This window comes from Rhinoraja longicauda, chromosome 43 (assembly GCF_053455715.1).
Source record: "Rhinoraja longicauda isolate Sanriku21f chromosome 43, sRhiLon1.1, whole genome shotgun sequence".
In the NCBI taxonomy this organism is placed as follows: Eukaryota; Metazoa; Chordata; class Chondrichthyes; order Rajiformes; family Arhynchobatidae; genus Rhinoraja; species Rhinoraja longicauda.
Window position 1 is genome coordinate 180209 of NC_135995.1, and position 125539 is coordinate 305747.

At 47.5% G+C, this 125539-nt stretch overlaps 1 protein-coding gene across 1 annotated transcript; it reads right to left on the reverse strand.

Annotated features, from left to right (window-relative positions):
* Positions 1-5894: 5894 nt before the first annotated feature.
* LOC144612122 (sialic acid-binding Ig-like lectin 13) lies at positions 5895-94142 on the reverse strand. The gene is made up of 7 exons (XM_078431680.1): positions 94082-94142; positions 70863-70945; positions 24835-24916; positions 23378-23749; positions 14591-14884; positions 13695-13976; positions 5895-6214 (listed from the first exon to the last, which is right to left on the reverse strand). Exons 3-7 carry the CDS (start codon positions 24872-24874, stop codon positions 5895-5897), a joined length of 1308 nt encoding a protein of 435 aa, XP_078287806.1. The 5' UTR covers positions 24875-24916; positions 70863-70945; positions 94082-94142.
* Positions 94143-125539: the final 31397 nt, after the last annotated feature.

Here is a 125539-nt window from a genome sequence, read left to right on the forward strand (position 1 = left end):
AAATTGGAGGAGCAGCATCTCATAATTTCACTTGGGCAGCGTACAGCCCAGTGGTATGAATATTGATTTCTCTCACCTCAGGTAGCCCCGGCATTCCCTCTCTCTCTCTATCCCTCTCCCACCCATGTCGCACAAGCTTCTCATTTTCACCCAACAAACAACTAACAATGGCCTAGAACATAGAAACATAAAAATAGGTGCAGGAGGAGGCCATTCAGCCCTTCAAGCCAGCTCGCCATTCATTGTGATCATGGCTGATCATCCACAATCAGTAACATGTGCCCAACTTCTCCCCATATCCTTTGATTCCACTAGCCCCCAGAGCTCTATCTAACTCTCTCTTAAATCCATCCAAGGATTTGGCCTCCACTGCCCTCTGTGGCAGAGAATTCCACAAATTTACAACTCTCTGGGTGAAAAGGTTCCTTCTCACCTCAGTTTTAAATGGCCTCCCCTTTATTCTAAGACTGTGGCCCTGGGTTCTGGACTCCCAAAACATTGGGAACATTTTTCCCGCATCTAGCTTGTGCAGTCATTTTATAATTTTATGTCTCTATAAGGTCCCCTCTCATCCTTCTAAACCAGTGAATACAAGCCTAGTCTTTTCAATCTATCCTCATATGACAGTCCCGCCATCCCAGGGATCAATCTCGTGAACCTACGCTGCACTGCCTCAATTACAAGGATGTCCTTCCTCAAATTAGGATACCAAAGCTGTACACAATACTCCAGGTCCGGTCTTACCAGGGCCCTATACAACTGCAGAAGAACCTATACTAAAATTCTCTCGTTATGAAGGTCAACATGCCATTAGCTTTCTTCACTGCCTGCTGTTCCTTTATAGAAACATAGAAACAAAGAAAATAGGTGCAGGAGCAGGCCATTTGGCCCTTCGAGCCAGCACCGCCATTCATTGTGATCATGGCAGATCATCCACAATCAGTAACATGTGCCCGCCTTCTCCCCATATCCCTTGATTCTGCTAGCCTCCAGAGCTCTATCTAACTCATCGTTGCTTTTTTCCATATCTTTCATTCATTGTTCTTTATCTCTCCACATCATCGTCTATATCTCTCGTTTCCCTTCCCTGTGACTTTCAGTCCGAAGAAGGGTCTCGATCTGAAAAGTCACCTATTCCTTCTCTCCAGAGATGCTGCCTGCCCCACTGAGTTACTCCAGCTTGACTCTGTAACCTTCTCCAATCCTCTTGGGATTAAATTCCATCAACAATTCCTCAGCTCACCTGCCCAACCGATCAAGATCCTACTGCAATTTTTGCCAACCATCTCCACTATCTGCAATGCCACCCACTTTTGTGTCATCTGCAAACTTGCTATATACATTCTCAGTCAAATCATTGTTATAGGTGACAAACTGCAGTGGGCCCAACATCTATAGCTCTGCCCTCATTGACCTTTATTGATCATGTCTTCAAAGAATTAAGTCAGATTCGTGAGACACATCCTCCCACGTACAAAACCATGTTGACTATCCCAAATCTGCCCTTGTCCATCTAAATGCATGCATATCCTATCCCTCAGAATACTCTCCAGTAACTTTCCGACCACAGATGTTGAGCTCACTGGCCTGAACTTCCCAGCCTTTTCCCTGCAGCCCTTCTTCAATAGAGACACAATGGATGACAACGTCTATGGCCTCTAATTTTAAAATCCTTTTCTCTGGGAAAAAGACCGTGTGTGTTCATTGTATCCATGCCCCTGATGATCTTGTCACTTCAATAAGGTCACTCCTCAGTCTCACACACTTCAAAGAAAAACATCTCAACCTATCCAACCGCTTCCAATAACTCAAACCTGCAAACAACTGTGACGTCCAGGTGAATTTCCTCTGCACCCTTTCCAATTTAATGACATCCTTCCAATAGCTGGGTGATCAGAACTGCACAGAGTACTCCAAGTGTGGTCTCACCAACAACAGGCACAGCTACATCCCGATGTACCTCTCTTTGTACTCAATACCCCTCAGGACTCCTGAGAATCCTGAATATCCTCCACTAACAGAACTTTAGGGATTTTAGGAGGTAGAGGGACTGTTAGTTTCCTCCAAATGTGGCCAGACCAGCACCTTATAGAGCCTCAGCATTGGTTTGCTAGGGCAGCTAGCAGCCCAGTGGTATGGATATTGGTTTCTCAAACTTCAAGTAACCCCGGCATTCCCTCTCCCTCCATCCCTCCCCCACCAGCTTCTCGTTTTCACCCAACAAACAGCTAACAACGGCCTGTCACTCATTCCTTCTCTCCAGCAATGCTGCCAGTTCTGCTGAGTTACTCCAGCTTTTCTTTTGTCTATCTTTGCTTTACACCAGTATCTGCAATTGCTTCCTGCACAGAACTTTCTCAATCCCTGATTTAAAATTAATACTGACCTCTAATCCGTGCTGCATTCTGGTAAAAGCCTTCAAAGCCTCCACATCGTTCCAGTAATGGGGTGATCAGAACCGCACACAATACTCCAAATAACCTTATCTGATATTGAATATTGACTGCTCTAACTTCGTAACTCTTGCTTTCCCTCTCTCTCCATTCCCTCCCCTCTTCCCAGTTCTCTGACCAGTCTGATTGTCCTCGATTGCTTTGTCATCACCTTCTCCCAACTAACAATGATCTATTCTCCATTTTCCTTGATCTCAATCCCCTTTGTCTCATTTTCACACCTTTCACTTCCTTATAGCTGTTCTCCCCACTCCCCGACTCAGTTTGAAGAAGATAGACAATAGACATTAGACAATAGGTGCAGGAGTAGGCCATTCGGCCCTTCGAGCCAGCACCGCCATTCAATGTGATCATGGCTGATCATTCTCAAACAGTACCCCGTTCCTGCCTTCTCCCCATACCCCCTGACTCCGCTATCCTTAAGAGCTCTATCTAGCTCTCTCTTGAATGTATTCAGAGAATTGGCCTCCACTGCCCTCTGAGGCAGAGAATTCCACACCTTAACCACTCTCTGACTGAAAAAGTTTTTCCTCATCTCTGTTCTAAATGGCCTACCCCTTATTCTTAAACTGTGGCCTCTGGTTCTGGGCTCCCCCAACATTGGGAACATGTTTCCTGCCTCTAATGTGTCCAATCCCATAATAATCTTATACGTTTCGATAAGATCCCCTCTCATCCTTCTAAATTCCAGTGTATACAAGCCTTGTCGCTCCAGTCTTTCAACATATGACAGTCCCGCCATTCCGGGAATTAACCTAGTAAACCTACGCTGCACGCCCTCAATAGCAAAGATGTCACCCATTCCTTCTCTCCAGAGATGCTGCCTGTCTCTCCTCAGATGTGGCCTCCTCAGTCACACCCTCTCCCTTTCCCAGCACCCCCTCTACGAGGATTGGGCCCACTTTGTCTAGTGTATTACTACAACTCAGATGTATGTATATATATCAGTAAGGCATTTGACAAGGTTCCACATGGAAGGTTGATTAAGAAGGTTAAATCGTTGGGTATTAATAGTGAGGTTGCAAGATGGATTCAACAATGGCTGAATGGGAGATACCAGAGGGTAACGGTTGACAATTGTATGTCAGGTTGGAGGCCAGTCTCTAGTGGAGTGCCCCAAGGATCTGTGTTGGGTCCACTGTTGTTTGTCATTTACATTAATGATCTGGATGATGGTGTGGCAAATTGGATTAGTAAATATGCAGATGATACTAAGATAGGTGGAGTAGTTGATAGTGAGGTAGATTTTCAAAGTCTACAGAGAGGCTTGGGCCTTTTGGAAGGGTGGGCTGAAAGATGGCAGATGGAGTTTAATGCTGATAAGTGTGAGGTGCTGCATTTTGGTAGGACAAATCAAAATAGGACATACAGGGTAAATGGTAGGGAATTGAGGAATGCAGTGGAACAGAGGGATCTGGGAATAACTGTGCATTGTTCCCTGAAGGTGGAATCTCATGTGGATAGGGTGGTGAAGAAGGCGTTTGGTATGCTTGCCTTTATAAATCAGAGCATCGAGTATAGAAGTTGGGATGTAATGTTGAAATTGTACAGGGCATTGGTGAGGCCGAATCTGGAGTATGGTGTGCAGTTCTGGTCGCCAAATTATAGGAAGGATGTCGACAAAATGGAGAGGGTACAGAGGAGATTTACTAGAATGTTGCCTGGGTTTCAGCACTTAGGCTACAGAGAGAGGTTGAACAGGTTGGGTCTTTATTCTTTGGAGCGTAGAAGGTTGAGGGGGGACTTGATAGAGGTTTTTAAAATTTTGAGAGGGACGGACAGAGTTGACGTGGGTAGGCTTTTCCCTTTGAGAGTGGGGAAGATTCCAACAAGGGGACATAGCTTCAGAATTGAGGGACAAAGGTTTAGGGGTAACATGAGGGGGAATTTCTTTACTCAGAGGGTTGTGGCTGTATGGAATGGACTTCCGGTGGAAGTGGTGGAGGCTGGCTCGATTTTATTATTTAAGAGTAAATTGGATAGGTATATGGATAGGAGGGGATTGGAGGGTTATGGTCTGAGTGCAGGTAGATGAGACTAGGTCAGGGAGAATGGTCGGCGTGGACTGGTAGGGCCGGACAGGCCTGTTTCCATGCTGTAGTTGTTATATGTTATATGTTATATGTTATATTTCTCTGAAATTTGTGGAAATGTGGACCTACAGCCAAAACGGTAAACCATAGCGCCACAATTCTAGCACCACCTTAAATCACCACTGTCCTGGCGGCTGTTTATAACAAGTTTTATTTAAATTGGTCTTATATTCTTTAAGCTAGACATATTTTAAAGTTTAAACATTTCTAAACACATTTTTCAGAGTGCTGTGTGTACGGCTTCTCGCCGAAACAAGATGGACGCCATTAGCAGAGCCATCCGCCCGCAATCGGGGGCTCCCCTCTCCTCTCCCCTCGCTTCTCTCCTCTCTCCCCTCTCCTACACCCGCCGCCGCCCGTCTCGAGTAGTCCCAGCTCGGCAGGGCCAGTCGACGCGCTGCCCGACTCGAGTATTCCGGCACTCCCTCCTCCTCCCTGTATGCTCGGTAAGTGGCTTTCACCGCCAACCGCTCCATGGAGGTGAGTGGGCGTGGGGGCCGAGTGGGAGGAGGGAAGGGTGGGGGTAGGAGGGGGGTGAGGGTGGGGGGGGAGGAGAGAGTGGGGGAGGAGGGGGGAGGGGAAGGAGAGAGTGGAGGAGGAAAGAGGGCGGGTGGTGGGGAAAGGGGGGATGGGCGAGAGTGAGAGTGGGGCTGGGGGAGGACAGAATGGGGGAAAGGGGGGTTGTGGGGAAAGGTGGGTGAGGGAAAATGAGAGTGGGGTAGGGGAGGAGAGAGTGGGGGAGAGGGGGAGGGTGGGAGGAGGCGAGAGTGGGGCTGGGGGGGAGGGGGAGAGTGGGGCTGGGGAGGAGGGCAGGGTGGGGAGGAGGGAAGAGCGGGGGTGAGGGAGAGTGGGAGGAGGGAAGAGTGGGAGAGTGGGTGGAGAGGAGGGAAGATTGGGATGGGGGTGAGAGTGGGGTGCGGGCAGGGAAAGTGGGTGTGGGGGAGGGGAGGGAGGTGGGGCCGAGTGGAGGTGAGGGGGTAATAGGGGTGGCGAGGGGGGAATGGGGGTGGAGGCAGGGCTGGGGGGAATGAGGATGGGGGCAGGGGAGGGGAAAGTGCGGGTGGGGTAGAGGGGGTCTGTGGGGGGAGGAGGGGGGTTAAGGGGGATTGAGTGGGGGGGGGGGGGGGTTTGAGAGTGCTACACCAATACAGGAGAGGCTTTGGGTCCACGGCTCACTCAGTGACACCCTCTCCCTTTCCCTGTTCCCCCTCTGTGAGGAATGGGCCCAACGGGTCCACTTGGTCCAGTATTATTTAAGCCTCTTCATCTTACAATAGGAGAGAGAGTGTGGGAGAGAGGCAGATGTACAATAATGTCCCTGCAATACATGATATATTCCACTGACTTCTCATTGATGTTCAGAGACATGACCGTGTGTCAACTCACATTCTACGACGAGGGTCACAGTCCCCTCCCCTGTCCCGTGTTCATTCTCCGCCACACACTGATAGTCCCCAGCGTCCCGCGGTGTCACCCGAAGGATTTTCAACCACAGCTCGTTGCTGGAACGTGTTGTGCTCAGCGTGACACCGAGATGTCGCCAGGTCAGGTTGGACGCTGGGAAACTCTGGACGGAGCATAGGATCGCTGCAGAGTTTCCTTCCTTTATACTGACCCCGGAATTGTTCACATTGCTGGGGGAAGTGATGGAGAGATTCTGCGGCGCGTCTAAAGGCAAACAAAGGTTTAAACTTGAGTTAACACGGCAGAATTCCACATGCCAACCAGGAGAATACGGAGAGAAAAGATGAAGGACGAATGTAACCAGTCTGAAGAAGGGTCTTGACCTTTATAGGGCCCAGGTGAGACCACATCTGGAGTATTGTGCGCAGTTTTGGTCTCCTAATTTGAGGAAGGACATTTCTTGCTATTGAGGGAGTGGAGCGTAGGTTCACCAGGGTAATCCCCGGGTTGGCGGGACTGTCATATGAGGAAAGATTGGAAAGACTGGGCTTGTATTCACTGGAATTTAGAAGGATGAGAAGGATTAGGCGAGTGGGCAAATGCATGGCAGATGCAATATAATGTGGATAAATGTGAGGTTATCCACTTTGGCGGCAAGAACAGGAAAGCAGAGTATTACCTGAATGGTGGCCAATTAGGAAAAGGGGAGATGCAACGTGACCTGGGTGTCATGGTGCACCAGTCATTGAAAGCAAGCATGCAGGTGCAGCAGGCAGTGAAGAAAGCGAATGGTATGTTAGCATTCATAGCAAGAGGATTTGAGTATAGGAGCAGGGAGGTTCTGCTGCAGTTGTACAGGGCCTTGGTGAGACCGCACCTGGAGTATTGTGTACAGTTTTGGTCTCCTAATCTGAGGAAAGACATTCTAGCCTTAGAGGGAGTACAGAGAAGGTTCACCAGATTGATCCCTGGGATGGCAGGACTTTCATATGAAGAAAGACTGGATAGACTAGGCTTATACTCGCTGGAATTTAGAAGACTGAGGGGGGATCTTATAGAAGCATATAAAATTCTTAAGGGGTTTGAGAGGCTAGATGCGGGAAGATTGTTCCCGATGTTGCGGAAGTCCAAAACAAGGGGTCACAGTTTAAGGATAAGGGGGAAGTCTTTTAGGACCGAGATGAGAAAACTTTTCTTCACACAGAGAGTGGTGAGTCTGTGGAATTCTCTGCCAAAGAAGGTAGTTGAGGCCAGTTCATTGGCTATATTTAAGAGGGAGCTAGATGTGGCCCTTGTGACTAAAGGGATCAGGGGGTATGGAGAGAAGGCAGGTACAGGTTACTGAGCTGGATGATCAGCCATGATCATATTGAATGGCAGTGCAGGCTCGGAGGGCCAAATGGCTTACTCCTGCACCTATTTTCTATGTTTCTATGTATCATATGGAGACGTATAAAATTATAAAAGGACTGGACCAGCTAGATGCAGGAAAAATGTTCCCAATGTTGGGGGAGTCCAGAACCAGGGGCCACAAAGTCTAAGAACAAAGGGGTGGCCATTTAAAACTAAGGTGAGTAAAAACTTTCTTCACCCAGAAATTTGTGGAATTCTCTGCCACAGAAGGCAGTGGAGGCCAATTCACTGGATTAATTTAAAAGAGAGTTAAGGGCATGTCCCACTTCGGCAATTTTTTAGGCGACTGTCAAAGTCGTAGCAGAACGCCAAAATTTTATTTTATCCGACGTCAATGACCACGACAGTGCTGAGTCAGGTCGAGATTACACTGTCTTTGGAAACATCGCGAAATTCCCACGCTGTTAATGCTTCTCCGGCGTCCTAATTTTCGCTGAAATCACTGACAAGTCGGTAAGTATTTGAGAGTTTTCAACTATAACATCTTGTATGGGTTACTTAAAAACCAAGCTTCACGGTAACAAGACATAAACTGGATTGACTTCCAGTTTACTAATGGAGGTATTAAGAAATTTAATTTAAAAAGTGGTTACATGGATTTTTGTGAAAAGTGTGTGAGCATTCTTTGAAAATGTACGGGAGATGCATATCTGGTTTCTGGGTTGCATATCTGGTTGGGAGCCTACTTTAAATGTGATCGCTGATGGCCATAAACATTGCGAAAATTCCCACGCTTACCTGACCGTGAAACTGTCGTCTCCAATCTATCTGTCAAATGTCCTGACAGTAAATAAATTGGTTAAACACAAGTATTTTATGGTATCTTGAAATGACTTTACTTGAAATGATTTTAATATTATGTGCTTCTAAATGCATCTAGGAGAAACTAGCAAACCTGGGGACAGCATGCGACAGCGCCCGCAATAAGCAACGGTACCTGGCGGCAAGCCAGCTGTGGCCGAGAAATTTCACTCTGGATGATTTCCCAGCGACGCGCTGAGATCCACTACGATTCTTGGAAGACTCCTCACGATCATGCACGCGACACCCTGGCGAACTGTCGGCGACAGCCTAGTCACCGGCAGTCGCCTTAAAATCGCCTAAGTGGGACAGGCCCTTACGATAGAGCTCTAGGGGCTAGTGGAATCAAGGCATATGGGGAGAAAGCAGGCACAGGTTACTGATTGTTGATGATCAGCCATGATCACAATGAATGGCGGTGCTGGCTCAAAGTGCCAAATGGCCTCCTCCTGCACCTATTTTCCATGTTTCTATGTTTCTAAAAGTCACCCATTCCTTCTCTCCACAGATGCTGCCTGGCCCACTGAGTTACTCCAGCACTATGTACCTGTCCACGTTCTCCAGAGATGCTGTCTGACCCGCTGAGTTACTCCAGCACTTTGTACCTGTCCACGTTCTCCACAGAGATGCTGCCTGACCCGCTGAGTTACTCCAGCACTTTGTACCTGTCTACATTCCCCAGAGAAGCTATCTGTCCCACTGAGTTACTCCAGCACTTTGTGTCTATAAACCTTGAACACTTTGAACCATCCTACCACAACCAGAGAGCTGTCCTGAACTACTATCCACCTCATTGGTGACCCTCGGACTATCCTTGATTGGACTTTGCTGGCTTTACCTTGCACTAAACGTTATTCCCTTATTATGTATCAATACACTGTAAATGGCTCGATTGAAATACAAATGTAACCAGTCTGATGAAGGGTCTCGACCCGAAACGTCACCCATTCCTTCTCTCCAAAGATGCTGCCCGATCCACTGAGTTACTCCGGCACTTTGTACCTGTCCAGGTTCTGCGGAGATGCTGCCTGACCCCCTGAGTTACTCCGGCACTTTGTACCTGTCCACGTTCTGCAGAGATGCTGCCTGACCCGCTGAGTTACTCCAGCATTTTGTGTCTATCTTCGGTTTAAACCAGCGTCTGCAGTTCCTTCCTACACATTTCGTCTGCTCCACTGTGAAATCTCCGCAAGGTATGTCTAGTTTGAGGAAGTTCTCCTCTTTCTGACGAGAGTTAGAGTCTTAGGGTGATAGTGTGGAAACAGGCCCTTTTGCCCACACCAGCCAACAGGCCCCATCTGCACTTGTCCCACCTGCCCGCATTGGCCCATATCCCTCCAAACCTGTCCTATCCATGTACCTGTCCAACTGTTTCTTAAACGTTGGGATAGTCCCTGCCTCAACTACATCCTCTGGCAGCTTGTTCAATACACCAACTACCCTTTGTATGAAAAAGTCACCCCTCAGATTCCTATTCAATCTTTTCCCCTTCACCTTGTATCTATGTCCTCTGGTCCACGATTCCCCTACTCTCGGCAAGAGACTCTGTGCATCTACCCGATCTATTCCCCTCGTGATCTTATATGCCTCTATAAGATCCCCCCTTATCCTCCTGTGCTCCAAGGAATAGAGCCCAGCCGACTCAACCTCTCCCTATAGCTCACACCTTCTAGTCCTGGCAACATCCTCGTAAATATTCTCTGAACCCTTTCAAGCTTGCCAATATCTTTCCTACAACATGGTGCCCAGAACTTTACACAATATTCTAAATGCGATCTCACCAACGTCTTGTACAACTGCAACATGATCTGCCAACTTCTCTACTCGATACTCTGACTGATGGAGGCCAATGTGACAAAAGCCTTTGTGACCATCTTATCTACCTGCAACTCGACCTTCAAGGAACCATGCACCTGCACTCCTAGATCCCTCTGCTCCACAACGCTCCCCAGAGGCCTAACATTCACTGTGTAGGGCCTGCTCTTGTTAGGCATCCCAAAATGCCCAGAGTAGGGGAATCGAGGACCAGAGGACGTTTCGGGTCGAGGCCCTTCTTTAGACTTGTGAGGGAGAAGGTAAACGAGAGATATAGACGATGGTGTAGAGAGATAAAGAACAATAAATGTCAGAACTGCAATCTAGCAGGATCTTGATCGATTGGCCAGATGGGAACAGTCTCACCCCCGGTCACTCCCTCTTCTCCCCTCTCCCATCAGGCAAGAGGTACAGAAGTTTGAATACGCACACCTCCAGATTCAGGGACAGTTTCTTTCCCAGCTGTTATCAGGCAACTGAATGATCCTACCACTACCCAGAGAGCAGTCCTGAACTACTATTGTACTATCTTTGATCGGACTTTACTGGCTTTTTCTTGCACTCAACGTTATTCCCTTATCTTGTATGCGTACACTGTGGACGGCACTATTGTAATCGTGTAGACACAAAAAGCTGGAGTAACTTAGCGGGACAGGCAGCATCTCTGGAGAGAAGGAATGGTGACATTTCGGGTCGAGACCCTTCTTCAGACAATAGGGAGAGGTTGAACAGGCTCGGATTCTATTCCCTGCAGCGCAGGAGGATGAGGGGAGATCTTATAGAGGTGTACAAAATCATGAAAGGAATGGATCGGGTAGACGCACAGAGCCTCTTGCCCAGAGTAGGTGAATCAAGGACCGGAGGACATAGGTTTAAGATGAGAGCGGAAGGGAAGATTTAATAGGAACCTGAAGGGTAACTTTTTTCACGCAGAGGGTGGTGGGTGTACGGAATGAGCTGCCGGAGGAGGTAGTTGAGGCTGGGACTACCGCAACATTTCAGAAACATTTGGACAGGTAACATGGGGCGGCACGGTAGTGCAGCGGTAGAGTTGCTGCCTTACAGTGCTTGTAGCGCCGGAGACCCAGGTTCGATCCTGACCACGGGTGCTGTCTGTACGTTCTCCCCGTAACCTACGTGGGTTTTCTCTGAGATCTTCAGTTTCCTCTCACACTCCAAAGATGTACACGTTTGTAGGTTAATTGGCTTGGTAAATGTAAAAATTATCCCTAGCGTGTGTGGGATGGTGTTAGTGTGCGGGATGGTGTTAGTGTGCGGGGATCGCTGGTTGAGCGGACTCGGTGGGTGGAAGGGTCTGTTTCTGCAATGTGTATCTATAAACTAAGAATGTGTGTGTGTGAGAGAGAGGGAGAGTGAGTGTGTATGTGAGTGAGTGTGAGAGAGAGGGTGTATGTGTGTGAGTGAGTGTGTGTGAGAGTGTGTGTGTGTGAGAGTGTGTGTGAGAGTGTGTGTGAGTGTAGGAGTGTGTGAGTGAGTGTGTGTGAGTGAGAGAGTGTGTGTGTGAGAGAGTGTGTGTGTGTATGTGAGTGAGTGTGTGAGAGAGGGTGAGTGTGTGAGAGGGTGAGTGTGCGTGTGCGTGTGTGGTGTGTTTGAATGAGTGTGTGTGAGGGTGAGTGTGTGTGCCTTTGAGTGAGTGTGTGTGAGTGTGAGTGTGCGTGAGCAAGAATGTGTGTTTGAGTGAGTGAGTGTGTGTGTGAGAGGGTGAGTGTGTGTTTGAGTGAGTATGTGTGTGTGATGGTGTTCGTGTGTGAGACAGAGAGAATGTGTGTGTGTGTGTGTGTGTGTGAGTGTGTGTGAGAGGGAGAGTGTGTGTGTGAGAGAGAGTGTGAGTGAGACAGTGTGTGTGTGTGTGAGAGAGAGAGGGAGAGTGAGTGAGTGTGAGAGTGTGTGAGTGAGAGTGAGTGAGTGTGAGAGTGTGTGAGTGAGAGTGAGTGAGTGTGTATGTGAGAGAGAGATTGAGTGTGTGCAAGAGAAGGGGAGAGTGTGTGAGTGTGAGTGTGAGTGTGTGTGAGAGAGAAAGGGAGAGTGTGTGTGTGAGTGTGTGTGAGAGAGAAAGGGAGAGTGTGTGTGTGAGAGGGTGAGAGTGTGTGTGTGTGAGAGAGAGGGTGTGTGTGTTCGAGTGAGTATGTGTGTGTGATGTGTTCATGTGTGAGACAGAGAGAATGTGTGTGTGTGAGTGTGTGTGAGAGGGAGAGTGAGTGAGTGAGACTGTGTGTGGGAGAGTGAGTGAGTATGTGAGAGTGTGTGGGAATGAGTTTGTGTGTGTGAGAGGGGGAGAGTGAGTGAGTGTGAAAGTGTGTGTGTGTCTATGTGAGAGAGGGGGAGAGAGTGAGTGTGAGAGTGTGTAAGTGAGAGTGAGTCTGTATGTGACAGAGAGAGTGAGTGTGTGTGAGAGAAAGGGAGAGTGTGTGTGAGAGAGTGTGTGTGAGAGGGTGAGTGAGTGTGTGTGTGAGAGAGGAGTGTGTGTGTGTGTGTGTGTGTGTGTGTGTGTGTGTGTGTGTGTGTGTGTGTGTGTGTGTGTGTGTGTGTGTGTGTGTGTGTGTGTGTGTGTGTGAGAAACATAGAAAATAGGTGCAGGAGTAGGCCATTCGGCCCTTCGAGCCTGTACGCACCGCCATTCAATATGATCATGGCTGATCATCCAGCTCAGTAACCTGTACCTGCCTTCTCTCCATACCCCCTGATCCCTTTAGCCACAAGGGCCACATCTAACTCCCTCTTAAATATAGCCAATGAACTGGCCTCAACTACCTTCTGTTGCAGAGAATTCCACAGACTCACCACTCTCTGTGTGAAGAAATGTTTTCTCATTTCAGTCCTAAAAGACTTCCCCCTTATCCTCAAGCTGTGACCCCTGGTTCTGGACTTCCCCAACATCGGGAACAATCTTCCCGCATCTAGCCTCTCCAACCCCTTAAGAATTTTATATTCAGTCTTCTAAATTCCAGCGAGTATAAGCCTAGTCTATCCAGTCTTTCTTCATATGAAAGTCCCGCCATCCCAGGGATCAATCTGGCGAACCTTCTCTGTACTCCCTCTATGGCAAGAACGTCTTTCCTCAGATTAGGAGACCAAAACTGTACACAATACTCCAGGTGCGGTCTCACCAAGGCCCTGTACAACTGCAGCAGAACCTCCCTGCTCCTATACTCAAATCCTCTTGCTATGAATGCCAACATACCATTCGCTTTCTTCACTGCCTGCTGCACCTGCACGCTTGCTTTCAATGAATGATGCACCATGACACCCAGGTCACGTTGCATCTCCCCTTTTCCTAATTGGCCACCATTCAGGTAATACTCTGCTTTGAGTTTAGAGAGAGGGAGAGTGTGTGTGTGTGAGATAGGGAGAGTGTGTGTGTGTGTGTGTGAGATAGGGAGAGTGTGTGCGTGTGTGAGATAGGGAGAGTGTGTGCGTGTGAGAGATAGGGAGAGTGTGTGCGTGTGAGAGATAGGGAGAGTGTGTGCGTGTGAGAGATAGGGAGAGTGTGTGCGTGTGAGAGATAGGGAGAGTGTGTGCGTGTGAGAGATAGGGAGAGTGTGTGCGTGTGTGCGTGTGTGCGTGTGTGCGTGTGTGCGTGTGTGTGTGTGTGTGTGTGTGTGTGTGTGTGTGTGTGTGTGTTGAACTCCGTCATCTGTGATGGCCCAATAATCCATCTGTCATTATAGAGTTGTGTCAGTGTGTGTGTACTCCCATTCTACAGTGAGGGTCACATCCCTCTCTCTTGTCTCGTGTTCATTCTGTGCCACACACTGATAGACCCCAGCGTCCCGCAGTGCCAGCTGAGGGAACTCCATCCACAGCTCGTTGCTGGAACGTGTTGTGTTCAGCGTGACACCGAGATGTCGCCACGCCAGGTTAGATGCTGGTAAACTCTGGACGGAGCAGAGGATCGCTGCAGAGTTTCCTTCCTTCACACTGACCCAGGAACTGTTCATGTTGTTGGGGGAAGTGATGGAGAGATTCTGGGGGGCATCTGCAAAAAGATAAAATTTAGCAACCAGTTTTGCGGCACTTTCAATGATCCTTGGATTATGAAAGACTTCAGACTTTAGAGATACAGCGCGGAAACGGGCTCTTCGGCCCACCATGTCCACGCTGACCATCGCTCACCCGTTCACACACTAGTTCTTTGTTTAGTTTCGAGATACAGCGCGGAAACAGGCCCTTCAGCCCACCGAGTCTGCGCCGACCTGCGATCCCCGCATATCCTACACAATATCCTATCCACTATCCTACACAAACTAGGGACAATTTTTACATTTACCAAGCCAATTAACCTACAAACCTTCACGTCTTTCGAGTGTGGGAGGAAACCGAAGATCTCGGAGAAAACCCAAGCGGGTCGCAGGTCGCAGGTAGAACGTACAAACTCCGTACAGACAGCACCCGCAGTCGGGATCGAACCTGGGTCCCTGACGCTGCATTCGCTGTAAGTAGCAGCAACTCTACTGCTGTGCCACCGTGCCACCCACAAATGACTTGATGGGCCGAATGGTCTAATTCTGCTCCTATCATCTATGACCTTATGTACCAGCACTGCGAATAGATGATTGCTGTTCCTGCACAATAAACGATCTCCATACTTACATTGCACAGTCAGTGTGAGTTTCTGCTCGGATGAGACAGTTGGGTAACTGACTTTGCAGGTGAGGTTTTGCCCGTGATGTTTGGGCGCTGGGGTCAGGGACAGAACAGAAGTAAATGTCAGCGTGTCACCCCGCTTAGTTACGCTGTGCGAGGCTGACGATGGTATATCAGCAGGGGTGACCCAGGTGAAGGTGGGTATTGTTCTATCACACTTGGTGTTGAAGGAGCAGGTCACGTTCACAGGCTGACCTGCCACCGTTTTAGCAGGGAATATCGTGGGTTTATCTGTGAAAGCTAACACACAGAGAAACGGATACTTTTAGTTAAATATCATTAGATGCATCGGTTCACATCGAAATCCCAGTCTTGGGTTGCCAACTGTCCCATATTAATAATAATAATAATAATAAACATTTATTTTTTATAGCGCTTTTCCAAGTGCTCAAAGACGCTTTACAAAAACAGTCAAGACATAAAAACAAACAAACGAACTGTCCTGACGGAGAAGCGGCGAACAAATAGCGCCAGCGTCCTCTCACGTCAGGGTCCGGCAGTAGACAATAAAGAACACAAGACACACAATTACAATTTTTAACACAAACAGCCATCACAGTGATTGCTCCAGGCACACCCTCACTGTGATGGAAGGCAAAGAAAAGTCTTATCTCCTCCTCATTCTTCTCCCGTGGTGCCACGAGGTGATCGAGGCTCCCAACTCTTGAAGCCCCCACCGGGCGATGGAAAGTCCCAGGGCCGAGCCGAGCAGGCCGATGAAGGTCCTGAGCCCCCACCGGGCGATGGAAAGTGCCGCGGCCAGGCCATGCAGGGCGATGAAGGTCCTGCGAGCGGGGCAATCAAACCTCGCGCTCCGGGGCGGTCGAAGCTGCTACGGCTGGAGCTCCCGAAAGCCGGTCGCCAGCCAGGGACCTGCGAGCTCCCGATGTTGCGGTTTGCAGGGCCCACGGCCGAAGCCTCCGAGATGGTAAGTCCAGGCCCTGCGACCGGAGTCTTCAAGGTCGATCCCAGCTGGAGGCCGCCGACTCCACGGTGTTAGGCCGTAGCGCGAACGGAGATACGACACGATAAAGGTCGCATCTCCATTGAGGAGATTGGAAAAAAAGGTTTCCCCCACCCCCCACATATACAGAGTTAAAAATAGATCAAAACGTACATTTAAACGATGACAATAGACAAAACAAACAAAAAAAGACAGAGAGACTGCCGGTGAGCCGCAGCTGCAGAACACAGCCATGCCCCTAACACGCCACGCCACGTCGGGACATCCCGTATTTTGGGCTAAATTGGATTTTCCCATACAAGACTGCCCTTGTCCCGTATTAGGCTCGAGGAACAGTGTAGGCCCGGACAGTGTAGGCCCGGACAGTGCAGGCCTGGACAGTGCAGGCCCGAACAGTGCAGGCCTGGACAGTGTAGGCCCAGAGGCCCAGGCACCCCCTAACGGATGTTGCGTAGCAACCCCCCTCCCGCCCCGGGCGGCCGCCATTGGTTGAGCGTGAGCACATGGCCGCTGGCTGAGTGAGGTCACATGGGGCGCAGGGCGGTGACGTCTCCTTGTCTCGTATTTGGGAGTGCTATAGTTGGCACCCCTATCCCAGTCCCACAAGTAAATGGACATTCACAAGGATGATCCATGAACAGGGAGGAACAATGGTCAGGGGAAGTTGAAAAGGCCAGGGATCAGTAATGTCATGATGGCCTGTGATCAGGTAGATGGGGGCAGGATTCTCCACTGAGGGCTGTAAGGTGACCAAACATAGACTGGCCAATCATTTCGCTGAACACCTTCCCTCAGTCTGCCTGAACCTACCTGATCTCCCGGTTGTTAAACACTATTTCCCCTTCCCATTCCCACACTGACCTTTCTGTCCTGGGCCTCCTCCATTGTCAGAGTGAGGCCAAACGCAAATTGGAGGAACAGCACCTCATATTTCACTTGGGCAGCTCACAGCCCAGTGGTATGAACATTGACCTCTCTGACCAAGTAACCCTTGCAGTCTCTCTCACTCCATCCCTCCCCCTTCCCAGTTCTTCGACGAGCCTATCTCCGACTACATTTTATCTCTGTTTGCTCTGTTTTTACCTTCTCCCAGCTAACAATGATCTGTTGTACATTTTCCTCAATCTCCATCCTTTGTCCTGTTTTCACCTCACACTTCCTTATCTATGTATCTCCCTCACCCGACTTCAGTTTGAAGGGTCTCGATCCGAAACGTCACCCATTCCTTCTATCCAGTGATGCTGCCTGTCCCACTGAGTTACTCCAGCATTTTGTGTTGATCTTTAAACCAGCATCTGCAGTTCCTTCCAACAATAAACAGCTAACAATGGCCTGTTTCCTTTATCACCGTTACATTTTTTGCACAAGGCGGTCAACCTGAAGTCGTTGTGCACGTGGGCATGAATGACGTCGGACGGAAGAGGAAGGAGGTGCTACAGCGGGAGTTTAGAGAGTTGGGAAAAACACTGAGAAGTAGGACGTCGAAGGTGGTTATCTCTGGACTGCTACCGGTACCTCATGCTGGTGAGGCCAGGAACAGAGAGATAGAGGGTATGAATTTATGGCTGAGGGGCTGGTGCAGAGAGCAGGGATTTAGATTTCTGGACCACTGGGATCTCTTCTGGGCTAGGGGTGACTTGTACAAAAGGGACGGGTTACATCTTAACAGCAGGGGGACAAACATTCTGGCAGGCAGGTTTGCTAGTGTGACACCTGTGGCTTTAAACTAAGTAGTGGGGGGGAGGGGTTAACAAATTGTGAATATGAAGATGAGGTAAAAGGGAATACAGGAGATATTGCAAAAGACTCTCGGAAGAATGGGAACAGAAGTCTAGAGGGGAAAAGACATTAAGGGCAGGGCCATTTGTGACCGATGTGAGAGGGGAGGTAAATACAGAAGTTAAAGTGTTGTACTTAAATGCGCGTAGTATAAAAAATAAAGTGGATGAGCTTGAGGCTCAGTTAGTCATGGGCAAGTATGATGTTGTAGGGATCACTGAGACATGGCTACAAGAGGACCAGGGCTGGGAACTGAATATTCAGGGGTACACAACGTATAGAAAAGACAGACAGGTGGGCAGAGGGGGTGGGGTTGCTCAGATGGTAAGGAATGATATTCATTCCCTTGCAAGGGGTGACATAGAATCAGGAGATGTTGAATCAGTATGGATAGAAATGAGAAATTGTAAGGGTAAAAAGAACCTAATGGGAGTTATCTATAGGCCCCCAAACAGTAGCCTCGACATAGGGTGCAAGTTGAATCAGGAGATAAAATTGGCGTGTCAAAAATGTAATGCTACGGTGGTTATGGGAGATTTCAACATGCAGGTAGACTGGGAAAATCAGGTTGGAAATGGACCCCAGGAAAGAGAGTTTGTAGAGTGCCTTCGAGATGGATTCTTAGAACAGCTTGTACTGGAGCCTACCAGGGAGAAGGCAATTCTGGATTTAGTGTTGTGTAATGATCCTGATCTGATAAGGGGACTAGAGGTAAAAGAGCCATTAGGAGGCAGTGATCACAACATGATAAGTTTTACTCTGCAAATGGAAAGGCAGAAGGGAAAATCAGAAGTGTCGGTATTACAGTATAGCAAAGGGGATTACAGAGGCATGAGGCAGGAGCTGGCCAAAATTGACTGGAAGGAGGCCCTAGCAGGGAAGACGGTAGAACAGCAATGGCAGGTATTCCTGGGAATAATGCAGAGGTTGCAGGATCAATTTATTCCAAAGAGGTGGAAAGACTCTAAGGGGAGTAAGAGACACCTGTGGCTGACAAGGGAAGTCAGGGACAGCATAAAAATTAAGGAGAGGAAGTATAACATAGCAAAGAAGAGTGGGAAGACAGAGGATTGGGACTCTTTTAAAGAGCAACAAAAGTTAACTAAAAAGGCAATACTGGGAGAAAAGATGAGGTACGAGGGTAAACTAGCCAATAATATAAAGGAGGATAGCAAAAGTTTTTTTAGGTACGTGAAGAAGAAAAAAATAGTCAAGGCAAATGTGGGTCCCTTGAAGACAGAAGCAGGGGAATTTATTATGGGGAACAAAGAAATGGCAGACGAGTTAAACCGTTACTTTGGATCTGTCTTCACTGAGGAAGATACACACAATCTCCCAAATGTTCTAGGGGCCGGAGAACCTAGGGTGATGGAGGAACTGAAGGAAATCCACATTAGGCAGGAAATGGTTTTGGGTAGACTGATGGGACTGAAGGCTGATAAATCCCCAGGGCCTGATGGTCTGCATCCCAGGGTACTTAAGGAGGTGGCTCTAGAAATAGTGGAAGCATTGGAGATCATTTTTCAATGTTCTATAGATTCAGGATCAGTTCCTGTGGATTGGAGGATAGCAAATGTTATCCCATTTTTTAAGAAAGGAGGGAGAGAGAAAATGGGTAATTATAGACCAGTTAGTCTGACATCAGTGGTGGGGAAGATGCTGGAGTCAATTATAAAAGACGAAATTGCTGAGCATTTGGATAGCAGTAACAGGATCATTCCGAGTCAGCATGGATTTACGAAGGGGAAATCATGCTTGACAAATCTACTGGAATTTTTTGAGGATGTAACTAGGAAAATTGACGGGGGAGAGTCAGTGGATGTGGTGTACCTCGACTTTCAGAAAGCCTTCGACAAGGTCCCACATAGGAGATTAGTGGGCAAAATTAGGGCACATGGTATTGGGGGTAGGGTACTGACATGGATAGAAAATTGGTTGACAGACAGAAAGCAAAGAGTGGGGATAAATGGGTCCCTTTCGGAATGGCAGGCAGTGACCAGTGGGGTACCGCAAGGTTCGGTGCTGGGACCCCAGCTATTTACGATATACATTAATGACTTAGACGAAGGGATTAAAAGTACCATTAGCAAATTTGCAGATGATACTAAGCTGGGGGGTAGTGTGAATTGTGAGGAAGATGCAATAAGGCTGCAGGGTGACTTGGACAGGTTGTGTGAGTGGGCGGATACATGGCAGATGCAGTTTAATGTAGATAAGTGTGAGGTTATTCACTTTGGAAGTAAGAATAGAAAGGCAGATTATTATCTGAATGGTGTCAAGTTAGGAGGAGGGGGAGTTCAACGAGATCTGGGTGTCCTAGTGCATCAGTCACTGAAAGGAAGCATGCAGGTTCAGCAGGCAGTGAAGAAAGCCAATGGAATGTTGGCCTTCGTAACAAGAGGAGTTGAGTATAGGAGCAAAGAGGTCCTTCTACAGTTGTACCGGGCCCTGGTGAGACCGCACCTGGAGTACTGTGTGCAGTTTTGGTCTCCAAATTTGAGGAAGGATATTCTTGCTATGGAGGGCGTGCAGCGTAGGTTCACTAGGTTAATTCCCGGAATGGCGGGACTGTCGTATGTTGAAAGGCTGGAGCGATTGGGCTTGTATACACTGGAATTTAGAAGGATGAGGGGGGATCTTATTGAAACATATAAGATAATTAGGGGATTGGACACATTAGAGGCAGGGAACATGTTCCCAATGTTGGGGGAGTCCAGAACAAGGGGCCACAGTTTAAGAATAAGGGGTAGGCCATTTAGAACGGAGATGAGGAAGAACTTTTTCAGTCAGAGTGGTGAAGGTGTGGAATTCTCTGCCTCAGAAGGCAGTGGAGGCCAGTTCGTTGGATGCTTTCAAGAGAGAGCTGGATAGAGCTCTTAAGGATAGCGGAGTGAGGGGGTATGGGGAGAAGGCAGGAACGGGGTACTGATTGAGAGTGATCAGCCATGATCGCATTGAATGGCGGTGCGTACAGGCTCGAAGGGCTGAATGGCCTCCTCCTGCACCTATTGTCTATTGTATATTGTCTATTGTTCTATATCTCTCTACTTCACTGTCTATACCTCTCGTTTCCCTCTCCCCTGACTCTCAATCTGAAGAAGGGTCTCGACCCAAAATGTCACCTATTCCGTTTCTCCAGAGATGCTGCCTGACACGCTGAGTTACTCCAGCACTTTGTACCTGTCCACATTCTCCAGAGATGCTGCCTGACACGCTGAGTTACTCCAGCACTTTGTACCTGTCCACATTCTCCAGAGATGCTGACTGACCAGCTTAGTTACTCCAGCAGTTTGTACCTGTCCACATTCTCCAGAGATGCTGACTGACCAGCTTAGTTACTCCAACACCTTGTACCTGTCCACATTCTCCAGCGATGCTGCCTGACCCTCTGAGTTACTCCACCTTTTTGTGTCTACCTTAGGATAAGACAGTCACTGATAAATCTAATGGTTAATAACATTCCTAAGAGAAACGTGGGGAAATAAGGTCCTTGCTACTGTAGGGAATGCATATGGACAGGAAGTGTTCAGAGGGTGGGGGCCAAATATTTGCATTGGGACTAGCCCAGAATGCCAACATGGTTGGTATGGAGTAGATGGGCAGAAGGGCCTGTTTCCATGCTGTATATGACTTCGTCAAGGGTGGAGATGAATTTACAAAGAAGCTAGAAAAACCTGCAAAGGCCAGAGGAATGCACATTTAGTATTAGTACTGGTTTTTATTGTTATGTGTACTAAGATACAGTGAAAAGCTATGTTTTGTGCTACGCAAGCAGATTAAACCATTCATGAGGAAAACAAAATGTGCAGAAGAGAAAATAAAGAGGGCGCCGAATATAATGCCACAGCGACAGAGAAAGTGCAGATGAAAAAAGTGCAAGGGCTGCAATGAAGTAGATTGGAAGGTAGGTCTTTTGTCCCTAGCTTATAAGAGGTGCAACCAAGTGTGTGATAACAGCAGGGAAGAAGCTTTTTCTGAATCTGGTGTGATGTGCTTTCAGCTTTTGTATCTAATGCCCGATGGGAGTAGGGAGAAGAGAGAATGACCGGGTTGTGAGTGGTACTTGTTTATATTGGCTGCTTTACCGAGGCAACGAGAAGTGTAGATGGAATCACTGTTAGCAATGTACACCGATCAGCCAAAACATTATGACCACTGACAGGTGAAGTGAATAACATTGATTATCTTAGAAACATAGAAAATAGGTGCAGGAGTAAGCCATTCGGCCCTTCGAGCCAGCACCGCCATTCAATATGACATGGCTGATCATCCAACTCAGTATCCCGTACCTGCCTTCTCTCCATACCCCCTGATCCCTTTAACCACAAGGGCCACATCTAACTCCCTCTTAAATCTAGCCAATGAACTGGCCTCTCCTTCTCAACCCCATTCTCCTGCCTTCTCCCCCATAACCACTGACACCCATACTAATCAAGAATCTATCTATCTCTGCCTTAAAAATATCCACTGACTTGGCCTCCACAGCCGTCTGTGGCAATGAATTCCAGGCAGAGCAATTGTACGAGATGTTTCACCACCCTCTGACGAAAGAAACTCCTTATCTCTTTCCGAAAAGAACGTCCTTTAAATCTGAAAGGATATGGCCTGTGTTCTCAGACACTCCCACTAGTGGAAACATCCTCTCCACATCCACTCTATCCAGGCCTATCACTATTCGGTAGGTTTCAATGAGGTTCCTGCTCGGCCTTCTGAACTCCAGCGAGTACAGGCCCAGTGCCGTCAAACGCTCATCATAAATAGGAAAGATATTGTTAAGCTTGAAAGACCCGAAACGTCACCCATTCCTTCCCAACCGAGATGCTGGCTGTCCCGCTGAGTTACTCCAGCATTTTGTGTCTACCTTCGATTTAGACCAGCATCTGCAGTTTTTTTCCTAACCTTGTTACAATGGCACCTGTCAAGGGGTGGGATATATTAGGCAGCAAGTGAACAGTCAGTTCTTGAAGTTGATGTGTTGGATGCAGGAGAAATGGGCAGGAGTAAAGACCCGAGTGACTTTGACAAGGGCCAAATTGTTATGGCCGGACGACTGGGTCAGAGCATCACCGAAACGACAAGGCTTGTGGGGTGTCCCGGTCAGCAGTGGTGAGTACCGACCTACAGTGGTCCGAGGAGGGACAAACCACAAACCGGCGACAGGGTGTTGGGCGCCCAAGGCTCATCGATGCCCGAGGGCAGTGATGGCATCCTGATGCACTGTGGGAAGACGACAAGCCGGTGGAGGGAGTGTGATGCTCTGGGCAATGTTCTGCTGGGAAACCCTGGGTCCAGCCATTCATGGTGGACGTCATTTTGACTCATGTCACCTACCTACACATCATTGCAGACCAGGTACACCGCTTCATGGCAATGGTATTCCCTGATGGCAGTGGCCTCTTTCAGCAGGATAATGCGCCCTGCCACACTGCACACATTGTTCGGGAATGGTTTGAGGAACACGATGAAGTGTTCACGTTGTTGCCCTGGCCTCCAAATTCTCCAGATCTCAATCCGATTGAGCATCTGTGGGATGTGCCGGATCGACAAGTCTGATCCACGGCGGCTCCACCTCGCATCTTACAGGACTTGAAGGATCTGCTGCTAATGTTTTGGTGCCAGATACCACAGGACTCCTTCAGGGGGCTTGGAGAGTCCATGCCTCGGCGGGTCGGCGCTGTTTTGGCGGCACACGGAGGACCAACAGCATATTAGGCAGGTGGTCATAATGTTTTGGCTCATCAGTGTATATGGGCAATGCAAACCTAATAATAGCGCAAAAACTGGAGGTATCGTAATCGTCAGAAATGAGCCGAGGCTCCTGATGCTGCGGTGTGTGTGTGTGTGTGTGTGTGTGTGTGTGTGTGTGTGTGTGTGTGTGTGTGTGTGTGTGTGTGTGTGTGTGTGTGTGTGAACAGGGAACGTGTACAGTTCATGTTATTCCCCACTCACTGCTGAGCATCTGATGTTGAGTGATTATACGGAGCACTTACCAATAACATCGAGCCGTGTTACAGGGTGGTAGTTGGTACGCCATCCCTCAGCAAATTCAACTCTGAAAAAGTAGGGACCAGTGTCATCCTGTGTGACGTTGTCTATAACCAGGGAACAGTCCTTGTCTTTCAGATCTCCAGACAGCCGGGTCCGATCGTGAAACTTTGTTGATTCTAGACTGGGATTCTCGGAGTGGAAGGCTACAGAATCGTCCTTGCTCTGCTGCCCACTTTTGTACCAGATTCCCGTCCGATCTTTATTCCTGTGAGTCGACGGGTAAGTGTAGTGACACGGAATCCGTGCACACAAGCCATTCTGCGCTGTCACATGTCCTGGATTGCCCGCAGGCCACAGCTGTCCCGACACCTCGGCTGAGGAGAGAAGGAATAATCTTTAGTACCGTGCAGGAAGGAACTGCAGATCCTGTTTTAAACTGAAGATAGACACAAAGTGCTGGAGTAACTCAGTGGGACAGGCAGCCTCTCTAGAGAGGAGGAATGGGTGACGTTTTGGGTCGAGACCCTTCTTCAGACTGGAGTCAGAGGAGAGGGAAATGGGAGACATAGACGGTGATGTGGAGAGATATAGAACAAATAAATGAAATTTTTGCAAAAAAGGAACGATGATAAAGGAAATAGACCATTATTAGCTGTTGATAAACTCAATATGTTGGAGCAACTCAGCGGGGCAGGCAGCATCTCTGAAGAAAAGGAATGGGGGACGTTTCAGGTTGTGACCTTTCAGATTGTTAGCTGTTTGCGAGGTGAGAACGAGAAGCTGGTGCACATCTTGCGCTCCCTCACCACCCCTCCATTTAGTGTGGCTCTCCCTCCTCACTGCCCCTCCCACATTGTATCACTCTCTCCTCACCACCCCTCCCACCGCGCCACGCTCCCTCCTCACTGCCCTTCCCACAGCACGGCGCTCCCTCCTCACTACCCTCCCACAGCACGGCTCTCCCTCCTCACCGCCCCTCCCACAGTGACGAAGAATGGGTGACGTTTCGGGTCGAAACCCTTCTACAGTCTGAAGAAAGGTCTCGACCCGAAACATCACCCTTTCCTTCTCTCCAGAGATGCTGCCTGTCCCACTGAGTTACTCCAGCATTCTGTGTCTACCTTCGATTTAAACCAGCATCTGCAGTTCTTTCCCACTGAACATTCATACCACTGGGTTGTAAGCTGCCCAAGCGAAATATGAAATGCTGTTCCTCCAATTTGCGCTGGGCCTCACTCTGACAGTGGAGGAGGCCCAGAACAGAAAGGTCAGTGTGGGAATAGGAGGGGGAGTTAAAGTGTTTGGCAACCGGGAGATCGGGTAGGTCCAAGCGGACTGAGCGAAGGTGTTCAGCGAAACGATCGTAGCGGTCCCAGCACCGAACCTTGCGGAACTCCACTAGTCACCGACCAGTAAAAGCCCCCTCGCCAGAAAACACCTGAGTTGCTGCTGATGGTACCTTGGAGAAGGGTCAGGAGGAAGAACGATCTCCCGATCATCGTCCGATCCCAGATATCCCGTCAGTGTCCCGATCTCCTGGTCTGGAAGAGAAAGTAATTGCAGTAAAACTCCAGCGACCAATCTATCTATCTATCTATATACTAAAACTCTCGTTTGTTTGTTTGTTTGTTCCTGAACTACAGCCAAAACGGTACACGATAGCGCAACAATTTTAGGCCCACCTTACTCACCGTTGTCCCTTTTTGTGCAAATGGAAGAAGTTTCATTGAAATCGGTGTTATATTTTAAAAGTTATTCACATTTTAAACTTTAAATCTATATCCAAGGGAGGGAGGGGGGGAGGAGGGAGGATAAGGGGGGTTGAGGGGGATGGAGGTTGAGGGGGAGGAGAATGGAGGGAGTGGGAGGGGAGTGTAGGAGGGGCCAGGGGTGGGGGGAGGGGAGTGGTGTGGAGGGGAGGGTGGGGGGGAAAGAGAGGGTGCTGCACCAATACAGGAGAGGTTTGGGCCCAACTGGTCCACTTGCTCTAGTGTATTACTAAAACTCTCATCTTGTTTGTTTGTCTGTACGTACCCGAAATGCAGCCAAAACGGATCCTTGCGTGCGCAGTTGGGGGAGGGTTGCCACTCGGAGGGCGGCAGGACCAGCCTGAGTGACGGGAGTGGCGGCCAATGAGGGGGGGGAGGAGAGATCTCCTGCTGCTGGGCACCGCGATGGCTGCCCGGGGCCGCAGTGAGTGGCTCCCTCCCCTTTCCTCTCCACCCTCGTCCACCCCCGGCCCCGGGGCAGTTTTAAGGGGAGTTGAGGGGGGATGGAGTGAGTAAGTGTCGTCAGAATCTCAGCTCCCCATGCCGGGCGATCTGACCCTGGGTCGGGGCTGGTCGAACCTTCTGCAGCTTGGAGCTTCCCGACATCGGTCTCTACCCGAGACTGTGAGCTCCTCGATGCTGAAGTCCGAGGCAAAGGATCACAGGCTCTGATGGTAAGTCCACGGCCCCGTGGTGGGGCTCAAAGTCAGTCCCGAGCAAGGCCTCCAGCTCCATGATGTTAGGCCTCAGAGCGACCAGAGATACCATCTGGAAAACAATCGCATCTCCGGCATTTGAGCCCCGTATCTGAGGAAGGATGTGCTGGCTCTGGAGAGGATCCAGAGGAGGTTTACAAGAACGATCCCAGGAATGAGTGGGTTTGCATATGATGAGCGTTTGTCGGCACTGGCCCTGTGCTCGCTGGAGTTTAGAAGAATGAGGGGAACGTCATTGAAAATTACCGAATATTGAAATGCTTGGAGAGAGTGGATATGACCAGGATATTTCGAATAGTGGGAGAGGTCACAGCCTCAGAATTAAAGGACGTTCTTTTATGAAGGACATGAGGAGGAATTTCTTTAGTCAGAGGGTGGCGAATCTGTGGAATTCTTTGCCACAGAAGGATGTGGAGGCCAAGTCAAGGTTTCAAGGTGAGTTTATTGTCACATGTACCAATTGAGGTACAATGAAATTTAAATTACCATACAGCCATACTAATAAATTAGTACGGGTGTCAGGGGTTCTGGGAAGAAGGCAGGAGAAGGGGGTTAGGAGTGACAGATCAGCCATGATTTATTGGGCCGAATGGCCTAATTCTGCTCCCATCACTTATGAACATATGAGCAATATAGTTGCCTTCCGTTGGCTTTTTAAAGCTTCCCAATGGTTAGACTTCCCGCTAATCTTTGCCAAGTAACATGATGGCGCATCAGTAGAGTTGGTGCCTCACAACGCCAGAGACCCGACTTCGATCCCGACTACACGTGCTGTCTGTACGGAGTTTGTACGTTCTCCCTGTGACCTGCATGGATTTTCTCCGGGATCTCCGGTTTCATTCCACGCTCCCAAGACGTACGGGTAATTTGTCCCAAGTGTGTGTAGGAAAGCGTTGGTCACTGGTCGGCACGGACTCTGTGGGCCGAAGGGCCTGTTTCCACACTGTATCTCTAAACTAGAAAACTAAACTCAACTGACATCAACGGCTACTGGTCTGCCATGTGGGTACGTTCCACAAGGTGCCCGGTACATGCATTAGGGAAGGTGTCTGAGGAACAGCGTGGGGCTCTAAGCTGATCATTACTAATGTGGAAGTAAGAGGCTATTCATACAGAGGTTGATGAGGGGTCGTGTGGGTTTGTGGAACAAGCTGCCGGAGGAAGTAGTTGAGGCAAGTACAATAGCAACATTTAGTTCAGTTAAGAGATACAGTGCGAAAACAGGCCTTTCGGCCCACCAAGTCCATGCCGACCAACGGTCACCCCTTCACCCTCTGGTTCTGAGAACTGCTTTCTGAGGCAGAGAATTCCACAGATTTACAACTCTCTGACTGATAAAGTTTTTCCTCATCTCCGTTCTAAATGGTCTACCCCTTATTTTTAAACTGTGGCCATGAGGAGGAATTTCTTTAGTCAGAGGGTGGCGAATCTGGAATTCTTTGCCACAGAAGGCCAAGTCAAGGTTTCAAGGTCAGCAATTGATGAATAAGATTATACCAACGGATCCAAGGTTGTTTTTGCTAGGAGATACAAAAGGAATAACACCAAAGCTAAGTCTTGATAAACATCAGGAAAGATTTCTCAAAATATCATTAGCAGTAGCCAAAAAATGTGTTGCGGTTACATGGAAAGAACAAAATGAAATAAGATTCGAAAGATGGCATGCAGAAATGCGGAGTTGTATCCCATTAGAAAAAGCAACGTATAATCTGAGAAATGGATACGACTTCTTTTTGAAGGTGTGAAACCCATTCATGGCAAAGTTAGGATTAAGAATAGGAAGTACTTAAATTCAGGATTGCCTTGTTACCTAGCAAGAATTTTAAAATAAATTACTCGGAAGTGACCCCCTCGGGACTCCAGGTTTCTTTCTTTCTTTCTTTCTTCTACTTTTTCTTTTTCTTTCTTTTCAACTGAGGGGTGGGGGGGCGGGGGGGGTGGGGGGAGGAGAGAAAATACAGAACAATACGTGTATAATCGAAGTTATAGGTTAGTGACTATTGTTTACTATTGTTTTCTATGAAATGTATAATGTATAACGTATGGGTTCTGTTAAAAATTAAATAAAATATTTTAAAAAAAAAAAAAACTCTCTGACTGATAAAGTTTTTCCTCATCTCCGTTCTAAATGGTCTACCCCTTATTTTTAAACTGTGGCCATGAGGAGGAATTTCTTTAGTCAGAGGGTGGCGAATCTGGAATTCTTTGCCACAGAAGGCCAAGTCAAGGTTTCAAGGTCAGTTTATTGTCACATGTACCAATTGAGGTACAATGAAATTTGAATTACCATACAGCCATACAAAAACATTAGTACGGATATCAGGGGTTATGGGGAGAAGGCAAGAGAATGGAGTTAGGAGTGACAGATCAGCCATGATTTAATGGGCCGAATGGCCTAATTCTGCTCCTATCACATGACCTTACGAGCAACTTAGTTGCCTTCCGTTGGCTTTTTAAAGCTTCCCAATGGTTAGACTTCCCGCTAATCTTTGCCAAGTAACATGATGGCGCACAGTGGCGCAACGGGAGAGTTGCTGCCTCACAGCGCCAGAGACCCGACTTCAATCCCGAGTACAGGTGCTGTCTGTACGGAGTTTGCACGGTCTCCCTGTGACCTGTGTGGGTTTTCTCCGGGATCTCCGGTTTCATTCCACACTCCAAAGTTGTAGGTTAATTAGGCTTCAGTAAAAAAAAAAAATTGTCCCAAGTGTGTGTAAGATAGCTTTGGTCAGTGGTCGGCACGGATTCAGTGGGCCGATGGGCCTGTTTCCACGCTGTATCTCTAAACTAAACACAGAACTAGTGTGTGAACGGGCGATCGCTGGTCGGCACGGACTCGGTGGGCTGAAGGGCCTGTTTCCACGCGGTATCTCTAAACTAGAAAACTAAACTTAACTGGCATCAACGGCTACTGGTCTGCCATGTGGTTACGTTCCACAAGGTGCCCGGTACATGCATTAGGGAAGGTATCTGAGGAACAGCTTGGGCCTCTAAGCTGATCATTACTAACGTGGAAGTAAGAGACTATTCATACAGAGGTTGATGAGGGGTCGTGTGGGTTTGTGGACCAAGCTGCCGGAGGAAGTAGTTGAGGCAAGTACAATAGCAACATTTGGTTTACTTTAGTTCAGTTAAGAGATACAGCACGAAAACAGGCCCTTCGGCCCACCGAGTCCATGCCGGCCAACAATCACCCGTTCACACTCCAGTTCTATGCTTATTATATACAGTGCGGAAACAGGCCCACCGAGTCCACGCTGACCATCGATCTCCCGTTCACCCTCTAGTTCTACGTTTAGTTTGGCGATACAGCATGGAAACAGGCCCTTCCGCCCACCGAGTCCACGCTGACTATCGCTCACCCATTCACACACTAGTTCTGTGTTTAGTTTAGAGATACAGCGTGGAAACAGGCCCTTCGGCCCACCAAGTCCGCACCGACCAGCGATCCCCGCATACTAACACTACCCTACACACGCTAGGGACGATTTATAATTAGACCAAGCCAATTAACCTACAAACCTGGAGTGTGGGTGGAAACCGGAGGTCCCGGAGAAAACCCACGCAGGTCACGGGGACAACGTACAAACTCCGTACAGATAGCACCCACAGTCAGGATCGAACCCGGGTCTGCTTTCTTGCAAACAGCCACATCTGCTTTCTTGGAATCTTACACTACCTTTAGGAAGGAGTGGGCGGATGCATGGCAGATGCAGTTTAATGTGGATAAATGTGAGGTTATCCACTTTGGTAGTAAGAACAGGAAGGCAGATTATTATCTGAACAGTGTCAAGTTATGAAAAGGGGAAGTACAAAGAGATATGGGTGTACTTGTTCATTAGTCACTGAAAGTAAGCATGCAGGTGCAGCAGGCAGTGAAGAAAGCTAATGGGATGTTCGCCTTCATGACAAGAGGATTTGAGTATAGAAGCAAAGAGGCCCTGCAGTTGTACAGGGCCCTAGTGAGACCGCACCTGGAGTACGGTGTGCAGTTTTGGTCTCCAAATTTGACGAAGGACATTCTTGCTATGGAAGTGCAGCGAAGGTTCACTAGGTTAATTCCCGGAATGGCGGGACTGTCGTATCTCGAAAGACTGGAGCGACAGGGCTTGTATACACTGGAATTTAGAAGGATGAGAGGGGATCTTTATTGAACAATATAAAATTATTAAGGGATTGGATACGCTAGAGGCAGGAAACATGTTCCCGATGTTGGGAGAGACCAGAACCAGGGGCCACCGTTTAAGAATAAGGGGTAGGCCATTTAGAATGGAAATGAGGAAAAACTTTTTCAGTCAGAGAGTTGTAAATCTGTGGAATTCTCTGCCGCAGAAGGCAGTGGAGGCCAATTCTCTGGATGCTTTCAAGAGTTAGATAGAGCTCTTAATGATAACAGAGACAGGGGGTATGGGGAGAAGGCAGGAGAATGGGGTTGAGAGGGAAAGATAGATCAGCCACGATTGAATGGCGGAGTGGACTCGATGGGCCAAATGGCCTAAATCTGCTCCTGTATCTCATGAACTTGGGAAAAGCTGCCTGAGCCTCTGAGTTCCATCAGCACATGGAGTGTTGATGCAGAATCCAGCATCTGTAGTCTTTTGTGTCTAGTGGGAGAAAGTATAATTTGCAAATTTTCAGGTGATATGGAAATTTGTGACGTTGTGGTTTGCAAGGCAGGTGGTGTAAAGTTGCAGCAGGATAAAGGTCATGGAGGGGATCAATATGCAGGTAGACTGGGAAATTCAAGTTGGTGCTGAATACCAAGAGAAGGCATTTGTGGAGTGTCTTTGAGATGGCTTCTCAGAGCAGCTTGTAATCGCGCATTCCAAGCAATTTGGTTTGGGATTGGTATTTGGGTGGCACAGTGGAGCAGTGGTAGAGCTGCTGCCTCACAGCGCCAGAGACCCGGGTTCGATCCTGACTATGGGTGCTGTCTGTACGGAGTTTGTACGTTCTCCCTGTGCTCCGGTTTCCTCCCACACTCCAAAGAGTTGTGTGTGGGGATCGCTGGTCAGAGCGGACTCGGTGGTCCGAAGGGCCTGTATGGGCTTTGTATCTCTAAACTCAACATAGAACTAGTGTGTGAATGGGCGATCGATGGTCGGCGCAGACTCAGTGGGCCGAAGGGCCTGTTTCCACTCTGTATCTCTAAAACTAAAACTAAGAACTAAAACTATTGTGTAACGAACCAGATTTGATCAGGGTGGTTCTTGGTTCTTGGTCCTCCAAAATATTCCAAATGGAATTTAAACTGGTGGGTGATTATGGTAAAAAACAGTTTGGAGGTAGTGACCATAAAATGGTTAACTGCTGAGGCTTTATAACATGCTGATCAGATCGCATATGGAGTTTAGGGAGCAGCTTTGGACCCTATATATGAGGAGGGATGTACTGGAGAGGGTCCAGAGGTTTATGACAATGATTACTTAACATATGTCGGCACAGGGCCTGTACTCGCTGGAGTTTAGAAGAATAAGGGGTAACCTCATTGAAATGTACCGAATAGTGAAAGGCTTGGATAGAGTGGGAGAGTCTAAGACCAGAGGGCACAGCCTCAGAATTAGACGTTTCTTTACGAAGGAGATGAGGAGGAATTTCTTTAGCCAGAGGGTGGTGAATCTGTGGGAGAAGGCAGGAGAATGGGGTTAGGAGGGAGAGAAGATCAGCCATGATTGAATGGCAGAGTGGACTTGATGGGCCGAATGGCCTAATTCTGCTCCTCTCACTTATGACTGTAAATATCACCAACAGCTGCATCAGCTACATTGAAGCTGTGGTCAATAAAGCACACTCATGTCTCATCTTGCCCAAAAGATGAAGGAAGTTGGGCATTTCTCCAGTGACTCACAGCAACTTCTCCACATGAACTGTGAAAGAACACTGTTGGGTTGCATCACACCTTGGTTTGGCAGCAGCTCTGCCCAAGACCACAAGAAATTACTGACAGCTTAGTTTAGAGATACGGTGTGGAAACAGGCCCCCTCGGCCCACCGAGTCCACGCCGACCAGCGATCACACGTTCACACACTAGTTCTATGTTTAGTTTAGCAATACAGCACAGAAACAGGCCCTTCAGCCCACCGAGTCCACACCGACCAGCGATCACCCGTTCACACACTAGTTCTATGTTTAGTTTAGCAATACAGCGCAGAAACAGGCCCTTCAGCCCACCAAGTCCGCGCTGACCAGCGATCACCCGTTCACACACTAGTTCTATGTTTAGTTTAGCAATACAGCGCAGAAACAGGCCCTTCAGCCCACCAAGTCCGCGCTGACCAGCGATCACCCGTTCACACACTAGTTCTGTGTTTAGTTTAGCGATACAGCATGGAACCCAGGCCCTTCGGCCCACCGAGTCCATGCTGACCAACGATCCCCGCACACTAGCACTATCCGACACCAACTAGGGACAATTTACAATTTTGGCAAGCCGATTAGCCTAGAAACCTGCACGTCTTTGGAATGTGGGAGGAAACCAGAGGAAACCCAAACAGGTCAAGAGCCCAGATTCAAGAATGTTTTATTGTCACATGTCCCAGATAGTACAATGAAATTCTTACTTGCAGCAGCACAAAACAATATGTAAACAGGCAAACTGTACAGACAAGCACCTGCAATCAGGATCGAACCCGGGTCTCTGGTGCTGTGAGGCAGCAACTCTACTGCTGCACCACCGTGCCCACATCGTGGATATCACCCAGTCCATCACACAAAGCAGTCTCCCCACTCCACTCCCCGAAGGGCCCGTTAGAAAGCATTTTATCAGGATGCATCGCAGCTTGGTTGGGGAACAGTTCCATCCACGCAGCAACAGGCTCTTCGGCCCACCACATCCATGCCAGCCCTTGTTTGGCCCATCTATTGGTATAGTTGTAAAATTACCATGTGTACCAGGATTCAGTGTTTGCCTGCAGCCCAGGCAAGTCGTACCATATAAGGTCATAAGTGATAGGAGCAGAATTAGGCCATTCGGCCCATCAAGTCTACACCGCCATTCAATCATGACTGATCTATCTCTCCCTCCTAACCCAATTCTCCTGCCTACTCCCCATAACCTCTGACATCCATACTAATCAAGAATCCATCTATCTCTGCCTTAAATACATCCACTGACTTTGCCTCCTCAGATTCATCACCTTCTGACGAAAGATATCCCTCCTCATCTCCTTCCAACTGAGTAATCCTACCACAACCTGAGCTACAAACTACCTCTTTGATGACCCTCGGACTGTCCTTGATCAGACTTTGCTGGCTTTACCTTGCACTAAACGTTTGAAAAGTCCGGGAGCAGAGCAAGGACGCCCTTTGGCTGAGAAGACAAGTGAGTGCTAATTACAGTGGAAAAGGCAGTTTAAAAAGAGCGCCAAAAGGACGCTAGTAGTCAGTTTGAAAAGTCCGGGAGCAGAGCAAGGACGCCCGTTGGCTGAGAAGACAAGTGAGTGCTAATTTAAGTGAGAAGTCAGGTAAATTGGATATAAGCAAGACTTGCAAAAGGGTGCAGCCCTGTTCAGGTGCAGCCCAGTGAGAAAAGTGCCCAGTGAGAAAAGTGCCCAGTGAGAAAAGTGCCCAGTGAGAAAAGTGCCCAGTGAGAAAAGTGCCCAGTGAGAAAAGTGCCCAGTGAGAAAAGTGCCCAGTGAGAAAAGTGCCCAGTGAGAAAAGTGCCCAGTGAGAAAAGTGCCCAGTGAGAAAAGTGCCCAGTGAGAAAAGTGCCCAGTGAGAAAAGTGCCCAGTGAGAAAAGTGCCCAGTGAGAAAAGTGCCAGTGAGAAAAGTGCCCAGTGAGAAAAGTGCCCAGTGAGAAAAGTGCCCAGTGAGAAAAGTGCCCAGTGAGAAAAGTGCCCAGTGAGAAAAGTGCCCAGTGAGAAAAGTGCGAGTCTTTGTCGGCGAGGAGGCTGAGGTGAGGAGGATACAATTGTTTTAAGCCAGAACTGGTTATAGACACAAGGTAATGGCGGAAAAGTTGGTGCAGTGTGCTTCCTGCAGGATGTGGGAAGACAGGGACCTCGCTGGAGCTTCTGGGAGCTACACCTGCAAGAACTGTGTCCAGGTGCAGCTCCTGAAGGGACGTGTGGTGGAGTTGGAGAGGCAGTTGAATGACCTCAGGGCCATCCGGGAATGCGAGAGTTTCCTCGACAGGACCTATTGTGAGGCTGTCACGCCAAGGGTCCAGGTCGAGCGAAGGTGGGAGACTGTTTCAGGGGGGGTGGACGAGGATTACAGGAGACCCCAGTGGCTGTGCCTATTGCAAATAATTATACCCTCTTGGGAACTGTCGGGGCAGAAGACGTTTCCAGTCCGAATGGCGGACCTGTTGGCAAGGATACTCGACAGGGGAGACCGAAGTCAGGAAGAGCCGTAGTGGTCGGTGACTCCATCGTCCGTGGGACGGACAGAAGATTCTGTGGCAGCAGGAGGGACTTGAGGATGGTCTGTTGCCTCCCTGGTGCCAGGGTTCAACACATCACGGACCGGCTTCAGAAAATCCTAGTGAGGGAAGGCGATCAACCTGAAGTCGTTGTGCATGTGGGCACGAATGACGTCGGGCGGAAGAGGAAGGAGGTGCTACAGCAGGAGTTTAGAGAGTTGGGAAAAATACTGAGAAGTAGGACGTCGAAGGTGGTTATCTCTGGACTGCTACCGGTACCTCGTGCTGGTGAGGCCAGGAACAGAGAGATAAAGGATATGAATTTATGGCTGAGGGGCTGGTGCAGAGAGCAGGGATTTAGATTTCTGGACCACTGGGATCTCTTCTGGGCTAGGGGTGACTTGTACAAAAGGGACGGGTTACATCTTAACAGCAGGGGGACAAACATTCTGGCAGGCAGGTTTGCTAGTGTGACACCTGTGGCTTTAAACTAAGTAGTGGGGGGGAGGGGTTAACAAATTGTGCATATGAAGATGAGGTAAAAGGGAATACAGGAGATATTGCAAAAGACACTCGGAAGAATGGGAACAGAAGTTCTAGAGGGGAAAAGAAATTAAGGGCAGGGCCAATTGTGACCGATGTGAGAGGGGAGGTAAATACAGAAGTTAAAGTGTTGTACTTAAATGCGCGTAGTATAAAAAATAAAGTGGATGAGCTTGAGGCTCAGTTAGACATGGGCAAGTATGATGTTGTAGGGATCACTGAGACATAGTGTAGATCAGTGCATGTTCCTTTAACATAGTGACCTCACCACTACTAACCACTCCCCATTGTCTCTTGTATAATTGTAGCTTCCCCACCTCCAGCTCGCTCTCTAGTTCCGGTGATGACCACGGACAGCTAGGGCATAACATGTGTGTAGTGAAATTAATAAACAATATCCAGTAAAAGACTCTGTGTGCAAAGGACGTCTCTTTACATGGTGTCAGAGCGGTAGACTTGCGTCTCCTGTTTATCGGGTTTTTATTTTTAGCATTTGTTCGTCCCAGTTGTGTCCCATCCTTCCACTTTGCCATGGCTCCCTCGTGTCGTCGTCCGGACACGCTCGTTTTTGATGAGGACATAGTGCACCGCTGGACTGTCTTCCAGCGGGACTACGAGCACTATATAGCGATTGCCCATCCTGATGCAACTGCTGCGATAAAAGCTCACCTGCTCCTCAACCTGGCTGGTCCGGAGGCAATGGAACGCTATGCGTCGTTCGAATTCGTCCCTCCGGAGGACCGCAACGACCCGGTATGTCTCATGGCTAAGTTCACTGCCCTGTGCGATATACCCACCAATAACATTATCGAACGTTTCAAATTTTTCTCGCGGCGTCAGACTCCAGGGGAGCACGTTGACGCCTTCATTGCATCTTTAAGACATATGGCTCGGCGGTGCCGCCTTCAAACGATTACACCCGACGAGATGATCAGGGACGTCCTGGTCAACGGTCTCCTAAACTCTAAGCTGCGGGATGAGCTCCTGATGAAGCCTGACCTGTCGCTAAAGGACGCCATACATGCCGCACGCATGGCCTCTGCTATTGGCTCAGTATCTCGGCCGGCGCCCCAGGACATAAATTTCACCGGCCGCCGGCGATTGAATGACCCGCAGACCAGGGTCACCCCCTCCGCGCCCACTATGGTCACCCCTCGCAGATGCCCAAACTGCAACTTCTCGTCACACAGGTATAACGTTTGCCCAGCGCAGGGCAAAACTTGTAATTCCTGCGGGAGGCAGAACCATTTTTCTGCAGCTTGTCGTTCTCGTGGGAGACCTGTCCCTGCTCCTAGAGGGAGTCTAAACAACCTTGCGACCGATGATAGCGCAACCGGTTCCCGGTACCAACATGAGGAACTCCATGGCTCAGATACGACTTCCTCCCATGGAGACTCTATGCTGTTTTCGCTTTTGGGTGCACCTGCATTGATAACGGATCCATCCGTGCATGTTACAGTCAATGGACACTCCTTCCCTGCCAAGGTCGATACTGGGGCTTTTGCAAATGTTATGTCTGTGGGCCTCTTCGAGCAGATAAGCTCGGGGGAGAGGGTTACTCCTGACAACTCCCGCCTCCATGCCTATGGGGGAGGCGTTCTGATTGCCGTGGGAAAGGCAACGGTTATCTGTACTGTTCTGGAGACCTCTCGGCCCCTCACGTTCCTCCTGCTAGCATCTGACAACGTCACCCTGCTGGGCGCCCGTGCATGCCAGGACTTTGGTTTGGTCTCATTCCACCGCGACATCCACCTGGTGCAGGCCCCCATGGACCCCCTGATCGAGTACCCTGACCGATTTGATGACGTCCTGGGGAAGCTGCCCTGTGCCTACAAGATCGTTGTGGACCCGGGGGTCGACCCAGTGGTCAGACCGGCCCACCGTGTGTCTTTTGCCATGAAGGGCCGCGTGGAGTCCACACTACGTGGCATGGTGGACATGGGCATCCTCAAGGAGGTGAGTGCCCCCACCCAGTGGGTCTCCACCATGGTGGTCGCTGCCAAGAAGGACGCGAGCGAGATCAGGATCTGCATCAACCCCAAGGACCTGAACCTGGCTATTAAACGCCCGCACTACCCCATGCGGACGGTGGAGGACGTCGCGGCACAGGTCGGTCCAGCCACAGTTTTCTCGGTCCTGGATGCCAAGAGCTCCTTTTGGCAGATCCCGCTGGATGCACGTTCCTCCTTCCTGACCACCTTCAGCACACCGTTCGGCAGGTTCCGTTTCCTCCGCATGCCTTTTGGGATCAACTCGGCAAGCGAGGTTTTTCAGCGTACGATGGAGCAGCTGTTTGCTGGGTTGCCGTGCGCCATCATTGTGGATGACATCCTGGTGTACGGGAGGGACGTCGCTGAGCATGACCGACACCTCCGCCAAGTCCTGGACAAGGCTCGTGAGATCAATCTCAAGCTTAATCGAAGGAAGTGTCGGTTCCGCGTTGAGGAAGTCACCTACGTCGGCCACGTTTTCACGGCGGGGGGCCTGAAGCCAGACCCCGAGAAGACGGCGGCGATCACCAAAATGCCCGCTCCCACTGACGTGCCCGGCCTGCAGCGCTTCCTGGGCATGGTCAACTACTTGGGTAAGTTCATACCCGACCTCAGCGAACTGAGTGCCCCCCTGAGGGAGCTGACCAAGAAGGACAATGCCTGGGTCTGGCTCCCGCACCACCAATCGGCCTTCGTGGCCCTGAGGTCCAGACTCGCACGGACCCCCACTTTGCAGTTCTTCGATCTGAACAGGCCAATCGTCCTCACCTGCGATGCATCTCGGTTCGGCCTTGGTGCTGCCTGCCTGCAGCTCTACGACGACCGACAGCTGCCCGTCTCCTATGCCTCTCGCACAATGACCCCTGCTGAACAGCGCTACGCCCAGATAGAAAAGGAGCTCCTTGCCGTGGTGTTCGCGTGCTCCAAATTCAGAGACTACGTTCTTGGAAAAACTTTCACCATCGAAACTGACCACCAGCCGCTGGTCTCTATTTTAAACAAGCCCATCCACGCAGCCTCGTCCCGCTTGCAGCGAATGATGCTGCAGCTGCAGCGTTTCACATTCAAAATCGTGTACCGCAAAGGCAAGGAGATGTTCGTGGCAGACACTTTGTCCCGTGCCCCACTACCTTCCACTTCCCGCCATCCGTACGAATCGGCTGACCTGATGGTGTTGAACGTCAACATCGTTCCATCTTGGCAGATGCAGTCACTGGTCACACACACTGCCGCTGATCCGAACCTTCAACAGCTTGAGGGCGTCATCCGCCGTGGCTGGCCTGAACGACGGTCTTCCCTGCCGGCTGGTGCCGTGCCCTACTTCCTGGTTCGGGATGAACTGGTGCTGCACGCGGGCGTGGTGGTGAAGGGTCACAAGGTTGTGGTGCCGGCTGCGCTGCGAGATCACTACTTCCAGACTGCCCACAACGGACACCCAGGGGTGGAGGCCACGTTATCCCAGGCCCAAGCACAGTTTTACTGGCCTGGCATGGTCAAGGACATCCGGGACAGGGTCTCCGCCTGCGCTGCCTGCAACAGCCTATTACCTCATCAGCAGCGCCAGCCTCTCCTGCAGCAGCCGGCTCCCGAGTTGCCGTGGATGGCTGTTGCCGCCGATATTTTCGAGTGGCGTGGCAAACACTACCTGGTCCTGGTGGACTCCTACTCCAGCTGGTTCGAGGTGGACCTGCTGCCGTCCCTCACGTCTGCTGCCGTCATCGGGAAGCTTCGCCGCCACTTCTCTACCTTTGGTTCCCCGGCATCCCTCCAGTCCGACAACGGCAGCCAGTTTACCAGCGCGGAGTTTGCTGCTTTCGCCACCCGGTGGAACTTTCGCCACATCACCAGCAGCCCCGAGTACCCGCAAAGCAATGGACTTGCAGAGCGCGCTGTCCGCAGCGCTAAGGAACTGATGGAACGTTGCCGGCTTGACAGTTCGGACTTGTACCTTGCCCTCCTCAACCTCCGCAACATCTCCCGAGACCCCGCGCTCGGTTCCCCTGCCCAGCGCCTCATGTCCCGCACCACTAGACCCCCTATCCCCGTCTCCCAGCAATCCCTGCAACCCACGGCTCGGAGCCCTGCCGCTGTCAGGGAGCGCTTCACTGAAAAGCAGCTCATTCAGAAGCGCTCCTTTGACAAATCGTCCCGTCCCCTTCCACCTCTGTTCGCTGGCCAGGTTGTCCGGATGGAGTCCACCTCCGGTCACCACCGGCTGGCCGTGGTCGTCGGCAATGCTGACTCTCCACGGTCGTACCTGGTCAACTACGAGGGCACCGTGTATCGTCGTACCCGCCAGCACCTGATGCTGGTAAACGAGCCTGCACCGCCTCCCGCGGTCCCGTATTCACCTCCCGTCCAGTCCCCGGTGCCTGATGTGCCTCCTGCTCCGGTACATCCGCAGTCGCCCCAGCCCCCTTCCCCTCCCTCGCCTGCGCGTGTATCGCTTCCCAGTCCTCCTCCTTCCCCTGGTTCCCCAGCCTCTGTACCCGCACCCGTCCAGGCTGTTCCTTCGACCGGAGGGGATGGTGGGTTGCGCACCCGCTCTGGGAGAGTGGTCAGGCCGCCTGTCCAGTACGGTGTGTACGAGTAGTCTGTGTTGTGCTGCATTCTATCTGCTCCCTGCTTGTAGTTTGAGCCTAGCGCATGAGCCGTGGTCACTTTTGTTTCCAAGAGGAAGGATGTAGATCAGTGCATGTTCCTTTAACATAGTGACCTCACCACTACTAACCACTCCCCATTGTCTCTTGTATAATTGTAGCTTCCCCACCTCCAGCTCGCTCTCTAGTTCCGGTGATGACCACGGACAGCTAGGGCATAACATGTGTGTAGTGAAATTAATAAACAATATCCAGTAAAAGACTCTGTGTGCAAAGGACGTCTCTTTACACATAGCTACAAGAGGACCAGGGCTGGGAACTGAATATTCAGGGGTACACAACGTATAGAAAAGACAGACAGGTGGGCAGAGGGGGTGGGGTTGCTCTGATGGTAAGGAATGATATACATTCCCTTGCAAGGGGTGACATAGAATCAGGAGATGTTGAATCAGTATGGATAGAAATGAGAAATTGTAAGGGTAAAAAGACCCTAATGGGAGTTATCTACAGACCCCCAAACAGTAGCCTCGACATAGGGTGCAAGTTGAATCAGGAGATAAAATTGGCGTGTCAAAAATGTAATGCTACGGTGGTTATGGGAGATTTCAACATGCAGGTAGACTGGGAAAATCAGGTTGGAAATGGACCCCAGGAAAGAGAGTTTGTAGAGTGCCTTCGAGATGGATTCTTAGAACAGCATGTACTGGAGCCTACCAGGGAGAAGGCAATTCTGGATTTAGTGTTGTGTAATGATCCTGATCTGATAAGGGGACTAGTGGTATAAGAGCCATTAGGAGGCAGTAATCACAACATGATAAGTTTTACTCTGCAAATGGAAAGGCAGAAGGGAAAATCGGAAGTGTCGGTATTAGCAAAGGGGATTACAGAGGCACGAGGCAGGAGCTGGCCAAAATTGACTGGAAGGAGGCCCTAGCAGGGAAGACGGTAGAACAGCAATGGCAGGTATTCCTGGGAATAATGCAGAGGTTGCAAGATCAATTTATTCCAAAGAGGTGGAAAGACTCTAAGGGGAGTAAGAGACACCTGTGGCTGACAAGGGAAGTCAGGGACAGCTTAAAAATTAAGGAGAGGAAGTATAACATAGCAAAGAAGAGTGGGAAGACAGAGGATTGGGACTCTTTTAAAGAGCAACAAAAGTTAACTAAAAAGGCAATACGGGGAGAAAAGATGAGGTACGAGGGTAAACTAGCCAATAATATAAAGGAGGATAGCAAAAGTTTTTTTAGGTACGTGAAGAGGAAAAAAATAGTCAAGGCAAATGTGGGTCCCTTGAAGACAGAAGCAGGGGAATTTATTATGGGGAACAAAGAAATGGCAGACGAGTTAAACCGTTACTTTGGATCTGTCTTCACTGAGGAAGATACACACAATCTCCCAAATGTTCTAGGGGACGGAGAACCTAGGGTGATGGAGGAACTGAAGGAAATCCACATTAGGCAGGAAATGGTTTTGGGTAGACTGATGGGACTGAAAGCTGATAAATCCCCAGGGCCTGATGGTCTGCATCCCAGAGTACTTAAGGAGGTGGCTCTAGAAATAGTGAAAGCATTGGAGATCATTTTTCAATGTTCTATAGATTCAGGATCAGTTCCTGTGGATTGGAGGATAGCAAATGTTATCCCACTTTTTAAGAAAGGAGGGAGAGAGAAAACAGGTAACTATAGACCAGTTAGTCTGACATCAGTGGGGGGGAAGATGCTGGAGTCAATTATAAAAGACGAAATTGCTGAGCATTTGGATAGCAGTAACGGGATCATTCCGAGTCAGCATGGATTTACGAAGGGGAAATCATGCTTGACAAATCTACTGGAATTTTTTCAGGATGTAACTAGGAAAATTGACAGGGGAGAGTCAGTGGATGTGGTGTACCTCGACTTTCAGAAAGCCTTCGACAAGGTCCCACATAGGAGATTAGTGGGCAAAATTAGGGCACATGGTATTGGGGGTAGGGTACTGACATGGATAGAAAACTGGTTGACAGACAGAAAGCAAAGAGTGGGGATAAATGGGTCCCTTTCGGAATGGCAGGCAGTGACCAGTGGGGTACCGCAAGGTTCGGTGCTGGGACCCCAGCTATTTACGATATACATTAATGACTTAGACGAAGGGATTAAAAGTACCATTAGCAAATTTGCAGATGATACTAAGCTGGGGGGTAGTGTGAATTGTGAGGAAGATGCAATAAGGCTGCAGGGTGACTTGGACAGGTTGTGTGAGTGGGCGGATACATGGCAGATGCAGTTTAATGTAGATAAGTGTGAGGTTATTCACTTTGGAAGTAAGAATAGAAAGGCAGATTATTATCTGAATGGTGTCAAGTTAGGAGGAGGGGGAGTTCAACGAGATCTGGGTGTCCTAGTGCATCAGTCAATGAAAGGAAGCATGCAGGTACAGCAGGCAGTGAAGAAAGCCAATGGAATGTTGGCCTTCGTAACAAGAGGAGTTGAGTATAGGAGCAAAGAGGTCCTTCTACAGTTGTACCGGGCCCTGGTGAGACCGCACCTGGAGTACTGTGTGCAGTTTTGGTCTCCAAATTTGAGGAAGGATATTCTTGCTATGGAGGGCGTGCAGCGTAGGTTCACTAGGTTAATTCCCAGAATGGCGGGACTGTCGTATGTTGAAAGGCTGGAGCGATTGGGCTTGTATACACTGGAATTTAGAAGGATGAGGGGGGATCTTATTGAAACATAAGATAATTAGGGGATTGGACACATTAGAGGCAGGAAACATGTTCCCAATGTTGGGGGAGTCCAGAACAAGGGGCCACAGTTTAAGAATAAGGGGTAGGCCATTTAGAACGGAGATGAGGAAGAACTTTTTCAGTCAGAGAGTGGTGAAGGTGTGGAATTCTCTGCCTCAGAAGGCAGTGGAGGCCAGTTCGTTGGATGCTTTCAAGAGAGAGCTGGATAGACCTCTTAAGGATAGCGGAGTGAGGGGGTATGGGGAGAAGGCAGGAACGGGGTACTGATTGAGAGTGATCAGCTATGATCGCATTGAATGGCGGTGCTGGCTCGAAGGGCTGAATGGCCTACTCCTGCACCTATTGTCTATTGTCTATTGAACCTGGCCAACCTACGCTGCACTCCCACAATATCTATAATGTCCTTCCTCAAATTGGGAGACCAAAATTGCACACAACACTCCAGGTACGGACTCGGTGGGCCGAAAGACCTGTTTTCCTGCTGCGTTCTCAAAATAAAACTAAAATTAAAACCACCAGAGAACGGAGCACGGGTTAACCAGTTCTCGAGATTCTTCGCATTCGCAGAAAAATTCACGGAGCATCAATAATCTCATTCCATATTTCGTCAAAGTGAAAGTCTCTGTTTCCATTAAAACCGGTTTCCATAAAGAATGAGTGGCTCTGAATCTATCTGCTGATTCGGTAAACCCCGGAGCACTGCTTGATAAGCCTTCTCAATTTCCTATTTTTGTAATATTGGGCTGTATTAGCCCACCCCTTTGAATTTTACTCGCAGTGATACAAGTTTCCACTGATACTGTGAATGTTCCGAAACACAAACGACGTCATGTGTGTGGAAGGTCTTTTTTGTAGTGTTTTTGTTGTACACAGAAAAAAAGTTGTTGGCTAGGAAGGTGTTAATGTTCCTTGACTGGAATTAACGTCAGTCAGTGGTAATTACGCCATTGGGGACATCTTCCTTTCTAATAATAAGGGATTTATTCGTGGCGTTATTCCATAGTGTTGATGAGAGCAACACTTGGGGCTTTAATCGATTCCAGCTGCTTCGCCGACATGGAGACAACGAGGAGTTTCAACAAACATCGTTTTTATCTGTTCCTTCTGAAAGCACAACGGATATATTACCCGCTGCTCGCCGTCGTTGCTGTCCCCGGTATGTATTTTGATGCAGAAATTGTTTCTTCATATTGTGCTTCAATATAAGGATGCCGTCGTTTTGTAAACTAGGATTTCAAACGGATATCGGACTATTTTGCTCAGTTTTGTATTGTTTCTTTTTATTTTATTTTTATTTTTTTTTAATTTTTGAAAAGCATATGTACAAATAGAAATTTTTAAAAAACACATTTGTTACAGTTCTTACATAGCTTCAATTAAAAAAAAATTGAAAAGAGAAAGTAGAAAAAAACAACAAAAAAAAACTATAAACTTGAGGAGAGAGAATAAGAGGGTTAAAAAAAAAATATATCTATATATTTTTAAAAAAAGGATCTAACTATAAAAATTAAAGGGAGTAGATCCGGGAGACAATAGCAGTACATCCAACCCCTAACTCAAGTTACAACGTTTAATTTAAAATATATATTTTAGTCCTGTGCCAAACCCATTTACTTTTCTAAAAATTCAATAAATGGAGACCATATTTTTAAAAATAACTCAGGTTTGTCAATTAAGGCAAATCTTATTTTTTCCAAATGCAGGGCCTCTGTCATTTCCGTAGTCCACATTTTAATTGTGGGGGTTATTGGTTTTTTCCAAAATTTAAGTATTAATTTTTTCGCAGTTATTAGACTGTAATCAAGAAAATGTACCTGACTAGCTGTAAAATTTGTAGTATGTTCTGATAATCCTAATATAATTAATTTTGGATCCATATCTAATTTTTTGTTAATAACTTTAGAAACTATTTTAAAAATCTCCAACCAGAAGTTTTGCATTTTTATACAAGTTACGAAAATATGAGTTAAATTAGCTTCTTGAAATTGACATTTATCACAAATAGGATACTAGGAAAAATCCTATTTAATTTCATCTTCGAATAATGTAATCTATGTATTATTTTAAATTGTATTAAGGAATGTCTAGTATTTAATGAACATTGATGTATATGTTGTAAACTTTCATCCCATATATCTTGCATTATAAGTTGATTCAATTCGTCCTCCCATGCTCGTCTATAAGATTCTGATGACGGAATGTCAGTGTCAAGGAGAGTATTATAAATAAAGGATATTAATTTATTTGAATTATAATGTCGATTCAGGCATACATCAAGTATTTCTGGACCTCTAAACTTATATTCTTGCATGTGTGATTTTACATAATCTCTAAGTTGTAAATATCTAAAATAATTATTAACATGTAATCCGTACTTCTGCTGTAAATCCTGAAAAGAAAGAAAAGTTCCCTTATGATAAAGATCTCCCACCCTTTTAATTCCATAACTTTTCCATTGAGCAAATCCTCTATCTAAGACAGACGGTTTAAAAGAAGGATTATTCGCAATAGGGAGGAAAGCAGATAATTTACTCAATTTTAAAGTAAGATTTAATTGTTTCCAGGTACGGATAACACTGTGTATAATGGGATTACCTCCATATGTTTTTTTATTTAAATTTATTGGAGCTAAGAGGATCGCACCAATATCAAATGGTAAACAATCCTCTTTCTCCATCTTTAACCAATCCGGTTGTTGATCAGAATCATCCAACCAGCAGGTTATATTTTTAATATTAACCGCCCAATAATAAAATAAAAAGTTAGGTAAGGCAATTCCTCCATTAATTTCAGACTTACATAGATGTCTTTTATTTATTCTATGAGTCTTGTAGTCCCAAATAAAATTAGTAACAATTGAATCAATTTAAAAAAAAACCTTTTTTGGAAGATAGATCGGAATTGCTTGAGATCACGAAAGGCGCAAGGTGAAATAAACCGCATCTCCCAAACAGTGGAGTGCTCTCAATATTAACAACTCCGCATGTGTACAGCACAGAAAAGGCTACGTGCAGTATATTTGTTGGGATAGACAAAATTGATTGTCCCTTCAAAACCTGGTCCAGACAAGTAGGCTTTACAGTGGCGCAGCTACGAGAGTTTAGCTTAGTTTAGAGATACAGCGCGGAAACAGGCCCTTCGGCCCAACGAGTCCGCAATGACCACCGATCCCCGCACATTAACACTACCCTACACATACCAGGGAAAATTTACAGTTTCCCAAGCCAATTTACCTACAAACCTGTCTTTGGAGTCAAGTCAAGTCAAGTCAATTTTATTTGTATAGCACATTTAAAAACAACCCACGTTGACCAAATAGCTGTACATCTGATTAGGTACTAAGGAAAAAAATGAAACATGCAGTAGCACGCAAACAGTTCACAGCGCCTCCTCAATGAGCCTCAAACGCTAGGGAGTAGAAATAGGTTTTGAGCCTGGACTTAAAGGAGTCGATGGAGGGGGCAGTTCTGATGGGGAGAGGGATGCTGTTCCACAGTCTAGGAGCTGCAACCGCAAAAGCGCGGTCACCCCTGAGCTTAAGCCTGGACCGCGGGATAGTGAGTAGCCCCAAGTCGGCCGACCTGAGGGACCTGGAGTTAGAGAGGGGGGTTAGAAGATTTTTGATGTAGGGGGGGGGATGTCGATTTAGGGCTTTATACGTGAATAAGAGGAGCTTGAAGTTGATTCTGTACCGTACAGGGAGCCAGTGGAGAGAGGCCAGAATCGGGGTGATGTGGTCCCTTTTACGGGTACCCGTCAGGAGTCTCGCTGCGGCGTTTTGGACCAGTTGCAGGTGGGACAGGGAAGATTGGCTGATCCCAGTGTATAGGGAGTTGCAATAGTCTAGGCGGGAGGAAATGAAAGCGTGAATGATTTTTTCTGTGTCGTCGAATTGGAGGAAAGGTTTGATTTTAGCTATGGTTCGAAGTAGGAAGAAGCTGGCTTTTACCACCGCGTTGACTTGCTTATCAAATTTTAATGCAGAGTCAAATATCATGCCAAGGTTTTTGACATGCGGTTTGACTAGGCAGGATAGACTTCCAAGACTGCCTGTTATCGATTTGATGGAGTGGGGGGGGGGGGGGGGGGGGGGGAATAGGATGACCTCAGACTTGCTCTCATTTAATTGGAGGAAGTTCTGTGCCATCCAACATTTTATGTCCTCAAGGCAGTGTAAGAGGCTGTTTAAATTTGACTGGTTGTTGGGTTTCAGGGGGAGGTAAAGCTGAGTGTCATCGGCATAGCAGTGGAAAGAAATGCCGTGCCTTTGAATGATTTGGCCAAGGGGGAGCGTGTATAGACAGAAGAGAATGGGGCCTAGGGTGGAGCCTTGTGGAACTCCGCAGGAGAGTCTAGCTGGAGCAGATGAATAACTGCCTATGTTGATGGCGAAACTCCTATCTTTGAGGTACGAAGTGAACCAGCTCAGGGCAGTGCCATCAATGCCAACCGCGTACCGGAGACGGTCAATAAGGATGGTGTGGTCCACTGTATCGAACGCTGCGCTGAGGTCGAGAAGGAGCAGGATTGCACAGTGTGGGAGGAAATCTAGGATTTCAAAGAAAAGCCACGCGGCCACGGGAAGAACGAACAAACTCGGTACATCCTGCACCCAGAGTCGGGATCGAACTCAGATATCCGGCGCTACAAGCGCTGGAAGGCAGCAACTCTACCGGAGCGCCGCTGCGCCACCGTGTGGCCCAAACCTTTCTTCAGTCTTTCAGCCACAAACGCTATGTTATATCCTTTATCGGTTCCTCTGACTGTTCCCCTCCGGTGACTTCGGCTTGGAGTGGGATTAGGCCGCTGGAGTAATCGACGTCGATTTGATAAATTTGTTTAATCAAATGTACAATCCATTACAACTACCTGTAGATAGACACAAAAAGCTGGAGTAAATCAGCGGAACAGGCTGCATGTCTGGATAGAAGGAATAGGTGACGTTTCGGGTTGAGACCCTTCTTCAGAAATCTTCGGGTCTGAAGAAGGATCTTGACCCGAACGTCACCCATTCATTCTCTCCAAAAATGCTGCCTGTCCCGCTAAATTACTCCAGATTTTTGTGTCTATCTTCGGTTTAAACGAGCATCTGCATTTCCTTCTTACACAGCTACCAGTAGTTGGCGCGGTACCCGACTTTACGTTTGGTTCAGATATCAGAGATACAGCGCGGAAACAGGCCGTTATGCCCACCGATTCCACGTCGACCAGCGATACCCGCCCACTAACACTATCCTACATACTTTGGACAATTTACAATTTTACAAAGCCACTTAATCTACAAACCTGTAGGTCTTTGGACGTGTGGGAAGGAACCGGAGCACCCGGAGACGCACGCGATCACAGGGAGAACCTACAAACTCCGTGTAAACAGCACCGATATCGGAATCGAACTCGGGTCTCAGGCGCTGTAACGCTGCAACTCTACCGCCACGCCACTGTACCACCCTACTTGACACAGTGGCTTCCTTTCGTTTCCTTTCGTTGTGTTTAGATTAGTTTAGTTTAGTTTAGTTTAATTTAGTTTAGTTTAGTTTAGTTTAGTTTAGTTTAGTTTAGTTCAGTTTAGTTCAGTTTCGTTTAGTTTAGTTTAGTTTATTGACACAGAATGTGAACAGCACTCTTGGCCCAGCGCGACCCTGTTATGTAGGTGATGGTCTTTGGTTTCCTCCGGGTGCTCTGAGTTCGTCCCATATCCTGAAGACGCGCTGGTTTGTAAGTTAATCTTTCCCTTGTAAATTGTTCCGAGTCTAAAGTGTAGAGGACAAAGTGGGATAGAACTTGTGAGCACATGTGATCGGCGGTCTTCGAGGAAGTGGTGGTCCGAAGGTTCTGTTCTCTCCCACGCCGCCTCTTCGACGTTATCGCACTTTCGCATCCACTCCTGCACACAGATACCATTTGCAGATGCCCATTAACCCGCATTCCCTCACGTCTTTGGAATGTGGGAGGAACCGGATCACCCTTTGAAAAAGCCACTCGGTCATAGGGAGAACATACAAACTCAACACAAGCAGCACCAGAGATCAGGATCGAAATCGAGTCTGAACTGTAACTTCATTCTTGCGACATTCATCATTCACAGGTAAAGCAATCGATTGAACAAACATTAAAGGAATCCCCCACCTCACACCTCGTCGTGCTCTGACCACACCCACAATGTTTCTACTCTTTACACGAATATGAAAGCAATGCAGTTGTGCCGTTCACAGAGTGGTTCACAAGTGAATCGGTGGGTTTTCCCCGGGAGTCCGGTTTCCTCCCACACTCCAAAGACGTGGAGGTTTGTCGTTCAATTTGCTTCGGTTAACAATGTAAATTGTCTCCATTATGTATGAGAGTGTAAGTGTAAGGGACGGTGCGAACTCGATGGGCCGAAGGGCCTGCTTCCGCGCTATATCTCTAAACTAAACTAAACTAAACTAAACCAAACTAAACTAAACTAAACTAAACCAAACTAAACTAAACTCTAATCTAAACTAAACTGAACAAATTCACCTTCTATTGGATACGGTCGTGCCTTTTGGAAGAGAACATTATATTTCCTCTTCGAGTAGTAACTCTTTTCTCGGAGCAATGTTAAAAGTTTGTTTATTTTCCTTCCTCATAGTTAACACAGTCACGATTGTCATCCTCTCCCGGGGAAAGTGCGGTCTCTCCAGGTGTGTAACCCGCTACCTGGTAGCCATGGCGGCGGCTGATTTACTGGTTATCATCCTGGATTTGATACTGCGGCAGATCCCCATAGCTTTTCTTTCGCATTTCCTTCCTATGCTCGATCTCCCTATTTGTAATATCCATGCCGCGCTGCTGCACACCGCCACGGACTGTTCCATCTGGTTCACCGTCACCTTCACCTTTGATCGATTTGTCACCATTAATTGCCAGAAGCTGAAAGGCAAATATTGTACAGAGAGAACGGCGGCTGTTGTCCTGGGAACAGTTACCGTGCTGAGCTGTTTGAAGAACAGCACTTGGTACTTTACATTAACTGAGCAATATGCCTATGTAAATTTACCCTGGTTTTGTGTTATATATCTCCGGTTTATGGAATCACCGATCTGGGCGTCAATCGAACTTCTCCATTATTTCCTCAGCCCCGGCCTGCCATTCGCCCTGATCCTGTTGCTTAACGTTTTTACCGTCAGGCACATTGTAGCAGCGATCAGAGCCCGCAGAAGGCTCCGGGCACACAGAGGCGGGGGGAGCCCCATTGACCCGGAAGTGGTCAGCAGAAGGAAATCCATCATTTTACTCTTTGCAATCTCGTGGAATTTCATCCTGCTCTGGACGGTGTTTCTCGTGTACACCATATGGTTCAGACTGTGGTGGTTGGGCTTTCAGTCCGTAATTTTACCACTGTTTGTACAGGAAATAGGATTCATGCTGCAGCTGCTCAGCTGCTGTACAAACACTGCTATATACACCGCGACCCAGACAAAGTTCAGAGAACAGCTGAAGATTCTGTTGAAATATCCTTTTGTACTAATTGCGGAATTCAATAAAAAATGATGTGCTCTGGATGGATTTCTTTGGTGTTGGTAACAGAGAAAATACAGGCAGCACGAGAAATCGAGTTGGAAATGCAAGTCGTAGATACCTAGAGTCATGGACCTACACAGCAATAATTCACGCCGGTCGCTCCATTTGTTTAATTCCGACAAAGCTGACATAATGAGCTAGTCCCATTTGCCTGTGTTTGGCCCATAACCATCTCATGCCTTCTTCTTCACTTATTTATCATTATGGCTTGTAGAAGTCGTAATTCTATCCGCTTCTATCCCTTCCTCAACCAGTTATAGGTTTCATGGTTTCAATGTCAAGGTCCGTTTATTGTCACATGTACCAATTAAGGTACGGTGAATTTCGATTTACCATACAACCATACTAAAAGAAAGGAACAAGACACACAACGGCATAAACGTTGACATAAGCGTCCACCACAGCGGATCCCCTCCGTTCCTCATTATGATGGAAGGCAATAAAGTCTAATCTACTTCCTCTTTATTCTCCCGCGGTCGGGGAGTTCGAACCATCCGCAGTCGGGGCGATCGATGCCCCCCACGTCGGGGCGACCGAAGCTCCTGCGGCTTGGAGCTCCATAGGTCGGTCTCAAACCAGAGACCGCGAGCTCCACGATGGTAAGTCCGCAGGCTCCGGCGGTTGGAGCTCCTAAAGTCGGTCTCCAGCAGAGGCCTCCAGCTCCTCGATGTTAGGCCGCAGTGCGGACGGAGATACGATACGAAAATAAAATCGCATCTCCGTCGAGGTGAGAGATTTAAAAAGGTTTCCCGCAATCCCCCGCCACACTCCACATAAAACAAGCTAAAGAACACGAGACCATACATTTAACACATACTAAAAAAAAACAAAGAAGGAAGGGACAGACAGATTGCTGGCGAGGCAGCCATTGAAGGCCCGTCCGGTAGATATGGATATGGATATCCGTTCAGTGTCCCTCAGTCACTGTGCTCCTCACGACAGGTGACGAGCAAAGACGAGTCGCGTCCTTTGCCACTCTCTCATCAGGGAAAAGCTACAGAAGTGTAAAAACGCACACCTCCAGATTCAGGGGCAGTTTCTGCCCATCTGCTGTCAAACAATTAAAATATCTTACCACAAGTTGAGAGAATTGCTGAACTAGTAACTACCTCTTTGGTGACTCTCGGACTGGCCTCGACCGCACTCTTCTGGCTTTAGCTTGCACGAAACGTTATTCTTGTATCATGTATCCAAACACTGTAAATTGATTTATTGGAATCATGGGTCCAGAGGAGGTTTACAAAAATAGACCCGGCAATGAATGGGTTAACATATGATGAGCTTTTGACGGCACTGGCCCTGAACTCTCTGGAGTTTAGAAGAATGAGGGGGGACCTCATTGAAACGTACAGAACAGTGAAAGGCTTGGACAGAGTGGATGTGGTGTGGATGTTCTCACTCGTGGGAAGAGTCTAGGACTGGAGGTCATTCACTTAGAATTAAATGACGTCCTCTTATGAAGGAGATGAGGACGAATTTATTTAGTTAGAGGGTGGTGAATCTGTGGTTCCCACTACTAATTTGCGAACCTGTACTATGTCCCTCCATGTACCACGTTCCACCATGTACCATGTTCCACCATGTACCACGCTCCACCATGCACCACGTTTCACGGTGTATCATGTCCCAGCATGTACCACGTTCCATCATGTACCACGTTCCACCATGTACAACGTTCCATCATGTACAACGTTCCACCGTGTACCATGTTCCATCATGTACCACGTTCCATGATGTACCATGTCCCACCATGCACTACGTTCCACTATGTACCATGTTCCACCATGCACCACGTTCTATCATGGTACATGTATCATCCATCGAACTCAAAGATTAAATTGTAATTTTCGAATGTGATAAATGTAAAACCATAACCTTAAACTTGCACAGATAAGTACAATGAATTCAACTGATATTGGTTTCTACATAAACTGCAATTTGTGCAATTCGCAAATTCAACAATTCCCATGAAAATATAATTCATGGAAAATGAAGGTGCAGCAAATCACCCACCGGGCAGATAATCGAAAACCGGAAGAAGGGTTCCGACCCGATGCGCCACCAAATGTTCTCTTCTCCAGAGATGCTGCCTGACTCGTTGAGTTCCTTCATCATTTTGAAACTATCTTCGGCATGAACCAGCATCTGCCGTTCCTTCCTACACAGATAATATAACAAGACACACAATGAGAACAATGAAACAGGCTTTTGCCCGATTCGATAGGTTACCTGCGATCCCAAGAGATGCAAGGATTGGATAGTAGATTGCCTAGACCTGTCCACTTGGCGGCTCATGCATGTTTTTGCCGGAAAAACTGCCTCGATGGACGTCTGAGGAACAGTCACTTTCTATCCATTTTAGAACCACCATGGAGAAGGTTAGATTTCATATTTAGCGGCGCCAGTTCCAGCGCTTGCTGGATCATAACATTGGTGGTAACATTGGTTCAACACTTACATTTGTTCATTGCATTACATGTCAAATACTGAAAGCAACAGTGATTGTGCTGACGACTATCCATCCGGCAACAAATTAACAACGATTTACAATATCACAGAATCAATGCCATCCTTTGATGGATTTAGGGAAAGACCTTTGAATGAGTGCGATGAGCCAGTTCCGAACTTTATGAAAAATGGCGTTCTGGTTGGAAAATCCGCGAAATTGAAAATATGACAGAGTCCAAGATATCACGGCATTAGAACATGCCTGCATCACCGAAGGAGTCATTCGGCCCGTCATGTCCTAGCAGTCATCAATAAGGGTAACTTCTCACAACGCTCAATTTTCTTATTTAGTTTTAGTGTAGAGATCCTTATGATACGTACCAAACTCATTATCAAACGTTACTTAGGGATCCGCCTCCGCTACTAATCCTGGCAATCCCCTTGTTCGATAGTGCAGACCCACACCGGTCACTGCACAGGCATAACATTTTAACTTTGCCATTCCTTCATATTTCAATCATTGTTGCTTGGTTTTTTTGCGTTCTCCCCTTGTTGAAGAATTATATGAGTGGGAGCAATTTTAGTTCAACGCCAGGAAGCAGTGGGATTGATTCATTTTAAGAGAAGAAAGCATCGAATCCTTTTTGTTTCTCTGTCAAATTCTAAGTCAACTTCCATGACCGCTCTTGGATCACAATCTGAATTTCTGGTGTCGATCGTCGTCGCCTGACACTATACTCAATTAATCTAACCATCAAACGATCAAAACATATGACTAAAATAGCGGATATGGAATTTGTGCCTACGGTATAAGCTCTATATTATGCTAATTTTGTTCTACCAAAGGGATACTAAGGACAACGTCTCTTAGTGTGGTTTAGTTTAGATGAGTTTAGCCTAATTAAATTTATTTTAGTTTAATTTATTGCGGAATCCGGCCCTTCGGCCCGCCGAGACCGAGCCGACCAGCGACCCCGCGCAATAACACGTTATCCCGCACAATATCGTTATCGCGCACAATAACACGTCCTACACACATCAGGGACAAATTACAAATGTACCAATTAACCTAAAAACCTGTACGTCATTGGAGTATGGGAGGAGACCGGAGGACCCGGAGAAAACCCACGAAGGTCACGGGGAGAATGTACTAACTCCATGCAGACAGAACCCGCAGTCAGGATCGAACCCGGTTCTCTGGTGCTGTCAGGCAACAACTCTACCGTGACTCTTCCGTGTTGCCGTAAACTACGACAATGAAAACTGCTGCTTACAACCAACAATGACAAACGCGGACGCTGAATAAGATAGAAGCCATTTTAAAATGTCCACAATGAAATTCACGGATGCTATTTCCATATCAGTATTGCCAAGCATAATGCGGGGAACACAGGCCGCCCTTGCCTTCCGTGCGAATCACTTGCCAAGACACGAGTCTTCCGCTATTTATAGGGTTCTGCTGTTTTATTTTGTGTGGCGTTGCCTGGAATGAGATGGGAACACGGAGATGGAATATGTACCAGGACGCCGAATCTACTTCTTACTAATCTGGGAGTGGTTAACTGAGTTTAAGAGACACGAAAGTATCAAAGGTGCTACTTTCTCCTCAGCCTAATATTCCCCACGGAACGGCGTGGAGTTGGTATAAGGGCCTCGGTAACTGATGGGTGCTGCAGCCTGCGGTTTAAGACGGTAACAGCATGTTAAAATTAAGATCACCCAACATTTTTCTCTGTGGTATGCTCCCCTTTAAGATACAGAGGAAATGCTATAGTAACCCATCGGTTTGGGCACGATTTGTCGAGCATTTTCGTCTCCTTTTTTCCAGAGATGCGGCTTGACCCGCTGAATTACTCCAGCATTTTGTGGCTCCTGTTCTCCAGAGATGCTGCCTGACCCGCTGAGTCACCCCAGCATTTTTGTGTATATCTTCCGTGTAAACCAACATCTGCAGTTCCTTCCAACACATCCTGTTTATAAAACCATGTTCTTACAAAGGAAGCTGTTTGTGGTATCAGTTGTGAGAAATTGAGTCAAGCAAAAGCGACAAATTCTATCAAGAAATTTCACTGTTTGTTTATTTAAATTTTATCTTTAGCATCACCGGGGAAATTATTAAGAAGCATTTGTGTGATAAGAGTGAAGAGCCTAAAATAACCATTGTACGGATGATAATGCATAGGGAAGGTCAAGCATTTGTGAACATGGTCTTCCACTGTGACCCCTGGTTCCGGACTCCCCCAACATCGGGGACATTCTTCCTGCATATAACCAGTCCAATTCCTTCAGAATTGTATATGTTTTCATAAGGTGCCCTCTTATCCTTCTAAATTCCAGTGAATTCTTCCGTATTTTACTAACCGCGGTATTGTTATAACATCCATTTTCAGGCGGGTTATTTAAAAGCACTTACAATCTCATTTATTGGCGAAATGAATATTTTCTTTACTTCCTCTCTAAACTTATTCCGAGTCACTGTATAAATAAACGTATTCGTGCAACAACTCAGAAGTAGGAACATATATCCAGTCTCTTGCAGGATATAAACCGGATCACTGTAATCAGTAAAATAATAAATATTGGCAGTCCTATAATACAGGTAATGTGTCGCAAAGGTAAGCCGTAACCAGTAAAATAATAAATATTGGCAATCCTCTAACACAGGTAATGTATCGCAAAGGTAAGCCACAACAGTATGAAATTGGCAGATATACTGAAGTGTAAAATGATGGATTTTCTCCGATTTTCTCCCTGTGGGACAGGATTGTTATCAGTCCCACGGCAAAACCTGTTGGCCAATATTATATATCTAACGGTCGAAGCATTGAGAAGACAAATAATAAAAAATGGAAGAAGGGGAGTAGCTATCCAACCATAATAAGAAAATGCTTGCCAGACACGTGAGCTGTAAAAGACCGGTCTTATGCGACAGTAACAGGGTAAATGATTCCTTATATACATCGCGTCTAACACAAAGTACTAGGGGATATTTTTAAACAGCGCAGGATCGCCACGGTGCTGATGATCGCAGTGGCCGTTCTGTTCGTGCAATATCTGGGTTTCATCTTCTGACAAATGTTTGCCAAACCGAGGCATCCGTGTTTGCATAAATGATTACGGATTGGCCCGACAGACGGGAGTAATAGACAGGTAGTTTCCAGGAAGGTAAATGCCAATGATACGATGCAGTATTACGCCGGTGGCGACAACCAGAAGATCCGCCGCTGCCATGGCCATGAGGTAGTAAGTGATGCATTTGGAAATTCCGCACTTTCCCCGGTATAGAATCGCGATAGCAGAGACAGGGAAGAGACGGGAGGAAATCTTAAACTTTAATCAATAGATATACACATATTTCAGACATTTTCCATTGCTTTGCTTTCTCCTCGAATGATAACAGATGATTGCGTGGTAGGTGTCATCAGCCTCCAAGAAATCCCGGCCCGAAAGGTTTAGTTTAGATTAGTTTATTGTCACGTGTACCGAGGAAAAGAGCAAAGAGCTTTTGTTGCGTGGTATCCAGAAAGACAATACACGATTACAATCGAACCATTTACAGTGTATAGATACACGGCGAGGGGATAACGTTTAGTGCGGGGCAATGCCTGTAAAGTCGGAACAAGGAGAGTCCGAGGATCACCAATGACAGTGGCAAAGAGGTACATGTCGTCTGTCCATTCCCTCCACAGATGCTGCCTGACCCACTGAGCTTCTCCAGCACTTGATGTCAATTGTAAACGTTCAAACGTAAATAACCAAAATGAACAAGCTATGAAACTATGAAACGAAAACAGCAATGATTGGCCACTATATGCAGTGCAGGCAGCAGACCTTAACATTCTACAATGGAAACACAGTAACTGAAGATTTTAGCCCGCATGCATCCGCAAGTGGAGTCAAAATCAATGATTTGGATGAGAACATACAGCAAGTTTGCTGATGATACAAAAGTTAGTGATTTTACATATAATGAAGATAGTTGTGAACGATTGCAGCAGGATCTGGATCGATTGACCAGATGGGTGGAGGAATGGGTGGTAGAATTTAATACAGAGAAGTGTGAGGTCTTGCATTTTTGGACGTCGAACAAGAGCAGGACCTATACAATAAATGGTCGGTCTCTGAGTTGCGTTGTAGATCAGGGGGATCTAGGAATACAGGTGCATGGTTCCTTGAAGGTCGAGTCGAAGGTAGATAACGTGGTCAAAAATGCTTTTGGCACTTTGTGCTTCATCAGTCAGAGTATCGAGTATAGAAGTTGGGAGGTCATGTTGCAGTTGTAGAAGAAGTTGGTGAGACCGCATTTAGAGTATTGTGTTCAGTTCTCGGCACCATGTTATAGGAAATATATTGTCAAGCTTGAAAGGGTTCAGAAAAGATTTACGAGAATGTAGCCAGGACTAGAGGGTGTGAGCTATAGGGAGAGGTTGAGTAGGCTGGGTCTCTATTTCATGGAGCGCAGGAGGATAATGGGATATCTTATACAGGTATACAAAATCATGAGAGGAACAGACCGGGTAGATGCACCGAGTCTCTTTTCGTGTTTAGCGGAATCGAGGACCAGAGGACATATGTTCAAGGTGAACGGAAAAGATAGAATAGGAATCTGAGGGGCAATCTTTCCACACAGAGGGTGGTGGGTGTATGGAACAAGCTGCCAGAGGAGGTTGCTGAGGCTGGGACAATCCCATCGTTTAAGAAACAGTTAGACAGGTACATAGGTAGTATAAGAAAATAACTGCAGATGCTGGTACAAATCGATTTATTCACAAAATGCTGGAGTAACTCAGCAGGTCAGGCAGCATCTCGGGAGAGAAGGAATGGGTGACGTTTCGGGTCGAGACCCTTCTTCAGACTGATGACAGGGGGGCGGGACAAAGGAAGGATATAGGTGGAGACAGGAAGATAGAGGGAGATCTGGGAAGGAGGAGGGGAAGGGAGGGACAGAGGAGCTATCTGAAGTTGGAGAAGTCGACGTTCATACCACCGGGCTGCAAACTGCCCAGGCGAAATATGAGGTGCTGCTCCTCCAATTTCCGGCGGGCCTCACTATGGCACTGGAAGAGGCCCATGATAGAAAGGTCAGACTGGGAATGGGAGGGGGAGTTAAAGTGCTTGGCCACCGGGAGATCAGTGTTGTTAATGCGGACCGAGCGCAGGTGTTCAGCGAAGCGATCGCCGAGCCTGCGCTTGGTTTCGCAGATGTAAATAAGCTGACATCTAGAGCAGTGGATGCAATAGATGAGGTTGGAGGAGGTGCAGGTCAACCTTTGTCTCACCTGGAAAGACTGTTTGGGTCCTTGGATGGAGTTGAGGGGGGAGGTAAAGGGACAGGTGTTGCATCTCGTGCGGTTGCAGGGGAAAGTGCCCGGGGTTGGGGTGGTTTGGGTAGGAAGGGACGAGTGGACCATGGAGTTACGGAGGGAACGGTCTCTGCGGAACTCAGAGAGGGGAGGGGATGGGAAGATATGGCCAGTGGTGGGGTCCCGTTGTAGGTGACGGAAATGTTGGTGGATGATATGTTGGATCCGCTGGCTGGTGGGGTGGAAGGTGAGAACGAGGGGGATTCTGTCCTTGTTGCGAGTGGGGGGAGGGGGAGCAAGAGCGGAGCTGCGGGATGTAGAAGAGGACATAGGTAGAACAGGTTTGGAGGAATATGGACTAAGCGCAGGCAAGTAGGACCAAGCGCAGGCAGTGGAACACTGTTGGCCCGTAGGGCGAGTTGGGCCGAAGATCCTGTTTTCACACTGTTTTCACACTGTTTTCACACTATGACTCTATGCCTCTAAAAAAGTGTGGAACATTTTTCTTTGTATTTTTGACAACCACTTTTATTCCACGTTCCCTCGATCTTACCACCATATGACATAACATTAAATGGAAAACGCCTGTCAGCTCACATCTCAAAATTATTTTGCAACACCAAGAAAATGCGTATCTAATCAATGATGCCACAGCCTAAGAGTTGCTACCTTAGGTTACAGCGCCAGATATCCGTGGTCGATCCCGACTAGGGGTGCTCTCTATACGGAGTTTGTACGTTCTCCCCGTGACCTCCATGGGTTTTCTCCGAGATCTTCGCTTTCCTACCATATTCGAAAGATGTACAGGTTTGTAGGTTAATTCGTTTGGTATCAATGTAAATTGCCCCGAGTGTTAGAAAGATAGTGTGGGTGTGCGGGAATCGCTGGTCGGCAAGGACTCGGTGGGCCGAGGTGCCTGTTTCCGCGCTGTATCTCTAAACTAAACTAACCTAAAAACGTCGAATAGCGAAAGACATTCTTGAGATAACATAACTTCCTTTAAACATTTTCCCGGCAATCAGATAAAATGAATTATTTTACGCAACTTCCATACAACTGCACGGAGATACCAAGTGTTATGGTCAAACTTACCCGGAATACCAACAACGGCCAGCAAGGTGTAATAAATTGCATAAATCCGGCCGGATGGTGCTTCATGCATTTTCTTTCGGAACGCTTCCGTATGAAATGTCTAAATTTTTGTTTTGAACAGATTGTGTGTTTAGTGCACCGAAGGCAATATATGGATCGGGCAACCCCGGTAGGACAATCACATCAGCGATGTTAGTTCCACTAATTCGCACAAACAAACTGAGAATAGACACTAAATGTTGGAGTAACTCAGCGGCAAAGACAGCATGTCTGGAGAGAAGGAATGGGTGACGTTACGGGTACACCCTTCCTCAGACGGAAAGTCAGGGGAAAGGGAAACGAGGGATAACAAATGTCCTTTAAATAGTTTCTCTAATGCTGATGGCATTTCAATGTTATTAAGGGAGGGACGATGGAAAAACATAATCACACATTGACCGTGCCTCCATTAAATTATCCGATTGATAATTCTGAAATCTAAGTTAACAGTTCAGCATTAATGCAAGTTAATGCAGGCAACTATGGAATTGAAATTGCCATGTGTCCACATGACTCCGGATGCAATTTCAACGGCCCGAAAAATGGTTGCAATATGACCTCTGCATTAAATCCATCAAAAAGAAAACTTGCTGGACACACGACGCTGACGACAGCGCAGAATTCATGTCCGGCAATATCCACGCTGGGCAAATCCACGTCGCGTAGGTTCATAAGTGACAGGAGCAGAATTAGGCCATTCTGCCCATCAAGTACACTCCGCCATTCAATCATGGCAGACCTATCTCCCCTTCCTAACTCCATTCTCCTGACTTCTCGCCATAACCCCTGACACCCGCATTAATCAAGTGTGGGTAACAAACTCTAGGTCACGGATACCTGGCTTCTAGTGTGTAGGGGGCTTTCCAAAATGTATATGGATGACAATAGACAATAGACAATAGACAATAGGTGCAGGAGTAGGCCATTCAGCCCTTCCAGCCAGCACCGCCATTCAATGCGATCATGGCTGATCACTCTCAATCAGTACCCCGTTCCTGCCTTCTCCCCATACCCCCTCACTCCGCTATCCTTAAGAGCTCTATCCGGCTCTCTCTTGAAAGCATCCAACGAACTGGCCCCCACTGCCTTCTGAGGCAGAGAATTCCACACCTTCACCACTCTCTGACTGAAAAAGTTCTTCCACATCTCCGTTCTAAATGGCCTACCCCTTATTCCTAAACTGTGGCCCCTTGTTCTGGACTCCCCCAACATTGGGAACATGTTTCCTGCCTCTAATGTGTCCAATCCCCTAATTATCTTATATGTTTCAATAAGATCCCCCCTCATCCTTCTAAATTCCAGTGTATACAAGTCGAATTGCTCCAGCCTTTGAACATACGACAGTCCCGCCATTCCGTGAATCAACCTAGTGAACCTACGCTGCACGCCCTCAATAGCAAGAATATCCTTCCTCAAATTTGGAGACCAAAACTGCACACAGTACTCCAGGTGCGGTCTCACCAGGGCCCGGTACAACTGTAGAAGGACCTCTTTGCTCCAAAGGATGGAAAGGGTTTAAAGGGCAATCGTCTAAATGCAGGCAAATTGGACAGTTACACTTTGTCGACATGGACATGATGGTCCGAGAGGCCTGTTTCCGTGCAGTGTAGCTCCGGGACCCCTGAAGATGTAAGCATCAATTTGATCTCACACAATCAATAGTTGGGGACACCGTATCTACCACCTCAACCACAACCCCTCGGTTTGGTCTACACACCCGAGAATGCGGTGAATGAATGCACCGCGTTTTAGGGGGCACTGTGCGTGTACTCACTGGAGTTTAGAAGAATAAGGGGGGGGGGGGGGGTGGCTCATTGAAACATACCGAAGTGAAAGGCTTGGATAGAGTGGATATTTCCACTCTTGGGAGCGTCTAGGGCGAGAGGTTAAAGGACGTTGCTTTAGGAAGGAGAAGAGAAGGAATTTCTTTAGTCCAGAGGGTGGTGAATCTGTGGAATTCTTTGCCACAGGAGGCTGTGGAGGCCAAGTCAGTGGATATTTTTAAGGCAGAGATAGATAGATTCTTGATTAGTGCATGTGTCAGGGGTTATAGGGAGCAGGCAGCAGAATGGGGTGAGGAAGGACGGATAGATCAGCCGTGATTGATTGGCAGAATAGACGCGATGGCCTATTTCTGCTCCTATTACTTATGACCTTATTAACTTATGACAGCGCTGCGAATAGCACCGGGATTCCTCAGTCATGCTTCCAAATTTAAATTCAGATGGCAACTTGAACAGGGGACATGGAACTCCTCTTGATTATTGTCATTCAGGTTTACTGTTGACTCATCCTCCGTCAACAGGTGAGTTATTGACGATCCGTACTAAAGAAGTGATGACAAAAGCACATCTACTCATGAGAAGAATAATATGTTTTCAGGTGACAATCCTTATAGAATATGATAGAACTTTAATTTTCCCAGGAGGGAAATTGGTCTGCCAACAGTCATAAAACACATCAAGATACATGAAACGTGAAAATAAAGTGAAGAGTGGAAAATCTAGGATTGGGGATGTGTAATGATTGGGGCGGGGTCAGTCTTCCCCACGACAGAAGGGGAGGAGTTGTACAGTTGTACAGTTTGATAGCTACAGTGAAAAAAGGATATTCTGTAGCGTTCTATGCTGTATCTTGGTTGAACCAGTCTGTTGCCGAAGGGGTTCCTCAGGTTGATCAGTGTGCCGTGGAGGGGGTGAGCTGTATTGTCCAAGATGTTCCACAGTTTGAGGAGCATTCTCTCCTCAAGACCACCTGCAATGAATCCAACTCCACTCCCTAAAGTAGCATCACCGCTGAGCCATGCGCTTCACTAAACGTTTGTGTCCGGGAGGGTGTGAAACACCAAATGCGATAAACCCGCAGGGCTCGGCTTCACCAATTCACCCGTGCTGGACCAAGGATAGTATGATAGCACAGGAAGAAGTCAGCTTTTCCCCAAGCAACGAACCCTGACGTCGCACTAAAGATGACCGTTTAAGTCATTTGGCAATATAGGGGTGCTGTCAGGGATAAACATGAGCGGAATTAACAGCTACGAAGGGTGTACCGTTCAGATACTTTCGGTCACTAGCTGCAGTGGAACCACTCCACGATTTATATCCTGATGAAGGCGGTGGGTGGTGTAGCGGTAGAGTTGCTGTCTTACAGCTCCAGAGACCCGGGTTCGATCCTCACCAAGGATACGGTCTGCACGAATTTGTACGTTCTCCCCGTGACCGCGTGCGGTTTCTAAGCTGATCATTACTAACGTGGAAGTAAGAGGCTATTCATATAGAGGTTGATGAGGGGTCGTGTGGGTTTGTGGAACTAGCTGCCGGAGGAAGTAGTTGAGGCAAGTACAATAGCAACATTCAGTTTAGTTCAGTTAAGAGATACAGCATGAAAACAGGCCCTTCAGCCCACCGAGTCCATGCCGACCGATCACCCGTTCACACTCCAGTTCTATGCTTATTATATACAGCGCGGAAACTGGCCGACCGAGTCCTTGTTGACCATCGATCTCCCGTTCACACACTAGTTCCACGTTTAGTTTGGCGATACAGCGTGGAAACAGGCCCTTCGGCCCACCGAGTCCGCGCTGACCATCGATCACCCATTGACACACTAGTTCTGTGTTTAGTTTAGAGATACATCATGGAAACAGGCCCTTCGGCCCAACAAGTCCGCGCCGACCAACGATCCCCGCACACTAACACTAGCCTACACACGCTAGGGACGATTTATAATTAGACCAAGCCAATTAACCTACAAACCTGGAGTGTGGGTGGAAACCGGAGGTCCCGGAGAAAACCCACGCAGGTCACGGGGACAACGTACAAACTCCGTACAGATAGCACCCATAGTCAGGATCGAACCCGGGTCTCTAGCACTGTGAGGCAGCAGCTTTACCGCTGCGCCACCGTGCTGCTTAAAAGACACTTGCGCATGTACGTGGAGAGGAAACTTTAGTGGGATACGGGCCAAATGCAGGAAAAAGTGACTAGTTTGGATGGGGGTTCTCGGTCAGCATGGACGAGATAGGCCGAAAGGCCTGTTTCCCTGCTCTGTGACACTATGAGGTTGCCAAAATTCCTGCCCCCCCCCCCCTTCACCAGAAAACATTGTGAAGAGTTTTAGGCCCTATATCTGAGGGAGGATGTGCTGGCATTGGAGAGGGTCCAGAGGAGGTTTACAAGAACGATCGTGGGGAATGAGTGGGCTCACGTATGATGAGCGTTTGACGGCACTGGGCCTGCACTCGCTGGAGCTGCGAAGGATGAGGGGGGACCTCATTGAAACGTACCGAATAGTGAAAGTCCTGGAGAGAGTGGATGTGGAGAGGAGGATGTTTCCACTAGTGGAAGAGGTCAGAGCCTCAGAATTAAAGGACGTTCCTTTTAGGAAGGAGATGAGGAGGAATTTCTGTAGCCAGAGGGTGGTGAATCTGTGGAATTCTTTGCCACGGAAGGCTGTGGATGCCAAGTCAGTGAATAATTTTAGTGGGACAGTGTCGGACCAGAGGGCACTGCCTGAGAATAAAAGGAAGTACCTTTAGGAAGGTATTTATTTCACAAAATGCTGGAGTAACTCAGCAGGTCAGGCAGCATCTCAGGAGAGAAGGAATGGGTGACGTTTCGGGTCGAGACCCTTCTTCAGACTGATGTCAGGGGGTGGGACAAAGGAAGAATATAGGTGGAGACAGGAAGATAGAGGGAGAACTGGGAAGGGGAGGGGAAGAGAGGGACAGAGGAACTATCAGCCACATCTGCTTTCTTGGAATCTTACACTACCTTTAGGAAGGAGTGGGCGGATGCATGGTAGATGCAGTTTAATGTGGATAAATGTGAGGTTATCCACTTTGGTGGTAAGAACACGAAGGCAGGTTATTATCTGAACAGTGTCAAGTTAGGAAAAGGGGAAGTACAAAGAGATCTGGGTGTCCTTGTTCATTAGTCACTGAAAGTAAGCATGCAGGTACAGCAGGCACTGAAGAAAGCTAATGGGATGTTCGCCTTCATGACAAGATGATTTGAGTATAGAAGCAAAGAGGTCCCTAGTGAGGGCCCTAGTGAGACCGTACCTGGAGTACGGTGTGCAGTTTTGGTCTCCAAATTTGACGAAGGACATTCTTGCTATTGAGGAAGTGCAGCGAAGGTTCACCAGGTTAATTCCCGGAATGGCGGGACTGTCGTATCTTGAAAAACTGGAGCGACTGGGCTTGTACACACTGGAATTTAGGAGGAGGAGAGGGGATCTAATTCTAATTCTAATTCTATCATTTTATTTCGTACATGGTAAAAGACATCAATTAAAAAACAAAATAAACAAAAAACCAGAAGAAATACAAAGAATTTCATCCATTACTTAACGTCTTTACATGTGCGAAAAGGAGTAGGAAGTGTGAACTTATTTATTCCTACCCCCATTCCCTAATCAATATTTATCAAGTATTATCTATAATAACTAATACCTAAAATACATATATAACTACATATATACTCACTCACCCCTACAGTCATATGAATATACCTATTTACACAATAATGTCTATATTAACTACATCTGATATATATATACATACATTAGGCCAATCATATATATACATATACCCGACCATTTACATACAAAATATAAATACAAATATAGTCACCCACCCGTATAATAAGTCAAATATTAATACAAAAATACTCATACACCCTTATATGTTCATATAGATATACTTATTTAAATAATGATGTGTTATTATATGTAGACCCCTGGTGACTGTTAATCCCACTCCTCACTGTACCTAGAAAAAATCATGTGTTTATATTTGTTTTTAAACTGGATGATATTTATTCAAACATATAAGATTATTAAGGGATTGGACACGCTAGAGGCAGGAAACATGTTTCCGATGTTGGGGGAGTCCAGAACCAGGGGCTACAGCTTAAGAATAAGGGGTAGGCCATTTAAAACGGAAATTAGGAAAAACTTTTTCAGTCAGAGAGTTGTAAATCTGAGGAATTCTCTGCCTCAGAAGGCAGCGGAGGCCAATTCTCTGGATGCTTTCAAGAGTTAGATAGAGCTCTTAATGATAGCGGATTCAGGGGGTATGGGGAGAATGCAGGAACTGATTGTGGATGATCAGCCATGATCACATTGAATGGCGGTGCTGGCTCGAAGGGCCAAATGGCCTACTCCTGCACCTATTGTTTATTGTCTATTGAGATGAGGAGGATTTTTTTTAGCCAGAGGGTGGGGAATCTGTGGAATTCATTGCCACAGACCGCTGTGGAAACCATCAATAGGTGGTTTTAAGGCGGAGATTGACAGATTCTTGATTAGTACAGGTGTCAGGGTTTATGGTGAGAAGGAAGGAGAATGGGGTCGAGAGGGAAAGATAGATTGAATGGCGGAGTGGACTCGCTGGTCAGAGCGGACTCGGTGGGCCGAAGGGCCTGTTTGCACTTTGTATCTCTAAACTCAACATAGAACTAGTGTGTGAATGGGCGATCGATGGTCGGCGCAGACTCAGTGGGCCGAAGGGCCTGTTTCCACTCTGTATCTCTAAAACTAAAACTAAGAACTAAAACTATTGTGTAACGAACCAGATTTGATCAGGGTGGTTCTTGGTTCTTGGTCCTCCAAAATATTCCAAATGAAATTTAAACTGGTGGGTGATTATGGTAAAAGAACCGTTCGGAGGTAGTGACCATAAAATGATTAAATGCTGAGGCTTTATAACATGCTGGTCAGATCGCATATGGATGTTTTGGGAGCGGTTTGGGGCCCTATATATGACGAGGGATGTACTGGAGAGGGTCCAGAGGTTTATGACAATGATTACTTAACATATGATGAGCATATGTCGGCACAGGGCCTGTATTCGCTGGAGTTTAGAAGAATAAGGGGGAACCTCATTGAAACGTACCGAATAGTGAAAGGCTTGGATAGAGTGGGAGAGTCTAGGACCAGAGGGCACAGCCTCAGAATTAGACGTTCCTTTACGAAGGAGATGAGGAGGAATTTCTTTAGCCAGAGGGTGGTGAATCTGTGGGAGAAGGCAGGAGAATGGGGTTAGGAGGGAGAGAAGATCAGCCATGATTGAATGGCAGAGTGGACTTGATGGGCCAAATGGCCTAATTCTGCTCCTCTCACTTATGACTGTAAATATCACCAACAGCTGCATCAGCTACATTGAAGCTGTGGTCAATAAAGCACACTCATGTCTCATCTTACCCAAAAGATGAAGGAAGTTGGGCATTTCTCCAGTGACTCACAGCAACCTCTCCACATGAACTGTGAAAGAACACTGTTGGGTTGCATCACACCTTGGTTTGACAGCAGCTCTGCCCAAGGCCACAAGAAATTACTGACAGCTTAGTTTAGAGATACGGTGCGGAAACAGGCTCCCTCGGCCCACCGAGTCCACGCTGACCAGCGATCACCCGTTCACACACTAGTTCTATGTTTAGTTTAGCAATACAGCGCAGAAACAGGCCCTTCAGCCCACCAAGTCCGCGCTGACCAGTGATCACCCGTTCACACACTAGTTCTATGTTTAGTTTAGCAATACAGCGCAGAAACAGGCCCTTCAGCCCACCAAGTCCGCGCTGACCAGCGATCACCCGTTCACACACTAGTTCTGTGTTTAGTTTAGCGATACAGCATGGAACCCAGGCCCTTCGGCCCACCGAGTCCATGCTGACCAACGATCCCCGCACACTAGCACTATCCGACACCAACTAGGGACAATTTACAATTTTGGCAAGCCGATTAGCCTAGAAACCTGCACGTCTTTGGAATGTGGGAGGAAACCCAAACAGGTCAAGAGCCCAGATTCAAGAATGTTTTATTGTCACATGTCCCAGATAGTACAATGAAATTCCTACTTGCAGCAGCACAAAACAATATGTAAACAGGCAAACTCTGTACAGACAAACACCCGCAATCAGGATCGAACCCGGGTCTCTGGCGCTGTGAGGCAGCAACTCTACTGTTGCACCACTGTGTCCCCAACGTGGATATCACCCAGTCCATCACACAAAGCAGTCTCCCCACTCCACTCCCCGAAGGGCCCGTTAGAAAGCATTTTATCAGGATGCATCGCAGCTTGGTTGGGGAACAGTTCCATCCACACAGCAACAGGCTCTTCGGCCCACCACGTCCATGCCAGCCCTTTTTTGGCCCATCTATTGGTATAGTTGTACAATTACCACGTGTACCAGGATTCAGTGTTTGCCTGCAGCCCAGGCAAGTCGTACCATACAAGGTCATAAGTGATAGGAGCAGAATTAGGCCATTCGGCCCATCAAGTCTACACCGCCATTCAATCATGACTGATCTATCTCTCCCTCCTAACCCCATTCTCCTGCCTACTCCCCATAACCTCTGACATCCATACTAATCAATAATCCATCTATCTCTGCCTTAAATACATCCACTGACTTTGCCTCCTCAGATTCATCACCTTCTGACTAAAGATATTCCTCCTCATCTCCTTCCAACTGAATAATCCTACCACAACCAGAGAGCAGTGCTGAGCTACTAACTGCCTCTTTGATGACCCTCTGACTGTCCTTGATCAGACTTTGCTGGCTTTACCTTGCACTAAACGTTATTCCCTTATCATGTATCTGTACACTGTAAATGGAACAATTGTAATCATGTGTAGGAAAGAACTGCAGATGCTGGTTTAAGCGGTAGATAGACACAAAATGCTGCTTAACTCAGCGGGGACAGGCAGCATCTCTGGATAGAAGGTATGGGTGACATTAAGGATTGAGACCCTTCTTCTTTCCAGAGATGCTGCCTGTCCCACTGAGTTACTCCAGCGTTCGTGTCTATCATCGATTGTAATCATGTGTTGTCTTTCCACTGACTGGTTAGAAACATCGAAACATAGAAAATAGGTGCAGGAGTAGGCCATTCGGCCCTTCGAGCCTGTACGCACCGCCATTCAATATGATCATGGCTGATCATCCAACTCAGTATCCCGTACCTGCCTTCTCTCCATACCCCCTGATCCCCTTAGCCACAAGGGCCACATCTAACTCCCTCTTAAATATAGCCAATGAACTGGCCTCAACTATCTCTGTGGTAGAGAATTCCACAGATTCACCACTCTCTGTGTAAAAAAAAATGTTTTCTCATCTCGGTCCTAAAAGACTTCCCCCTTATCCTTAAACTGTGACCCCTTGTTCTGGACTTCCCCAACATCGGGAACAATCTTCCTGCATCTAGCCTGTCCAACCCCTTAAGAATTTTGTAAGTTTCTATAAGATCCCCCCTCAATCTTCTAAATTCCAGCGAGTACAAGCCGAGTCTATCCAGTCTTTCTTCATGTGAAAGTCCTGCCATCCCAGGAATCAATCTGGTGAACCTTCTCTGTACTCCTTCTATAGCAAGAATGTCTTTCCTCAGATTAGAAGACCAAAACTGTACGCAATACTCCAGGTGTGGTCTCACCAATGCCCTGTACAACTGCAGCAGAACTTCCCTAATCCTATACTCAAATCCCCTCGCTGGGGATGAATGCCAACATACCATTCGCTTTCTTCATTGCCTGCTGCACCTGCATGCCTACTTTCAATGACTGGTGTACCACGGCACCCAGGTCTCGTTGCATCTCCCCTTTTCCTAATCGGCCACCATTCAGATAATAGTCTGCTTTCCTGTTCTTGCCACCAAAGTGGATAACCTCACATTTATCCACATTATACTGCATCTGCCATGCATTTGCCCACTCACCTAACCTATCCAAGTCACCTTGCAGCCTCCTAGCATCCTCCTCACAGCTAACACTGCCCCCCAGCTTCGTGTCATCCGCAAACTTGGAGATGTTGCATTCAATTCCCTCGTCCAAATCATTAATATATATTGTAAATAGCTAGGGTTCTAGCACTGAGCCTTACGGTACCCCACTAGTCACTGCCTGCCATTCTGAAAAGGGCCCATTTATTCCTACTCTTTGCTTCCTGTCTGCCAGCCAGTTCTCTATCCACATCAATACTGAACCCACAATACCATGTGCTTTAAGTTTGCATACTAATCTCTTATGTGGGACCTTGTCGAAAGCCTTCTGGAAGTCCAGATATAACACATCCACTGGTTCTCCCTTATCCACTCTACTAGTTTCATCCTCGAAAAATTCTATGAGATTCGTCAGACATGATTTACCTTTCATAAATCCATGCTGACTTTGTCCAATGATTTCACCACTTTCCAACTGTGCTGCTTTCCCATCTTTAATAACTGACTCTAGCATTTCCCCCACTACCGATGTTAGACTAACTGGTCTGTAATTCCCCGTTTTCTCTCTCCCTCCCTTTTTGAAAAGTGGGGTTACATTAGCTACCCTCCAATCCTCAGGAACTACTCCAGAATCTAAAGAGTTTTGAAAAATTATCCCCATGATCAATTCACCTGTTTCTGACTGTAAAGGACCTACATTTGTTTTAACTAATCTTTTTCTCTTCACATATCTATAAAAGCTTTTGCAGTCAGTTTTTATGTCCCCTGCCAGTTTTCTTTCATAATTTATTTTCCCTTTCCTAATTAAGCCCTTTGTCCTCCTCTGATGGACTCTGAATTTCTCCCAGTCCTCTGGTAGGCTGCTTTTTCTTGCTAATTTGTATGCTTCATCTTTTGTTTTGATACTATCCCTAATTTCCTTTGTTAGCCACAGATGCACTACCTTCCCTGATTTATTCTTTTGCCAAACTGGGAAGAACAATTGTTGTAGTTCATCCATGCGATCTTTAAATGCCTTCCATTGCATATCTACCGTCAACCCTTTAAGAATCAATTGCCAGTCTATCGTGGCCAATTTACATCTCATACCCTCAAAGTTACCTTTCTTTAAGTTCAGAACCGTTGTTTCTGAATTAACTATGTCACTCTCCATCCTAATGAGGAACTCAACCATATTATGGTCACTCTTGCCCAAGGGGCCACGCACATCAAGACTGCTAACTAACCCTTCCTCATTACTCAATACCCAGTCTAGAATAGCCTGCTCTCTCGTTGGTTCCTCTACATGTTGGTTTAGAAAACTATCCCGCATACATTCCAAGAAATCCTCTTCCTCAGCACCTCTGCCAATTTGATTCACCCAATCTACATGTAGATTGAAGTCACCCATTATAACTGTTTTACCTTTGTTGCACGCATTTCTAATTTCCTGTTTGATGCCATCCCCAACTCTACTACAACTGTTAGGTGGCCTGTACACAACTCCCACTAGCGTTTTCTGCCCCTTAGTGTTTTGCAGCTCTACCCATATCGATTCCACATCCTCCAAGCTAATGTCCTTCCTTTCTATTGCGTTAATCTCCTCTCTAACCAGCAACGCTACCCCACCTCCTTTTCCTTCCTGTCTATCCCTCCTGAATATTGAATATCCCTGGATGTTCACTCCCAGCCTTGGTCACCCTGGAGCCATGTCTCCGTAATCCCAACTATATCATATTCATTAATAACTATCTGCACATTCAACTCATCCACCTTATCATGAATGCTCTTTGCATTGAGACACAATGCCTTCAGGCTTGTTTTTACAACACTCTTACCCCTTATACAATTATGTTGAAAAGTGGCCCTTTTTGATTTTTGCCCTGGATTTGTCTGCCTGCCACTTTTACTTTTCACCTTGCTACCTATTGCTTCTACCCTCGATTTACACCCCTCTGTCTCTCTGCTCCTGCTCCCATCCCCCTGCCACATTAGTTTAAATCCTCACCGACAGCACTAGCAAACATTCCCCTTTTGTTGTTAGCACGCAACAAAAGCTTTTCGTTGTCTCTCGGTACACATGACAATAAACATAGAAAACATAGAATAATAGAAAATAGGTGCAGGAGTAGGCCATTCGGCCCTTCGAACCAGCACCGCTATTCAATATGATCATGGCAGATCATCCAAAAGCAGTAATCCGTTCGTGCTTTCTCCCCATATCCCTCGATTCCGGTAGTCCTAAGAGCTAAATCTAACTCTCTCTTGAAAGCATCCAGTGGATTGCCATCCACTGCCTTCTGTGGCAGAGAATTTCACATATTCACAACTCTCTGGGTGACAGGCAGCTTCTCTAGAAAGAAGGAATGGGTGATGTTTCAGGTCGAGACCCTTCGTCAGACCCGGTGAACCTATGCTGCACTCCCTCAATAACAAGAAAACTAATCTAAGCTAATCTAAACTCCAGAGATGCTGCCACTAAACTAATCTAATCTCGAGAGATGCTGCCTGTCCCGCTGAGTTACTCCAGCGCTTTGTGTCTATCTTCGGTGCAGTTACCTTAATACACAAGTCTTTCAGTGATCAGACTCTGTACAAAATCACAACTCAACGAAACAGGTGTTTGATCGTGGGAACGAGCTAACAGACACGGAATTGCGTACCTGGGTTCTGTCCGCTGCTCGTCTCTGGAGTATCGACTGACAATCTATCAGCGGGCCAGTGTCCTTGTCTTCAGCGGCCGTCACTGTGTGGAGAACAAGAATGTGTGGAGAGGAAAATTTACATCAAGAAACGGAAGTAAAATAAGGAAGTATTTCTTTATCAGCAAATAGTTAACCCTTTTCATCCCTGATGGGGCATGACTTCGACTTAGTTTTTTCAATTTATATCAAAACAATTATTCTATTATTAAAAATCATATTTACAATACAATAAAACAAAACAGAACCCACCACCAGAATACAAGACAAACAAATATACTAAATGAACTACTATACAACTAGGTTACATTCCTTGTCCAGGATGCATTCCACCCCCCGCGGTGCCCAGCGGTCCCGGAAATCCCCCAGAATGCCCATGGACAGCGCCTGGTTCCTCTCCAGTGCCACCCGCGTACGGACGTAACCCCGGAAAATGGGCACGCACTCTCGTCCCCATCTCTGTGACCTCCTCCCCTCCTATGACTCTGTAACACCCTCCCCTCTGACCCCTGCACTCCTCTCTGTCTCTGTAACCCCCTCTCCTCTGACCCCTACACTCCTCAACTCTGTAACACCCTCCCATCCATCCGGCACCTACACCCCTCTCCCCGTCCCTGTAACCCCCTCCCCTCCGGCCCCTTCACCCCTCTCCCCGTCTCTGTAACCCCCTCCCCTCCCCTTTGGCCCCTACACCACTCTCCCGGTCTCTGTAACCCACTCCCATCCCATCCCTACATCCCCCCGTTTCTGTAACCTCCTTCCCTCCCCTCCAGCCACTGCACCCCTCCAGTCTATGTAATCCCCGTCCCTCTGACCTCTACACACCTCCCTCTCTTTATAATCCTCCCTCTGGCCCCTATACCCCATCCCCTCCGGCCCCGACAACCCTCTCCCCATCTCTGTAAACCCGTCCCCTCCGGTCTCTACACCCCTCTCTGTAACTCTCTCCCCTCCACCCCTCCCTGGCAAATTGGAGGTATTTAATCTAACAGGTGTGACAGTCTCCTGCTCCACTGTGCCATTTGGACAAGACTACACTGATTCAGGAATTGGAGGAAAGAACTGCAGTTGCTGGTTTAAATCGAAGATGTTGAGGAGGTCCACACGTCGTGTAAACACTCTGTTTAATCATTAACCGAATACAGTTCCGTCGCTCACCCGCGCAAGCCCGAGTTCCGTCGCTCACCCGCGCAAGCCCGAGTTCCGTCGCTCAGCCGCGCATGCCCATGTTCCGTCGTTCACCTGTGCGTTCCCACGTTCCGTCGCTTACCCGTGCATGTCCGCGTTCCGAGCGTTCACCCGCACGTGCCCGCGTTCCGTCGCTCACCAGCGCAAGCCCGAGTTCCGTCGCTCAGCCGCGCATGCCCGTGTTCCGTTGTTCACCTGTGCGTGCCCGCGTTCCGTCGCTCACCCGCACGTGCCCGCGTTCCGTCGCTCACCCGCACGTGCCCGCGTTCCGTCGCTCACCCGCACGTGCCCGAGTTCAAACTCCAATTGCCAAATCCTTTGTTCTCCTGGCACACGAATGCCCGACCCTCTGACCGTGTAGCTGTTCGGCCCAGATCACGCCCGGTCCGCATGAGAGTCCTGCCTGACAAACGATGGTTCAATACCAAATTGGCTTGGCCCGCTACATGAACCCCCCCCCCGAACCAGAGTACTGGAGGCGGGTAGGGTGACGAGTGAGGCGGCCTGGTCGCGTGTACGCGTCTCCTGTGTTCAGGGTCCTAGCTGGCAGAGATGAGGGCGGGTGCGGTCATGACGGTGGATGCCCTGTGTGGTGGGGTTGTGCCACCTGCACTGGTTGGTCAACGTCCAAGTGTGCCAGCTTAAGACGGTCCACGGAGACAGTCTCATGCCTGCCGCCCGTGTTGATGACACAAGTCGTGGTGCCGTGCTGCAGTACCTGAATGGGGTCCCTCGTAAGCACTTTGCAGCGGCGTACGGTGGGAATTGCGGCGAATGAAAACATACTGGCAGTTTGTGAGGGCCGGTGGTTCGTACGTGGGGGCGAGTCCGTGGCGGGACGTCGGGACGGCAGAGAGCGTGCCCCCCTTCTCCCGGAGGCATGTCAGCATGGTCAAGGATGGTTCCTGATGTCCACGTGATGCTGGGATTAAATCCCCTGGGACAGTAAGTGGGGCGCCGTACAACAGCTCGGCTGAGGAAATTGCCAGATCCTCCTTCGGGGCAGTGTGTATTCCCAGCAGTACCCACGGCAACCATCCGGTCCGGGCCCGCGAGCTGTGCCTTTAAGGATATCTTCAGGTGCCGGTGAAAATGCTCCACTAGGTCGTTGGCTTGTGGGTGGTGGGCTGTAGTGTGGTGCAGATGAGCGCCAAACAGCCGGGCAACTGCTGACCACAACTCGGAGGTGAACTGCACACCTCTGTCCACTGACACAGCAAAACGGGCAATCCAGTGGCAGTGAGGGCACGTGGACACATTGCAGCAGACGTATCTGAGATCAGGGCGGCTCCTGATGAGGTATCCGAGAGCGAGACGGCTCCCGAGAGATTGTCCGTTCCCGATGGGGGCAAAACGCTGACCTCCGCTCACGTGTCCACCAGAAAACGCCGCCCGGTCCCATGTGCAGAGGAGGCGATGCCTCTGGCCGGCCACAGTAGCCACTACTGGCAGTCGGCCGAGGCGTTTCCCGGAATGTGCGCAGGGTGGTCGGCATCTGCGTGCCTCGGAACCCCACCTTTGGTGGTCGTAGCACCACGTACTTTTGCTGGCATCGCTCGAGTCCAGCTTCACCGGCGCATCTTCGGTGGAGGCTGGGACCGGCCGCTTGACCCGCAGAGGCCGCGCCACCACCCCGTTGATGGTGGCGCCACCCGGCTGTTTAACCTGCCAAAGCACGTCTGCACGGGCAGCTGCCCGGCGGGGGACGGTGAAATCCTCGTTCACGAGGAGTAGGCGAATGTCATCAGGCGTTTGTTCGAGGAAAATCTGTTTGAACAGGAGGCAGGGCGCGTGGCCGTTCAGCAAGGCGAACATTTCGCTCATGAGCACAGACGGCTTGCGGTCGCTGAGGCCGTCCATGTGCAGGAGTTTGTCGGCCCTGTCGCAGAGGCTGAGACCGAAAGTGCACAAAAGGAGCGTATTAAGGCCCTTGTACGTGCCCGCAGCTGGTGGCTGGCGAAGGTAATTGATTAGGCACCTGGTGGTGTCCTGGTCCAGCGCTCTGACCACGTGGTAATATTTTGTAGCATCGGCAGCGATCTGTCGAATGTGGAACTGGGCCTCAGCCTGTTCGAACCACACTTGGGGCTGTGATGTCCAGAAAATGGGGAGTTTAACTGAAACTGCATTCTGCTGGTCTAGGTTGCTGGCTGCAAACATGTCAATAATCCAAAATAAGCCATTTTGGATCGACGGGGTCACCACTGAGGAGGTCCACACCTCATGTAAACACTCTGTTTAATCATTACCCGAATACAGTTCCGTCGCTCACCCACGTCTGCCTGAGTTTAATCTCCAATTGCCAAATTCTTTATTCTCCTGGCACAATAGACAATAGGTGCAGGAGTAGGCCATTCGGCCCTTCGAGCCAGCACCACCATTCAATGTGATCATGGCTGATCATTCTCAATCAGTACCCCGTTCCTGCCTTCTCCCCATAACCCCTGACTCCACTATCCTTAAGAGCTCTATCTAGCTCTCTCTTGAATGCATTCAGAGAATCGGCAGTGAATTCCACAGATTTACAACTCTCTGACTGAAAACGTTTTTCCTCATCTCCGTACTAAATGGCCTAGCCTTTATTCTTAAACTGTGGTCCTTGGTTCTGGACTCCCCCAACATTGGGAACATGTTTCCTGCCTCTAACGTGTCCAACGCCTTAATAATCTTACATGTTTCGATAAGATCCCCATCTTTTCTCCCCGTATTGCCTTTTTAGTTATCTTCTGTTGCTCTTTAAAAGAGTCACAATCCTCTGGCTTCCCACTCTTCTTTGCTATGATATACTTCTCTTTTATTTTTATGCTGTCCTTGACTGCCCTTGTCAGCCATGGGTGCCTCTTACTCCCCTTAGAATTTTTTCTCCTCTTTGGGATAAATTGATCCTGCAACTTCTGCATTGTTCCCAGGAATACCTGCCATTGCTGTTCCACCGTCATCCCTGCTAGGGCCTCCTTCCAGTCAAATCTGGCCAGCTCCTGCCTCATGCCTCTGTAATCCTCTAAGAAAAGATAAGGTACAAGGGTAAACTAGCCAATAATATAAAGGAGGATAGTAAAAGCTTTTTTAGGTATGTGAAGAGGAAAAAAATAGTCAAGGCAAATGTGGGTCCCTTGAAGACAGAAGCGGCGGAATTTATTATGGGAAACAAGGAAATGGCAGACGAGTTGAACCGGTACTTCGGATCTGTCTTCACTAAGGAAGATACAAGCAATCTCCCAGATGTTCTAGTGGCCAGAGATCCTAGGGTGACAGAGGAACTGAAGGAAATCCACATTAGGCAGGAAATGGTGTTGGGTAGACTGATGGGACTGAAGGCTGATAAATTCTCAGGGCCTGATGGTCTGCATCCCAGAGTACTTAAGGAGGTGGCGCTAGAAATTGTGGACGCATTGGTGATCATTTTCCAATGTTCTATAGATTCAGGATCAGTTCCTGTGGATTGGAGGGTAGCTAATGTTGTCTCACTTTTTAAGAAAGGAGGGAGAGAGAAAACGGGAAATTATAGACCAGTTAGTCTGACATCAGTGGTGGGGAAGATGCTGGAGTCAATTATAAAAGACGAAATTGCGGAACATTTGGATAGTAGTAACAGGATTGTTCCGAGTCAGCATGGATTTACGAAGGGGAAATCATGCTTGACTAATCTTCTGGAATTCTTTGAGGATGTAACCAGGAAAATTGACGGGGAGAGCCGGTGGATGTGGTGTACCTTGACTTTCAGAAAGCCTTTGACAAGGTTCCACATAGGAGATTAGTGGGCAAAATTAGAGCACATGGTATTGGAGGTAGGGTACTGACATGGGTAGAAAATTGATTGACAGACAGAAAGCAAAGAGTGGGGATAAATGGGTCCCTTTCAGAATGGCAGGCAGTAACTCGTGGGGTACCGCAAGGCTCGGTGCTGGGACCGCGGCTATTTACAATATACATTAATGACTTGGATGAAGGGATTAAAAGTACCATTAGCAAATTTGCAGATGATACAAAGCTGGGTGGTAGTGTGAACTGTGAGGAAGATGCTATGAGGTTGCAGGGTGACTTGGACAGGTTGTGTGAGTGGGCGGATGCATGGCAGATGCAGTTTAATGTGGATAAGTGCGAGGTTATCCACTTTGGTGGTAAGAATAGGAAGGCAGAGTATTATCTGAATGGTGTCAAGTTAGGAACAGGGGACGTTCAACGAGATCTGGGTGTCCTAGTGCATCAGTCACTGAAAGGAAGTATGCAGGTTCAGCAGGCAGTGAAGAAAGCCAATGGAATGTTGGCCTTCATAACAAGAGGAGTTGAGTATAGGAGCAAAGAGGTCCTTCTGCAGTTGTACAGGGCCCTAGTGAGACCGCACCTGGAGTACTGTGTGCAGTTTTGGTCTCCAAATTTGAGGAAGGATATTCTTGCTATTGAGGGCGTGCAGCGTAGGTTTACTAGGTTAATTCCCAGAATGGCAGGACTATCATATGTTGAAAGACTGGAGCGACTAGGCTTGTATACACAGGAATTTAGAAGGATGAGAGGAGATCTTATCGAAACGTATAAGATTATTAAGGGGTTGGACACGTTAGAGGCAGGAAACATGTTCCCAATGTTGGGGGAGTCCAGAACAAGGGGCCACAGTTTAAGAATAAGGGGTAGGCCATTTAGAACTGAGATGAGGAAAAACGTTTTCAGTCAGACAGTTGTGAATCTGTGGAATTCTGTGCCTCAGAAGGCAGTGGAGGCCAATTCTCTGAATGCATTCAAGAGAGAGCTGGATAGAGCTCTTAAGGAAAGTGGAGTCAGGGGGTATGGGGAGAAGGCAGGAACGGGGTACTGATTGAGAATGATCAGCCATGATCACATTGAATGGTGGTGCTGGCTCGAAGGGCCGAATGGCCTACTCCTGCACCTATTGTCTATTGTGCCAGGAGAATAAAGGATTTGGCAATTGGAGATTGAACTCGGGCAGACGTGGGTGAGCGACGGAACTGTATTCAGCCATGATCACATTGAATGGCGGTGCTGGCTCGAAGGGCCGAATGGCCTCCTCCTGCACCTATTGTCTAATCCCCTTTGCTATACTGTAATACTGACACTTCCTATTTTCCCTTCTCCCTCTTAATTTGTTGAGTAAAACTTATCATATTATGATCACTGCATCCTAATGGCTTTTCACCTCGAGTTCCCTTATCAGATCAGGTTCATTATACAACACTAAATCCAGAATTACCTTCTCCCTGGTAGGCTCCAGTACAAGCTGTTCTAAGAATCCATCTCGGAGACACTCCACAAACTCTCTTTCCTGGCGTCCATTACCAACCTGATTTTCCCAGTCTACCTGCATGTTGAAATCTCCCATAACCACCATAGCATTACATTTGCCACATGCCAATTTTAGCTCCTGATTCAACTTGCACCCTATGTCGAGGCTACTGTTTGGGGCCCTGTAGATAACTCCCATTAGGGTCTTTTTACCCTTACAATTCCTCATTTCTATCCATACTGATTCTACATCTCCTGATTCTATGTCACCCCTTGCAAGGGAGTGAATATCATTCCTTACCAACAGAGCGACCCCACCCCCTCTCCCCACCTGTCTGTCTTTTCTATATGTTGTGTACCCCTGAATATTCAGTTCCCAGCCCTGGTCCTCTTGTAGCCATGTCCCTGTGATTCCCACAACATCATACTTGCCAATGTCTAACTGAGCCTCAAGCTCATCTACTTTATTTTTCATACTTTGCGCATTTAAATACAACACTTTAACTCCCCTCCCCTCTCACACCGGTCACAATTGGCCCTGACCTTACTCTCTTATCCCATCTAGAACTTCCCTTCTCATTTATTCGAGAGTCCTTTGCAATTTCTCCTGTATTCGCTTCCCCTTTAACTCCATCTTCTTATTCCCAATTTGTCAACCCCTCCCCCCCCACTTCTTAGTTTAAAGCCACACGTGTAGCACTAGCAAACCTGCCTGCCAGAATATTGGTCCCCCTGCTGTTAAGGTGCAACCCGTCCCTTTTGTACAGGTCACCCCTACCCCAGAAGAGATCCCAGTGGTCTAGAAATCTAAATTCCTGCTCCCTACACCAGCCCCTCAGCCATACATTCATATCCCCGATCTCTCTGTTCCTGCCCTCACCAGCACGAGGTACAGGTAACAGTCCAGAGATAACCACGCTTGACGTCCTACTTCTCAGTCTTGTTTCTAACTCTCTAAACTCACACTGCAGTATCTCCTTCCTCTTCCTCCCGACGTCGTTCGTGCCCACATGCACAACTACTTCCGGTTGATCGCCTTCCCTCACTAGGATGTTCTAAAGCCGCTCCGTGATGTCTTGAACCCTGGCACCAGGGAGGCAACAGACCATCCTCAAGTCCCACCTGCCGCCACAGCATCTACTGTCCGTACCCCAGACAATGGGGTCACCCACTACTATGGCTCTTCCTGACTTCGGTCTCCCCGGTAAGTCTCCTTGCCTGGATTAGAGCCGCCAACTTGTCCGCCGCTCGGACTGGAAGAGTCTTCTGCCCCGACAGCTCCCAAGAGGGTGTACCTGTTTGCAATAGGCACAGCCACTGGGGTCTCCTGAAGTCCACGTTCGCTCCCCCTTGAAATGGGCTCCCACCTTCACTCGACCTGTACCCTTGGAGTGACAGCCTCACAGTAGGTCCTGTCCAGGAAACTCTCACTTTCCCAGATGGCCCTGAGATCATCCAGCTGCTTTTCCAACTCCACTACACGTCCATTCAGGAGCTGCACCTGGACACAGTTCTGGCAGGTGCAGCTCCCAGAAGCTCCAGCGGTGTCCCTACCTTCCCACATCGTGCAGGAAACACACTGCACCAGCTTGTCTGCCATTACTTTATTGTCAAAAAACAAATCAGGCTCAAAAACAAGTGTATCCTCCCCACCTCAGCCCCCTCGCCGAAGACTCGCAGCCAAAGAAAACCTCGCAGCCAAAGAAAACCTCGCAGCCAAAGAAAACCTCGCAGCCAAAGAAAACCTCGCAGCCAAAGAAAACCTCGCAGCCAAAGACTCGCACTTCCCTCGACAGGGCCACACCCAGGCCGGGCTGCACCCCTTGTGCAAGCCTTGTTTATATCAGTCACTAAATTGCCTAATTGGCCAATTTACCAAACATCTAATTTAATTGAGCAGCCAATCCACGTACTCACTTCTCTCCTGCCTTCCTGATGAGCTTGGAGGTATGCGCTTCACTATTTGCCTGCTAGCGTCCCTTTGGCACTCTTTTTAAACTGACTTTTTACCTTCAATTAACACTTACTTGCTTTCAAGTCAAGTCAAGTCAAGTCTATTTGTCACATACATATACAAGATGTGCAGTGAAATGAAAGTGGCAATGCCTGCGGATTGTGCTAAACTACAAAACAGAATAGAAAAAAATGATTTTATCACAAAAAATAAATTAATACAGTAAATTAAATTAGTCCCTGGTGATGTGAGAGTTAACAGTCCGGACGGCCTGTGGGAAGAAACTCCGTCTCATCCTCTCTGTTTTCACAGCGTGACAGCGGAGGCGTTTGCCTGACTGTAGCAGCTGGAACAGTCCGTTGCTGGGGTGGTAGAGGTCCCCCATAATGTTGCTTGCTCTGGATCTGCACCTCCTGATGTATAGGTCCTGCAGGGGGTTGAGTGTAGTTCCCATAGTGCGTTCAGCCGAACGCACTACTCTCCACAGAGCCTTCCTGTCCTGGGCAGAGTTGTTCCCAAACCAGATTGTAATGTTCCCGGACAAGATGCTTTCTACAGCCCCAGAGTAGAAGCACTGAAGGATCCTTAGAGAGACTCTAAATTTCCTCAACTGTCTGAGGTGGTAAAGGCACTGCCTTGCCTTACTCACCAGTTTGGCAATGTGTGTTGTCCATGTCAGATCTTCTGTGATGTGACTCCCAGGTATTTAATGCTGCTCACCCTATCCACAGTAGACCCATTTAACTCCAGTGGCGTGTACGTCCTCGGATGTTGAGCCCTTCTAAAGTCTACAATCAGCTCCTTAGTTTTTGTGACATTCAAGAGGAGGCTGTTGTCCTGACACCAGAGTGCCAGATCAGCCACCTCCTCCCGGTAGGCCTTCTCATCGTTGTCGGAGACCAGGCCCACCACCACAGTGTCATCAGCAAACTTGATGATGGAGTTTGAGCTGAACCCGGCCACACAGTCATGTGTGTACAGGGAGTACAGTAGGGGGCTAAGGACGCAACCCTGGGGGGATCCTGTGTTCAGGGTGAGGAGGCTGGATGTGTGTTCCCCCATCCTGACCACTTGGGGCCTGGCGGTGAGAAAGTCCAGGACCCAGGCACACAGGGGAATGTTAAGCCCCAGTTTCAGCAGCTTCTCAGCCAGTCTGGTGGGGACTATTGAGTTGAAAGCTGAACTAAAATCAATGAACAGCATCCTCACATAGGCCCTCTTCTGGCTGTCCAGATGCGATAGAACCTGGGAGAACGCATCATCTGTGAATCTGTTCGAACCGGTATGCGAACTGAAGCGGGTCCATATTGCAAGGGAGGAAGGCACAGATGTGGTTCTTGATTAGTCTCTCGAAGCATTTCATGACCACCGAGGTGAGGGCCACCGGTCGATAGTCATTCAAACAAGCTGGAGAGGCATTCTTTGGCACTGGTACGATGATGGATCCTTTGAAGCATGCAGGGATCACGGACTTTGCCAAGGAGAGGTTGAATATTGTGGTGAGGACTGGAACAAGCTGAGTGGCACAAGACTTTAGTACTCGCCCAGATATACCATCTGGGCCTCCAGCTTTCCTCGTATTCATATGCGTCAGCGCCCTCCTCACATCGTGCTCAGACACCGAGAATGCGTGCACGTCCCCCGCGGTGGATCCCCCTCCAGCCTCGCTAGCCAGCGCGCTGGCGGCGTTGTTTTTAGACGGCGAGCTAGGGGTAATGTTGCCCATCTCAAACCGTGTAGCAGGAGTTCAAGTCATCAGCTTGGGAGGTGCCGGCACTTCCGGTTGAGGGGGGGCTGCATCGGTAGTTAGTTATAATCCGTAGCCCCTGCCAAAGGCGCCTGGTGTCCTGCTGCTCCATCAGCGACTCCATCCTGTCCCTGTACCTCCTTTTTGCGTCCTTCACTACCCTTCGCAGTCGGTAAGACTCTACCTTGTAGTTGGCCATATTGCCGGATGCCAGGCCGGAGTTGTAAGCAGCGGTGCGAGCATTCAAGGCAACGCGAATAGACCTGTCCACCCAGGGTTTTTGAATAGGAAAGATACTGACCCTTACCGTGGGGACGATGTTATCGGCTATTGTGGCAATGAAGTCCGTAACCGCTTCCACAAACTCATTGACGTCTCTGGAACTTGCTTGGAATATATTCCAGTCGACATCGCTCAGTGCATCTTGCAGCATAGCCTCTGAATGGTCAGACCACCACTTTACGTCCCTCGACACCGCCGTTTCCCATACTATCCGTTGTTTATACTCCGGCAGCAGGAAAATGGCAGCGTGGTGAGATTTTCCAAAAGGAGGGAGAGGAACGGCCTTATAGTCTTTCCTGAATGGCGTGTACCAGTGGTCCAAAGTTCTTTCCCCCCTGGTGACACACGTGAGGTGTTGGCAGAAGTTAGGCATGACCTTTTTGAGATTTGCCCTATTAAAATCTCCAGCCACCAGCACAGCTGCATCAGGGTTCTTGTTTTGTTGTCGACACAACACATCATGTAGGGCCGATAGTGCCACGTCGGCGTCTGCATGCGGTGGAATATAGACGGCTGAACTCCCGGGGAAGGTAAAATGGATAGCATGAGATAGTCAGCAGGAACGAGAAAGTGTCTTAATATTCCTGGGGTTGCACCAGTTATTGTTGGTCATGACGCAAACTCCTCCACCCTTGGATTTCCCCGATTCTTCTATTCTGTCCGCACGGAAAACAGTGAAGGACTCGGTTGGGAAGATCACCTGATCCAGCACCAGCGGGGTCAGCCATGTCTCGGTCAGACAGAAGATGTTGCAGTCTCCTTTGTCCCGCTGGAATCTGATCCTCTCTCTGAGCTTGTTCTCCAGGGACTGGACATTCTCCTGAAGGATGCTGGGCAGAGGTGGACGGAAGGCTTGGGCTCTCAGCCTATTCCGAATCTCCCCCCCCCCTCCCGCCTTCCACGATGTTTTCTCCGACTTTTTCTTGGAGCCGCGTTCCCATTGATGTTGCCGCTGCATGCTCTTTTGATCTCCGTCAGCCACGCTGGATCGGTGAATACAGTGTCTAATAAATCTTCGGTTACGCTAAGGTTTTGTTTTATGAGAGTTTTCCGGTTGTACATTACTAGTACTAGTGTGTTAGTACTTAAAAATAAATTGAAAAAGAATATACAAGTTAAAAAAACGCACAATCTCCACGGACCTACCACGACGGCCGCGCCATCTTAGGTTTCAGCCAACAGTCGTCCTTGCTCTTGCACTCCCGACCTTTACTGACTGACTGCTAGCGTCCCTTTGGCGCTCTTTTCAAACTGGCACACGACGGCCCGATCTCCTGATTGGTCGGCCCAGATCACGTCCGGTCCACACGAGAGTTCGAGCCTGACAAAGAGTGGTGAATCTGTGGAGTTCTTTGCCACAGAAGACCAAGTCAATGGATACTTTTGAGGTAGAGATAGATAGATTCTTAATTAGTACAGGTGTTAGGGGTTATGGGGGGAAGGCAGGAGAATTGAGTTGGGAGGGAAAGATTGATTGAATGGCAGTGTAGACTTGATGGGCCAAATGGCCTAATTATGCTGCTATCAGAAGGTCAGATGGAATAGGAGGAGAAGAACGTCCTTTAATTGTGAGGCTTTGACCTCCCACTGGTGGAAACATCCTCTCCACATCCACTCTAACTCGGCCTTTCACTATTCTGTACGTTTCAATGCAGTCCCCCATCATTCTTCTAAACTCCAGCGAGTACAGGCCCAGTGCCAACAAACTCCCATCATAGGTTCATCTACTCATTCCTGGGATCATTCTCGTAAACCTCCTCTGGACCCTCTCCAGAGCCAGCACATCCTTCCTCAGATACGGCGCACAAAATTGCTCACCATATTCCAGATACGGCCTGACCAGCGCCTGACAGAGGCTCAGCATTACATCCATGTTTTGGTTTACAATCCCGATTGTATAAATGAGTATCCTCTCTTTACTACCGTTATCAATATAACATTTGAAGTGGCAGAGACTCGAGAGGCCCACGATCCCTTGATAGATGAGGAAGTAGACAGAAGTTGTAACAGGAAATTTAGTGCTAAAAATGAAAATGTTCTTTCACAAAATGATGGGAAATGTATCATAGAGTTCCCCAAAGCTGATTGTGCAAAACACTCCCTTTATTCATCGAGAAAACAAAATGCTGGAGGAACTCAGCGGGACGGGCAACACCACTATAGGGAAGGAATGGGTGACGTTTCGAGTAGAGACCCTTCTGTGTGTGCATCCCTCCTTCCCTCCCTCCCTCGCTCTCTCTCTCCCTCTCTCATTGTCTCTCTCTCCCAGAATTGTGTTTGTGTGTCTGTCTGTGTGTTTGTGTGTCTGTCTGTGTGTTTGTGTGCCCTCCCCACCTGTCTCTGTGACCCTCTCCCCTCCGACCCCTACACCCCCTCTCCCTGTCTCTCTAACCCCCTCCCCTCCGGCACCGACACCAACTCTCTGTAATTCCCTCCTCTCCCCTCCTGCCCCTACACCCTCTCTCCCCTCCTCTGTAACCTCCTCCCCTCCGGCCCCTACACCCCTCTCCCCGTCTCTGTAACCCCCTCCTCTCCCTCTGGCCCCTATACCACTCTCACCGTCACTTTAACCCCCTCCCCTCCCACCCCTCTCCCCATCTCTGTAACCCACTCCCATCCCACCCCTACATCCCCCCGTTTCTGTAACCTCCTTCCCTCCCCTCCAGCCACTGCACCCCTCCAGTCTAGTAACCCCCGTCCCTCTGACCTCTACACATCTCCCTCTCTTTATAATCCTCCCTCTGGCCCCTATACCCCATCCCCTCCCCTCCGGCCCCGACAACCCTCTCCCTGTCTCTGTAAACCCCTCCCCTTCGGTCTCTACACCCCTCTCTGTAACTCATGCCCCTCCACCCCTCCCTGGCAAATTGGAGGTATTTAATCTAACGGGTGTGACAGTCTCCTGTTCCACTGTGCCATGGTTTGGTTGCTCATTTGGACAAGACTGCACTGATTCAAGAATTGTAGGAAAGAACTGCAGTTGCTGGTTTAAATCGAAGATGTTGAGGAGGTCCACACGTTGTGTAAACACTCTGTTTAATCATTAACCGAATACAGTTCCGTCGCTCACCCGAGTTCCGTCGCTCACCCGCACGTGCCCGAGTTCCGTCGCTCACCCGCACGTGCCCGAGTTCCGTCGCTCACCCGCACGTGCCCGAGTTCCGTCGCTCACCCGCACGTGCCCGAGTTCCGTCGCTCACCCGCACGTGCCCGAGTTCCGTCGCTCACCCGCACGTGCCCGTGTTCCGTCGCTCACCCGCATGTGCCCGAGTTCAAACTCCAATTGCCAAATCCTTTGTTCTCCTGGCACACGAATGCCCGACCCTCTGACCGCGTGGCTGTTCGGCCCAGATCACGCCCGGTCCACATGAGAGTCCTGCCCGATAAATGATGGTTCGATACCAAATTGGCTTGGCCCGCTACATGACCCCCCCCCCACCGAACCAGAGTACTGAAGGCGGGTAGGCTGACGAGTGAGGCGGCCTGGTCACGTGTACGCGTCTCCTGTGTTCAGGGTCCCAGCTGGCAGAGATGAGGGCGGGTGCGGTCGTGACGGTGGACGCCATGTGTGGCGGGGTTGTGCCACCTGCACTGGTTGGTCAACGTCCAAGTGTGCCGGCTTAAGACGGTCCATGGAGAAAGTCTCGTGCCTGCCTCCCATGTTGATGACACAAGTCGTGGTGCCGTGCTGCAGTACCTCGATGGGGTCCCTCTTAAGCCCTTTGCAGTGGCGTACGGTGGGAATCACGGCGAATGAAAACATACTGGCAGTTTGTGAGGGCCGGTGGTTCGCACGTGGGGGCGAGTCCGTGGCGGGACATCGGGACGGCAGAGAGCGTGCCCCCCTTCTCCCGGAGGCACGTCAGCATGGTCAAGGATGGTTCCTGATGTCCACGTGCTGCTGGGATGAAATCCCCTGGGACAGTAAGTGGGGCGCCGTACAACAGCTCGGCTGAGGAAATTGCCAGATCCTCCTTCGGGGCAGTGCGTATTCCCAGCAGTACCCACGGCAACTCGTCCATCCAGTCCGGGCCTGTGAGCTGCGCCTTTAAGGATATCTTCAGGTGCCGGTGAAAACGTTCCACTAGGCCGTTGGCTTGCGGGTGGTGGGCTGTCGTGTGGTGCAGCTGAGTGCCAAACAGCCGGGCAACTGCTGACCACAACTCGGAGGTGAACTGCACACCTCTGTCCACTGACACAGCAAAACAGGCGATCCAGTGGCAGTGAGGGCACGTGGACACGTTGCAGCAGAGGTAACTGAAATCAGGGCGGCTCCCGATGAGGTATCAGAGAGCGAGACAGCTCCCAAGAGAGTGTCGGCTCCCGATGGGGGCAAAACGCTGACCTCCGCTCCCGTGTCCACCAGAAAACGCCGCCCTGAATGACGGTCGCAGGTGTAGAGGAGGCGATGCCTCTGGCCGGCCAGAGTAGCCACTACTGGCGGCCGGCCGAGGTGTTTCTTGGAATGTGCGCAGGGTGGTCGGCATCTGCGTGCCTCGGAACCCCACCTTTGGTGGTCGTAGCATCACGTACTTTTGCTGGCATTGCTCGTGTCCAGCTTCACCGGCGCACTTTCGGTGGAGGCTGGGACCGGCCGCTTGACCCGCCAAGGCCGCGCCACCACCCCGTTGATGGTGGCGCCACCCGGCTGTTTCACCTGCCAAAGCACGTCTACACGGGCAGCTACCCGGCAGGGGGACGGTGAAATCCTCGTTCACGAGGTGCAGGCGAATGTCATCAGGCATTTGTTCGAGGAAAATCTGTTTGAACAGGAGGCAGGGCGCGTGGCCGTTCAGCAAGGCGAACATTTCGCTCATGAGCACAGACGGCTTGTGGTCGCCGAGGCCATCCATGTGCAGGAGTTTGTCGGCCCTGTCGCGGAGGCTGAGACCGAAAGTGCACAAAAGGAGCGCACGTGTCTGCAGCTGGTGGCTGGCGAAGGTACTTGATTAGGCACCCACCCGGTGGTGTACTGGTCCAGTGCACTGACCACGTGGTAATATTTTGTAGCATCGGCAGTGGTCTGTCGAATGTGGAACTGGGCCTCAGCCTGTTCGAACCACACTTGGGGCTGTGATGTCCAGAAAATGGGGAGTTTAACTGAAACTGCATTCTGCTGGTCTAGGTTGCCGGCTGCAAACATGGCAAAAATCCAAAATAAGCCGTTTTGGATCGACGGGGTCACCACTGAGGTGGTCCACACGTCATGTAAACACTCTGTTTAATCATTACCCAAATACAGTTCCGTCGCTCACCCACGTCTGCCCGAGTTCAATCTCCAATTGCCAAATTCTTTATTCTCCTGGCACAATAGACAATAGGTGCAGGAGTAGGCCAATCGGCCCTTCAAGCCAGCACCACCATTCAATGTGATCATGGATGATCATTCTCAATCAGTACCCCGTTCCTGCCTTTTCCCCATAACCCCTGACTCCGCTATCCTTAAGAGCTCCATCTAGCTCTCTCTTGAATGCATTCGGAGAATCGGCAGTGAATTCCACAGATTTACAACTCTCTGACTGAAAACGTTTTTCCTCATCTCCGTTCTAAATGGCCTAGCCTTTATTCTTAAACTGTGGTCCCTGGTTCTGGACTCCCCCAACATTGGGAACATGTTTCCTGCCTCTAACGTGTCCAACCCTTTAATAATCTTATATGTTTCGATAAGATCCCCATCTTTTCTCCCCGTATTTAGTTATCTTCTGTTGCTCTTTAAAAGAGTCACAATCCTCTGGCTTTCCACTCTTCTTTGCTATGATATACTTCTTCTCTTTTATTTTTATGCTGTCCTTGACTGCCCTTGTCAGCCATGGGTGCCTCTTACTCCCCTTAGAATTTTTTCTCCTCTTTGGGATAAATTGATCCTGCAACTTCTGCATTGTTCCCAGGAATACCTGCCATTGCTGTTCCACCGTCATCCCTGCTAGGGCCTCCTTTCAGTCAAATCTGGCCAGCTCCTGCCTAATGCCTCTGTAATCCCCTTTGCTATATTGTAATACTGACACTTCCGATTTTCCCTTCTCCCTCTCAATTTGTTGAGTAAAACTTATCATATTATGATCACTGCATCCTAATGGCTTTTCACCTTGGGTCCCCTTATCAGATCAGGTTCATTATACAACACTAAATCCAGAATTGCCTTCTCCCTGGTAGGCTCCAGTACAAGCTGTTCTAAGAATCCATCTCGGAGGCACTCCACAAACTCTCTTTCCTGGGGTCCATTACCAACCTGATTTTCCCAGTCTACCTGCATGTTGAAATCTCCCACAAACGTGCCACATTTGCCACATGAGAATTTTAGCTCGTGATTCAACTTGCACCCTATGTCGAGGCTACTGTAGATAACTCCCATTAGGGTCATTTTACCCTTATAATTCCTCATTTCTATCCATACTGATTCTACATTAGCAAATTTGCAGATGATACTAAGCTGGGGGGTAGTGTGAATTGTGAGGAAGATGCAATAAGGCTGCAGGGTGACTTGGACAGGTTGTGTGAGTGGGCGGATACATGGCAGATGCAGTTTAATGTAGATAAGTGTGAGGCTATTCACTTTGGAAGTAAGAATAGAAAGACAGATTATTATCTGAATGGTGTCAAGTTAGGAGGAGGGGAAGTTCAACGAGATCTGGGTGTCCTAGTGCATCAGTCAATGAAAGGAAGCATGCAGGTACAGCAGGCAGTGAAGAAAGCCAATGGAATGTTGGCCTTCGTAACAAGAGGAGTTGAGTATAGTAGCAAAGAGGTCCTTCTACAGTTGCACCGGGCCCTGGTGAGACCGCACCTAGAGTACTGTGTGCAGTTTTGGTCTCCAAATTTGAGGAAGGATATTCTTGCTATGGAGGGCGTGCAGCGTAGGTTCACTAGGTTAATTCCCGGAATGGCGGGACTGTCGTATGTTGAAAGGCTGGAGCGATTGGGCTTGTATACACTGGAATTTAGAAGGATGAGGGGGGATCTTATTGAAACATATAAGATAATTAGGGGATTGGACACATTAGAGGCAGGAAACATGTTCCCAATGTTGGGGGAGTCCAGAACAAGGGGCCACAGTTTAAGAATAAGGGGTAGGACATTTAGAACGGAGATGAGGAAGAACTTTTTCAGTCAGAGTGGTGAAGGTGTGGAATTCTCTGCCTCAGAAGGCTGTGGAGGCCAGTTCGTTGGATGCTTTCAAGAGAGAGCTCTTAAGGATAGCGGAGTGAGGGGGCATGGGGAGAAGGCAGGAACGGGGTACTGATTGAGAGTGATCAGCCATGATCGCATTGAATGGCGGTGCTGGCTCGAAGGGCTGAATGGCCTACTCCTGCACCTATTGTCTATTGTCTACATCTCCTGATTCTATGTCACCCTTGCAAGGGAGTGAATATCATTCCTTACCAACAGAGCGACCCCACCCCCTCTCCCCACCTGTCTGTCTTTTCTATATGTTGTGTACCCCTGAATATTCAGTTCCCAGCCCTGGTCCTCTTGTAGCCATGTCCCTGTGATTCCCACATCATACTTGCCAATGTCTAACTGAGCCTCAAGCTCATCTACTTTATTTTTCATACTTCGCGCATTTAAATACAACACTTTAACTCCCCTCCCCTCTCACACCGGTCACAATTGGCCCTGACCTTACTCCCTTATCCCATCTAGAACTTCCCTTCTCATTTATTCGAGTCCTTTGCAATTTCTCCTGTATTCGCTTCCCCTTTAACTCCATCTTCTTATTCCCAATTTGTCAACCCCTCCCCCCCACTACTTAGTTTAAAGCCACACGTGTAGCACAAGCAAACCTGCCTGCCAGAATATTGGTCCCCCTGCTGTTAAGGTGCAACCCGTCCCTTTTGTACAGGTCACCCCTACCCCAGAAGAGATCCCAGTGGTCTAGAAATCTAAATTCCTGCTCCCTACACCAGCCCCTCAGCCATACATTCATATCCCCGATCTCTCTGTTCCTGCCCTCACCAGCACGAGGTACAGGTAACAGTCCAGAGATAACCACGCTTGACGTCCTACTTCTCAGTCTTGTTTCTAACTCTCTAAACTCACACTGCAGTATCTCCTTCCTCTTCCTCCTGACGTCGTTCGTGCCCACATGCACAACTACTTCCGGTTGATCGCCTTCCCTCACTAGGATGTTCTAAAGCCGCTCCGTGATGTCTTGAACCCTGGCACCAGGGAGGCAACAGACCATCCTCAAGTCCCACCTGCCGCCACAGCATCTACTGTCCGTACCCCAGACAATGGGGTCACCCACTACTATGGCTCTTCCTGACTTCGGTCTCCCCGGTAAGTCTCCTTGCCTGGATTAGAGCCGCCAACTTGTCCGCCGCTCGGACTGGAAGAGTCTTCTGCCCCGACAGCTCCCAAGAGGGTGTACCTGTTTGCAATAGGCACAGCCACTGGGGTCTCCTGAAGTCCACGTTCGCTCCCCCTTGAAATGGGCTCCCACCTTCACTCGACCTGTACCCTTGGAGTGACAGCCTCACAGTAGGTCCTGTCCAGGAAACTCTCACTTTCCCAGATGGCCCTGAGATCATCCAGCTGCTTTTCCAACTCCACCACACGTCCATTCAGGAGCTGCACCTGGACACAGTTCTGGCAGGTGCAGCTCCCAGAAGCTCCAGCGGTGTCCCTACCTTCCCACATCGTGCAGGAAACACACTGCACCAGCTTGTCTGCCATTACTTTATTGTCAAAAAACAAATCAGGCTCAAAAACAAGTGTATCCTCCCCACCTCAGCCCCCTCGCCGAAGACTCGCAGCCAAAGAAAACCTCGCAGCCAAAGAAAATCTCGCAGCCAAAGAAAACCTCGCAGCCAAAGACTCGAACTTTTCTCACAGGGCACTTAAGACTCGCACTTCCCTCGACAGGGCCACACCCAGGCCGGGCTGCACCCCTTGTGCAAGCCTTGTTTATATCAGTCACTAAATTGCCTAATTGGCCAATTTACCAAACATCTAATTTAATTGAGCAGCCAATCCACGTACTCACTTCTCTCCTGCCTTCCTGATGAGCTTGGAGGTATGCACTTCACTATTTGCCTGCTAGCGTCCCTTTGGCACTCTTTTTAAACTGACTTTTTACCTTCAATTAACACTTACTTGCTTTCAAGTCAAGTCCAGTCAAGTCTATTTGTCACATACATATACGAGATGTGCAGTGAAATGAAAGTGGCAACGCCTGCGGATTGTGCTAAACTACAAAACAGAATAGAAAAAAAAAAATTTAACACAAAAAATAAATTAATACAGTAAATTAAATTAGTCCCTGGTGATGTGAGAGTTAACAGTCCTGATGGCCTGTGGGAAGAAACTCCGTCTCAGCAGAGGCATTTGCCTGACTGTAGCAGCTGGAACAGTCCGTTGCTGGGGTGGTAGAGGTCCCCCATAATGTTGCTGGCTCTGGATCTACACCTCCTGATGTATAGGTCCTGCAGGGGGTTGAGTGTAGTTCCCATAGTGCGTTCAGCCGAACGTACTACTCTCCACAGAGCCTTCCTGTCCTGGGCAGAGCTGTTCCCAAACCAGATTGTGATGTTCCCGGACAAGATGCTTTCTACAGCCCCAGAGTAGAAGCACTGAAGGATCCTTAGAGAGACTAAATTTCCTCAACTGTCTGAGGTGGTAAAGGCGCTGCCTTGTCTTACTCACCAGTTTGGCAATGTGTGTTGTCCATGTCAGATCTTCTGTGATGTGACTCCCAGGTATTTAAAGCTGCCCACCCTATCCACAGTAATCCCATTTATCTCCAGTGGCGTATACGTCCTCGGATGTTGAGCCCTTCTGAAGTCTACAATCAGCTCCTTACTTTTTGTGACATTCAAGAGGAGGCTGTGGTCCTGACACAAGAGTGCCAGATCAGCCACCTCCTCCCGGTAGGCCTTCTCATCGTTGTCGGAGATCAGGCCCACCACCACAGTGTCATCAGCAAACTTGATGATGGAGTTGGAGCTGAACCTGGCCACACAGTCATGTATGTACAGGGAGTACAGTAGGGGGCTAAGGACGCAACCCTGGGGGGATCCTGTGTTCAGGGTGAGGAGGCTGGATGTGTGTTCCCCCATCCTGACCACTTGGGGCCTGGCGGTGAGAAAGTTCAGGACCCAGGCACACAGGGGAGTGTTAAGCCCCAGTTTCAGCAGCTTCTCAGCCAGTCTGGTGGGGACTATTGAGTTGAAAGCTGAACTAAAATCAATGAACAGCATCCTCACATAGGCCCTCTTCTGGCTGACATGATGCGATAGAGCGGTGTACAGAACCTGGGAGACCGCATCATCCGTGAATCTGTTCGAACCGGTATGCAAACTGCAGCGGGTCCATATTGCGAGGGAGGAAGGCACAGATGTGGTTCTTGATTAGTCTCTCGAAGCATTTCATGACCACCGAGGTGAGGGCCACCAGTCGATAGTCATTCAAACAAGCTGGAGAGGTATTCTTTGGCACTGGTACGATGATGGATCTTTTGAAGCATGCAGGGATCACGGACTTTGCCAAGGAGAGGTTGAATATTGTGGTGAGCACTGGAGCAAGCTGAGTGGCACAAGACTTTAGTACTCGCCCAGATATACCATCTGGGCCTCCAGCTTTCCTCGTATTCATACGCGTCAGAGCCCTCCTCACATCGTGCTCAAACACCGAGAATGCGTGCACGTCCCCCGCGGTGGATCCCCCTCCAGCCTCGCTAGCCAGCGCACTGGCGGCGTTGTTTTTAGATGGCGAGCTAGGGGTAATGTTGCCCATCTCAAACCGTGTAGCAGGAGTTCAAGTCATCAGCTTAGGAGGTGCCGGCACTTCCGGTTGAGGGGGGGCTGCATCGGTAGTTAGTTATAGTCCGTAGCCCCTGCCAAAGGCGCCTGGTGTCCTGCTGCTCCAGGCCGGGCCAGGCCGGAGTTGTAAGCAGCGGTGCGAGCATTCAAGGCAACGCGAATAGACCTGTCCACCCAGGGTTTTTGAATAGGAAAGATACTGACCCTTACCGTGGGGACGATGTTATCGGCTATCGTGGCAATGAAGTCCGTAACCGCTTCCGCAAACTCATTGACGTCTCTGGAACTTGCTTGGAATATATTCCAGTCGACATCGCTCAGTGCATCTTGCAGCATGGCCTCTGAATGGTCAGAGCACCACTTTACGTCCCTCATCACCGCCGTTTCCCATTCTATCCGTTGTTTATACTCTGGCAGCAGGAAAATGGCAGCGTTGTGAGATTTTCCAAAATGAGGGAGAGGAACGGCCTTATAGCCTTTCCTGAATGGCGTGTACCAGTGGTCCAACGTTCTTTCCCCCCTGGTGACACATGTGAGGTGTTGGCAGAAGTTAGGCATGACCTTTTTGAGATTTGCCCTATTAAAATCTCCAGCCACCAGCACAGCCGCATCAGGGTTCTTGTTTTGGTGTCGACACAACACATCATGTAGGGCCGATAGTGCCACGTCGGCGTCCGCTTGCAGTGGAATATAGACGGCTGAACTCCCGGGGAAGGTAAAATGGATAGCATGAGATAGTCAGCAAGAACGAGAAAGTGTCTTAATATTCCTGGGGTTGCACCAGTTATTGTTGGTCATGAAGCAAACTCCACCACCCTTGGATTTCCCCGATTCTTCTATTCTGTCCGCACGGAAAACAGTGAAGGACGGTTGGGAAGATCACCTGATCCAGCACCAGCGGGGTCAGCCATGTCTCGGTCAGACAGAAGATGTTGCAGTCTCTTTTGTCCCGCTGGAATCTGATCCTCTCTCTGAGCTTGTTCTCCAGGGACTGGACGTTCTCCTGAAGGATGCTGGGCAGAGGTGGACGGAAGGCTTGGGCTCTCAGCCTATTCCGAATCCCCCCCCCCGCCTTCCACGATGTTTTCTCCGACTTTTTCTCGGAGCCGCGTTCCCATTGATGTTGCCGCTGCGTGCTCTTTTGATCTCCGTCGGCCACGCTGGATCGGTGAATACAGTGGCTAATAAATCTTTGGTTACGCTAAGGTTTCGTTTTACGAGAGTTTTCCAGTTGTACATTACTAGTGCTAGTGTGTTAGTACTTAAAAATAAATTTTAAAAGAATATACAAGTTAAAAAAACGCACAATCTCCGCAGACCTACCACGACGCCGACTGGACTCGGTCGCGCCATCTTAGGTTTCAGCGAAGTCGTCCTTGCTCTTGCTCTCCCGACCTTTACTGACTGACTGCTAGCGTCCCTTTGGCGCTCTTTTCAAACTGGCACACGACGGCCCGACCCCCTGACCACGTGATTGGCCGGCCCAGATCACGTCCGGTCCACACGAGAGTTCGAGCCTGACAAAGAGTGGTGAATCTGTGGAATTCTTTGCCACAGAAAACCAAGTCAATGGATACTTTTGAGGTAGAGATAGATAGATTCTTAATTAGTACAGGTGTCAGGGGTTATGGGGGGAAGGCAGGAGAATTGAGTTGGGAGGGAAAGATTGATTGAATGGCAGTGTAGACTTGATGGGCCAAATGGCCTAATTATGCTCCTATCATAAGGTCAGATGGAATAGGAGGAGAAGAACGTCCTTTAATTGTGAGGCTTTGACCTCCCACTGGTGGAAACATCCTCTCCACATCCACTCTATCTCGGCCTTTCACTATTCTGTATGTTTCAATGCAGTCCCCCATCATTCTTCTAAACTCCAGCGAGTCCAGGCCCAGTGCCAACAAACTCTCACCATAGGTTAACCTACTCATTCCTGGGATCATTCTCGTAAACCTCCTCTGGACCCTCTCCAGAGCCAGCACATCCTTCCTCAGATACAGGGCACAAAATTACTCACCATATTCCAAATACGGCCTTACCAGCGCCTGACAGAGGCTCAGCATTACATCCCTGTTTTGGTATACAAGCCCGATTGTATAAATGCTAGCATTGAGTATCCTCTCTTTACTACCGTTATCACTATAACATTTGAAGTGGCAGAGAGTCGAGAGGCCCAACGACCTCTTGATAGATGAGGAAGTAGACAGAAGTTCTAACAGGAAATTTAGTGCTAAAAATGAAAATGTTCTTTCACAAAATGATGGGAAATGTATCATCGAGTTCCCCAAAGCTGATTGTGCAAAACACTCCCTTTATTCATCAAGAAAACAAAATGCTGGAGGAGCTCAGCGGATCTGTGGGGGTTAGACAAAAGTGCAGGAGGAACTCAGCGGGACGGGCAACACCGCTAAAGGGAAGGAATGGGTAACGTTTTGGGTAGAGACCCTTCTGTGTGTGCATCCCTCCATCCCTCCCTCCCTCGCTCTCTCTCTCCCTCTCTCATTGTCTCTCTCTCCCAGGATTGTGTTTGTGTGTCTGCCTGTGTGTTTGTGTGCCCTCTCCACCTGTCTCTGTGACTCTCTCCCCTCCGGCCCCTACACCCCCTCTCCCTGTCTCTCTAACCCCCTACCCTCCGGCACCGACACCAACTCTCTGTAATTCCCTCCTCTCCCCTCCTGCCCCTACACCCTCTCTCCCCTCCTCTGTAACCTCCAGCCCCTACACCCTCTCTCCCCTCCTCTGTAACCTCCTCCCCTCCAGCCCCTACACCCTCTCTCCCCGTCTCTGTAACCCCCTCCCCTCCAGCCCCTACACCCTCTCTCCCCGTCTCTGTCACCCACTCCCCTCCAGCACCTGCACCTCTCCCCATCTCTGTAACTCCCTTCCCTCCGGCCCTTACACCTCCTCTCCCCGTCTCTTTAACCCCCTCCCCTCTGCCCCCTACACACCCTCTCCCCGTCACTGTAACCCCCTCCCCTCCGGCCCTTACACCTCCTCTCCCCGTCTCTTTAACCCCCTCCCCTCCACCCCCTACACACCCTCTCCCCATCTCTGTAAACCTCTCCCATCTCTGTAAACCTCTCCCCTCCACCCCTCTCCCCGATTCATATCTCACAAAAATACCTTTCTTCATTTTGATTCCAGAGTTGACTTACGTAGGCCGAACACAGGTCAGTTTTCTCATCACCTTCGACACTGCAAATCGAAGGGTAGATAGATTAGACACAAAGTGCTGGAGCAACTCACAGGCATGTGAGTGAGGTCAACAAAAAAGGAAGAAAAGAGCCGAGCGCTTGCATGAGGCGTACAACGCAAAATTACACACAAAATTACCAGTTTCAAGCCTCTTTTAGTGCATTTCAAAGTAAAAACAGGCATTACAAAATAATGTGAATATGTCACTGCACACTAATAAAATTTTCAGTAAATTTGCACATTAATTGATAATCAGCCCAAAGAGGTGATTGGCTTTTCTGCTTTGTTTTATATTTTAACCCTGTCTTAATTAATTTAGTTATGTAATCTTGCACTTAAATTTAATATTTACTCATTACACTTCCACCACTGATTTTCTGGCACTCTTGGTTCCAGAGCTTTGCTGGTTTATCCAGCAGGCCAAGGAAGTCGCCTATGGGGATAGATTTACTGGCTCCAGCTGGGCTGGAGTTCCAGAGCCCCGGCCGCAGGTTACCAATTCAACCCACCGATCGGCCGTGGAAGTCCCGATGGGGTCAAGATTGGCTGCCTTGCCCAGCCAAGGAGCCACATTTTCGGGAAGACTTCCAGGGCGCACCGGGGGGGGGGAATTCTTGCAGAATCCCGAGCAACCTCTAGTGGAACCCTAGTGTTCATTATGTATATATATAGTCTTTCTTTCGATCAGATTTCTCCCTTTATTTGGCAAAGTGAAAAATGCGGAAACCATGCAAAAAGCACGTAAAATGGATTTTTAAAATGCGGAAATCTGCGGAAAATTCCAGTGCCTGAACTCAGTGGGACGGGCAGCATCTCTGGAGAGAAGGAATGGGTGATGTTTAGGGTTGAGACCCTTCTTCAGACTGAGAGTCGGGGAAAGGGAAACAAGAGATATCGACGGTGATGTAGAGAGATAAGAACAAATGAATGAAATTTGTGCAAAAAAAGTAACGATGGCAAAGGAAACAGGCCACTGTTAGCGGTTTGCTAGGTGAGAACGAGAAGCTGGTGCGGCTTGGGTGGGGGAGGGATGGAGAGAGAGGCAATGCAGGGGTTACTTGAAGTTAGAGAAATCAATATTCATACCAAACCAAGAGGCGGCAAGGGAAGCGGTGGAAAAGCATCGTCCGACAGAACAAAAATCTGTAATAAAGAGGTCTGCCATCACGAGGGTTTACGGTTGAGAGGGTGAATTTAGTTGAGGATGGAACAGCAGATGCTGGCTGAAACCAAAGATGGACACAAAAAGTTGGAGTAACTCAATGGGTCAGTTTAGTTAGTTTAGAGATACAGCGTGTAAACAGGCCCTTCAGCCCACCGAGTCCGCGCTGACCAGTGATCACCCGTTCACACTAGGTATATGTGTTTAGTTTAGAGATACATCGCAGAAACAGGCCCTTCGGCCCATCGTGTTCACGATGACCAGCAACGATTCTCTGCATTAGTGCGGCGATAGCGCGGGAGCGTAGCAATAGAACTACTGCCTTCGAGCGCGAGAGTCCCAGGTTCGATCCTGGCTACGGGTGCTATCTGTACGGAGTTTGCACGATTTCCCCATGACTGTGTGGGATTTCTCCGGGTGCTTGGGTTTCCTCCCACACTCCAAAGAAGTACAGGTTTGTGGGTTAATTGTCCCCAGTGTGCGTGGGGCAGTGTTAATGTGCAGGGATCGCAGGTCTCGGGCTGAAGGGTCTGTTTACGTGCTGTATCTCTAAGCTAAACTAAACTAACAAATAACACAAACAAATTGCTCTCATATTTATACATGAACACCAAAAATATATATATTTAATGTTATAAATTTAGTTTAATTTAGTTTAAAGATACAGCGTGGAAACAGGCTCTTCGTCCCACCGAGTCTGCGCCGACCATCGATCCCAGCACTATCTTACACACAGTAGGGACAATTTACATTTATACCATCAAAACGATAACAGGCAGCCTTGGAAGCCTATCCTCCCTAGTCAAACCACATGTCAAAAACCTTGGCGTGATATTTGACTCTGCATTAAAGTTTGACAAGCAAGTCAACGCTGTGGTAAAAGCCAGCTTCTTCCAGCTTCGTACCATAGCTAAAATCAAACCATTCCTCCAATTTGACGACATTGAAAAAATCATTCACGCATTCATTTCCACCCGCCTAGACTACTGCAACTCCCTATACACTGGGATCAGCCAATCATCCCTGTCCCGCCTTCAATTGGTCCAAAACGCCGCAGCGAGACTCCTGACGGGTACCCATAAAAGGGACATCACCCCGATTCTGGCCTCTCTCCACTGGCTCTCAGTACAGTACAGAATCAACTTCAAGCTCCTCCTATTCACATACAAAGCCCTAAACAGGCTTGCCCCCCTATATCAAAAATCTTCTAACCCACCACTCTATCTCCAGGTCCCTCAGGTCGGCCGACTTGGGACTACTGACTATCCCGGGTCTAGGTTTAAGCTCAGGGGTGACCGCGTTTTTGCGGTTGCAGCTCCTAGACTGTGGAACAGCATCCCTCTCCCCATCAGAACTGCCCCCTCCATCGACTCCTTTAAGTCCAGGCTCAAAACCTATTTCTACTCCCAGCATTTGAGGCCCTCTGAGGGGGCGCTGTGAACTGTTTATGTATGTGCTGTTATGTTTGTGTGCCATTGTATGTTCATTCTTAGTACCTGCACTGATGTACAGCACGTTGGTCAACGTGGATTGTTTTTAAATGTGCTATACAAATAAAATTGACTTGACTTGACTTGAATGTTGGCTGTGTGCTAGCTGAGAACGAGAAGCTGGTGCGAGTTGGGTGGGGGAGGGATGGAGAGCGAGGGAATGCACGGGTTACTTGAAGTTATAGAAATCAATTTTCATCCTGGACCGAGAAGGAATGGGTTATGTTTCGGGTCGATTCCTTTCTTCATTGACAGCATTGATGTGCAGTGGGATGTTGGAGTCCAGGTTCACAGCTCACTGAAGGAGGCAGCATGAGCAGAGAGGGTGTGTGGCGTTGAGAGAAAGCTGGGTTCGGCAGTGACCACTCCGACATCCACAGTAACACGGTGAACTCGGTTGCTTTATTCTATTCACAGCAGCATAAATGTCCAGGACCACATGGGGGCGCTGTCCCTCACCGTCAGAGCCAAAGATACTAGAGAAAAAGGATGGGTGATGTTTCAAGTGTGGACCCTTCTTCAGACAAGGGGGGGGGGGGGGAGGTGAAGAGCTGGTATGAATCAGGACCTGATCTTTTCATTGGTTAGCTGATATGCAAAACAGTGCAACCCTGTATATCTCGCACACAAAATGATGTACATTTTACCATGAATGACAGAAATAAAAAGTGTAATCCTTGTTTGTGAAGTTCATTTTTGAATGATGTAAAATTGTAGGGGGTTGGTGCAATATACTGCTAACCCACTAATGTGTCGTTATGAGATATTCACATTTGAAAAATCCATCAATCACAAAAAATACAAGAAGGTGCCTATGTTATTTGACCAACTTATCGGTCAAATTTAAATATGAAATGTTTACAGGTTGTTGGGTTGTGGGTAAAGATCGTGTTAATGCATGTCGGTATCATAAAATGCTGGAGTAACATAGAAACATAGAAAATAGGTGCAGGAGTAGGCCATTCGGCCCTTCGAGCCTGCACTGCCATTCAATATGATCATGGCTGATCATCCAACTCAGTATCCCGTACATGCCTTCTCTCCATACCCCCTGATCCCTTTAGCCACAAGGGCCACATCTACCTCCCTCTTAAATATAGCCAATTAACTGGCCTCAACTACCTTCTGTGGCCGAGAATTCCACAGATTCACCACTCTCTGTATGAAAAAAAATGTTCTCATCTCGGTCCTAAAAGATTTCCCCCTTATCCTTAAACTGTGACCCCTTGTTCTGGACTTCCCCAACATCGGGAACAATCTTCTTGCATCTAGCCTGTCCAACCCCTTAAGAATTTTGTAAGTTTCTATAAGATCCCCCCTCAATCTTCTAAATTCCAGCGAGTACAAGCCGAGTCTATCCAGTCTTTCTTCATATGAAAGTCCTGCCATCCCAGAAATCAATCTGGTGAACCTTATCTGTACTCCCTCTATGGCAAGAATGTCTTTCCTCAGATTAGGAGACCAAAACTGTACGCAATACTCCAGGTGACGTCTCACCAATGCCCTGTACAACTGCAGAAGAACCTCCCTGCTCCTATACTCAAATCCCCTCGCTATGAATGCGAACATACCATTCGCTTTCTTCACTGCCTGCTGCACCTGCATGACTACTTTCAATGACTGGCAGGTCAGGCAGCATCTCACCCGCTACTCCCTCTGCCCCGACTCTCCCCCCCCCACTCTCACCGACCCCTCACTCTCCCCCCCCCCACTCCCTCTCACCCCCTTACTCTCCCCCCCCCCCCCCACTCTCTACACCCCCTCTCTCCCAGTGATGGTCACTGTATTTTTTCTGTTTTATAAATAATTGTACACAAAAGGTGCCAAATATATAATGTGGTCCTCATGCTAGAAAGTTTGGAGGCCCCTGGCTGAGATGAAGGGATTAAAAGTAACATTAGCAAATTTGGAGATGACACAAAGCTGGGTGGCAGTGTGAACTGTGAGGAGGATGCTATGAGGATGCAGGGTGACTTGGACAGGTTGCTTGAGTGGGCAGAGTCATGGCAGATGCAGTTTAATGTGGATAAATGTGAGGTTATCCACTTTGGTGGTAAGAACAGAAAGAACAGAAAGTCAGATTATTAACTGAATGGTGTCAAGTTAGGAAATAGGGAAGTACAAAGAGATCTGGGTGTCCTTGTTCATCAGTCACTTAATGTTAGCGTGCAGGTTCAGCAGGCAGTGAAGGAAGCTCATGACATGTTGGCCTTTATGACAAGAGGAGTTGAGTATAGGAGCAAAGAGGTCCTTCTGCAGTTGTACAGGGCCCTAGTGAGACCACACCTGGAGTACTGTGTGCAGTTTTGGTCTCCAAATTTGAGGAAGGACATGCTTGCCATTGAGGGAGTGCAGCATAGGTTCACTAGGTTAATTCCCAGAATGGCGGGACTGTTGTGTGTTGAAAGAGGAGCGATTAGGCTTGTACACTGGAATTTAGATGGATGAGAGGGGATCTTATTGAAACGTATAATATTAATGATTTGGGTGAAGGAATTAAAAGTAACATTAGCAAGTTTGCAGATGTCACAAGCTGGGTGGCAGTGTGAACTGCAAAGAGGATGTTAGGAGGTTGCAGGGTGACCTGGACAGATTGGGTGAGATGCAGATGCAGTATAATGTAGATAAATGTGAGGTTATCCACTTTGGCTGCAAAAACAAGGAGGCAGATTATTATCTCAATGGTGTCAGGTTAGGTAAGGGGGAAGGGCAGCGAGAGCTGGGTGTCCTTGTACACCAGTCACTGAACGTTGGCGTGCAGGTACAGCAGGCAGTGAAGAAACCTAATGGCATGTTGGCCTTCAAAAACTAGAGGATTTCAGTATAGGAGTTTAGAGGTTCTTCTGCAGTTGTATAGGGCCCTGGTAGACGACATCTGGAGTATTGTGTACAGTTTTGGTCTCTTAATTTGAGGAAGGACATCCTTGTAATTGAGGCAGTGCAGCTTAGTTTCACGAGATTAATCCCTGGGAAGGGGGAACTGTCATGTGAGGAAAGATTGAAAAGAATAGGCTTGTATTCACTGCAGTTTAAAAGGATGAGGGGGGATCTTATAGAAACATATAAAATTATAAAAGGACTGGACAAGCTAGATGCAGGAAAAATGTTCCCAATGTTGGGCGAGTCCAGAACCAGGGGCCACAGTCTTAGAATAAAGGGGAGACCATATAAAATTGAGGTGAGAAGCAACTTTTTCACCCAGAGTTGTGAATTTGTGGAATTCTCTGCCACAGAGGGCAGTGGTAGCCAAATCACTGGATGGATTTAAGAGAGTTAGATAGAGGTCTGGGGGCTAGTGGAATCAAGGGATATGGGGAGAAGGCAAGCACGGGTTACAGATTGTGGATGATCAGCCATGATCACAATGAATGGCGGTGCTGGTTCGAAGGGCCGAATGGCTTCCTCCAGCACCTATTTTCTACGTTTCTATTATTAAGGAATTGGACACGGTAGTGGCAGGAAACATGTTCCCAATGTTGGGGGAGTCCAGAACCAGGGGCCACAGTTTAAGAATAAGGGGTAGGCCATTTAGAACGGAGATGAGGGAAAACTTTTTCACTCAGAGAGTTGTAAATCTGTGGAATTCTCTGCCTCAGAAGGCAGTGGAGGCCAATTCTCTGGATGCTTTCAAGAAAGAGCTAGATAATGATAGCGGAGACAGAGAGTATGGGGAGAGGGCAGGTACGGGGTACTGATTGTGAATGATCAGCCATGATCACATTGAATAGCAGTCCTGGCTCGAAGGGCCGAATGGCCTACTCCTGCACCTCTTGTCTATTGACTATTGGAGCACTGCACTGTGGGAGGGGCGGTGAGGAGGGAGCTCTGCACTGTGGGAGGGGCGGTGAGGAGGGAGCACTGCACTGTGGGAGGGGCGGTGAGGAGGGAGCGCTGCGGGAGGAGGGACAGTGAGGAGGCAGCACTGGGGGAGGAGGGAGCATGCGCCGTGGGAGGAGCAGTGAGGAGAGAGCACTGCTGTGAGAGAGGCAGTGAGGAGTGAGCACTACACTGTGGGAGGGGCGGTGAGGAGGGAGCACTGTGCTGTGGGAGAGGCAGTGAGGAGTGAGCACTACGATGGGAGAGGCAGTGAGGAGTGAACACTACACTGTGGGAGGGGCGGTGAGGAGGGAGCACTACGATGGGAGAGGCAGTGAGGAGTGAGCACTACACTGTGGGAGGGGCGGTGAGGAGGGAGCACTACGATGGGAGAGGCAGTGAGGAGTGAGCACTACACTGTGGGAGAGGCAGTGAGGAGGGAGCACTACACTGTGGGAGGGGCGGTGAGGAGGGAGCACTACACTGTGGGAGGGGCGGTGAGGAGGGAGCACTACACTGTGGGAGGGGCAGTGAGGAGGGAGCGCCGTGTTGTGGAAGGGCTGATGATGAGGAAGCGCTGTTCTATGAGAGGAAGTGTTCAATCCTTCCCCGCAGACATCCCCTGTCCCTGAGTCTCTCCTGTTCCCCTCAAACCATCCTCCCTCACAGACCCTACTCCCTCACAACTCAGACCCTCCTGCCCTCGGTCCCTCACAACAGTCCCCCCTCCCAGGGTCCCGAGCCGAAATGTCACCTATCCATGTCCTCCACAGATGCTGCCTGACCCGCTGAGTTACTCCAGTGCTCTGTGTATTTTATTTGTAATCCAGCATCTGCAGTTCCTTGTGTCTCCCCTCCATTTCCTGATGCTGCCCTCGCCCTTCCTCCCGCCCGCACTCACCAGGGTCACACACACACTCGTCGCCCACCGCGGGAACCTCACGGTGGCCGGAGGAGCAGGGACCAGGTCACAAGCGCATCGGACACAGACTGGGGAAACAGCTTGCATGAGCCGCGTGTGTATTGATGCAGCGCTGCAGAGGGTGAAGCCGGCCGGCCACACACACACATTCTCAAAGTGTACCAGTGGAGTGAAATGGAAGGATCGAACCAAGGACCTGGTCACCTCACTACTAAATTTCACACCTAAACCAACAAAACCCCTTGCCTGGACTAAACCTCACACCTCACGACTAAACTTCTCCTCACTCCTAAACCTCGTCTCAACATAAATCTTACCACAACTAAACTTTACCTCAACAAAACCTCGCCCCTCAACGATAAACCCTTGCCTTGACTAAAATTCACCTCACACCTAAACCGCATGACTAAACCGCGCCTCAACTAAAACTCAATTAACTAAATTTCACTAAACCTCCCACCTCACAACCAAACCACCTCACACTTGAACTTTGCCACGACTAAAGCTCACACCTCGACTAAACCCTTCGCCTCACGACTTAAACCTCACCTCAACTAAACCTCGGCTCGACTAAACCTCCCCTCGACAAAACACTTTGCCTTGACTAAACCCCTCACCTCAACTAAACCTTGCCTCAGCTAAATTTCACACAAGTAAACCTCCCCTCAACTAAACTTCGCCCCTCAACTAAACATGACTTTACTACCAAACCACCTCACACCGAAACCCTTCCCCTCGACCAAACCTCACCTCAGTTAAACCTCCCAACTCAGCTAAATTTTACAACCCACTAAACCTTAAACTCGACTAAACTCCGCCTCACATCTAATCCCCGCCTCGACTAAACCTCCTACCTCATGACTAAACCTCACCTCAGCTGAACCTCACCTCAGCTAAACCTCACACCTCGACTAAATCCTCACACCTCGACTAAATCCTCACACCTCGACTAAATCCTCGCCTCGACTAAACTTTACCTCACTAAATGTCACCCCTCAACTAAACACACCTCACTACTATATACACCTCATACCTAAACCAACTAAACCTTTCACCTCCACTAAACCACACTTCACGACTAAACTTCTCCTCACTCCTAAACCTCGCCTCAACCTAAACCACACCTCAATTAAGCCCCTCGCCTCGACTAAACCCCTCGCCTCGACTAAACCCCGCGCCTCGACTAAACCCCTCGCCTCGACTAAACCCCGCGCCTCGACTAAACCCCTCGCCTCGACTAAAGACCAAACCCCTCCTCGACCAAGCCCCTTCACCTCGTCTAAACCCCTCGCCTCGACTAAACCCCTCACCTCGACTAAACCCCTCGCCTCGACTAAACCCATCGCCTCGACTAAACCCCTCGCCTCGACTAAACCCCTCACCTCGACCAAGCCCCTTCGTCTCATCTAAACCCCTCGCCTCGACTAAACCCCTCGCCTCGACTAAACCCCTCGCCTCCACTAAACCCCTCGCCTCGACTAAACCCCAGCCTCGACTAAACCCCAGCCTCGACTAAACCCCAACCTCGACTAAACCCCTCGCCTTGACTAATTCCCTCACCTCGACTAAACCCCACACCTCGACTAAACCCCAGCCTCGACTAAACCCCACACCTCGACTAAACCAGCCTCAACTAATGTTCACCTCACACCCAATCCTAGCCTCCACTGAACTTTACCTCAACCAAAGATACTAGAGGAACAAGGTTGACCACTCGACCCTAAAAACCGTAGTACGTCATGACGCCATTTTAGTGGGCAGAAACTTGCAGAAATCAGTTTAAAAGAAAAATAACAAAAATCTGTGCATTGATAGATGAGACATATTCTGCATTTTAATGGGATCATCACACACACTGTTCCCCCACAACACTGATTACACTGCGAGTGGCAGAGCGGGGGGGGGGGGGGGGGGGGGTTGCTCACTAAAATGGCTCCTTTGCGCACTGCACTACAGTACGGGCTATTTCAACGGACTGGTTCATCTTGTTCCTCCAGTATCTTTGATCCCGACTCAACCTCCCCACTAATCGCCGCCTCTCTCCCGCTCCCGCTATTTATAGCCCCCCCCCCCGGCCGTTGGCGGCGCGTCACGTGAGCGGAGCGGCTCCAACCAGAGCGCGGGTCACGTGGACAGCTCGAGCCCTCGGCGGCAAAAGGCGCCAAAATCCGTCGCAGGTCGCTCGCTGTCCTCGCTTTCCCGCCGCCGCGCCGCCGGTGGGGGGGAGTGGCTGAGGCCGCGGGCGGAGCAGTGGGGTGCGGGGCGAGCGCGGAGAGCGGCGCAGGCGCACTCCCCGAGAGAGCCGGGGGGGGGGAGGGGCGCAGTGCGCTGACGCTAACGATGACGTCGAGCCCCTGCCGCGCCGCCCGCCCGCCCGCCCGCGGCTGCAGCCCCCACCTCTCTCGGCGGCGGGAAAGCGAGGACGGCGGGCGACTCGCAACGGCTTTTGCCGGCGAAGGCTCGAGCTGTCCACGTGACCCGCGCTCTGGTTGGAGCCGCTCACGTGACGCGCCGCCAACGGCCGGTGGGGGGCTATAAATAGCGGGAGCGGGAGAGAGGCGGCGATTTGTCGAGGCGGGGATTAGGTGTGAGGCGGAGTTTAGTGGTGAGGCGGGGATTAGGTGTGAGGCGGAGTTTAGTGGTGAGGCGGAGTCTAGTGGTGAGGCGGAGTTTAGTGGTGAGGCGGAGTTTAGTGGTGAGGCGGAGTTTAGTGGTGAGGCGGAGTTTAGTGGTGAGGCGGAGTTTAGTGGTGAGGCGGAGTTTAGTGGTGAGGCGGAGTTTAGTGGTGAGGTGGGAGGTTTAGTTGAGGTAAAGTTTAGTCTTGCTCAGTTTAGTGAGGTGAGATTCAGTGAGTTTTGCGCATTAATGAAATTTAGTTAATTGAGATTTAGTTGAGGTGAGGATTAGACGAGGTGAGGTTTAGTTGAGGTAAATTTTAGTCGTGAGGTGGGAGGTTTAGTTGAGGTGAGGTGGGGTTTAGCCAAGGCGGTTTAGTGAGGTGAGGTTTAGTTGAGGTAAAGTTTAGTGGAGGAGAGGGTTTTGTTGAGGTGTGGGGTTGAGTCAAGGTGAGGTTTGGGTTGAGGTGAGGTTTAGTTGAGGTAAAGTTTAGTCGTGTGGCGGGAGGTTTAGTTGAGGTAAAGTTTAGTCTTGTGCAGTTTAGTGAGGTGAGATTCAGTGAGTTTTGAGGTTTAGTGAAATTTAGTTAATTGAGATTTAGTTGAGGCGAGGTTTAGACAAGGTGAGGTTTAGTTGAGGTGAGGTGGGGTTTAGCCAAGGCGGTTTAGTGAGGTTTGAGGTAAAGTTTAGTCGAGGCAAGGGTTTAGTCGAGGTGAGGTTTAGTCGAGGCGAGGTTTAAGAGTGAGAAGAAGATTAGTCGTGAGGTGTGAGATTTAGTGGAGGTGAGGGGTTTAGGTGTGAGGTGAAATATAGTAGTGAGGTGTGTTTAGTTGAGGGGCGACGTTTATTGAGGTAAAGTTTAGTCAAGGCGAGGATTTAGTCGAGGTGTCAGGTTTAGTCGAGGTGGGGTTTCATCGAGGTGGGGTTTAGTCAAGGTGGGGTTTAGTCGAGGTGGGGTTTAGTGAAGGAGGGGTTTAGTCGAGGTGGGGTGTTGCCGAGGTGAGATTTAGTCGAGGTGAGCTGTGAAGTGAATGGCTGAGCTCAGGAAGGGAGACCGAGGTGCTGCTGAAGGAGACGAGACCATGTCTGGGATGCAGGGCTCAGAGGTGAGACTCCAGGGAGCTTTGACTTGGAGAGTGGGCAGAAGATGCCGGATAAATGTCCTCTCGGGAGCCTGGGAACGGGGAAAATGTTGCTGCTCCTTCACAGATCATCACAACCCCAGGAATTGGTGTCAATGAGGAATGGATGAGCTCCATGGTCTCTGAAGTGGATCACTGACATTAATATTGATCTGGGAGGCCATTCAGACCATCTCCCTCATCCTTCTAGTTGTCTGTCTCCATCTGGCAACTTTCCCCAGCTGTGAGGAAAGAATATTAACCTGAAATATTCACTCCGTTTCTACCTCCACAGATGCTGCCTGGCTTGCTGATTATTATCTCGGGCAATTTTTTTTTTTTTAAATAGTGTTTTTGCAGGAGCCACTGTGTGCTGCTCCTGATTTCAGTGTGGGGGAAGTCCATGATTGTCACTGTCTTCATTGCCAGAAATGTAGACACTGATGTCTGTTGGCTGGAAGTTGCGATCTTGAATCTTGACAGGCAACATTTTGGGTCTGGACCTTTCAGGCAGATCACGCCAGACCTGCACTCTAAATGCAGTTTCCTCTCTTACTGTGATATGGTTTATTACTTCTTGGAATCAATAATGTGTTGATCTTCCTGGAATGTAATTAACAGCTGATTTCTTTCAACCGTAGAAAAAAAACTCACTATATTCTGAGTGAAGAAATATCTAATTTCTATCCTGAAGAAGTTACCCTTTAATTTTAAGTTGTGATTCTTTATCCTGGAATTGTCCTGTATTAAATTTTAAAAATGATATTTTCAAATCTGTTTTGGAATTCATATCTGATGATTACAGATTATGCACCAAAGTGAATCAGATACAATGTTTGTTTTTCCAGGATGCTGACAAGTTCAAAGACATTGCTGGCTATTTTTCCAAGGAAGAGTTTGAAGAAATAAGTGACTGGGAGAAGCTCCGTTATAAGAACGTGAAGCGGAATTATGAAGCCATGCTTGCTGTTGGTTTGTACAAAATTTTGTCTACTTTTTTTTTCCTTTTTGCCCTTTTCTAATGATGCATTCTGACATGAGTTTTTTTTCCCCACATGAAAACTAAATAGATCTGTGGTTTCTGAGACCAGGTCCTTGGTGAGATCCTTCCTTTTCACCATTTCATTCCACAGGTATACTTTGACAATATGTCTGAGGATATTGAACATTCCTGTTCTTTGATAAACATAATTGCTGTTGGCTTCTTCCTTGTGATCTTGGTCTCTGAAGTCATTGGCAGATTTTCCTTCAAGAAAGTGAGTTTACATCAAGCATCCAGTCCAGACAGTGTTCATGGCTGAGTACGAAAAACCTGTGTCGAGTAACTACTTTGAGAATTCAGGAATATCCTCAACCTCTTGCATCTGTGCTCAAGGTTCCCACCTGATCCAACATTGGGTCTATCGTTCCCATGTTTAAGAAGGCCACTGTGATCTACCTTACTGTCTTCCATCTGGTAGCACTTAGATTCACGGTAATAAAGTGCCAACAGAGGTTGCCAAGGGTGCAAATCCACTCTTGCCTCACAAATGTTAGACAGAGCTCTAGGGGATAGTGGAATCAAGGGATATGGGGAGAAGGCAGGCACAGGTTACTGATTGTAGATGATCAGCCATGATCACAATGAATGGCGGTGCTGGCTCGAAGGGCCAAATGGCCTCCTGCATCTATTTTCTATGTTTTATGACTTGGATCCACTTCAGTTTGAACTTTCAAAGCTGGTCAACAGTAATGCTATCTCACTGGCTCTGCACTCTGCTGTAGACCATCGAGAATACATGTCAGACAGCTATTCATCAACTACGGCTTGGCATTCAACACTATCATCCCCTCCAAATTACCAGTAAGGCCCAGTACCTGGTTCTCTGTGCCTTCCTTTGCAACTGGATGTGAGAGAGAGGGAAATTGGTTGAATGGTGCTGCAACAATAACCTCTAGCTGAACTCTTAACAAACTTGTGCAGATGTACTGTAGAAAGTATCCTGACTGGTTGCATCATGGCCTGCTAAGGCAATCCAATGCAGAGGAATGCAAGAGGCTGTATGGTGTGGTGGACTCGACCCAGTCCATCACAGGCACACACCTCCCCACCATCAATAGCATCTACATGAGAACCCACCTCAAGAAGGCGGCATCGGTCATCAAGGTTCCCATTCATCCGGGCTGTTCTCTCATCTTGCTGCTACAATCAGGTAGGAGGTACTGAAGCCTGAAGTCTCACCACCAGGATCTGCTACTTTCTGACAACTATATTCTTGAAACCATATGTGCAATCCTAATGGAACCGTGATTCCTATTGCACAACCATAGACTTTTCATAACAACGCAATTTGACTGATGTCTTGTAGAGTTGCACAGTCTTCTCGCAGCAGTCTTACAGAATTTCTACATAATTAGTTTTATGTATATCCGTCTCTAAACCTGTTATGCTTCTGCAAAGTAGCCTTTCATTGTATCTACATCGTACATGCATACAACAATAAACTTGACATAATTTGGAAAAATTGGGATCGGGATCAAACAAATCTGTGTCATCACTTGTGCATGCCAGAGACTGAGTTATTCCAACACTTTGTGTTTTATCCTTGAAGTTCCTCTCTTAACATGTCACTGCTCCCTCAAGTACAGCACACTCCTGCAAAACATTTCCGTAATGAGCCTTGGAAAATGGGAATATATTTCCATATGTCTGGAAAAAACCATTGGAGGAAAACACAGGCAGTGATTTCTGTTGTGTGAAGGAATGAGTAATTGAAGATACAGACTCCAATCTGAGACTAACTGTTTGGTCCACTGTGCAACAGTAATTCCTGCTCTCCTTAATGTCTCAGAGACAGGTACTACTTGCAACAGGCTCCACAAGTTTGTAGATGCTTAATCAAATGTGTCATTAATGACGCATCTATAAGTTTGCAGATGACACCGCTGTCTGGTCATGAACAATGAGGAGACAGAGTACAGGAAGGAGAAAGAGTTCCTTGTAACAGTGTTAAATTAACAACATTCCCTTCAATGTCACAAGATGAAAAGCTAGTTCTCGACTTTAGGATAGAATACATGCCCCAATCATCATCAATAGTGCCAAAGTTCAAATGATTCTTGGGCGTAAGATTACCAACAATTCTTTGTGGACCAATCTCATTGAAACAACAGCCACTGTTTCCCACAGTTAACAGACTACTGAATGGTCCTTCGATAAGCTAGATACAGTCCCGATTCTCCAACCTAGTTGATTTTCTCTGGAACTGTTGCATGACAATACTGAGAAATATATTTTGCAGTCTGCCATCTTTCCCTTCACTCTACCTTTTCTACTTGTGATGTATTATGTGATTTGATTGGATAGCATGCAAGTTAAAGCTTTTCCCAGTATTGCAAACACGTGACAACAATTAACATAAACCAACTGCTCTCTGTAAAATTCTGCAAATTAATTGACAGGATTATGTAAACCATCGGCATTGGTTTCTCCCAGATGAACAAAGTGGCATCAAGGCTCCAGATCTTGCAGAATGCAGAAAATGCTTTATGGCTGCCCTTTGTGAAAATGTAACAGCATAATTAATTTGTGGGAATCCTTGATATATGGCTGTTCAAGATTGAGGAGGACAACCTGGAAGGCCTTTTGACCTCTTCAGGAAATCAAAGAGTCTCAAAAATATCATGATCCCAACCTCATAAGCCATTCACTCATATAGACATCAGCAGCAGAATCTTTAGCTTACTCAAAGACCTACAGAATCAGTTCTCTCAAAACTGACAGAGCTGGAATGGGAGTAGTGATCCTCTACACCAAGGGATTGCCAATAAACCAGGGATATCAATGTGGACATTGAAATGTATCTCAACATCCCTGGAAGAGATCATGCACAACACTCAAGAGGCCTGGCACTCTTCATTCCAAAGTACACTGGTTTCTCCAACCTGAAATGCACTGTTTACTATCCCCATAATGCACTGGAGTCTTTGTGGTAAGACTTCTATAACAACATGTCCCAAACCTGCAGCCTCTACATCATAAAGGTTGAGGGCAATGGGTGCTTGGGAGCACCACAACCTCCACATTCTGCACCATGTCACACAAGGAGCAATTTGGAAAGAACAAGAAATGCCAGCTCTGCCTGTGATGCCCTCATTCTTTCAAAAAATAAACAAATGCCTGAAAGATAATGTTGAGAGTAAATGTTGCGGTATCTGTTCCTGCCCTCATTTTTATGTGCACACACACTTTTTTGAGTTTTTGAGATACAGTGCGGAAACAGGCCCTTTCGGCCCACTGGGTCTGCGCTGACAAGCGATCCCTGCATTAACACTATCCTATACACTTCTAGGAACAATTTCTTTTTACATTTACCAAGCCAGTTAACCTACATACCTGTACATCTTGAGTGTGGGAGGAAACTGAAGATCTTGGAGAAAACCCACGGGGAGAACGTACAAATTCCGTACAGACACCACCTGTAGTCGGGATCGAACCCGAGTCTCCGGCGCTGCATTCGCTGTAAGGCAGCAACTTAACCCCACTGGTCATTGGAAAATTTGAAAGGTCCCAAGGGAGAAACTCCTGCCTGATATATTAATGCCTTGCAAATTTATTGATTTTGCAAGGCATTGATATATCAGGCAGGAGTTAATAATAATATATCAGGCAGGTTACGTGTGTCAAACCGTAAGATTTGTCTTATAACTTTTGATGAAATGAGTACACCCAGCAGACTTGTGATTAGTCCCAGATTATTGGCAGCAGGATATGTACAGTTTTGCTTTTAATGACTATTTCCTCCAGGAGAGGTTCCTTACCAACATTCAAAAATTCCATCAGTGATTTCAAATTGAACTAACTTTACAATCAATACCAAAGCTTTATGTCATTCAGAAGATGGTGACCATGGATAGCACAACCCCATAGACATTGGGGCACAGTTATGCTTTTTGATGTTGCAACTTGTCACAGTCCTGAAATCAGAAATTGGACAAAGGTCAATGTTCCCAATAATGAAGAGGTGGGTTGCCCTAGTTGTTCATTATTCAATCCATTTACTCAACCATGGCACAAAGTGTCACTGTGAGTACAGGCAGCTAGAATAAGCCATTACTTTAAACCTGGAGGAATGGAAAGAAGAATTCTGATTGATTTCACTTACCACAGGGACGAGTGGTCATTGCGATTTCTGACCTGGAAATATACACATTCTCATCTGTCATACTCTTCATGCTGGTTGATTTTTCTTTAACTCTGAAAAATAATTGTAAGGTTGTTTGCTGTCTTTGTCAAATAGACGTGACAATTGAATAATAGCATGAATACTCTGGAGGAAATAATGATAACATTGCAAAGTGATATTTCGACAGATAAATATCTGTCGAAATATCACTTTGCAATGTTATCATTATATCACTTTGCACTGTTAAGTTCAGTGAAGATAAATACTTGAAGTTGGCCATAACAGATGATGAGCATTTTTATTTTTCACAGGATTGGATGTACCAAAGCCAGAATTCATGACAAATCGGAGGAGAAGGCGTCAAACCCAAGTCTACGAATCTAGCGAATCAGATGAGGATTCGACACCTAAACTTCTGACAAAAAATGCAAAACGTAATTTAAATCTGTTTGAAATATTAAATGCAGTTTTTCAACTATAATTGATTCTAATCAATTTGGCCATTAGCCTATGGAATCTGGTGCAAGGGTGATTTTATTCTTATCTTTGGAGTGGTAGGATACTTGTTAAATTGGAAATGTTTTTCCCAATGTGTTATTTATGAAATGTAAATTTACTTTTCCTAATTTTTAATTTTGTGATATGTTGCTTCCATTTTTAACTCTAAAACATTAGATATATCCAGAATTGCCAAACTATTGAGATACAGTCTGTGCTTTTCCAAAGCAGCACTGATGTGGCACTTTTTTTCCTAAGGAGTCAGAATCTTTAGGCATCCTTTTAAGAATGCAAAAGGCAAGAATACGAAAAGAAAGCCCGTCGTAAAGGTAAGAACAGAAATTATTCCCAGGATAAAGGACATGTGAGAATTAACAGAGTGGCTCTACATTGGCATTTTATTTTCTACAAGATAGAAATGACTGCTTTTTAGACAAATCTTCGTCACTGCTGTTGGAGTCAGGTGCTAACATTCGCAAATAAGTTTTTATTGTTGAAAGAGGAACAATTGTTCCCACATTTTCCCATATTTGCTGACAATATCAAACTTCCTTTTAGAGTAGAGTATGAAAGACGAGAGTTCACTGAAATATTGCACACAAGGCAGTTACTGCTTTTATTAGTAGCTTATTTGAGTATCCAAGTTAATAATGCGATGGAAGAAATAATCGAGAAGAAGTAGAGCCAATCTATTTGTGTCCTTATGAATCACAGGTTGCACCAAAATGTCTCTTTACAGGTCATTACAGGGGAGGGCAAAAGAGATTTGGGAGGAGCCGCTGAGGAAACGAAGGAAGGCACAGTGTTGATGAAAAGAATCAAAAGAGCAACAGGTAATTCTGTTTGTAAAAGTAAAACTCAAAATGAGTAACTCCTGTGCATTCCAGTAAATGATGGAAATGATATAATGACCATCTGACTACCACCATGTCAATTCAATTCAATTCATAGAACATGTTGCATATTATGTAACTAACCTCCATATTTTACAGTTCAACCACTTACCTGACTTGAAACAATGTAATTAGGTTATTTTTAGCTTTCTTTTTTCAGTTTTGGGATCTACAAGCGAGGAAACGACCAAACAGACAGACAAAATAATTTATAATTTACGAAATAAAGAGAGGATCATCTATACAAAAGAACAGGAGCTCCGTAATGACGATTACCTGTGTATGTCCAAAGGAACCAATTTATTTCTTCAAAGCAACCATATTTCATTAGGAGCATTGAAGTGATGGCATGGTGCATTGGTAGCCAGTGCAATGGTGGAACAATGCGGGCTTTGGTTCAAGAGCACAAAATTGTGTTCACTCATGAAGAATTTTTTTCTTTTAACATTAATCACTGGTACTTTCCGTAACATTTGATGTTAACTTCTGGAATTTTGTCAGACATTGGAATCTGACATTGATTCCCCGGTAAACTGACAGTGACTGTTTAAAGAAAGTGTGGTTCATGTCCAATTTATGTGGGCACTTTCCTGGTAACTGTGGGCATCATAAAGGATGTGAATGTAAGAGTATTGCTTTGTGTATTATTAATGTAGGGCTATGTGCAGTATGACCAACTGACGTTACCAAAAATATTAATCAAACTGTTGTGATACATTGTGGGAAGAACAATGAATTGTTAATCTTTCTTTATCTTCTTGTCTTTTAACTTTTCCTGCTATGTCATTTTGTGGGTATCTATGTCATTTTGTGAGTTATTTTGCCATCTACCTTCTTGTCAGCAATAATCTTGGAAACATTGCAGGTGCCTTGCTCGAAGATGTCTTTGAAGATGTCTATTTGCCAACTGTCATAACTTTCCATTTAATTTCCTAATCTAAGCAATCTGACCTTAATATATCAGTAAATGGCTTAATATATTTCTCTATGTTCTGTTTTCACTTCATCACTCATAAGATCAATGTACGTTCCTGTCATTTAAACAAGGAGTCCCAAAGGATTCTTTATTGCAAAGCTACCAGTTAATTCTGTCATGTTGCACAAGATATCCAGCATCATCTGTGGAAAGAGAAACACAACTAATGTTTGAGGAGGAAGACCCTTTGTTGGAACTTCAATGTGAGATGCTAACACTGTTTTTATTTCCATAATTCTTCTCTGACTTGCTGGGATTACCAGCATTCATCTTGGATAGAACATTTCCAGACTCATTTCAGTTTCAAATTCATTTTCCCACAAATTCAGCATTTTTTTCCTTTCTATATGAAGATTGAATTTGACAACACAAATATTTGATTTCCCTTTTGTGAAATGCTCTCTTTCTTTGACATTTTTGATTAACCTTCTCTCTTATTCCACCACATGATTCCCTGAGCCAAATCTGTTCATCACAGTTGCACTCATGTAAAATTATATTAGTCCGGCCAACTCAACCTTGTCTTGCATTTGGTAAAGTGCAGTTTAGATACAAACCATGCATTTACTTTTCTACATTGTATACTTTATTAAATCTCTTTTCTTTTTGCATAGTTATAGGGTGCAAGTTGCATCAGGAGTTAATATTGGCATGTAACAAAGGTAATGCTAGTAGGGTGGTTAAAGAGGTTTCAATATGCAGGCAGACTGGGAAAATCAGTATGATACAGGACCCCAAGAAAGGGAGTTTGTAGATTGCCTCCAAGATGGATTCTTTGAACAGCTTGTATTGGAGCCTACCAGGGAAAAGGCAATTGTGGATTTCGTGTTGTCCATTGAACCAGATTTAATAAGGGAACTCAAGGTAAAGGAACCGCTTGGAGGTAGTGACTGTAGTATAATTAGTTTTAATATGCAATTTGAGCGGGAGAAGGTTAAATCAGAAGTGTCGGTGTTGCAGTTGAACAAAGGGGACTATGAAGGCATGAGAGAAGAGCTGGCCAAGGTGAAATAGAAAGGGATCCTAGCAGGAATGACGGTGGAACAGCAATGGCAGGAATTTCTGGGCATAATCCAGAAGATGCAGGATCATTTCATTCCAAAGGCGAAGATAGATTCTAACGGGAGTAGGAGGCAACCGTAGCTGACAAGGGAAGTTAGAGATGGAATAAAACGAAAAGAAAAGATGTATAAGATAGCAAAGAGTAGCAGGAAGCCAGAGGAGTGGGCAACTTTCAAAGGACAACAGAAGACGGCAAAAAGGGCAATACGGGCTGAAAAGATGAGGTAGGAAGCGAAACTGGCCAAGAATATAAAGAAGGATAGTAAAAGCTTCTTTAGGTATGTTAAGAGAAAAAGATTAGTAAAGGCAAATGTGGGTCCCTTGAAGGCAGAAACGGGTGAAATTATTATGGGTAACAAGGAAATGGCTGAAGATTTGAACAGGTACTTTGGACCTGTCTTCACTAATGGGCACGAACAATCTTCCAGATGCACTAGTGGACAGAGTATAAAGGGAGTCAGAGGAACTAAAAGAAATTTGCATTAGGCGAGAAATAGGATTGGGTAGACTGATGGGACTGAAGGCTGATAAATCCCCAGGGCCTAATGGTCTGCATCCCAGGGTACTCAAGGAGGTGGCTCTAGAAATCATGGACGCATTAGTGATTATTTTCCAATGTTCAATATATTCAGGATCAGTTCCTGTGGATTGGAGGGTAGCTAATGTAATCCCACTTTTCAAGAAAGGAGCGAGAGAGGAAACGGGGAATTATAGACCAGTTAACCTGACATCGGTGGTGGGGAAGATGCTGGAATCAATTATTAAATAGGTAATAACGGCACATCTGGATAGTGGTAAAAGGATTGGTCCAAGTCAGCATGGATTTATGAAGGGGAAATCCTGCTTGACTAATCATCTGGAATTTTTTGAGGATGTGACAAGTAAAATGGATGAAGGAGAGCAAGTGGATGTAGTGTTTCTAGACTTTCAGAAAGCCGTTGTTTGATTAGGTACCACACGGGAGGTTGGTGAGCAAAATTAAATCACATGGCATTGGGGGTAGGGTATGGACATGGGTAGAGAATTGGTTGGCAGACAGGAAGCAAAGAGTAGGAATAACGGGTCCTTTTCAGAATGGCAGGCAGTGTGAGTGGAGTGCCGTAAGTCTCAGTGCTGGGGCCACAACTATTTACAATATAAGTGATTTGGATGATGGAAGTAGAAGTAACACTAGCACGTTTGCGGATGACACAAAGCTGGGTGGCAGTGGGAACTGTGAGGATAATGTTAGGAGGTTGCTAGGTGAATTGGACAGGTTGAGTGAGTGGGCAGATGCATGGCAGATGCAGTATAATGTAGATAACTGTGAGGTTATCCACTTTGGCGGCCAAAATAAGGAAGCAGATTATTATATCAATGGTGTCAGATTAGGTAAAGGGGAATTGCAAGAAGACCTTGGTATCCTTGTACACCAGTCACTGAAAGTAAGCGTGCAGGTACAGCAGGCTGTGGCCTTCATAACAACAGGATTTGAGTATAAGAGTAAAGAGGTCTTTATGCAGTTGTATAGGGCCCTGGTGAGACCACATTTGGAGTATTGTGTGCCGTTTTTGTCTCCTAATTTGAAGTAGGACGTCCTTGCTATTTAGGCAGTGCATTGTAGGTTCACGAGGTTAATCCCTGGGATGGAGGGACTGTCATGAGGAAAGATTGGAAAGACTATGGTTATATTCACTGGAGTTTAGAATGATGAGAGGGGATCTTATAGAGACATAAAATTATAAAGGGACTGGACAAGGCAGATGCAGGAAAAATGTTCCCAATGTTGGGGCAGTCCAGAACCAGGGGACACATTCTAAGAATAAAGGGGAGGCCATTTAAAACTGAGGTGAGAAGAAACTTTTTCACCCAGAGAGTTGTGAATTTGTAGAATTCTCTGCCTCAGAAGGCAGTGGAGGCCAATTCACTGGCTGCATTCAAAAGAGAGTTAGATAGAACTCTTGTGGCTAGTGGAATCGAGGGATATGGGGAGAAGGCAGGAACAGGGAACTGATTGTGGATGATTAGCCATGATCACATTGAATGGTGGTGCTGGCTCGAAGGGCCGAATGGCTTACTCCTGCACCTATGTCAATGGTCTTAATTCATCTGCCTTGTTACAAATGCTTCATAAGTTCACATAATAGACTTACTTTTATCCTTCAAAACACTTTTCTTGGAGTTGACTCCATGCACTACAGCACTGTTACCGTTAAACATACTCTGCATTACATCATGCTTGTTATTACTAAATGCAAAATTATATTCCATGGTCATGATTTTTCTCTTGATGTTTATAAATATCCATTCAGTTCAACACGGCAGCCATTTTGAATTTAATAGCGGCATCTTACCCCGAAGATATTCATGGGGGACAAACATCACAAAGGGATTCTTCACAAATCGGCCACTATTAATCTCTCACATTTTCAATGCTTCCTCAGAAGAGTAATTTTGGAAAGAGTAATTTTTCCAAGATCTCCTGCACAACATCTACATCATGGTCGTATTATATTCTGAAATACTTTTAATAAGGTAACATCTTTTGTGGATCAACAAGCATTTTCAGTACCAAGTGCAGCCATTTTCAATAACGCCAACACCCTGATCAGTTCTTAATTTTATATTTTCCGTTTTAGTTTGTGAAGCACGTGAGACATTTTTTACTGAAGAATGCCCTGTGCATGGCCAACCAATCTTCATGAAGGACACTGTCATTGATTGCAATCGCCCCGATACAGCTCATTTAACTCTACCAGAGGGCCTCAGCATTGCCACGTCCAAAATTCGTAAAGCCGGTCTTGGCGTCTGGAATGAAGGGAAGGTTATTCCCAGGGGCATTTATTTTGGACCCTATGAAGGAGAAGTTTCAAATGAAGAAGAAGCTGCTATCAGTGGGTATTCATGGGCGGTAAGTGGTTCCAATAGTTCATCATGGAAAATGCTCAGCAGGTTTGATAACATTTGTTGAAGAAAGATCATCATCCTGAAATGTGAGCTGTGTTTTATCCTCCACGAATGCTGCCGGCCATGCTGGGTATCTCCTGAACTCTCTGTTTTTATTACAATTTTTTTGTAGCTGATTTATTTTATATTCTAATCAAAGTCATCAAGTTTCTTACCAATAAAGAAACAGTTTGAAGCTAACTGAAAATAATTTCTGTAACTTAGATTCTTAATTACATGTTTCCATTTTAATTTGGTTGTCAATGTGAATAGAGACTGAAGGGTCTGTGCTCTTTGTCTTTCTCTTCTGTTCCAGTGATTCCCACTTCACTGCTCAGACTGGCATCCCTCTCCCTCACCCAATCTCTGAGCTGACTCAGTGCCCCATCTCGTTCCTGCTCTGCTGCCCCTCTTTCACCCTGATGTCCGACCTCCTTGTTTGAGAATACATTGAACGTTTCTGACTAATCAGAAATCATTAGCACAGTGATATTACCAAAATTTTAAAACCTATTACAACCCGACAAAGCTCCTTGAAATTGCAAAATGTTTATTATATTCTTGGAGTTTCTTGGCCATGTGATTTAATTCGCAGGAATTTTCGAGTGCTCTGATATAAAAGTGTAATCAAGTAAAATAGGTGAAATGGTTGTTAGTTGAAGGGAACTGGGAACTGTAAGCTTCACGTTTGTTTTCTTTATCAATGTGGGTTTTTTTTAAACCAAATATCTTTTTTATAGATCAGTAAGGCAAACAATGACACTGAATACATTGATGCACAGGATGAATCTAAATCGAACTGGATGAGGTAAGGGAAAGACTAATGCTTATCATAATAATAAGCAATAACTGGGTTATTTAAGAAAGGAGACACAAGAGACTGCAGATGCTGGAATCTTGGAGTAAAAGCAAAGTGTGAGAGGAACTCAGTGGGTCAGGCAGCATCTGTGCAGGGAATCGACAGACAACGTTTCGGGTGGGACTTTTTTCAGACTGATGGAGTACAAGGGAATAAAGCTGGAAAAGAGAGGTGGGGTGGGACAAAGGTGGGCAAGTGAGGGGAAAGAAACATAGAAAATAGGTGCAGGAGGAGGCCATTTGGCCCTTTGAGCAGGCACCGCCATGCACTGTGATCATGGCTGATCATCCACAATCAGTAACCTGTGCCTGCCTTCTCCCCATATCCCTTGATTCCACTAGCCCCAAGAACTCTATCTGACTCTTTTAAATTCATCCAGTGAATTGGCCTCCACTGCCTTCTGTATCGGAGAATTCCACAAATTCACAACTCTCAGGGTGAAAATGCTTCTTCTCACCTCAGTTTTAAATGGCCTCTCCTTTATTCTTAGATTGTAGTCCCTGGTTCTGGACACCCCCAACATTGGGAACATTTTTCCTGTATCTAACTTGTACAGTCCTTTTATAATTTTATACGTCTCTATAAGATCCCCTCTCATCTTTTTAAACTCCAGTGAATACAGGTCCAATTTTTCCTCATATAACAATCCCGCCATCCCAGGGATTAACCTGGTGAATCTACGCTGCGCTGCCTCAATAGCAAGGACGCCCTTCCTCAAATTAGGAGACCAAAACTGCACACAATACTCCAGATGTGGTTTTACCAGGGCCGTATACAACTGCAGAAGGACCTCTTTGCTCCTATACTTAAATCTTCTCGTTATGAAGACCAACATGCCATTGGCTTTCTTCACCGCTTACTGTACCTGCACACTTACTTTCAGTGCCTGTTGTACAAAGACACCCAGGTCTCGCTGCACTTCCCCTTTACCTAATCTGACACCATCCTTTACCTAATCTGACACCATTGAGATAATAATCTGCCTCCTTGTTTTTGCCACCAAAGTGGATAACCTCATGCTTTGTGTCATCTGTAAACTTGCTAGTGTTACTTATAATTCCATCATCCAAACCATTAATTTATATGGTGAATAGTTGCGGCCCCAACACTGAGCCTTGCGGCACTCCACTCGCAACTGCATGCCATTCCAAAAATAACCCGTTTATTCCTACTCTTTGCTTCCTGTCTGCCTTCCAATTCTCTATCCATGTCAGTACCCTACCCCCCAATACCATATGCTCTAATTTTGCTCACCAACCTCCCGTGTGGGCCCTTATCAAAGGCCTTCTGAAAGTCTACATACACTACATCCACTGGCTCTCCTTCATCCATTTTACTTGTCACATCAAAGAATTCCAGAAGATTAGTCAAGCAAGATTTCCCCTTCATAAATCCATGCTGATTTGGACTTATCCTTTTACTGCCGTTTTTGTCAAATGTGCTGTTATTGCCTCTTTAATAATTGACTCAAGCATTTTCCCCACCACCGATGTCAGGCTAACTGGTCTATAATTCCCCGTTTTCTCTCCCGCTCCTTTCTTGAAAAGTGGGATAACATTAGCGACCCTCCAATCCACAGGAACTGATCGTGAATCTATTGAACATTGGAAAATGATCACCAATACGTCCACGATTTCTCGAGCCACCTCCTTGAATACCCTGGGATGCAGACCATCATGCCCTGGGGATTTATCAACCTTCAGTCCCATCAGTCTACGCAATACTATTTCTCGCCTAATGCAAATTTCTTTCAGTTCCTCTGTCTCCCTAGATCCTCTGTCCTCTAGTACATGTGGGAGATTGTTTGTGTCTTCCTTAGTGAAGACAGATCCGAAGTACCTGTTCAACTCTTCCACCATTTCCTTGTTACCCACAATAATTTCACCCGTTTCTGCCTTCAACAGACCCACATTTGTCCCAACTAATCTCTTTCTCTTAACATACTGAAAGAAGCTTTTACTGTCCTTCTTTATATTCCTGGCCAGCTTCCCCTCGTACTTCATCTTTTCAGCCCGTATTGCCCTTTTTGTTACCTTCTGTTGTCCTTTGAAAGTTCCCCAATCTTCTGGCTTACTCCCCTTGGAATCTTTCTTCCTCTTTGGAAATAAATGATCCTGCATCTTCTGGATTATGCCCAGAAATTCCTGCCATTGCTGTTCCACCGACATTCCTGCTAGGATCCTTTTCCAGTCGACCTTGGCCAGCTCCTCTATCATGCCTTCATAGTCCCCTTTGTTCAACTGCAACACTGACATTTCTGATTTAACCTTCTCCCTCTCAAATTGCAGATTAAAACTATTCAATATTATGGTCACTACCTCCAAGCTGTTCCTCAAGTTCCCTTATTAAATCTGGTTTGTTGGACAACACTGAATCCAGAATTGTCATCTCTCTGGTAGGCTGGAGTACAAACTGCTCGAAGAATCCATCTCGAAGGCACACTGCAAACTCCCTTTCTTGGGGTCCAGAACCAACCTGATTTTCCCTGTCTCACTGTGAACTGTGAGGAAGATGCTATGAGGTTTCAGGATGACTTGGACAGGTTGTGTGAGTGGGCGGATGCATGGCAGATGTAGTTTAATGTGGATAAGTGTGAGGTTATCCACGTTGTTGGTAAGAATAGGAGGGCAGAGTATTATCTGAATGGTGTCAAGTTAGGAAAAGGGGACGTACAACGAGATCTGGTGTCCTAGTGCATCAGTCACTGAAAGGAAGCATGCAGGTACAGCAGGCAGTGAAGAAAGCCAATGGAATGTTGGCCTTCATAACAAGAGGAGTTGAGTATAGGAGCAAAGAGGTCCTTCTGCAGTTGTACAGGGCCCTAGTGAGACCGCACCTGGAGTACTGTGTGCAGTTTTGGTCTCCAAATTTGAGGAAGGATATTCTTGCTATTGAGGGAGTGCAGCGTAGATTTACTAGGTTAATTCCCAGAATGGTGGGACTGTCGTATGTTGAAAGACTGGATCGACTAGGCTTGTATACACTGGAATTTAGAAGGATGAGAGGAGGTCTTATCGAAACGTATAAGATTATTAAGGGGTTGGACACATTAGAGGCAGGAAACATGTTCCCAATGTTGGGGGAGTCCAGAACAAGGGGCCACAGTTTAAGAATAAGGGGTAGGCCATTTAGAACTGAGATGAGGAAAAACATTTTCAGTCAGAGAGTTGTAAATCTGTGGAATTCTCTGCCTCAGAAGGCAGTGGAGGCCAATGCTCTGATTGTATTCAAGAGAGAGCTGGATAGAGCTCTTAACGATAGCGGAGTCAGGGGGTATGGGGAGAAGGCAGGAACGGGGTACTGATTGAGAATGATCAGCCATGATCACATTGAATGGTGGTGTTGGCTCGAAGGGCCGAATGGCCTCATCCTGCACCTATTGTCTGCCTGCATATTGAAATCTCCCATAACCACAAACCTTTGTTACATGCCAGTTTTAACTCCTGCTGCAACTTAAACCCTATATCTACGCTACTGTTTGGCGGTCTGTAGATAACTCCCATTAGTGTCTTCTTACCTTTACAATTCCTCAACTCTATCCACAGTGACTCTATATCGTCAGACCCTATGTCACCTCTCACAAAGGACTGAATTTCATCCCTTCCCAACAGAGCTACCCCACCTCCTCTGCCCACCTGCCTGTCCTTTCTATAGGACTTATAACCCTGAATATTCAGTTCCCAGTCGTGATCCTACTGCAGCCATGTCTCTGTAATCCCCACAATGTCATATCTACCAATCTCTAACTGAGCCTCAAGCTCATCCTCTTTACTTCTTATACTTTGCATATTCATATATAACACTTTTAATCCATTCAGATGAATACGTGACTTGAAAAATGGTGCAAGGGGGAGGGATTCAAATTTTTAGGACATTGGAACCAGTTCTGGGAGAGGTGGGACCAGTACAAACAAGACGGTCTGTACCTGAGCTGGAATGGAACCAATGTCCTAGGGGGAGTGTTTGCTAGTGCTGTCGGGGAGGATTTAAACTAATGTGGCAGGGGGATGGGAGCAGGAGCAGAGAGACAGGGGTGTAAAATGAGGGTAGAAGCAACAGGTAGCAAGGTGAAAAGTAAAAGTGGTAGGCAGACAAATCCAGGGCAAAAATCAAAAAGGGCCACTTTTCAACATAATTGTATAAGGGGTAAGAGAGTTGTAAAAACAAGCCTGAAGGCTTTGTGTCTCAATGCAAGGAGTATACGTAATAAGGTGGATGAATTAAATGTGGAGATAGTTGTTAATGATTATGATATAGTTGGGATTACGGAGACATGGCTCCAGGGTGACCAAGGCTGTGAGCTCAACATCCAGGGATATTCTATATTCAGGCGGGATAGGCAGAAAGGAAAAGGAGGTGGGGTAACGTTACTGGTTAGAGAGGAGATTAAAGCAGTGGAAAGGAAGGACATTAGCTTGGAGGAAGTGGAATCGATATGGGTAGAGCTACGAAACACTAAGGGGCAGAAAACGCTAGTGGGAGTTGTGTACAGGCCACCTAACAGCAGTAGTGAGGTTGGGGATGGCATCAAGCAGGAAATTAGAAATGCATGCACTAAAGGTGCAGCAGTTATAATGGGTGACTTCAATCTACATATAGATTGGGTGAACCAAACTGGCAGGGGTGCTGAGGAAGAGGATTTCTTGGAATGTTTGAGAGATGGTTTTCTAAACCAACATGTCGAGGAACCAACGAGAGAACAGGCCATTCTAGACTGGGTATTGAGTAATGAGGAAGGGTTAGTTAGCAGTCTTGTTGTGCGGGGCCCCTTGGGCAAGAGTGATCATAATATGGTAGAGTTCTTCATTTGGATGGAGAGTGACAAAGTCGATTCAGAAACAAGTGTTCTGAACTTAAAGAAAGGTAACTTTGAGGGTATGAGGCGTGAATTGTCCAAGATAGACTGGCGATTGATGCTGAAAGGGTTGACGGTGGACATGCAATGGAAGGCATTTAAAGGTCGCATGGATGAACTACAACAAGTGTTCATCCCAGTTTGGCAAAAGAACAAACCAGGAAAGGTAGTGCATCCGTGGCTAACAAGGGAAATCAATGATAGTATTAAAACAAAAGATGAAGCATACAGATTAGCCAGAAAAAGTAGCATACCAGAGGACTGGGAGAAATTCAGAGTCCAGCAAAGGAGGACAAAGGGCTTAATTAGGAAAGGGAAAATAGACTATGAGGGAAAACTGGCAAGGAACATAAAAACAGAATGCAAAAGTTTTTATAGATATGTCAAGAGAAAAAGATTAGTTAAGGCAAATGTAGGTCCCTTGCAGTCGGAAACAGGTGAATTGATCATAGGGAACAAGGAGATGGCAGACCAATTGAACAAATACTTTGGTTCTGTCTTAACTAAGGAAGACATAAACCGTCTGCCGGAAATAGCGGGGGACCGGTGGTCTAATGAGATGGAGGAACTGAGGGAAATCCAGGTTAGTCGGGAAGTGGTGTTAGGTAAATTAAATGGATTAAAGGCAGATAAATCCCCAGGGCCAGATAGGGTGCATCCCAGAGTGCTTAAGGAAGTAGCCTCAGAAATAGTGGATGCATTAGTGATAATTTTTCAAAACTCTTTAGATTCTGGAGTAGTTCCTGAGGACTGGAGGGTAGCTAATGTAACCCCACTTTTTAAAAAGGGAGGGAGAGAGAAAACGGGGGATTATAGACCAGTTAGCCTAACATCGGTAGTGGGGAAAATGCTAGTCAGTTATTAAAGATGTGATAGCGAGAATCTATGCTATTAGCTGGTATAGTCAATTAGAGATATTATATTTTGTTGTAGTAAAGATGGTTTCTTTTGTTGTTTTAGCTAATATAAAATGGATGCTTATTTTAGAGGAAAGCAGTAAGATGGATGCTTGTGGCAGAAACGTTATCCTTGGGAACAGAATGTGTTTGTCCCTTTACGAGTGATAAGGAGTGTACAGAAGAGATGGGCTATTGTCCTCTCTCACACTGTCTGACAGCGAGAAGTTGTTCTTCCCCTCCCCTGAGTTGAGGTCTCTTCAGACACTAGTGTTGTGTCTGGAGATCTTCTCGGGAAGAACCCCATGGTGGAATAAATCTGATGTGCTAATCCAGTATCACGTGTGATTATTCAGACTGAAGGTAAAGAATTTGATTTAACAATAGCATCACATTTGGAAAGTGGTGAAATCATCGGACAAAGTCAGCATGGATTTACCAAAGGCAAATCATGTCTGACGAATCTTATAGAATTTTTCGAGGATGTAACTAGTAGAGTGGATAAGGGAGAACCAGTCGATGTGTTATATCTGGACTTTCAGAAGGCCTTCGACAAGGTCCCACATAGGAGATTGGTGTACAAACTTAAAGCACACGGTATTGAGGGTTCAGTTTTGAGGTGGATAGAAAATTGGTTGGCGGACAGGAAGCAAAGAGTAGGGATAAACGGGTCCTTTTCGGAATGGCAGGCAGTGACTAGTGGGGTACCGCAAGGCTCAGTGCTGGGACCCCAGTTATTTACAGTGTATATTAATGATTTGGACGAGGGAATTGAATGCAACATCTCTAAGTTTGCGGATAACACGAAGCTGGGTGGCAGTGTTAGCTGCGAGGAGGATGCTAGGAGGCTGCAGAGTGACTTGGATAGATTAGGCGAGTGGGCAAATGCATGGCAGATGCAATATAATGTGGATAAATGTGAGGTTATCCACTTTGGCAGCAAGAACAGGGAAGCAGAGTATTACCTGAATGGTGACCGATTGGGAGAAGGGGAGATGCAATGTGACCTGGGTGTCATGGTGCA

What these genes read in the sequence shown, in the direction of transcription:
- LOC144612122 (XM_078431680.1), bottom strand. Translation starts at nt 24,874, where the DNA reads ATGATCGGGAGATCGTTCTTCCTCCTGACCCTTCTCCAAG. An exon ending in ACTCACACTGACTGTGCAAT is followed by an intron (nt 13,977 to 14,590) that starts GTAAGTATGGAG and finishes ATCTTTTTGCAG; the next exon opens with ATGCCCCCCAGAATCTCTCC. An exon ending in TGTGACCCTCACTGTAGAAT is followed by an intron (nt 6,215 to 13,694) that starts GGGAGTACACAC and finishes GTTTGCCTTTAG; the next exon opens with ACGCGCCGCAGAATCTCTCC.